The sequence below is a fragment of the Myotis myotis genome, unplaced genomic scaffold, assembly GCF_014108235.1.
Source record: "Myotis myotis isolate mMyoMyo1 unplaced genomic scaffold, mMyoMyo1.p scaffold_m19_p_9, whole genome shotgun sequence".
Lineage (NCBI taxonomy): Eukaryota > Metazoa > Chordata > Mammalia > Chiroptera > Vespertilionidae > Myotis > Myotis myotis.
Genome location: NW_023416401.1, coordinates 81,832,705 through 81,952,867, shown reverse-complemented (window position 1 = coordinate 81,952,867; position 120,163 = coordinate 81,832,705). Strand labels below are relative to the sequence as shown.

General features: G+C 48.3%; 2 protein-coding genes across 3 annotated transcripts; one reads left to right on the top strand and one right to left on the bottom strand.

Moving 5' to 3' along the window:
• Positions 1-7,186: 7,186 nt before the first annotated feature.
• Positions 7,187-99,400, top strand: KCNB1 (potassium voltage-gated channel subfamily B member 1). 2 transcript variants are annotated; one of them, XR_004970099.1, is made up of 4 exons: positions 7,187-7,632; positions 8,805-9,540; positions 93,025-95,441; positions 99,244-99,400. XR_004970099.1 is itself a non-coding variant. In XM_036323424.1 (3 exons), exons 2-3 carry the CDS (start codon positions 8,974-8,976, stop codon positions 95,023-95,025), a joined length of 2,568 nt encoding a protein of 855 aa, XP_036179317.1. In that variant the 5' UTR covers positions 7,187-7,632; positions 8,805-8,973; the 3' UTR covers positions 95,026-95,931. The 2 variants fall into 2 exon arrangements, 1 of the variants encoding a protein (XP_036179317.1); XM_036323424.1 differs by lacking the exon at positions 99,244-99,400 and having other exon boundaries at positions 93,025-95,931.
• Positions 99,401-111,797: 12,397 nt separating this feature from the next.
• LOC118662686 (prothymosin alpha) lies at positions 111,798-113,015 on the bottom strand. The gene has a single exon (XM_036321351.1). The coding sequence runs from the start codon at positions 112,814-112,816 to the stop codon at positions 112,484-112,486; it is 333 nt and encodes a 110-aa protein (XP_036177244.1). The 5' UTR covers positions 112,817-113,015; the 3' UTR covers positions 111,798-112,483.
• Positions 113,016-120,163: the final 7,148 nt, after the last annotated feature.

The window sequence follows — 120,163 nt, the reverse complement described above, 5'->3', positions numbered from 1 at the left end:
TGTAGGGGCTTAAAATGAAATTATTTTATAATTTCTCATGGTTTTGTGGGTTAGCAGGGATTTAGCTGGATGGTTCTTCTGGTCTTACTTGGGGTGGCTCTCAGGTAGCTACAGTCAGATGTCAGGGAGGCTGACCTCAAAGATGGTGCCTTGGTAGGGGTGACTAACAGGCTGTGCTTAGCTGGGACATTGAGATGGCTGAGTTGCTCTCTCTTTCTGTGTCATTTCAGGGCTTCTCACTCTCCATGTGGCTTCCCCACATGGTCTTTCTTGCAGTGTAGCAGGAGTCACACTTGTATCGTTAAAGGTTCATCCTGGTAGCCTGGGTGAGGTTGGATTAGAAGAAGGATAAAACTGGGGGAGGGAGGTCAGAGAGGAAATAGATGAGATCAGGAAGAGATGGACAAGGGTGATGGAGAGGAGGTAGGAGAGACATCAGTCCCCAAAGACTAAAGAGCTGGATTTTAATGAAATATCATCCTAGGAGAATCAGTTAATTAGCTCTTGATCTCTGTGGCTTTGATTTCCTTCTTTTGCTGACTCGCTCCTTTTCCATCGCATCTTGGAGTTCCTAGGCTCCTCTGTGAGGAAGACATATTAGTTTACCTCTAATTGCTCTGCTGGAAGCCTGTGCCTCGTTCCATCTTCACCTGCATTTCATCATTGTTTGGCCACTAACCCTGGAAGTTAATACATTTGGCAAAGTCCAGGCCACAAAAGGGCTCAACAAACTACATGCAGATTTATCTATTTCCCTCTGTGGGGACCCTCTGTTGGCACCCCATTTCCTCCCAGGAAGAGAGCCCAAGAGACCATTTCAGGGCTTAGCACAGAATATTACATGTAGTAAAAATTCTAAAATGTTAGGTGATTGATGGGTGGAGATGGTCAAGTAAGTGGGTAGATAAAAGGGTGGGTGGAAGAGTAGGTAGGTGGGTGCATAGATAGGTGGGTAGGTGAGTGAGTGGTGGATATATGCATGAATATTTGAGATGAATGAATGATGGGTAGGTGGATGAATGAGTAGATAGACAGATGCATTTGTGTGGGAGGATGGATGAGTCTGTAAGTGGGTAGGTGATTGGATATATAGGTGGGTGGGTGGGTGGGTGGATGGGGGATGAATGGGTAGATGGGTGGGTGGAAAGACAAATGATGTATGGATGGATAGATGGATGGAGAAATAGTAGGTGGGTGAATGAATGGGTAGAAAAATGGATAGTGGTTAGAATATGTTAATAAATAAAAAGAAAGAGAAGTGAGTGGGTGAGTACATGGATCAATGGATGAGTGGGTGGGTGTGTAGTTGGATAGTTTGGAGGCTGAGTATATGGATAGATGAATGGATGGTTGGGTTTATAGGTAGGTGCTGAGCAAAAGATGGAAAGAATGGATAAATATTTAGGTTGGCCAGAAAACCAGGCTCGCCTATTTACCAGAAACCTGGGCCAGGAAACCAAGGGTTTGATAAAGACAATCAGGCTAGCATAGAACAGGCATTAAATCAGACATCTGACCACTCAAGTATCATCCAACAGTTAACAGGTTGTCCTTATATTAGAATATTCATCCCAAGGGTAAGAACACTAGAAAGAATTTTAAGTGACATCAGAAACATGCAAAGCATTTAGTACAGTGCCTGATCTATACTCACTGCTCAATCAATGTGAGCTGCAATTACTGTTTGAAAATATTGCTACTACTGTTATATTAATGTGTGCTTACTGATGTTAGGCATGGTGCTAAGCACGTCACATGCATTATCTCATTCATCCCTCCTGCAACCCTAGGAGGTAGATGCAATCATTAACACCATTTCCCCCACGATTATGATGATTATTATTGGGTGTGACAAAAGAGAGATGGGCAAAAAGACTGGAGTCCAAACTGATGGAAAAACCCCTGGGGCTGCTGGGACTTTGGGCAAGGCCACAACAAAGAGTAGTCGTCCTGAATGACATCCACTCAGAGATGTCAATGATTTCCCTTGAGCCTTTGGGTACCCCCATAACCACCCTCATAAAGCAATTATTTCCCCCCAGGGGTTCATGGAGAAGGAAGTGGGGATTAATTAGTCTTGCTTGGTGCCAAGAAACCTGAGTAGGACACTCAGTGGGATTATAAATAAGTGATGGCTGGAGTTATGGAGTCCAAGAAAAAAATCTGATTTCAAATGGACACATCCCTTGCCAGCACAAATTAGAGGGGGATTCACTTGTATTTACATGGATGAATGGTGCCAAGTTGACCTCTCTCAGCCTCAGAGAAAAGTCTCAACACTTCTCAGCAGGAAGTCCAAGGGGCCTGAGCAGAAGAAGGTTTGTGACCTGGTGCTGGTAGTTGGCTGCCCACTCCCTGGTAGACCACTGGGATGCTGTTCCCCTTGATGAGCTTTTTAGTTTTCTCATCTGTAAAATGAAATGGTTGTACTTGAACTCTTATTGCAGGACCCCTTCTCTATAGAACCTTCTGAGTTTTATTACTTTCTTTCCTCTGTTTCCTGTAAGTTGTTGTTGCTGTGTGTTTGCCTTATTTCTTATAAGCACATTATAAGGAGATGGTATACTTCTGGTTAGTAGAGAGAAAATTATATCAGTTGTGCTCTTTGGGACATAAATGACAAAATTGTAGCCCAATATGGCTTAAGTAAAAGGGGTTTTTACCAGCTCACATGCCTGGAAAATCCAGAGGGGATCACCTTCAGGTATGTCTGGATCCAAAAGCTCTAGTGACATTGTTTCAATCTCTGGGCTTTGCTTTCCACCATATTGGCTGTATTCCTAGGTAGCCTCTCCAGTTATGATGACAGAAAATTTTAAAAAATGAATACTGGTTGCTATTAAATAACTTATAATCTTGTTGTTGTTAATCCAACCCAAGGATATTTTTCCAATGACTTTTAGAGAGAATGGAAGGCAGGGGGAGAGACACAAACATCAATGTGAGAGAGACACATTGATTGGTTGCCTCTCACACATACACCGTTGGGGCCGGGATCAAGTCTGCAACCGAGGTACATGCCCTGGACTGGAATCAAATCCAGGACCCTTCAGTCCGCAGGCCAACACTCAATCCACTGAGCCAAACTGGCTAGGGCTAACTTACAGTCTTCATTTAGAAAATAAAAACTCTAAATTAGACACTGTGCAGAGCTTGAGGAACCAGAGAGAGGAAAGAGACAATCTCTGGACTTCTTTGGTTTTTGTATGCAAGGAGCACAGACTTAAATGTATACCAAGACCAGCAAGTAACATAAATGAGAAAAGTGCCCTGAAGGAGAAACATTAGGAAGAGGTAGAGACTGCAGCAAACTGCAGTTCACATCCTGCCTATAGGGGGCAGCTGTGGCTCAAGGGCAGTCACCACTCTGTAGCAGTCAATTTCCATGTCACACAGGAATGCGGTCCCAGTGTTAGTTAGTTCCTCCAATTTTTTAAGAGAAGCCAGAAATCCAGATTTTTATGTAAACTCCTCTGATAGTTAAATCTTGGCTCAAAATTAAAAAATATATATATATCATGATGACCAAACAACAGAAGTCCGCAAATAATCAGCTCATGACCTCTGCTATCTGGCATACAGGATTGCCCAGAGGACTGGAACACTGCTTACACACTAGCCATTTCCCCCTTCCTTCCTTCCTTCTCCTTCTCCCTTCCCTTCCTTCCTTCCTTCCTTCCTTCCTTCCTTCCTTCCTTCCTTCCTTCCTTCCTCCCTCCCTCCCTCCCTCCCTCCCTCCCTCCCTCTCTCTCTCTCTTTCTTTCTTTCTTTCTTCCTTTCTCTCTTTTTCTTTTAAAGATATACACAAACATCAGTTTAGCTGACTTGAGGCTGTGAACCATCTCAGCGGTCTCCTCATTGAGGACTTGGAGGCAGGGTGAGGGAAATAAGAGAGTTTTTTGCCAATTTTATTTCTATATAATTTGTCACCACCCCCACCAATAGGATCAGATATTCCTGAGGTCAGAGGTATGTCTTATAAGTTTTTTATATGCTCTCATGTAAGAGGACTTACTTATTCATTCAACAAATATTTATTGAGCAGTTACTGCATACTGGGCATTATGTTGGGCACTATAAGAACAGCGAGACAGACACTGTTGGTTGCCAACTCAACTTCAATCTTCACTTCTTTCTGGTTAAACAAACTTCTGTTTTGTAAGGGCAGTAATGAATGTAGCAGGGTGAATCCTGTTCCTTTTGATCTAGGAGTGGCCATGTGACCCATGGTAGGAAATTTGGCAGTGAGTGGAGAGATTATAAAAAAAAAGAGAAGCATGACAGGAAAATTAGTTTTGGCCACCTTGGCCATCTTGTTCTTTTTGCCTTTGAATACAATTTTACAGAGATTAATGCAAGGAGTGGTGGCAGCCATTTCGTGACTGAGATAAAGAGCCGGGGATACAATTTATTGTAAAAGACAGAGCAAAAGGTGGAAGAAATTTGGGTCCTTAATAACAGAGCTGCTAAATCAACTCTCATACCACCCTTCTCTGAAATCTTAATGTGAAATAACTAAATATCTTTATTCTTTAAGCCCCAATTAGTTAAGTATTCTGTTACTTGAGATGAGCAAGACAGACCAGCTCCTGCCCTTGGGTAACCTACAGTTTATCAGTTAAGAGCTAGCAATGAGTAAATGCTTTCTAAAAATTCCTCATAATAACTCTATAAGGCAGGGACTCTCTTTATTCCCATCCACATTTTACAGAGAGAAAAATTGAGGCCCAGGAAGATTAGATTATTTGCCCAAGGTCATTCTGCATGTAAGTAATGACATCAGAATGCTTGCTTTCTGAGCCACTAAGTCCTGAGTAAGTTTGCTCTGAATCCTTGTTAAGTAAATGAATGGACAGGTTGTAGCAATAGAGCTGTTTGCTGGAAAGTGCAAGAGCTGTTCCCATTGTCTGCACTTCCAGGTGCATCCAGATGTTCTTTCTCTGAATCTGGAGCCAGACTTTGCAGGAATCAGGCCACCCAGTGGGAAGAATCTGAATGACATCGAATATCTAGCCCTAGCCTTTACTGAGGAATCGCCCCTGTCAGAGACGTGTGGCTGTGAAATTGCCCAGCCATCCTCACCACCATCATCCCAGTCCAAGCCCTATTACCTCTAGCCTGGGCAATTGCAGAAACCTCATGCTAGGTCTTCCTGCTACCAGCTTTTGTCCCCCAACATTCCTTAATGCCCGCAGCAGCTAGAAGAATCACTTCAAGACAGAGATCAGCAGATGGGACTTTTCTGCTTAAAACATTATTCTGGCTTCCCATTGTGCTTTCTAAGCTCAGACTCATTCCTTAACCTTTTTTACAAAATCCCAATGAAGCCCTACACGGTTTGGTCCTGTCCACCCTCTAACATCCCTTCCCAAGCTCTTGTCCACCTTAGAGCTTTTGCTCTTTCTGGCTCCCTTGTCTGTATCCCCTTCCTCGGAACTTCACACAGTTGTCTTCTCCCTGCCCTGAGGTTCTCAGCTGAGATGTATCACCTCCTCGAGGCAGCCTTCCCGCCCGATTACCCTATCTAAAGTTGCTGACACTTGTCTCAGGCATGCTCTATCACAGTGGTTCTCAACCTTCCTACCCTTTAATACAGTTCCTCATGTTGTGGTGACCCCCAATTTCATTGTTACAAATTGAACATAATTAAAGCATAGTGATTAATCACAAAAACAATCTGTAATTACATATTTGTTTGCCGATGGTCTTAGGCGACCCCTGTGAAAGGGTCTTTCGACCCCCAAAGGGGTCGCGACCCACAGGTTGAGAACCACTGCTCTATCACTTCCTCCTGTTTGCTTTCTTCATGGCATTTATCAGAATCTGAATGATTGGTTTATTTGTCCCATTATTTATTAACTGTATTCCCCACCAGGATGTAAGTCCATGTGTCATAGGAACTGCCGTTTATATTTTCACTGTATCTCCAGTGTCTAGAGTAGTGCTTGGCACATAGTAGGTGTTCACTATTGGCTGAAGGAATAGCATTTCCAGAGCAGGACATACCTTTGCCTTCTGTTAAATTAAACCAGGGTTTCTTAACCTTGGCACTATTGACATTCAGGACTGGAGAATTCTTTATTGTGGAGGTCTGTGCTATCCATGTATTGGAGGAAATCTAGCCACACCCCCAGCCTCTGCCCACAAGGATGATGGAACCTTGGACAAGGGTCATGATAATGGAGGTAATGAGACGTGAACAGATTAAAAAATATATAACAATGTTATGTTCAACTCTATGGAAACAAGTCCCTTTAAATTTAGAAATGACGGGATACAGAGGGGAAGGATCTTACCCTGGGAGCCGGGGGCTTATTCACAGCTTTTCTCCTCCAGAGCAAGGGGCTCTCTATTGTCTCTCAGGGCCTAGTTACTTATCATGCAGTAAATATGTATTTGAAAGAATAAATGGGTAAGTGGTGGGGGAGGAGGATAACTATGGCATCCTTAGGGACGCCTTGCTGACCTCTCCAGGTAAATCCTTGGTTCTATATTCACTTCTGGGGATTACTTGATCGATTCTGTCTCCCCCATTGGACTGGGCGCTCAAGGGGAAGGTGTTTTTTGTTTGTTTGTTTGTTTGTTTTTTTAGTGAGTCCGCCACAGGACCTGCCACACAGGGAGCCGTCCAATATAACATGAATGAATGAATGAATGAATGAATGAATGAATGAACTATATAAACTAGCTCACACCTCACTCTCTCTTCCCCTCACCTTGCTTTATTTTTCTTCTTAGCAGTTACCGCCAACTGCCACATTGCATATTCGTTGATGTATTCATCGTCCACATTTCCCCACTAGAATCCATTCTAGAATTAGATTTTAGAATCTAGACTAGAAACTCAAGAAAGCGAGGGCTATTTAAAATTGCAGCCCCCGCCTCTATCTCTCTCCTTTGCCTTATTATTCCCTCAAACGCTTACTGCCCTCTTAAATGTTCTTTGACTTTGTTTTGGGTCTGTCTCCAGCCAGCTCCGTGAGAGCCAAGCTTTGGTGCTGGGTTCACAGCTGTGTCTCAGACGCTTATCCTAGTGTCTAGCGCACAGCGGGCACTCAGGTCACGATGTTGACAGGACTAAGGAAGGCGGGATTGCCCGGAGGCAGTGGAGACAGCCCAGGTGGAAAGGTTAGGACTGACCAAACCCACAGCCGGCCCACAACCTCACCAGCAGGCTGACTCGGGCAAGCAGGAGTTAAACGGCGTTCACGCTCGCTACCCGCAGGTGGCGCCGTCCCGCCTCGGTGCGGAACTCTGGGCGCTCTGAAGTGCGGGACAGAATCGCAGCGAGCGCGGAGCCGAAGCTCAGCCCGGACTTGTTGATCTCGCCCAAGCAGCCGTCGCCGCCGCCACCGCCGCCGCGAGAGCAGCAGGAGGAGGAGGAGAAGGTGGCGGTACAGGAGGCGCCGCCCGAACGCTGTCCTGCCACCCGCGTCTGTGGCGCCCGCCTGCGCCCCCAGCCTCGGAGAGCGCGCTCGGCTTCGCAGCGCCCGCAGCCCCGGCGCGTCCCCAGCCCGGCCGGCGTAAGCTGGGCCCAGCCCGGCCCCGGGTCCGCCGTTGCCCGCGGGCCGGGGCGGCCGGGCGGCCGGGGCGATGCTTGGTCCCTGGCCCCTGGAGGCGGCCTCCCTGGAGGTGAGTGTTGGGGCGTGCGGCCAGCGGCGAGAGCGCAAGGGGCACTAGTCGAGGACTCGCCTGCCGCGCGGCTCGGCCTGTTGGTCTACCTAGGCTCCGGGGCGGGGAAGGGCTGGGGCCTGGAGAGACACGAGATCTCATTCCGGGGTGAGGGGAGAGGGAGTGAGCCTCACTGCTGGGGGCTCAGAGGAGCCCCCGAAATCACCAGTGCGCGATAGGAGGAGGCACGTTTTTAAAAGGCCAGAAAATTCAGCTCTTTTCCCCGCCTCCCACCTCCCCCACCCCTTCCCTTCTAAGCCCCGGGAAAAGCGCAGAACCCGGAGTTATAAAAAGCCATCGCAGGAGAGGAGCGAGGAGGAGGGGGAGGGGGGAGGAGGAAGGGGAGGAGGAGGAGAAGGGGGCAGGGAAGGAGCAAGGGGAAGACGGAGCAGGTGACCCCCCAGGACTCTGCGCGCCCCTCCTGCTGTGGGTTAGGGGGCACGGAGGGAGGGGTGGGAACCCGCGCAGAGCTTGGCTTTGCGCCTTCGGGTCTCTTCTCGTCGCCGGAGCGACCTCAAGAGATGCTTCCATGACTTGGGGAGAGGGGTCGCTCCAGGACAGCGACGCTGTTGTGACCATCCTGTCTGTTACGACCTCCGACAAGTGGGCACCTGAACCCCCACAGAATTCCCCAAAATTTTTTAGGGTTTCGAAAAAGCAAATCTAGTGCCATCCCCCTAGCCCTCAGATCTTAATTATCTCGGAACAGGGCAAGGAAAAGATGAGGTCTTTAAAAAAAAAAGTTTTTCGTGCAGCTCCCCTCCCCATTTTGGGGCCAGGTTCCCGACTCGATGGGGATACCCAAAGAAAAGAGAGTTTCAGCACTCGAGGGGGCGGACAGCTCCCGGGCGGCCGGGTTGGGCCTGAGCAGCAGAAACCCGGGTGTGGCCTCCCGGGTCCCTGGGGCTCCTCTTGGGGGCCCTCTCCCAGCTCCGAAGGGCGGCCCCTCCCTCCATCCGTGGGGTGGGGCGGGCTTCAGCACCAGCGGCAGGGACAGCGCCCAGCCTTTCTACCCTCCCTGAGCCGCTTATGCACCAAGAAGGTCAAGGCCCGCTGTGAACCCGCTGGAAAGGTGGGGAGGGGCCGCGCCCTGTACCCTGTTTGCTGACCTTCGTGCGCTTTCTGCCTCGCAGCCGTCGTCGGGATGGAGGTGAGAAGACGGCCGTGACGCGCGCCTGCGTGGTCTCCTGCACCCCCAACAGCCCATAGTGCTCCCTGCCCCCCTCCCCCGCAGCGGCCGGCCTTGCGGCCCAGTGACAGCGGCCTGGGGGGGCAGGGGGGGCGGGGGCGGCCGGACCAGCGATGCCGGCGGGCATGACGAAGCATGGCTCCCGCTCCACCAGTTCGCTGCCGCCCGAGCCCATGGAGATCGTGCGCAGCAAGGCGTGCTCGCGGCGAGTCCGCCTCAACGTCGGGGGCCTGGCGCACGAGGTGCTCTGGCGCACCCTGGACCGCCTGCCCCGCACGCGGCTGGGCAAGCTCCGCGACTGCAACACCCACGACTCGCTGCTCGAAGTGTGCGACGACTACAGCCTCGAGGACAACGAATACTTCTTCGACCGCCACCCGGGCGCCTTCACCTCCATCCTCAACTTTTACCGCACGGGGCGGCTGCACATGATGGAGGAGATGTGTGCGCTCAGCTTCAGCCAAGAGCTTGACTACTGGGGCATCGATGAAATCTACCTGGAGTCCTGCTGCCAGGCTCGCTACCACCAGAAGAAGGAGCAGATGAACGAGGAGCTCAAACGTGAGGCCGAGACCCTACGAGAGCGGGAGGGCGAGGAGTTCGATAACACGTGCTGTGCGGAGAAGAGGAAGAAGCTCTGGGACCTGCTGGAGAAGCCCAATTCCTCGGTGGCTGCCAAGGTAAGCGTGGGACCTGGGGGCTGCTGGGCTGGGGGGTTCTGCTTGTGTCCCCAGATTGATGACCACGGCTGGGGGACTCTGAAGGAGGAGGGGCTGTAGCCTAGACCTTGGAAGCGAGGCTAGCCTCTGCAGACTGTTCCTGGGTGGTACTGGTCCCCCATCTTTGTTGTTGTTGTTAATCCTCACTGGAGGATTTTTTCCATTGATTTTTAGAGAGAGTGGAAGAGAGAGAGGGAGGGAAGGAGGGAGAGAAAGAGAGGGGCCCTTCCGTTGGAGGGCCGCGGCTCTATCCTCCAAGCCACATGGGGCCAGGGCACCCCCTCCTTTTATTATTCAATACTTTATATCCTGACTTTGTTGGAGAAAAGGATTTACAAAGATTTCTAAAAGCCCACAGCAAGAGGATGGACACGGCAAAGGAGAAAGAGAGCCCAGAGAAGCAGTGAAGCTTTGCTGGGGAGGAGCAGACTTGAGTTTGGTCCATTCTACAGAATGCTCCCTTGGGAAGCCCCAGACTCAGGCCGGAGGAGGTGCCACCCTGCAATTTCAGTACTTATCCCTGTATTTATAACCCCACATTGCCCCCAAGGAGGGAATGAAAGCAGCTTATAGACTTGCTTGGAGGACACTGAGATTCCGTCAGGCCGTTTTAACATAAGTAAGAAAAATGAGGCAGAGGGACTCTGAGGGGTGGGTTGGTGTGTGCGTGCGTGACACATGCCGTTGGCTGAGGACGCTTGTGGGCAAAGGGTTGCCACTGGTTTGCTCTTTATTTATGTGGTGAGTTTATTCCACGAAGGGTTTGATGCAGCTTGTAAAGATGCTCTGGCTGTTGGAAGAGAATGTAAATTTCAAAATAGGAGAGAAAAATGAGGCAGTGTGAAAAATAATGCCGAAGAAGGAGGCAGGGATGAAACCGATGACACTGGTGGGCCAGGCAGTCCTGTGTGCTGCCAGGTGTGAGGGACTGAGAGAGGTTTTGGGTGGGGGCCAGGCCAGGACGGAGCAACTTCCCTGTGTCAGGCTGGGATTCAGAGCTGTCTTGGAGAGATAGGGCCTGTCTTCATGTGGCCAATGTGCTGGATGTCAGAACAAATGACAACACAGTATGTTCAGTGCTATAACGACGTTCATTTGGGGCCCAGGGGGAGCCCAGAAAAGAGAGGTGTTGATGCCAAAATCCAAGAAGACCAACTCGGAAAAGATGTGTTGAGCATAGCTCGCCATCTGAGACCTGAGAGCAGGGCCAAAAGTGGGGGGGAAAGAAGGGGATAGGTCAATGTATTCATGGCAAAAAGGGAGGAAGTCTACACACCAGCCTACTAGGGCTCCCTTCATCCAGCCTGGCCGCTCATTATGGAATCCCCCTGGCTCAGTCAGCTCAGTCAGCTCCCCACTAAGGCTCACCTGCAGGGCCAAGTCTGAAGGGAGCCCTGTGGGGTACTTTGCCCAGATCTGACTATCCAAGGAGAGACCTCTGAGAGGGGCTGCAGGGGGGTGTGGCTGGGAGGGAAGTGGAGGGAAGCGTGTAGGTTTTCCCTCTTCCCTGTCAACCCTAAAGAGGACAGAGATTCCTAGGCCTGCTTTCCTCTTCTGAGGATGTAGGCTGCCTCTGGTCATAAGCCTGCCCCAGGTTTCGTGTCCAAAAAGCCTCCTTCTTAAGACAGTCACTCACCCTTAACCGGCTTAGGATCAAGAGACTTATTTTGCTATTTCCAGGCCTGACACGGGTTTCTGCCCTCCACATCCTGTTTAGGCCCAGACACGACTCTCCCTCCTCCCTATGTCCCTAAGACATGAGAGTAAGAGGCAGGGGAGGGGAGGGTCATCCTCACAGAGAAGAAGCAGGCAAAAGGCAGTGTTTAGGTTGGCATCTGACAGCAAGACAGGGAAGCTCAGGCTTGCAGAAGACACTGTTTGGGAGTAAACAGCCTCGTCTCCCTGTTGGGTTAACCTGCTCACAGGGTTAGCTCTGTGACCTCGCTGTGATCCCAGGCTCAGCCGGCACACATGCCCGGCAGATGGATGGCCAGAACTGAAATGGGAAGGCAGGCAAGCTCATTGGCTGTCAGGATAGAAATCCTGCCTGCCATTGATCAAACACCTACCGTGTAAGAAGCGTAACAACACCATTAGTCCTTATGCCAATTCTCTATGATTACCCCACCTTTCTCAAACAGGGAGGCTCAGAGTGGTTAAGGAACTGGTCTAACATCACACAGAAGTAGTCAGAAATTCAAACTCAAGTGTGATTGTAAAGACCCGGTTCTTTCCATAATGAATAAGTGCCGTAGCCTCCTCCCCAGTCTGCCTGCTTCCACTTTTGCCCTTGCCATCCACTGCCCACATAGCAGCTAGAGCGAGCTTTTCAAAATGTAAATGGGCTCACATGATTCATCCGCTCAAAATCCTCCAGAGGTTTCCCCTCACGCTCAGAATTAAATCCAAACCTTCACCACAACATACCAGACCCTCCTGAATCCAGGCCCTTGACCTCTCCAAGCTCATTCCTTCTATTCTCCTTCAGTTCACTTGCTCCAGCCCTACTGGACTCCTTGCTGTTCCCTATCCCAGTCAGGCTTTATCCTACCTCAGGACCTTTGCACTTGCTGTTCCTGCTGCCTGGATTGCTCTTTCTTGGATTGTCTCATGGCCAGCCACTTCTCCTCCTGCCTCATTTAAGCAGGCCCTGCCCCAATGTCTCCTCAGAAAGGCCTTTCCTGAGCCCTGTTATAAACAGCCTCCTTCCCCACAGTCTCTGTCATATCACGCAGTGTCTCTCCTGCATAGGCTTCAAGCACCATCTGAAATGGTATCTGCTTCCTTTTGTTTCTCTGTGTCTCCCACACAAGAGAGTAAACGCCATGAGTTGTGTTTACTGCCCTGCTCCCAGCACCCATCATGGTGCCTGGCACAGAGGAACTCAAATAACTAAATGCAGAATAAATGAATGAATCAAGCAATCAGTCAGTCACTGTGTCTCAGGGTTTGGGGATCTGTCATTCCTCCCTCACTGCCCACCTGCAACCCAGTTCCCTGTGCTCCCTTCACTCCCATTCATCCCCCCAATTTGGATGCCATGCTTGTCCGGCAGCAAGGCCTGTGGGAACTTCTCAGAAGCCACAGAAGGAGAGGGTAAAATGGAGGAGCATCTCTGGGCGGTCCTCCTTTTTACCCTCTGAGATTCAGAAACGGCCCTACCCCAATGTTTAGGAGCAAGAACAGACGGGGGTCCAGGCCCACTCCAGCACCCTCCCCAGTTTCTGGCCTCTGGCAAGTTCCTCAGCTCTCCAAGCCCCAGCCTCCCACCTGTAAAATGGAGATAAATGGCCCACCTTACAGGGTCATCATGGAAGTCGTGTTTGCCACACTTTCTCACAGTACCTAGCACCTAGGAGGTGGGACCTTTCTCCATGGCTGAGTGGGCTGAGCTGCGGCAAACCCTTTCCTTCTGATAGCAGTACTGGGAGGCTGAGCTGGCGCTGTTAATAATTGATGGGATGTTCTGGCAACACGGAGACCAACCAAAGCACAGGCCTCAGCCTTCGCTGTCAGGGGAGTGAAAATCAAAATCCATTAGGCAAAAGGCAGTGTGATTGATTCTTGTTTAGAAGTGGGGTCAGCCCCAACGGAGTGACAGGGTTTCGGTGCGGGGCCACCACTGGGTTTCTGCTTTCTCGGAAAACTCCACAGGCTCCTCTCGGCAGGAGAGAGCGGGAACTAATCCGCAGTGTCTGTGTTCCCTGGAACAGTCTCGGGGATCGAGCCCTATGGTGATTCCTTCATTTCCAGAGTAGCTGCTGCTTATTGTGCCAGGCTCTGACTAGTGGAACTTTACATCCACTCGCTCGTTGAAATCCCTTCGACAACCCAGATAGTCTGACTGCTTGGGCTGCAAGTAACAGCATAGAAAACTCAAAGTGGCTTCTAGAAGGAGGAAGATGCATCCTGTCACGTAACAGCAAGTTTCAAAGGAGCTGGTTTTGGAGAAATGGCTCCATGGTGCCATCAGGATTCTAGGTTCTTTTCATCTTTCGGCTCCTTCGACTCCTGCAAGTGGCTTGGTCCTCAGGCTTGAGGCCTCATATCCCAAATTGGCTACCCAGTTCCAGCCTTCAAATGTTGGCACATCATATCCAACCAATAAAGTGGGGCGTTTCATCCTGTGTGCCCCGTTTTTCCTTGAGAGATCAGCCTTTCCCAAAAGCCTCCTTAAATCCCATTGGCCAGGATCAGGTCACGTGCTCAGGCTAGCCACAGGGAAGCCTGGGAAAGCAAGTGTCTGGCATTGTCAGCCGAGGAAGAGAATGGATTGATGAGTGGTGTTAAGACTCTTACAAAGAGGAAATAAATGGAGGCGCTGAGAGGTGAAGTCACTTGTGGGAGCTCACACAGCTAAATGCCCAGTAAATATTTGTGGAAGGAATGGAAATGGCACAGCCCGAGTTTGGACCCAGGGTGGTCTGGTTCCCAGGCCAGTGTTTCTTAATCCTGGAACCGTTCACGCTCTCTGAGCTTCAGTGAGCTCATCTGCTGAACGGTGGCCCATGTCTTCGGGCTCTTTTGATGATTCAGTGAGATTCCAGATGTAAATGTAATTTGCAAATGGAAAGTACTTTATTATTGTGAATTGTTGTTGTTATATTCAAAAGAGGAAGTGTTCTTTTTCAGGGACAGGGGTCAGTATTTCACCCACTGCAGACTTGACGAAGCATCAGCTCTGTGGAGTCCAATAGGTGTGGCTCATTTCTCAGCTCCATCCTGCCAGGAAATGTGACCTTGCGCAAATTCCTCTCCTTCTCCGAGCCTCAGTTTCCTCATCTGGGAAATGGCGCCCAGCATGTGGCGCCATTAGGAGATAATCTGCATGAAGATCTTAGCCCAGTGCCCAGCCCACGGTTAGCATTCAGTAAGTGACGGTGGAGAGTATTAGTGTCACACTGAAATGCTCTATCCTAGCTACATCCCTGGTCGGTAACATCTCCGGTGGCGGTGTTATTGATTGCGGGGTCACTGCCTGCCCTGTCAGGATCCCACGCCTCTAGTGTGATGCTGCTGCTTCCTTGACCTGAACCAGGGGGACCTGTGCAAACTCATCAGGAAAAAGGAGGGAAACCAGCTCAGATTCATGGGATTTCCCAGTGCCATCCGTCGTCCGGCTGGGGCTCTTGCTGGCCCCGGGTCAGTCATTCTCGATACTTGTACGTATTCCTGGGAGACGATGTGCTGTGGGGACACACAGACCTGGGTTTGAATCCCAGCCCTGCCATTTCCTAGCCCTGGACTTTGGGCAGGACACTTCCCTTCCCAGAGCTTCCATTTCCTAATCTATAAATGAAGACGATGTGAAAACCCACCTCACAGGGTTGCCCGGAGGACGAAGTATGATAGTGCATTAGAAGTGTGGAAGCCACGCTTCATAAATCCAGTATCCCGATTTGATAAAGGGAAACATGGAGGATGCTTCAAGGGCTTGCCTGGGTCACACACCAAGCTGGTAAAAGATCGGGGACCATTTCTAGACCTGTCTGACCCCACTGCTACCCTCATCGAGGCTCAGGGATCTTTCCATTCCTCCAGGATGCGAGACCTTGGCAGCTGGTCTTTGGGAGTTTTGAAAGTCTCTGATAGGCTAGAGAATGTGGAAACGCTTAGGAGAGAAAAAGTGGTGCCCAAAGGAGCAGCTTGGCCAACATTTAATTAACTGAAAGAGAACAAGCACGCAGTAAGCACCAACTCCATCCCCAGCACTTCGTGTACCTCTACGCCTGATAGCATTATGAACAGGAGCCCCGATTTTAGAGCTGGATCACCCAAATTCAAAGTTTGGCCTTTACTCATACCATGTGATTTGGGCAAACTACTGCTCCTACCTGAGCCCCGGTTCCTTTACTCATAAAATGGGCCCAACAGCAGCGCCTGCCTCATTGAATTGCTACCAGAATTGAATGAGTTAATAATGTATGCAGAACACTTCAAATAGAGTTTGACACATAGAAAGCCCTTAATAACTGTTAGGGGTTTTTTTTGTTGTTGATGGTGGTGGTGTTTTCAATTGTTATTGTCTCAATCCTCCTAACAATCCTGCTGGATACATAAGCTCCTTTTCAAAAATGTATTATTCTTATAAAATGATACAGGCTCATTGTAAGGTGAGGTTACGTAACTCGCTCAAAGTCACATGGGCAGTTGGGGCAAGACTGTGAGAGAAGAGATGTGTTCAGTGTCCCACCCGTGTCCTTTAGACCCTTACCATTTCAGTGCCACTGCCCAACTGCCAGCTTCCAGGCCCTACACTTCTTTTTTTTTTAAATATATTTTATTGATCCTTCTACAGAGAGTTAGAAACATCGATGAGAGAGAAACATCGATCAGCTGCCTCCCGCACATCTCCTCCTGGGGATGTGCCCGCAACCCAGGTACACGCCCTTGACCGGAATCGAACCTGGGACCTTTCAGTCCGCAGGCCGACGCTCTATCCACTGAGCCAAACCGGTTTCGGCGGCCCTACACTTCTTTGCTTAGAAGCGACCTCTGGCTAGTGGAGTCCAGTGAAGACAAGTAGTTAATGGCCCACGCAGACTAGCCCTCAGCTGCCGACTGATGGGAGAAGGTACATAGACACCCGCCCTCCCTCGCCCCGGACGGGGTGTACCTCCAGGTGCATAGTCTACACTGGCCCCCGGAGTTCCTCAGAATTAAGCCTCAGGTGTCCACAGTGGCTCCTGGCTTGATAATACACCTGGTTTGGCCTCTTTCCTTTCTGCGTCTCACATATTCTCTCCTCTCCCAGTGTTTTCTGGGATCACTTCCCACATAAGCCACCTGTACGTGGATCCCTGTCGTAGAATTTCGTTCTGGGGGAGCTAACCAAAGACCTGTGTGTCAGGGCCTCTGACCTTCACCACCTTAGGGCCCCTCTCCCTCTGAGAGTCAGAGGTGACCGGCCTTCCCTTCCTTCTCCCTCCCTGTCAGTCAGAGTCACCCAGGGCAGCAAATGGTGCTGGGAAACTTGATGTCCACGTGCAAAAGAATGAAGTTGGACCCTTACCTCACACCACATACAAAAAATTAACTCAAAATAGGTCAATGACCTAAATGTAAGGCCGAAAAAATATAAAACTCTTATTTGGATATGTTCATTCATTCAGTAAGATTTATGGAGCACCTACTGTGTGTCAAGCCCTGGGCTGGGTGCTGGGGACATGGCAGAGAATAAAACAAAGATCCCAACCCTAATGGCACTGATATTTCCGTAGGGGAGAGAGTGAGGCCACTCACAAGATAAACAAGTACAGATACTGACTGGAGCAAGGCAACTGTGAAAAAGAAATCATGAGGCAGGGAAGATGAATGCTAGCTGGATATTTGATGTGATTGAGGAATTAATGCTATTTTTAGATGTGATAATGCTCACGTGATTATGTTTAAAAATATTTATCTTTTAGAGATACACACTGAAGTATTTATGGATGAAATGACAATATCAAATAAAAGTGTCCTGTTTTGTTTGGTGATAGGTGCCATGGAGAAAGGTCAGCAGGTGAGGGGTTTAACCAGGGTGGTCAGGAAAGGCGCCCCCAAAATGTGACAATTAAGCTGAGACCTGCAGGAAGGGAGAGAGGGAGGCATGTGGACTATTGGGAGAAGAGTGTTCCTGGTAGAAAAAAAACCAGCATGTGCTAAGGCCCTGGGGCAGTCAAGGCACCACCAAGTGGCTAATATGCTGAGGGCAGAGTAAGCCAACGGAGGAGTTAGGGAGGTAAGATGAGAGGATGACCTTGTCTGTTCTGTTGGACTTTGGCCTTTCCATTGAGCACTGAGCCTCTGCCCTGGCCACCCTACCTTCAGCCATCCCCTTCCAGTCCATCCTCTGCAGGGAACCAGAGCCATCCTCCTCACGTGTAATCTGTTCATGTCAACACCCCCTTCTACCAATCCTCCCAGGATTCTCACTGCCCCCAGGATAAAGTCCAAACTCCTCAGCCTGACCTTCAAGGCCCCAGCCAATATCGCCACCATCACCTCCTCCCATCCTCTCTTCCCTGTACGGTCTGCTCCCACCATACCCACCTCTGGCATTCCCCAAATACTCCATCCTTCCCCAGTCCTGCTCCATACCTCGGCCCAAGCTGATTCCTCTACCTTGCACCTTCTTCTTCCCCTTGTCTGCCCGCAGCCTCTCTCTTCCCACCTTTCAAGGCCCGGCTTCTCCCTCCCTCTACCACCCACACCACCTTTTGGCAGCACCGACCGCTCCCTCCTCTGTGCCCTGGAAAACTGATGTTCCGACCTTCTTTGCACAAAACACTGTGAAGACTAGCTCATGGTTTGTTCCGTGGATGCCAGGACTGACCCTCAGAGAGACAAGAGAGCTTCAGAGAGCAGGCTCTAAAACCTGACTGCAGTGGTTCAAATGCCAGCTCAGTGCTTTTGAGCTGTGTGCCCTAACGTGAATGACTTAACTTCTCTGATCAATTTCCTGATCCATGATTTCGGGGACACTGTCAACAACCAATTTTATCTGAAGCACTCAGAGTAGTGCCTTCCACTCAGCAAATGTTCACTGCAAGTGAACAGTGTTGTTGTTGCTATTGTAGTTAAGTGGTAGTAAGCATTTGTTGAGTGAGTAAACGGGAAAATGTGCATGATCTTACGACGACTGATCAGAGGGGTCTCCCTTACAAGGCAAGAGTCTCCCCAAGGTGCCCCTCCTTTCCCTCCTACCTTCCTTGTCTCTACCTGCCCACTACTATCTCCACACTTCTTAGGCCAGGAAGAGGTGACCTCCTGCCTTCCATTCACAGCAAGGAAACAGGATTAAATTAGGCCCCTGAGGTGCCCCCTCCTACCCTTGAGGTGCTCCCTCCATTTTACTCTGCAGCAAGGCAAGGCTGTTCTCCACCATAATTGCCCACCATGGCCTGGCAGGCAGATACTGTCTTTGAGAGAATAATGTTACATTTGCCAATTCCACACCATCACTCACATCCGCCAGGTAATGGACCTGGAATCAAACGGATTCTAAAAATAAGCTACCACATTTCCCTAATTGCTACCTAGGGCCCTTCCCGGAGTCTCTCCAAGGCCTCTATGACCCTTGAGGCCCTGGACCTTGGCCAGCACTGCCTCTTAGTGGCCTTGCAGACCCAATTGTACCAAAGCGGCAGCCCATGATTGCCCTGTCGGGGCATATGAGAAGCAGAAAGAAAGGCAGAGATAAGAGGATAACGTTGAACGAGCCTTCCATTTGCTTATCATGCCTGGAGTTCCCACTGTCTCTTTGAATGGATCAATTTTCTTTTATCTCCTATGCCTTGGGTAAGTTTACACATCCTTTATTTGTTCCTTGAAATACGGACTGCAATTCGATTCAGTCACTCCCTCTCCTATTCCTGGGACAATCCTTTTGCTTTCAAAGTTAGCTTCCTTTCTAGGCTTCTCCGATCTGTATAACTTTATGTGGGTCTGTGTGCATGCCATCTGTTCTTTGTATGATAAACATTTATTGCTTTGCTAGAGGTCCAGTGCATGAAATTCATGCACGGGTATGGTCGCTAGGCCTGGTCGGCGATCAGGGCCAATCTGCAGAGTGACCAGCGGGGCAATCGGGGGTGGAGGAGCCCCTGGCACCGGCCTTGGCTGGCCTGGCACCACCTGCTCACCGACCCCACCACCACCACCACCACTGCCACCAGTGGGGGCCTGCGTTGAGTGTCTTCCCTCTGGTGGTCAGTGGACATCAGAGCAAACAGTCATTTGCCGGGTTGTTTTGTTGTTTGGTCGATTTGCATATTAGGGTTTTTATATAGGATGCCAAGATCTGTGCTGGGTGCTTGAGAATCGCTTGTGTACCTATTAGTTAGGATTCTTTTGGTTGCAGGTGACAAAAATGAAGCTCAAATGGACTTAAGCAAATACAATGGGTAAGTCCTTGCTTAGGTAAGGGTTTAGGTAGGGCTGAATCCAGGCGCTTAAATAGGTCATCAAGACTTGGTTTCCAATCTCTCTAAGCTCTCTTCTTCTCGGTGGTGGCTTCTCAGCAAGGCAACGTGGCTGGAAAGATAGTCTTCAGACTTCCATCCTGGGCAGAAAAAAAGCAAGTCTCTTTCCCAAAAGTTTTAACAAAATCCCTGGGCTCATTTTCATTGGCCCATCCCTGAGCCAATCACTTAGCCAAATAGGGATCACATGCCAATAGCTGGAGCTGGGATGAAACTGAGAATGGGAACGAGGTGCTTCCCCAGAGAAAAAGTGAAGTACTGTTTCCAAGGGAGGGGAGAATAAATGTAAGGTGGCAAAATATAATCCACAGCCGTTATGTAGCGAATAGCCTACTGGAGGGAGTTAGACCTTAAACAAGTACAAAATTAAATGAAAGAATAACCACACAGTGTAATGTGTATGCTTGAAGGAAGGAAGCAAGGTGTTTTGATGGCAAATAACAGGACATGGTCAAAGAGGGCCTCTCAGTGTAGGTGGCCCTTTCTAAGAACCTGAACTTGATTTTTCTCCTTCCTGAGCTGCAGAAATTATCTTTCTTCTACAAATTCTGTTTCCACCTCTCCTGCACCATTAAGCATGCTCCCTCTTGTATTTGACTTTCTTTCCAACTTTTTTTTTTTTATCTCCCCAACTAAAGCAGGATGTTCTCAAAATCTAGGACTGTATCTTATTTATTCCTGTGCTCTAAAGCAGGGTGGGTGGGCTGACTGGTTTATAGATCACGTTTTATTGTTACATCTGCCACATTCATTTACCTATTTGCTAAGGCTGTTTTTGGTAACAACAGCATTGACAGGAATAGTTTGCAGACCTGCATTCCAAAGTCGCTGGGGGCCTGATGCAGAGGAGGGGCTTTGTCAGAGGGATTAGAGGACTGAGGGAGGAAGGGAAGGCTAGCTGTGTGACCCTGTGCAAATCGCTTAACCTCTCTGGGCCTCTGGCTCCATATCTTGCCATGCCAGCTGCCCCTTCTCATCCCTCAAATCTCAGCTCATTTGTTATCTCTTTAGAAGGGCCTTCCCTGACATTGAATAATCAGTTTGGACCTGGTGGTGTTCACGCTCTTTCTGTGATACACTATCTCTGGTTTATTTCGAGATTAGGCCCCCTTGGGGCAGGCATCCTTCCCTTTCTCTTCGCCAGTGCTTTCCCTCCTCTCATATGCCATCGTCCTGGTATAAGTGGAAAGAACTCTGGTTTGGAACTCTGGAGACCAGGGTTTATAATCCCAACACTGCCACATAGGAGCTAGGAGACAGACCCCTCATCTCTCTGGGCCTCAGTTTCCTCAGCTGGAAAACGGGCGTGGTAACTTTGCCAAGCAAGAAAGACAAGGACACTCACCTGAGCCAGAGTGGCCAGCATTGTGTGGCCGAGCACAGACGTTTGCTAGTCTTCCTTCTCCCTTCCTTTTCTCAAGAGGGAGAGGAAAGAGCGTGTATCCCAAACCTCCCCTTAATCCAGCCTCTGATGACACCTTGCTCACTCATTCTTCATGCAATGTCTGTGTCAAGGAGTGACTGGAGGGTGGGGGCTTAGACACTCCCCAAGTTTCTGCCCAGTCTCCATCACACCCCCATAAAGCTCTGTACAAATGCAACCCAAGCCAAGTCCCCTAGTCCCTTCTGCCTCCCTCCAGGCTTCTGCGTCCACGCTCCCAGCCCTTGTATAAAAATGTACACCCTTACTGGCCTTATGACTGGAGAACAGGCCAATCCATAGAGGTGGTCTTTGGACAGATTGAGTAGTCCATGGTGTGTGTGTATTGTGTGTGTTGTGTATGTTGGGGGGGGAGCGGGGGATAATGTGTTGTGTGTGTATGGTATCTGTGTGGTGTGTGTTATTTGAGTGTATGTATATGGTGTATGTTATACTGGAGCCCCAGTGCATGAATTCATGCATGGGTGGGGTCCCTCTGGGTGGCCCGCAGTCCAACACTGCCTGCAGCTCCTACTGCCTGCAGCTCCTACCTGCCGCTCTCACTCTTCTCCGCCCCACTGCACCTGCGGCGGGCTCACGCTCAACGAGTCCCAATTGGGAGAGGCTTGCACCATACCGCAGCAGTGCTCACCAGCTGTGAGCCCTGGCGCCCTCCTGAGGGGAGTGGCCTGCAGGATCGGGCAGAAACCGGCTCTCCGGCATCCCCCAAGAAGTGTCGGATTAGATTGCGAGAGGGCGCAGGCCAGGTCGAGGGACCCCATCGGTGCATGATCTGGCTGGGGAGGGACTGCAGGAGGGTTCCAGGGTGTGTCCTGCCCATCTTGCTCAGTCCTGATGGGCCAGACCCCAGCAGCAAGCTAACCTACCTGGTGGTCAGAGCATCTACCCCCTGGTGGTCAGTGCATGTCTTAGCGACTGGTCAACCAGTCTACTGTCTGCGCCCTGGTGGTCAGTGCACGTCATAGTGAGCAGTTGAGCAGCCTTAGCATATCATTAGCATACAGGCAGTCCTCGGCTTCCGTCGGACTTGTTTTGTGGTTACGTCACCATCTCCCATTTGTTTATGTTTTATGTTGTTTATTATTTATTTACCACAAGTAAAGGTAGGGAATTGTTATCTTTTAAATTTTTTTACTGTTTCACTTCATTACGTACTGCTGCGTATGTGCTCCAGGTGAGTGACGTAGATGCTTATGTAGGTGGGTTCCGACTTAGAGCGAAATCGCGTTTGGACACGCCATAGGAACGGATCTCCGACGTAACCCAAGGACCTACTGTATTATGCTTTGACTGGTTAAACAGTCAGTCAACCAGTCACCGGACGACCAGACTCTTAGCATATTAGGCATTTATTATATAGGATGTGTGTTGTGTGTGTCATGTCATGTGTATGTGTGGTGTGTGTGGTATGTATGGTGTGTGTGGTATGTGTCATGTGTGTGGTGTGTGTCGTGTGTGTGGTGTGTGTCAGGGGGGTAAGTGGTATGTGTGGTATATGTGGTGTGTGTGTATGTGGGTGTGGTGTGTGTGGTATGTATGGTGTATGTGGTATGTGTCGTGTGTGTATATGTGTGGTGTGTGTGTGTGTGGTGTGTGTCAGGGGTAAGTGGTTTGTGTGGTATATGTGGTGTGTGTGTATGTGGGTGTGGTGTGTGTGGTATGTATGGTGTATGTGGTATGTGTCGTGTGTGTATATGTGTGGTGTGTGTCATGTGTGTGGTGTGTGTCAGGGGGTAAGTGGTTTGTGTGGTATATGTGGTGTGTGTGTATGTGGGTGTGGTGTGTGTGGTATGTATGGTGTATGTGGTATGTGTCGTGTGTGTATATGTGTGTGGTGTGTGTGTGTGTGTGGTGTGTGTCAGGGGGTAAGTGGTATGTGTGGTATATGTGGTGTGTGTGTATGTGGGTGTGGTGTGTGTGGTATGTATGGTGTATGTGGTATGTGTCGTGTGTGTGTATATGTGTGTCGTGTGTGTGGTGTGTGTCAGGGGGTAAGTGGTTTGTGTGGTATATGTGGTGTGTGTGTATGTGGGTGTGGTGTGTGTGGTATGTATGGTGTATGTGGTATGTGTCATGTGTGTGTATGTGTGTGTGGTGTGTGTGTGTGTGGTGTGTGTCAGGGGGTAAGTGGTTTGTGTGGTATATGTGGTGTGTGTGTGTGTGGGTGTGGTGGGTGTGGTATGTATGGTGTATGTGGTATGTGTCATGTGTGTGTATATGTGTGTGGTGTGTGTGGTGTGTGTCAGGGGGTAAGTGGTTTGTGTGGTATATGTGGTGTGTGTGTATGTGGGTGTGGTGTGTGTGCTTCGTGCCCCTAGTGCTGAGTGATCCACCGCAGGGCCGGCTATAGAAGTTGTGGGGTGCAGTGCAAAATGAAAATGCAGCCCCTTGTTTAAAAATTTGTGGAGACAGCCAAGTATTAAGTCAAGTGGGGCCCTTCTGAGCACAGGGCCCTGCAGTGACTATGCAGGTTGCACCCCATGAAGCCGGCCCTGCCCTCTGGGAAGAGCGACTCAGAAGGCCTAGGTGGGAGCAGAAGGCTCCTCGGTCCTGGAGAACCGGTGAAGGGAAAAGTGCCTCCTCAAGCTCCTGCCTAGGGACGCGGAGGCCAGAGCAGGGCCCTCACACTCAGATGGCCCCAGGCGCCAGGTAGTGGTGTGAACAAGTGGAGCAGTTGGACAGGAGAACTGTGGGAAGGCAAGTTCCATGGAGCCAGTTAACACTCAGCCTTAGTGTCAGGAGGCAGCAGAAAGCGGTGGGGACTGTGGTGAACAGGGCCATGTGCGCCCATTTAAAGAGGCAGCTGCTGTTCAGCTCTAGGCTGGGTTCTTTTCTGAGTCCAGCCAGAAATTTTAATTTTCAGATGAGATATCCAAACGTCAATGTTGGCAAATATTTTTTTAAAATGAAAGCGTTTGAGCCCTGGCCAGTGTGCTAAATGGTTAGAGCGTCAGCCCGAGCACCGAAGGGTCACAGGTTTGATTCCCAGTCAGGGGCACATACCTGGGTTACAGGGTTGATCCCAGTCCTGGTCGGGGCACATGCGGGAGGCAACTAATCGCTGCGTCTCTGTCACATCAATGTTCCTCTCTCTACTCTCTCTCCCCACCTCCTTCCCTCCCTTCCACTCTCTCTAAAAATCAATGGGGAAAAATATATCCTCAGGTGAGGATTAACAACAAAAACCAAAAAAATTAAAGCATTTGAGTGGGCCAAAAGAAACATATCTGGGGACCACATTCAGCCCATGGAGCTCCCCTTTTTGACCCCTGAAAGCACAGAAGCTTTGAATGGCTAGCAATGGGAGGAGGTTCATTTCTTGCCTCTGAGGCCCTCCTATCTGGAAGCGGGAGATGAAGAGAGTAGAGCTTGGCCCCACTCTCTCCTTACTCCTGGCGTCAAGCACAGCACAGGGTGACAAGTGTTTGTTGAGTGAATGACTGTCACACCCAGCTGGGACTTGGCTTCAAAACCCAAGGCAGCTCACTCCTGGTGGATGCCAACACAAGTCAGGGAAATTCATGGCAAATCCTTAACTTATCTGCTAATAGAGCCCATCGTGCCCCTGCCCAGACTCAACCCGAGCAGGAAGAAAAAGCCGCTGTCATGGTTAGAAAAAGCACTGGATATCGAGTCAGCAAAACGGACTGGCTCTGAGCCTCTGGTTCCTCATCGGCACGATGGGAATAATAAACCCCCGGGGCTTGTCCGGAGGAATGAATAACATAAAAGCATGCAAAGTGCTCAGCAAAGTGCCTGACGTGCAACAAACGTAAGCAGGTATTATTTTTATTGTTATTTTGATCCTCCTCCTCATGATTATCATCTGAGCATCTGGCTTATTTCTAGGGGCCGTGGGCCTGTGGTGGAGTTTATTGTGTAGAATTGAACTTTATGTCCCTGTGATGTCAGCTCCACAAATTCAGGCTGGAGAGCTGGGGCATCGAGAAAGTCTAGAGATTAGGGTGCCCAGGATTGGAATTCTGGTGTTCAGGTTTGGAATTCTGCCACTCAAGATCACTGCTCTGATATTCATTGTTGGAACACCACCATTCAAGGTCACAACTCAAGGTCTGGGGTTCAAGGTCAGAAGCCTGCCATCTACTGTCAGAATCCTCAAATCTGTAATTGGACCCCAGGAGTGTGTGTCCAGAGCTTTGCTGCTCGTGACCGAAACTCTAGCGGGCAAGGTCGGAATGCTGATGTTCCAGGTTGGAACTCATGTTCAGAGTCAGAATTCTGAGGTTCAAGGTCAGGACACTTCAGTGGTGCTCGAGCTCGGAATCCTGGCAGGCACATTTGGAACACTGATGTTTGGAGGCAGAACTCTGGTTCCCAAATGGTTATGTTGTGGGTCTTGTTCCTTATGTATCATTAACGCTTCATCATCCACAACTTCTGGCAGCAGTTTCTGAAGAAATGAACCAAGGAAGGTCCCCAGACCTCTGTTTAGCCAGCGGGGTTCTTTTACTGATACCTCTTTTCCTTATTGTTTCTGACACCCATCTACTCGGGAGGTGCCCGTAGAGGTGACATGATCCTCCGGAAGGCAGCTGAAAGATGGCTCCCTTCCGTACCCCTGCCAAAGACCCCTGAACCTGTTGTCAACTTTGTTTAAATCCATTTTCTTTTTTTATGGCTAGCCTGGAGCAGGCCCAGGGAAGCAGCCCTGCCAAGCCTTGGGGGGCACCTCGATAATCTCACCTCCCTCTTTTCCAGAAAAAGGCAAATGGTGTTAGGCAAGGGTCAGAACAGAGTGCCAAGGGCTTGTGGCTACGCAACCCGGGAGATGTGTGGCTGGCAGCGACGGGTGGGGAAGTGGAACAGTTCGCTGGTCATTGCGGTTGCAACAGAAGCATGGCTGGTGCCAACTGGGGAGCTTCATTGATCACAGGGTAGAGAAGTGCTAAAAATCATCTGTTAACTCTACTTACAGTGGTGCAAGTAATGGGTCCTTAGTGAAAGGGGGGTGGCAGGGACAATGTGCTGGGTCACATCCCCTAGTAAATGGCTATAGCACCTGCTTCCCCCAACCTTTGTTTGCCTTCCTTTATTTTCTTCCATAGCCCTTTTCTTTCTCTTTTATTTTTATTTTTATTGATGGATTGGTTTTAGAGAGAGAGGAAGGAAGAGAGAGAAACACTGATTTGCTGTTCTACTTATTTATGCATTCATTGGCTGACTCTTGTATGTGCTCTGACCAGGGATTGAACCCCCAACCTGGAAATCTTGGCTTATCAGGATGACGCTCTAACTGACTGAGCTACCCAGCCAGGGCTCTTAGTCCTTTTCGCCACCTTGTATATTATACGTTTATCTGGCTCTTGTCTGACTTATCCCAGTACATTACAAGTCCCATCAGGTTTTACTTCTATCTTCCCACTGCTAAAACGGTGCCTAGCATATAGTAGTTACCAAATAAAAATGTGTTGAATAAATGAAAGAATGAATGTTGCTCTTTAGATATGGTGAAATCACTCCATGCAGAGCCCACCTCCGATCTCATCCACAATATCTATACAGTTTTTGGATGGGGGTGAGGGGAAGCAGCAGTGGGGAGGGGCATTAATCCTCCCAGTGCTTCTAATTGCTGTCAGGATAACTTCCAAAATCCTTATCTGGCCGCTAAGGGCCTGTAAGAACTACCACCCATCTTCATAGTATATGCACATCGTATGGTTCCTATCTCCTTTCTCAGCTCCCCAGGATACCATTCTGGGCCTCGTCTCAGGGCCTTTGCACATGCTATGTTGACTAGCACAATCTTGCATCCCTTTCCTGGCCCCCTTTGCCTCTTAACTCATCTTTTAGGCCTCTGCTTAAATACCCTTCCCTTGAGTTCCCAAACTTAATGTCATTCCCCTTATGATGGGCGTTTCGTCACTGCTTTTGGATCCCAAAATTCATTACTTTGGGGATAATCTTCCCTGAACTGGAGGCTCATTATGAGGGAGGTGGTCAGAGCCCCTTCCTTTTCACTCAGAAAAAATGCAGAACCTGGCCCCCCACCCAGATACGAAACATTCTCACTCAAGGGAGGAAGAGTTTGGGTCCCCCAGGGAGATTTCTTAGCCACCCTCCAAAGCTTGTCCCATACTAGAGGGGTCCTCTATCCCCTCGAATTGTCCAGGCTGAGCCTGGGGCCTCCCTGAGGACTCTGAGAGCTTAGAGGGCACAACCCAGCCTATCTCTCTGATGACACCCACACAGCTAACACTCGTACATCACTCTACAGGGGTATTAACTCATTTAGCCCTCACATCGCCCTATGACAGTGGTTCTCAACCTTGGCTGCACATTAGAATCACCTGGGAACCTTTTTAAAATCCTTGCCAGACCGGTTTGGCTCAGTGGATAGAGCATCAGCCTGCGGACTGAAGGGTCCCAGGTTTGATTCCGGTCAAGGGCATGTACCTTGATTGCGGGCACATCCCCAGTGGGAGATGTGCAGGAGGCGGCTGGTCGATGTTTCTCTCTCATCGATGTTTCTGACTCTCTGTCCCTCTCCCTTCCTCTCTGTAAAAAATCAATAAAATATATTTAAAAAAAAAAATCCTCAGGTGATTCTAATGTGCAGCCAAGGTTGAGAACCACTGCCCGATGAGGAAGGTACTGTTATAATCCCCATTTTACAGGTGAGGAAACTGAGCCCCAGAGAGGTCGAGTAACACATGCAAGGACACAGCTAAGAGCTGGGAGGCGGTGTTTGAAACCAGGCTGTTACCTCCCGAGCTCAGGCCCGAACCAGCACACCTCTCTTCTCTCCTCTCTATACCATTCCCCTCACTTGCTTCTTCCTTTTATTCTTAGACTCTTGCCTTCCTCCTTTTGCTCTTCTCCCTCTTCCCCTTAACTAACCCAAACTCCTCAAGTTTTCAACAATCCCAATTGTGTGAATGTTTTGTGATAGCTCTCAGATTTCCCCAATTCTCTGTGAATGGATTGGAGGAAGAGGGTAAACCTCCTCCCAGTAGCCTGCAAGGCCAGGCCTCCCACCTCTCTGACTTCATCTCCTACCACAACCCTCTGGCTTTCTGAGTGCAGCCACACTCATCTCATACTTACTAAAGTGCTTCCTGCCTCAGGCATTTGCACATGCTGTTCCCTGGGCCTGGAATGCTTTTCCTCTCTTCTTCACCCAGTATTGTCTACTCATCCTGAAGCTCCCACAGGGAATGTCACCTCCCCTGGGAAGCTTTCTCTGATTTCTGAATGGATCAGATCCCCAGTTATGGTTTTCAAAGTTCTATGTGCCTATCTTGGATGGCCCTTGTTTCCATTATAAAGTCACATCCATCTAAGTGATTATCTGATTACTGCCTGCCTTTTCCCCACCCAAGTGGACTGTGAGCTCCCAGATGGCAGGCCTCGTCTGCTGTGTTCTGTGCCTACCTCTGTGAAAGCACTCCACAAAATCCTGTTGAATGAATGGATGGATGAATGAATTCAGAGGCTAGTCACAGTTGGCAGAAAGCTAACATCACACTTTTTTTCAGTGAGGAGTGGATTAGATAGTCTGGAATGTCTAGCTGAAACTCGAACCAGAAGGTTCTTAACATCCCAGTCTGAAAGGAACGAGGACACCACATTTTTTTACAGCCAAGTATCTTTCTTCTCCGGTGCTCACAGTGTGCTGGATGATGACTATCGTGCCTTCTATCAGATGTTTAAAGATACCTACTTGGTTTTTATTTTATAGGACGCTATTGAATTTTCCTTAAGCAAACACCATATGAAGACTCTAAACTAGGAAACAGAAATTCTGAGGGAGCTTCTAAAACGAAGGATCCCAGAGAATTTACCAGATTTACTTAGAAGTTGCACTACCTTTGGGCGCAGGTGGACATAGTTAAATCCCAGCTCCACCTCTAGGGTCTATGTTCTCAGACAGGCCACATCCCCTCTCTGAGCTGACATTGTCTCCAGACTCCATCCTGGCTGTTCCAGCCAGGCTCTCATTCCTGGCTTTCCCAGCAAAAGTCCCAGGATTGGCTCTGATTGGACACACTTGGGTGAAGTGCTCATCTCTGAACCAATCTCTGTTGGCAGAGGAGGACACAAGTGTGGGGACCAGCTTGGGTCATAGATCGCCACGGAACCCAAGGAAAATACCTAAAATAGGGATTTGGTTAATATTCTTTAAATTAATTCATTTATTTTGCTTAAATCAAGGTGTTTTAAGAGGAAATTTGGCCTCATGAGGGATTGGAATCATATTATGAAATTCTAGCCAGATGCTGGAGCCTGACACCTGCTCTCCGTCGGTTAAAAGAGGAGATGTATGTTTTTTTGGAGAAGTGTTAGAATCCCATTAGCTTCAGCCCGGGACTTTCTCCTTTAGGGATCCTGAAGGTTGGAAGGAAAATTGGAAAGGCTGGCACCTTCTCAGTCTGAATCCATGTGACTTGAGGTCTTGTCCCTGTACAGCGAAACCAATCTTGGCTACACAAGAGAATCATCTGAGAATCTTTAAAAGTTTTAATGCCAGGCCACCTCCCAGACCAATTAAATCAGAATCTCCAGGCGTGGGACCCAGGGGTTGGTATTTTTCAAAGCTCCCAGGGCGATTCCACTGTGCAGTGAGGGTGAGAAATTCAGATTTCAATGCATCTAGTACCAGTGGCGTGTGCCCCACATTGGCACACAAAGGGGTTCGGCAAGGCCACTGGCGGCAGGAAGGGGCTCACGGGGAGACTGGGGTGGGGGGGCCTGGGCTGGCCAGGGTATCTCCATTTCTTAAAAATTAACTGAGCAGGAGTCCGGGGAGGGTCATTTAACACTCTCCAATGGGAAGGAAACATGCATCCATCTCCCATCCAGGGGGATTCGATTCCAGGGATGAAATTCAACTCTCACCCTGATCCTCCTCCAACTCTCTGGGGTCCGACTGCTTGTTACTTGAACTGACTGTTACCTCTCCATCCACCTGTCAATGTCCCAGACCCAGCTCCGCTGCGTACCAGCTGTGTGGCCTCACACAAGTCCCTCAGCTTCATCCGTCAGCTCCTCTGGCCGTCAGGTTCCTTGTCTGCATAACGGGAGCACATTGCTGGGCTGTGTAATCTTTGAGGCCATTTCCCCCCTGGGGGACCTGTAGGTCCTCATCAAGGAGCAGCCACAGGCTCCTTAACTCCACACCCAAGCCCTGGGCCAGGGGCTCTCAAACCCCAGGAGGCCTGCCCTTCAGACGACAGAGTCAACGTCTCTAGAGGCAGCCCAGGACCAGCCCAGGGACCTCAGGTGATTCTGATGCAGGTGGGCCTCGAAGTACAATTCCAAAGCAGAGCACCTATGCCCTGGTGTCCATCACGAAAGCCTCTTATCCAGAGACCCAGCCTCCTTACAGGTGAGGAAACCGAGGCTCAGAAAGGCGAGTCCTTTGCCCAAAGGACATGCTGAGTAGTACGTGTTTTTGTTCACTGTAGAGTCCTGGGCCCAGGTGAGGGGCCTTTAGCTTCCCGTGGGTAGAAGTGAGGTGTGACCCTGCTCGGGGCTGGAAGGTCTGGTGCTTTTCAAAGCTGGGGTGGGAGCTGCAGACCAGGCCTTCCCCTTCCCCAGAACCTGCTCTGCCCCACCACACCTTCTCTGCCCCACCACCTTCCCCCGAGATCAGATCTCGCCATCCTCCATGGCCCGTCCGGGGCTTCCCCCGAGGCCTGGCCAGGCCGCTTTGTCTTTCTTCACCTTGTAACTTCATCGGCCCAGCGAGATCCTCCAGCCAGGCCCCCTCCTGTCTGTCCTCGGCGAGTCCTCCCCAGCGGGCATGACAGCTCAGCCCGGTGTCTCCCAGGCTCCAGAGGTCTGCAAGGGGGAGAGACTGAGCTTGCCCTCCGAGAGCCCAGATGTGGGACAGCGCCTTTTTATTTAATTTATTTTTGTTGCTGTTGTTATTGTTCGAACACCAGATTCAGTGGCCTTCAGTGGAGGGTGGTGGCAACTTAAACTCAGTTCAGTTAATTTTCTCCCTCATCTTTGTTCTAAGGCAGCGGTTCTCCGCCTCGGCTGCACAGTAGAATCACCCGGGAGTCTTTTTAAAATCCTGATTTCTGGGCCCCATCCTCTGGAAATTCTGTTTCTTTGTTGTGGGGTGGGGCCACAACATTAGTAACTAAGAAACAGAATTTCCGGAGGATGAGGCCCAGAAATCAGGATTTTAAAAAGACTCCCAGGTGATTCTAATGTGCAGCCAAGGTTGAGAACCACTGGTTTAGATAATGATGAGTTAATGCAATAAGGGTGCAGTCACTGTGGTGGGTGCCTCACCCCCATCTCCTTTACAGGGATTGCCACCTACTACAGCTCCCTCCTCACCCCAGGCAGCCTGTAGCCAATGACTCACTGAGTCGGGGTACAGCCTTCTTAAGATGAGATCAACTGTGCAGCTCCCAGCTCACGGGCCTGGGTTCCCGCTGGGTCAGGCCGAAGCTCACTTCCTGCTGAGACTTGAGACTTGCTTCCCTGCCTGACTGTCTCCTACAGGTACTTCCTCAATGAGTCTGTGCGTGAGAATCCTCATCCCAGGCTCTGCTTCTAGGGACACCCACCCCACGGAAGTGGTTATTGTTTGAAACTTACACCGTGTCCAAGTGCCAGGGACCCACAGCTAAGAGTGGCCCAGTCCAGGGCAGTCTGCCCCGCCCAGCAGCCCCCCCTCCTCTCATTCCCTCCATCTTCGGGGTGGACTATCCCTGACCACGCTCCACCGTCCCCCTGGGCTCAAGGGTTTTGCTTCTTCTGCTGACTTGGTGGGGACATGGCCCGGGTGGGCTGCAGTCCAAGGCTTTGTTTGAAAGGGCTTTTAAAGGCTGGCCCGGCCCTCCGTGCCAGGAACGCTCCCCAGCCCCTGTGCGAAAGCTCTGGCAAGCCGGGCCTTGTTTGCTTTCCCCCGGCATTTTCTGAGGTTTCTCTTGGCATTCTCCCGCGCCGACCTTGGACGGCATAATGAAGTTGGGAGAGGCTCCACGCCAGCTTCCCACTAACGTGGCCTTTGAGAGTGCCTTTGGGGCTCCAGACTCTTTCAGCCTGCTCAGGACAGGAAGTAGAGAGGGTGAGCCAGGCAGGGGGAAAGGATAGGTTCAATGGTGCTGAGCAGTGTGACCTTGGTCAAGTCACAGCCCCTCCCTAGGTCTCAGGTCCCCCAACTGTAAAGGGGGGCTTTGGGCTGAACGATCCCTTCCAACTCCCTGCTGTACCCATTCACTGGGAAAACACGCACTGAGTACTGAGTATGGGCCAGGCACTCTCCCAGGTGCTGGGGACAAAGCAGTGAACAACAGAATCTCTATTTCGTGGCATAGGATAGCCCTAGTGGGGAGAATAGAGAGAGGGTGGGATTTAGAGTTAAAGGACCTGGATTCTTGCCACTGATGGAGCCTCCGTCTCCTCATTTGCAAAAGGGATTGTTCTGAGGCATCACGGAAGCAGTGGATGCAAATGTCCTTGGGAGTCACCATATCTAACATTTATTAATCACCTGCTGTGTGCCAGGGCATGGACTTGACAATAAGACTCATAGTCTCTCCATGAGGAGGGATACTGTAATGGTGGCAAGTTAAGGCTCTGGAGCCGGAGTGAATTCAAATCCAGCTCCGCCGCTTCCTCTGCTGTGTGACCTTAGACAAGTGGCTGGACCTCTCTGTGCCTCAGGTGCCTTACCCATAAGAGAAGGGTCATAACTGTATCTAAGTTCTAAGGTTGCTGGGAGGATGGAGTGGGTGAGGACAGTGCCTGGCACGTAGTGTGTGGTCAGTCCAAGGGAAGGGCTGAAGAGATGTTGAAGGAGCCTCCCCCTGGTCTGGACCCAGTGCCAGGAGCGCCCTCACCTCCTTTAGCCACCTGGACTAGAGAGGCTAAGCTGAGCTACAGACCGAGGCCTAGGGATTTGCAGCTTGGAAAAACCCCTTTCTGAGTATATACATGGCTGTGTCCATGAGCTCCCAGCACACAAATCACGTATGTGTGGCTGCACATGCTTGCTTGCACGCGTCTGAGCATGCATAATAGTCGGTGAGAAGAACATACTGTATTATTCCACTTATATGATATTCAGGAGCAGGCAAAACTAAACTGTGGTGAGAGAAATCAGAACCTTTGGAGATAATCGAATGGAAGGGGGCCTGAGGGAAGTTTCTGGGTGAGGGAAATGTTCTAAACCTTAGTTAGGGTGGCGGTTACACAGGTGTATCCGTTTATCAAAAGGCATTGCCCTGAACACTTAAAACTTGTGCATTTTTGTTTGTTTGTTTTTGTTGTTAATCCTCACACCTCATGTGAGTATATTTTTCCATTGATTTCTAGAGAGAGTGGAAGGGAAGGGGAGTGACAGAGAGAGACATATCAATTGGTTACCTCTGCATGCGCCCCATGCAGGGCCGGGGATGGAGCTGGCAACCTAGGCACATGCCCTTGACCAGAATCGAACCCGGGACCCTCCAGTCTGTGAGCTGATGCTCTATCCACTAAGCCAAACCAGCTAGGGCTACAACGTGTGCACTTTATTATGTGTAAATTATACCTTGGTAGGTAAGAGAATATTGGGGCGGGGGGGAGTGTCCCAGGTACCTACAGGCATCTGTTGTTTAATCCTCATAGCAACCTACGTTGCATACATGTTTGTACATGCATGTAAACGGTTCTGCGTGTACCTGTCTTGGGGTCTTTCTGTGCAGGCGCTTAGTGGCTTATAGGGCATGCATGCACAGGTACACTGACTCATTTCCACACTTAGGGACCTACGCGGCATGCATGAGGGTGCACATGTGTCTACAGATGTGTCTACAAGAATAGATGCCTGCCGGCGCCTGTGTGCTAGGTACACAAGCATCAATGAACAGCACTCCACGCATTGTGCCGTAGCTAGATGCTAATTGCATGCTGGAGCCCTGGTCTGTGTAGCCAAATCAAGCACTATTATCAGACAATAATGGCAGGGGATCGACAGCCAGCCGTCTGTGCCAGGGAGGAGTGGGGACTCATTGGCACAGGGCAATTAGCATCTCTAAAGGGCGTCCAGGCTGAGTGGAGGCTAATTTGCAGACATGGCCCCATCAGCCAAGCACAGCGGGGCATGACGGGCCTCCCTGAGGATTTGTGAGCTGCTGTTGGCTGCAGGCTTTGTCCCAGGCGGAGCTCACAATTTAAGGGTATGAGCAGAGCCTGCCTGCCCATGCCACCCCTGCCTCTGTCTTCTCTGCTGCCTTGTGAGCTGGGGAGGATGTAGAGGCTCAGAGAGGGCAAGCAACTTATCCAGGGTCAAACAGCCAGTCGGCCATGGACCCAGAGACTGAGCTTGGGTTTTCAAACAGGGAGGCATTGTGTTTCTCCCAACGCCCTCTGGCACTCACCTGCAGCTTTCATGGTTTCTTGCTATTTCCTTTCGTTAAAGGTGCCATTATTTTCTTTGTATTTTCCCTTACATTAAGATCACTTTTAAAGTTTATTTTAAAAGGAACCTGCCATTAATAGAAGAGTAATATCTGATACACAGAAATTGAAGTAGGGTGACCGACCGTCCCTGTCCTTTTTTGCCTGGCACTGAGGCAGTTCCCCGGACATGGGACTTTTCCGTTTTAAAATGTGGATGGTCCCCACAAGCCAGTTTGAGTTGATCGCTCCAAATGGAAGACAAGTTTAAAAATGAATACCATGAAAAAAATAATAATAAAATAAATAAATAAAAATGAATACCATGAGCCCTCACCAGTTTGGCTCAGTGGATAGAGCGTCGGCCTACAGACTGAAGGGTCCCAGGTTCGATTCTGGCCAAGGGCATGTACCTTGGTTGCGGGCACATCCCCAGTAGGAGCTGTGCAGGAGGCAGCTGATGGATGTTTCTCTCTCATAGATGTTTCTAACTCTCTATCCCTCTCCCTTCCTCTCTGTGAAAAATCAATAAAATATATTTTAAAATGAATACCATGAGCCCTGGCTGGTATTGCTTAGTGCAGTGGTTCTCAACCTTGGCTGCACATTAGAATCACCTGGGAATCTTTTTAAAATCCTGATTTCTGGGCCTCATCCTCCGGAAATTCGGTTTCTTTGTTACTAATGTTGTGGCCCCACCCCATAACAAAGAAACAGAATTTCCAGAGAATGAGGCCCAGAAATCAGGATTTTAAAAAGATTCCCAGGTGATTCTAATGTGCAGCCAAAGTTGAGAACCACTGGCTTAGTGGTTCGAGTGTCAGCCCAAAGGGTCGTGTGTTCGATTCCCAGTCAGGGGCACATACCTGGGTTGCAGGTTCAATCCCCGGCCTGGTTGGGGCTCGAGTGGGAGGCAACTAATCAATATGTCTCTCTCATATCGATGTTTCCCTCTCTCTCTGTTTCCCCTTCACCTCCCCCTCCATTCCACTCTCTAGAAATCAATGGAAAAAATATCCTCTGGTGAGGATTAACCAAAAAAGAAAAAAGTCTTTGATAAAGGAAATATGTCTGCAAGGTGCATCGGAATGCAAGAACAGAAAGTCAAATCAAACCGGTATAGACAATGAAGGGCATTTACTGGATGGTATAACTGAAAAGTCCCAGTGAGGTGTGATCGGAAGTGGGGGCGGGGAGGAAGTGTCGCGATGGCTTGGTGATGTCTGGGATTCACTCTGCTATGCCCTTCGCTGTGAGTCAGTTTGACTCTTGGGCTGGCTTCCCTCATGGGAACCCCAAAAGCACCTCAAGGCTTCACATTTGCATACCATGTCATCCAGAAGAAAACAGAACTCCCACCGGTCCATCAAAAGTCTCAGAAGTCTATCTCATGGGTTAGTTTATGTCACATGGCCCACTCTGAGCAATCTCTGTGTCTAGTGGATGCAGTGTGTTTATCCTGGGGATGCAATGTGCTGATTGGGGCAGGGGTGGAGTCAGGTTCCTCAAGACCATAGCAATCCCCAGCAGACCAGGGAGAGAGTGGGAAGGGAAATGCATTCTGTGAAGGATGATGCAGTCAAATGGTCTCTGGTGATGACGATGACGAAAGGGCTCTCAGGGACAACCCCTCTTGTCTTCACTATGATTTTGCACAGGGGGAAACTGAGGCTCAGAGAGAAGAGGCTGGTTCCAGGTGGGTGTCACTTAGAAGATGTGGACTGAGATCTGCCTTTGGCTGGTTTGCCATAAGACCCCTCTAAAATAATAATAATGATGCTTTGAGAAGGAAAAGAAAGGAGGAAGGACTAAAATGCATTGCGTATCTGTTATGTGCGAGATTTTCTACACCGTCATGTCATTTAGTCCTTGCAGCCACCCTGGGAAGTTGGTGCTGTCATTGTTCCCATTTTACAGATGCGAAATGTGAGGCTGAGCGAGCTGGAGTGGCTGACCCAGGGTCATACACTAGGAGGGGTGCGAGCAGAAGGACACTTGCATGTAGTATGCGCCTTCTGTGTGCCAAGTGCTTCCCAACCACTCTCTCTTACTGGAGTGATCAGTGGGTCTGCCCCCACTTTGCAGACAGCCTTTGCCCATAGCAGGGGCGGGGGCATGCAGTCAGTGGCTATCAAAGATCCCTTCTTGACTTCCAGAAATGGTCTATTTTTCAAGCTGCCTTTGCTGGTGGGCCTTTGCGACGTCTCTCTTGTTCTTTCTTTCCGCATCTTGTTCCCCACTCCCCACCCCCACCCCCACCCCCACCCCCACCATTTTCTGGCCTGGCAGCTCCCCAATGGAAACTTCTCAGTCTTAGAGGTTCCTGGTGTCCAGCCCTGGGGCTGGGTGAGGAAGTTTTCTGCAGACACCCAGGTCTTTGTCTGCCTGGGCCCCAGGGCTCAGCCCTGCCCCCAGCTGCCCCGTCCACGGCCCCTCCTCAGCACTGGTTTTGTGCCAATGTTTGGGCTGCGATGGTCCTGGCTAGGCTCGAAAAAGGAATTATTTCTGTCTCCTTGCATAGTTCTCAGCCCAATTCCCAAAATGGGAAGTGGCCTAAGAGGGCCTCCCAACCCCCAGCTCCAGGGGAGGAGGGAGGTAGGGAGAACTTGGCAGAGCCTGGAGAAAGGAGGGGGCCCAACCTAAGACTCCACACACCACACCCCCAAACACACCGGCCCCTTCTCTAGCCCTGTGGCCTATAAAAACAGTAAGCCTTGGGGGTGTTCTCAGGCCTGTTCCACGTGCTGCAGAGGGAGAGGGGGTGGCTCCTGGGATGGGGCGGGGCACAGTGAGGATCAGGAGGTGGATCCCAACCTCATATCTAAAAGAGGACTGGGGTTAGGCCAAGGGGAGACCCAAGCAGGAGAATTGCCCCAAATCCTGGCTGGGGGATAGGCCGCTAGCCCACCTGGAATACTTTGTTCTTGCCTGTTGCGCCTGGTCCTCCTCCCTCGTCTTCTGGAAGCTTTCACTGACCCTTAGGAGGCTGGGCCGGGGTCTTGAGAGGAGTGTTCAGGCCACCTGTCCCATCTTCCAACATCCCCCACAGGGTCCAGTTATAACTCGACTCAGCCTGGATGTCATCGTAATGACCAGCTGAGTCACTGGCCAGGGGTCTGACTGACAGTGTCTGTCTGATTTGTCCTCCTGATGACAGGCGAGTGTCTGAGGGACTGGCTGCCTGCCTTCTTGATGGTCCATCTAATAAACTGATTACATGCCTACATCACTGTCTAACCAACTGGATGGTCGACTGGCGGGATGAATGACTGTGTGTTTCTGTCCACCTAGGTGTCAAACTGACCTGTCTGACTGAATGGGTGGTCAACTGTTTGTCTCTGTGTCTGGCTGAACACTGGACATCAGACTAGATAGACGCAAAACTGGCTCCCTGTCCGAATACATTGTCAGAGCTCTGACTGAGTAAATGGATGACTGACTGACTGCCTTTCTGCCTGTCCGGCTGGCTGTCGTAACTAACTCCAGCAGGTCCTTGAACACCATCATTTTGTTCAACGTTGTTTCGTTATAACATTGTTGAGGGGAAAAATAAGTTCCCAGCCAGGGCCACTGTCTGTAGAGTTTGCATGGTCTCCCCGTGTCTTTGTGGGTTTTCTCCAGGGATTCCATATTCCTCCCACATCCCAGAGGTGTGCACCTGAGATGAACTGGCGTGTCTATGTTGTCCCCGTCTGAGTGAGTGTGTGAGTGCCTGTGATGGAAGGGCTGCCTGTCCAAGGAAGGTCTTGCCTTACACCCTGAGCTGCCAGGATTGGCTCCACCTCCCCCCCGCCAACCCTGAACTGGAATAAGTGGGTTGGAAAGGAATTCTCTTACTAGTTTTTATTAACCTTTCTTTTTTTTTCTTTTTGTTATATTTCTTTGTTGATTTCAGAGAGGAAGGGAGGGGGAGAGAGAGATAGAAACATCAGTGATGAGAGAGAATCATTGATCAGCCGCCTCCTGCGTGCACCCTACTGGGGATCAAGCCTGCAACCCAGGCATGTGCCCTTGGCTGGAATCGAACCTGGGACCCTTCAGTCCACAGCCCGACCCTCTATTCGCTGAGCCAAACTGTTTGGGCTATTAACCTTTCTTAAATGTATGTATAGCTCACACTTACTTCAGTGTTTAACATTAGAAGTGTTTGGGGTCTTTATGTAGAAGTTTGGTGATGTTTCTGTGACCAGAAATGTGCCGTAGAAACTTACTCTTGTTTCTATCAATTAGCCTGTGGTCAAATGGGTTTCATTTTGCTTAAAGTTAAAGTTTCCAAGTACCTATTGACGATGTTAAGCAAGGACTTACTGTAATTAGATGCATAACAATTGCCCTTCTGTCCATTTCCTTGTTTAAATGCCTTTCAGAGTATCTGACTGACTGACCATATTTGTCAGTCTGTCAGCCTGTGGTCTGACCCAGTGCTGAGTGACTGATGGATGATCTGCCTGTCTCCATGTCTGTCTGCCTGGCTGACAGTCTGTTTGGCTATCCGTTTTCCAGGGTGTTTGGCTGGCTGTGATTAGATGAATGACTGAGACTGTCTCTCCATCTCCTGGTCTGCCTGGCTAGCTGTCTCCATGTCTGATTGACAAGATGGCTGACAGACAGCCTGTTGTCTACCTGTCTGTCCTTCTGGCTGCTTGTTGTATCTGACAATAGATGATGACGAAAGATCTATCTGCCCATCTCCTTGTCCGACGGACTGAATTACCATCCCTCTGTCTGCCTGGCTGGCTGACCATGTGCCTGATCAAGTGCATGAGTGACTGACTGACCATCTGCCTGTCTCTGTCTGACTGACAGGAGGACAGGCTGTTTTTCCCACTTCCATGTCCTACTGACTAGCTCACTGCATATTTGATTCTTTTTTTTTTCCCCCAATCTAAAATTCTTTACTCAGCCCTGGCCAGTGGGGCTCAGTTGATTTGAGCTTCGTCCTGTGCACCAAAGGTGGCAAGTTTGATTCCCTGTGATGGCACATACCCAGGTTGTGGGTTCCATTCCCATTGGGGTGAGTGTGGGAAGGGCAACTGATGGATATCTCATCTCTTCTCTTCTCTTCTCTTCTCTTCCCTTCCCTTCCCTTCCCTTCCCTTCCCTTCCCTTCCCTTCCCTTCCCTTCTCTTCTCTTCTCTTCTCTTTTCTCTCTCTCTCTCTCTCTCTCTCTCTCTCTCTCTCTCTCTCTCTCTCTCTCTCTCTGTCAGATATTTGACTCTTGACTCCCCACTGAGGACGTAGCTCACAGGCTGTCCCAGGTAGTGGTAGGGCTAAATGACACACTTCTGGAACCTGCCCCCCCCCCACCCCTGCCCACCAGCCTCAGCAGTGCTCCCCTCCTCCCCTTCATGCCCCTCCCCTGGGTCCTGTTCCTTCCAGAGGAGGGAGAGGAGCTGGGTGGAAACAGCTTCTGCTCAGTCTCCTTGATTTAAAATGTTTGCACTCGGGGGGGGGGGGGGGGAGGCATGATGGAAGTATGTTCCTCACCCCATCCCTTGCCCCCATTTGCAGGGAACCCCCAGGGGTCTTCAGGAGGCGACATTATTCCTCAAGGAGGTCACATGACATTCTCCAAACATGACAAGCCCTGCCAGGGCTCTGCCCCCCTTGGAGCACCTTGGGAACCCTTTTCAAAACTTTATAGCCTTGTTCAGGTCCTGGGGCTGCTTCCCAGGTCTGAGGGCACAGGGCCTGCCTGCCGCTGCTGGAAAGACAGGCTCCTTTTGTCAGCTGCCTCCACCTCAGGAACTCCTCGCACCCTGCCAGGGGAGAGTGAGGAATGTTTTGCAGGGAGGGAGAGGGCACAGTCCTTGCTTGCTGTGGCACTTCTTCCTGTTAATAGAATTCTGCCCAGCTCCTGGGTGGGCTGCTGTCTGAACTCCCTTTCTTAAAGACAGAATTCTGCTGATGAGTTTATTTCAGGATAAACATGTGCATGAACATGGGAGACGGAGTTGGGGGAGGAGAAATAGGAGGTGAGAGCCTTCTGTTGGGAAAGGGGCCTCCCAGGAAGTTAGCTCTGTCTAAATCGTGCCTTCCTGCTCTTTCTTAGGGCTCTCCAGGTCCCCCTGATAGGCCCTGGGAGATGGCAGACTAGACAGTGTTTGCACAGGTGCAGGGAATGACTGGCCCCTACCTCTCTGGGGGAGCTGGGAAGAGGACATTCTTAGTTCTTCAGACGCCTGGACAGTAGGCAACAGCATTTGGAAATGTATCTGAGGCCAATGTGAAGCTCAGTATGTAACCAGGTTTAAGGTCATGGCTCACCAAGGCTATGGTTAACCTGTGGCTGGGATCAGGGATCAGTGTTTAGTGAGGGTTAGGGCTTATTTGTGACAAGGATCAGGACTTGGTCTGAGACCAAGCTCACTTTGTACCTGGTCATGGCCCAGCCTAGGACCAGGTCTGTGACCAGAACCAGGGCTCAGACTGTGACCAAGATCAGAGTTTAGATGAAGACCAGGGTCATGATGGAATCTGTGGCCAGAGTCAGGATTCAGTGTGACCAAGATTAGGACTCGGTTTGTGACCCAGGTCAGGCCTCATTCAGGGGCTGGAGTTAGATTCACCTCGATCCTTGGGTTTCTAAGAGTCAACTCAGGTCCTTATACCTACAGGACAGACAGGCAGAGGGACCAGTATGCCACTGGGAGTTCCTGTCCATCCTTATTTCTCTTCTACCTGGGTTCTGAGGGCAAAGCCAAGGTGCCTTGTGAGTCCGTGGGACAGGTGAGGGTGCGGAGGGGTATTCTCCAGTTCTTGATGTTCTACTAGAGCAGTGGTTCTCAACCTTCTGGCCCTTTAAATACAGTTCCTTGTGTTGTGACCCAACCATAAAATTATTTTCGTTGCTACTTCATCACTGTAATGTTGCTACTGTTGTGAATCGTAATGTAAATATCTGATATGCAGGATGGTCTTGGGCGACCCCTGTGAAAGGGTCGTTCGACCGCCAAAGGGGTCGCGACCCACAGATTGAGAACCACTGGCCTAGAGGCAGGACCAGGCCATCCTCATGTCTGGGGGAGGGCATGGAGGTAGGGAGGAGGAGGAAAATAAGAAAGTCGTAAAAGGCAGTAGTTACAAGTGTTGGATTGAGGCAGACTACCTGGTTTCAATTCTGCTTCTGCCACTCAGAAGCAGTGTGACCCTGGGTGAGTTACCCATTCTCTCTGTGCCTTAGCTTATTTTTCTGTAGAATGGGGAATGTTTACACAAGAAACAAGAGTGCTTACTTGTTGTGAGAATTAAATAAGCTAAAATATGTAAAGTGCTTACAGAGTGCCTGGTTGCTTGAAAGTTCTCAATCAACTTTTAGCTGTTCTTTCTTATGAGCCCCAGAGAGACGCAAGGCTCACACCCTGTGAACAGCCCAGGGTGGAAGTCATGTCAGGGAGAGAGAGCTTGAGCCCAGGCTCCTGATCTCTAGCCAATTTCCCCAAATGTGTAGGCCTCCCCTCTCTTAGGTCCTGATGGCTCCGTAACCCCACGGACATCACCACTGCAACACTAATGATCCTTGTAGTTACTTCTCTAATCACTGTGTCCCCCCAACTAGAGTGTCCACTCCCGGAAGGCAAGATTTTTATCTTTCCTGCTCACCACTGTGTCCCCAGCAATCAGCACGGTACCTACACATGGTAGGTGCTCAAGAAACAGTTACTGAACACATGATCATAATAAAAGCAACCCTTTACAGCAGGCCAGGCACTGGCTTTGCCGTCCCTATAATTTTTTTATTCATTCTTTTAAAAACTGATCATTAAAATGAATCCATGCACACAGTAAAGACTAATGCAAACAATACGAAGGGTATACCATAGAAAGATTGAAGTTCACCCCCACCTCTCCAGGCTCAGAAGAAACCACTCTCTTAGAAGATCCTTATAAAATCTTTGTGTGTTTTGTACATTCATATTCCCATTCCACCAGATCCATGGAAATAGGGATTTTTGTCTGTTTTTTTCCACTGCTGTATTCCTACCACTTAGAACAGTGCCTGGCAAGTACTAGGTTTTTAATAAGGATGTGTTGAAAGTTCAAACAGATTATACCATACATACTGTTCTGTACCTTGCTTTTTAACTGTTAATAAATTAATACATCTTAGAGATCTTTTCACATCAGCAAAAATACATTTACCTCATTTGTTTTAATGGCTGCATAATCTTCCGTGCCATGGACGTACCAAGATTTATTTAAGTAGGCCCTGTATTGAGGCAGTTTCTGGTTTTTATTTTGTCTCACTTTTCACGACAATCTCTTACTTAAACTTCACACCTCAACTCTGCAAGTAGTTATCTCTGATTTTGGCCAAGAAAACTGCATCTCAGAGAGGTCAAGGAACTTGCCCAAGGTCACACAGCTGACCTCCAAACCCACTCCCCCACCCAAAGGTTTTCCCTCCTGCCCACCAGTGCCCCTCCTTGTCTTCTCATCACCAGCCTCAGAGAGGCTGCCTGCACCACTTCCATCAGCTGCACAGGGCATGGTCCTCTGGCAGGGTTTCCTTGGCCTTTGGCAATGCCTCCCAGGAGCCTCCACTGGCTCAAGAGGGTAGAATTCCCAGATGGACCCAGGATCCATTCCTCCAGAGCTGTGGTTACGGCAGTGGTTCTCAGCCAGGGGTGATATTGACCCCCAGGGGACACTTGGCAATGTTGGGGACATTTATGGTTGTCACACCCAGAGGGATGCTGCTGACATCTAGTAGGTAGAAGCCAGAGACACTGCTAAACATCCTATAAGGCAGTGGTTCTCAACCTTCTGGCCCTTTAAATACAGTTCCTCATGTTGTGACCCAACCGTAAAATTATTTTCGTTGCTACTTCATAACTGTAATGTTGCTACTGTTATGAATCGTAATGTAAATATCTGATATGCAGGATGGTCTTAGGCGACCCCTGTGAAAGGGTCGTTCGACCGCCAAAGGGGTCGTGACCCACAGGTTGAGAACCGCTGCTGTAAGGCAAAGGACAGTCCCCCACAACAAAGAATTATCCAGTCCAAAAAGTCAACGGTGCTGTGGTGAAGAAACCTCATGTTATGAGCATACTCTGACACCAGACTTCCTGGGGCCAAACTCGGCCTGCTGCTTACTGGCTGAGTGAACTTATCAAGTTGCTTAACCTCGCTGTGCCTCTGTCTTCTTATCTGTAACTAGAGGCCCAGTGCACAAATTCATGTACAGATGGGGTCCCTCGGCCTGGCCGGTGATTGGGGCCGTCTCGCCCAGTCCAGTGGGGAAGAGGGGAAGAGGGGGAAGGACCCGCAGGAGGTTGGTGGCCCACCATGGGAGGTTGGCTGTGGGAGCTCACTAACCACCAGGGGGCAGCTCCTGCATTGAGCGTCTGCCCCCTGGTGGTCAGTGTGCATCATAGCGACTGGTCAACTGGTTGTAACGGTCGGTTAGGCTTTTATATATATAGATAGTCTGGGGCTAAGAGTAGTCCCTTTCTTCCAGATTTGTATATATTATATTTGTAAAGCTTTGGCAAGTGCTTGATCTATGTAAGCTCTCAGTATATGAAACCATAATTGGAATCATTGCCCTGAGAACCGGGTGGCAGCAAGAGCTGGAAGATGATGTGCTCTGCCGGGAACACGGGACAGCCAGCCTGCTCCCTGCTCCCACAGCCCTGCCTCCCCCAGGGAGTGTGGCCTTAGTCTTCAGATGGAAATAGAACCTCTGGATGCTGCTGACCTCTGGTTGGTCAGGAATGGAGGAAAACTTGCTCAGAAGACAGTTACCATTTGGGGGCTGAAAAAAGCAGCTCCTTGGAGATCCTCAGACTCAGGGATTTTTCAGTTGAGTGTTAAAGGGTCTTAGAGGCCAACAACTCCAAGGTGTTCATGTTACAGATGGGGAAACTGAGGCCCAGAGAGGGGGCAGGACTCGCTCACACAGCAAGGCAGTGGCAGATCCGAGCTGGAAGCCAGCCTAGGACATACATGGGTCTTTGCACAGCTCCACCCAAAGGCCCTTCTCAGGCACAGGCCAGGTCAGAGTCCTCACCCTCCTGGCGGAGAACCTCTGGAATCCAGCCTGCCTGGGAAGCAGTGGATGTAAGTGTTTACAAGCACAGCTTTGACATCGGACAGATGCTGGTTCGAATCCCAGTTCCACCAGTTACCTGCCATGACCGTGGGGGTGGGGGGCAGCGAATCAGTGATGTGCTGTGCGGTGAGGGTCCATACAGCGGTCTGTGTGGCTGAGTCCCCTCCCGCGCCCTCCAGGCTAAGGTTCATCCAGGTGAGCCCCAGGATGCCGTTTGAAGCTGGAGCCTTCTGGGTCAGGCCAGACGGCCAGGCCTCCTCTAGGCTGATGCAGGCAGCCCGTGGCCAGCTGGGTGTGAAAAGCCCCGGTGGGCTCCAAGTCCTGACAGGCTGGGCTGAGCCGGGGCTGCTGACCCACAGCAGTAGCCCACGTTTTGGGCTAAGCTCTAGGAACCATGACATCACTGCGGTGCCCTTGTCAACAGCTCAGAACCCTGGCAGGGTCTCCCGTCCTTCTATCGCCCCTTAGCCTTTGCAGGGCTGTTTCCTCCTTTCTACGGGTGAAGAAAGGCTCAGAGAGGTGATTCCCCAGCCTCGCGACACCGGCTGAGCCCTGTGCTAACTCTGTGACCGAGACCAAGGCCCAGCCCAATGGCACTCACCTTCTGATGGGAGAGGCAGAGGGCACACAAGCAGACAAGCATGTAAGATAACTTCAGGGAGGGATAAGTGCAGGGAGGAAAAAGAGAGGACAGAGGAGCTGAGTGATAGGTAGAGGGGCTTTAATTGAGATGATAATAATAGGACTAGACACTTCCGTGTATTTACTGAGTGTCAGGGGCTTTTTGAAGCGCTTTCCATATATCACCAGCCAAGGTGGTCAGTGAAGGCCTCTGTGTCACAGGGAAGACAGATCATGTTCCCCTCACACACATGCTCCTTGGTCCTTGAATTTAAACCAGAAAAATAAGGAGCCATGTGAACAGCTGCCGAGGGCTCTCCAGGTGTGACAGCAGCAAGTGCAAAGGTCCTGGGGTGAGAATGAGCTTGGTAGATTCTAGAAACAGTAGGGAGGCCCGAGGGTTGGTGCGGAGTGAGTGAACGGAGGGTATAACTGTGTCAGCAATGTTGCAAGGGGTGGGGGGGAGGGGGAGTGCCCATCAGGGAGAGTGACCTTTCAGGTTGACATAGTGGTGGAGCCCAGATTGTAACAGGTCTCAGGACTCCCAGCCCAGTGCTCCCTCAGGGGCCACGCTCTCCTCATGTTCTCTGCCCCGCTCCCAAGAAAAGACATCTCCCGGGGGCCTGTGGGCATCCTGCTTAGAGGCTGGAAACAGGCAGTAAGCCCGCCCCTTTCCCCTCCCTGCCTGGTCCAACATCCGTCTCCATTGAAGCCTGAGGCTGCCACTTCCTGGTTGTGTGACCTGGACACACAACACTGCCTCTCTGTGCCTTGGTTTCCTCACGTGCCATCAAATGGGGATAATCCTTTGGGACGAGCCCCTTGGAATGGAACTGGATTAATGCCGCCACTTGGGAAGGTGGGTGTGAGCATTAAAGTAGGCTAAGATGTATCAAGTACTTAGAATAGCATGCTGCATGTGCTTGAAAAATTTGGGGTTTTATTGCCTTGACAATTATTTTTCTTTTATTTTGACTCCTGGCCTATGACGTTTGCGATTGGCAAGGTGGTGCTTACAGCCAGCATCACTTGGAAGCAGGGATCATTCCGTGTGCGGGAAAGTGGAGGAGGGAGAGGATCCAGGGCACAGACCCCAGGGAGACAGTCTCAGCCCACCCCTCAGGTGGCAAGTCGAGCCCAGATGTCCCCCGCCCGCCTGCCCGCTGGGAGGGACAGGTCTCATCTGACATTGTGGGCCCAGCACTGAGAGGAGTGAGCAAGTGAACCGTGAGTGAGTGAACTCGTTGGGTTCCTACTGTGTGCCAGGTACTGTGCTAGGCAACAGTGGAGCTGGGTAATGAGAGTCAGCATCATTGCAGTCCCCTCCCCTCCCCCAGCTCCTCCCACTGCCTCACCCACTGGCCCACCCACAGGCCTGGAGCTCTGTGCTGACTGGAAGGGGGTCTGTCATGGGCGCCCAAGCCGTGCAGTAGCTCGGGCTCCGTGCTCAGAAGGGCTCCACCCTTTGTTTAATCCTCTGCTGCCACTGTCTTGAAATTCAGAATAATGTCTAAACAAGGGGCCCCGCGGGTTCCTTTGGCACCAGGTTCTGCACATTTTGCATCCGGTCCTGGTTGACAGGGAGCTGGGAGGCCCCCCTCTTTTGCTCGAGCCAACCATAATGGATACTGTCTTTCTCTGGAATTTAGAGGCATTATTTGTTCTATCTAGTCTAATCAAGTGTCTTGTGAGTTTCCTCAGAGGGTCAAGGAAAGCATTTACCCTTAGAGGAACGGAATGCCCAGGAAGTAGGAACAGAGAGGGCCTGATGGTGCATTTAACATGGGGCGGGGGGAGCAGGCATTTACCAAGGACTCTGTCCCTGAGGTTTTCAGTTAAGTCACGCCTCTGACTCGCAAGATACCAGAACCTCCTAGAAAGGAAGGGGATTAATGCTGCTGAACACTTCTCTGTCATTTCACTTAATCGTTATTGTTATTGTTATTATTATTAGCCCATTATGCACGGGATGAAACTGAGACCCCAGCAGGCAATGCTGATTACCTAAGATCCCAAGGTTGGTGGGAGGAGGGGAGGATCCAGAGAAATGGGAGAAGGAGAGGGAAGGAGAAGGGAAGGAGGAGTGGGAGAAGAGGAGGCAGCAGAAAGCGGGGCGCGTTATGAATTTTGTGGGCTGCAGGCTCTTTTGCTTTTCTCCATAAAAAAAAAAAAAAAAAATCAAGCCTTATCATTTAAGCTGCATGAAATAAAGATGAGTGTATTCATGGTGCATATGAAAACATTTTCTGCAGTCTAAAAGTTCATTTTTTTTTTATCCTTCTAATTATAAAAGAAATGAGAACACTGGGGAGGGGACCCTGAATTCTTGTGAGCCCCAGGCTCTGTCTCCTGGCAGGAGGAGGGGCAGAGAGAGGAGCTGAAGAGAGGAGGGGAAGGGAGGTAGAAGAAAAGAAGGGGCTGGATTTATAGTGCAGGCATCAAGGCTGCAATGAGAAAGGGTGGGCCCTCCGCCCCTAGGTCCCCTCCCCCCACCCCCCACCCCCCCCCCCCCTCTGTTTGCACACTTAGGGCCGCCGTTCCCTGTAGGAGCAGATCTGTCCCAGGGCCCTGCATGGGGGACTGCAGACAATGAGAGGGCCGGCCACACCCTGCCCCCTCGCCCCGCCTGCCCTAGATGCTGCTGCCCCACTCCACAGATTGCACCTGTCTCTTCTGATTTATGCCGTCACCTGGCGGGCCACACCTGGCAGGCAGCCAGCCACAGTTACCTTTTGCTGCCATTAACACAGCTATTTACTCCCAGTAAAATGACCTTAATTTCCAAGGCATTATGACTAATACCAGATGATTATGGCCGTTAATATTTATGGATGACACTCCCAGGAGGGGGCCTGGGTGCTAATCGGCACTCACGCCTCTGTGTGCCTCTTTTCTCAATGAGGTTTTCGATTTCCGCTGCTGTTCTGGGTTTCAGCTTCTTCATTTCAAAGGCAAGTGGTGCGTGGGGCATTTCCTTATTTCTGGCTGAGTCTCTCATTTCATTCCCTTATTTCCTTCTGATCCTGTAAGGAGCCTAGAAACAGGCCGGATGCATTAGGGACTCCAAGGGATTGGCGAGTCCTGGGGTCGTGGCTGAGGGAAGATGGATGCTTTGAGCTTCAAGGAGAGTCTGTGCTTTTGCCCAGAGGAAGTGAAGGGGAGGGAGGCACCGGGGAATGTGAGCGTTTGCCCAGAAACAGAGCCTGTCTCAGACGCCCACGCCTTCCTCTGTCCCTAATCAAACATGTTCTGGTCTTTTTATATAAGATAGAACCTAAACCAGCCCCTCCCAACGCCCCATCTCTGGGTTGATTGAACAAATGGGGGTGTTTGGGAGCATCTGCATTTGGGGCCCAGATCACACCCCTCCCCCTTCTGGCTTTAGGCTTTAGGGGCACCGGGAGCTGAAGTTGTCTGAGCTGAGAGGAGAGATGTACTTGCCATCTCTTGCTTTCAGGTGGAGATGTGTCGCAAACGGCAGTGTGTTCCCATGGCCACCAAGAGAGGGGAATACTGTCCTGCCTCGGGGTCCAGTATGGCCTCGCCTACTCATGCGTGCCCATCAGCTGGGGCTGGGTGGCAGTTTCAGAATGCCTCTCGGGGCCAGGCCTGCCCGTCCGTGAGAGACGTGCCGGGAGGGCAGCGGGTGGAATGGAGCACATGTTTCCTAACTAAAGCGGCAGCCGCTGCCCAGCTCCAGGAAATGGCTGCCGTGCTGCCAATCCTTCTGATCACCTAAGAGAAGTGGGAACTATGGATCCTAGACACACTATCCCAATTACTTTTACGATTCGCGGAGAAGGCAAATAATACATTTTTAAAGGACCCTGTGGGGCAAACAAACCATGTTCATGGGCCGGCCATTCTGGTTGGCCAGTTGGTGGCCGTTATGCAAGCTGAGCAGGGCACATCCCTGACAAAATAGTGGCCCCACTCAGCATCCTTTTGGGGTCGTGAGGTGGACACATTTGTAGGGAGATGGGAGGTGGGAGGTACCCAAATTCCCAAAATAGACTTGGCTTTAGGAGCTAGAAACTGGGGTCAGCGGATCATGTGTCTGTGCGACCGTCCAGACCGACCTGTTGGTGTTGATGCTGGGTGAGGAAAGGGTCGCAATGGTTCTGGCATGCATCTGCCCCCCAAGTGAAGGCGTGACCTTGGGCTATGGTCTTGCCTTCTCTGTGCCTTGGTCTTCCGTCTGTACCATGATGTAATGGAACTGTTTTCTGGGATCTCGCTAGGCTGCCTGACTGCCCCTCCTGTGCTGTCCATAGCAGTCACTCTGTGTGACACCTAGGAATGTCCAGGGTTGGGTTTTCACCGTCAAGAGCAGGTCTCCTCCGCTTCGTTCATTTATTCTTTAACCACAGCATGTTGAGTAACCACTGTGACAGGCCCTGAACCGGGAATGAGGACGGAGCACTGAGCGGGACGTGAGGTCCCTGCCCACCTGGGCTTACATCCCCCGGGAAGAGGCAGGAACGGTGGAGGGGGTTGTCTGCATTTCTGCTTATTCACACGGGCAGATGCTAGGTTTGACTCATCACCTGGATTGGTTTGGCCAATGTCCATCTTTCTAGACTCAGCTGAGCTGTCGTAGCTTCTAGGAAACCTTCCCTCACCAATTCCCCATGCCCTTCTGCCTGGTGTCCCCGTGACTCAGGATTTGGTTCTGATTGGTCTAAGGCAGTTTCTCAACCTTGGCACTGTTGACATCTGGATAAATCTGTGTCGTGGTGGCTGCCCTGTACACTGTAGGATGTTTAGCAGCATCCCTGTCCTCTATTTGTAAATGCCAATAGTGAGCCTGCACGCGCAAGCACACACACACACACACACACACACACACACACACACACACACAATTATTACAACCAAAAATGTCTCCAATTGTTCCCTGGAGGGAAAAATTACCCTTGGGTAAGACCTGCTGGTTTGAGGCAATCATGGTGGCCCCATTTCTTTTGCTCGTATGGTTTAGGTGTAGATGTGGGATGCCTTCCATCAAGTCTGCTGGAGGGTTTCTGGGAAGGTTTTCCTCTATCTGAAAATGATAGGAAGACAGAAGGATTTTTCTCCGATTGTTGGCTGTGGTCATGTCTTCATGTGATGGCTGGAGCAATGGCAGCAATCTTGGGTCCATGAGGTGAGCCAGGCTAGAAATGGAGCTAATCCTCTGAGGGTAGGAGCAAATGGTAGAGAACTTGGTCCTTGATATTGTTGAGTCCCTCAGTGATGGGGTAACCTCATCTTAGGACTTTTTGTTATGTGGGTTAATAAATCCTGTTTGTTTGAGCCATTTTTACTCAGCATTTTCTACTTCTTGAACCAAGGACATTCCTCACTGATAGATTATATTTCAGACCTTATCTCACATATCAACTTCCCCAGAGAGCCCTCCCTGTTCCTCAGTAGAAATCAGGTCCCCCTCATTATTCTGAACTTTACTTTGGTGGCATTCGTCCCAATGTATGTTGATATTTTGTGTGTCTACTAAGGCCTGTCTTCCTCCACTAGACTGAGCTTCATGAGAACATGGAGCTTGTTTTATCTTTTCTTCCACTGTACTCAGTGACTAACACAGTCCCTGCCACATACATTTGTTGAATTAAGTAAATGGGGAAATGAATGGCTGGATGGGTGGAGGAAGGGAGGGATGAATAGATGAATGGGTGAATGAATGGAAAGATGGATAGGTGAGACATGAAAGGGTGTGTATTAGCAGCTCTTCCTCTGGACTTAGGTGGGAAATTTTTCTCAGAACTGCAGACTCCAAAGCTGAACCTAAAGTCTCAGAAGTAAAGTGAGGGCCCCTGAAAAGCATCTCATTAGCACTGAGGAAAGAAAGCCTATGAAATTGCCTCATGCAGATGCTTCACAAAACAGCAACTTTGTCTCCTTTCCTGAACCCCAACATCAGAGTTATTGGAAAAGTGGCTGCACAACCCACAATGCATGAGCAGCTATGCTGTGTTTTAGAAAGATGGCATCGAGAAAACACAGATCTAGCCTAGAATCCCTGGGCAGGTGGGGCCTGGAGAAAAGACATTGGCTTTGTTCAAGTGAAATACAGAGAATCGTCATATCAGAGGGTTGGGAGATCTCTGGCTCACTCCTCTCTCCAGGACAGTGAAGGGGAGTGAGCTGGGATTTTATGGTATAGACTAGAGGCCCGGTGCATGAAAATTCATGCACTGGAGAGGGATCCCTCAGCCCGACCTGCCCCCTCTCACAGTCCAGGAGCCCTCAAGGGTGGGAGGAGACCCGAGGATCAGGGAAAGGTGACGCCCCATCACACCTCTACTGCTGCCACTGCCAGCAGTGCAAGCCTCAGCTGGCCCTGGTTACCTGTGCCTCGGGTGGCCCTGGGCGGCTGGGCGGCTGCCATCCAAGGCTTACCAGCACCTCAGGCCGTCCCTGGGTGGCTGGGGGGCTGAGGGGACTGGGGAACTCCAGAGGCAGGTGCACGAAGCCATGCCACGCTTCTGCCATCCCGGCAGGGCTGAGGGGACTGGGCACCACCATCTTGTGGCTGTGGGCACTGCCATCTTTGAGGGCGTAGCAGTCAATTAGCATATTCCCTCTTTATTGGCTGTGTGTGCCACCATCTTTGTGAGGGTGTGACAGTCAATTAGCATGTTCCCTCTTTATTAGATAGGAAGGATAGGCTAGATTGGATAAACCAAGGCCTACAGAGACCAAAGAATTTGACTGGCAAGTGGCACAGGTCCCAGTCTGAGCAAGTCCCAGGTATTATGATGTAACTGAGAGTGCCCCACACTGGCTATGTGACCTTGGGCATATCATTTCCCCTCTCTGAGCCTCCATTTCTTTGCCTGGATAATGGGGGGGTGATACTACCAAGCAGAGCACATGTATCCCAAATAGTAACAGTCATCACACAGGGTTCTTTTTCTCATCTCTGGTTGGGATATCTGGGAGGGCTGCCTGGAGGAGGTGTCCTACAGATTCTCAGCTCTCTCAGAACCAGCCTTCAGTTAAATCCTTGGGGCTCAAGGTTGAAATCCCATCTTGAAATCCTTCCTGAGACATCAGGAAGACAGCATGGGGCTGCCCATGCTAGGGACATTTTCTCATTTGTGTATTCCCCCTTCTAAAAATCCGTTGTCATGGAAATGCTACTCTTGGTTTTTATAAAAATGATTTGGTTGGCAGATAATTTGCATGGCATAAAATTCTCCCATTTAAAATGTATAATTGAGTAGTTTTTAGTCTGTTCACAGAGCGGTGTGGCCATCCCCACAATCTAAATTTAGAATATTTTTATCACCCCAAAAAGAAACACGTACCTATTAGCAGTCACTTTCCGTTGCCACTTTCCCTCAGCCCTTGGCAACCACTAATCTACTTTCTGTCTCTATAGATTTGCCTTTTCTGGACATTTCATCGGAAATGGAATCGTACAGTACATGGCCTTTTGTGTCTGGCTCCTTTCACTTCGCATAATGTTTTCAAGGTCCGTCCATGTTGTAAAGCATGTGCCAATACTTCGTCCCTTTTTATGGATGAATAATATTCCATTGTCTGGATAGACAATGTTCTGTTTATCCTTCGTCAGTTGATGGACATTTGGGTTCTTTCTACTTTTTGACTGTTATGCAGACTGCTGCTATGAACAGTCATGTACACGTTTTTGTGTGGATACAGCTTTCAATTCTCTTGGGTAGACACCTAGGTGTGGAATTGGTGGGTCGTATGGCAACTGCTCCCTTGGTCTCCCTCTTCCCCCCAGACTATGTAGCATAATTCAGGTCAGAGTTGTCCTTGGGATCAAGGCTTTTACCTCGTACATATCTGGGCATTTCCAAGGTCTCTTCCTCAACCTGGAAACTGTAAGGGACGCCCAGCCCACAGTATGATGTTGTGGATTCAAATCCCGCCTCTGCCACTTGCAGGCTTTATGGTCTCAGGTAGACAACTAAACCGCTCTGAACCTCTGTTTACTCACCTGGAAAATGAGGACAAACCTCATTCCTGACTTGTAAGATAATCGTGACGGTCAAAATGAGGGAATATGTGTGAGAATTCTTTGTAGACGCTGAAAAAAGCTGTAGAAATGTTATTTATTCATCCAAAGTATATTTATCAAAAGCCTCTATTTGCCGGATACTGTTATGTGATAGGGACAGAGTTTGACCAAGGCAGACAGAATACGTGCCCTCTGAGATTTTACAATCCTCTATTTCAGTAACAGATGTGGCCAGCTGCTCTATAATCTAGAGTACACCGTGTTTCCTTTCCAGGCCTCAGTTTTACCACCTGTAAAATAGGTGGGCTGGGTCCACCCAGGTGCGGAAGAGTCCCTATTTCTCTTCCCAGCCCATCAGTAAAATGGGCATAAATGTACCATACAGTAAAGACTCCCCAATTCCAGGCAGCATCTTCAGGGGACAACAAAGGTGAGCTCTTCCTGGCCGCTCAGAATAATCAAAGATGGTCCGTCAGGGCAAGCATGTGGACTGGGTTGAGCTACCTTCTCCCCCCACCCTCCTCCCTGCCCCCGCCCTCCTCATCTCTGGGACTTACTGACACCAGCATCCCATGCAGCTCCCGGCCTAATTGGCATGATTCCATTACATCTGCTGGTTCTTTCCCATGATGGAACCCAGCCTGGTGGTCCACGCCCGCTGCTGGGCCACAGCTGAGAAAGGGGCCTCCTGGGAGTGTGTGTTCCTCGAGAAGAACAAAGAGGTAGGCAGCAGCCTAAAATAGACATGGAAAAACACCGCTTTTTGTTTTGTCTCTGGAAGGGTAGCTGAGTGATCCACAGCAGGGGGCCCAGAATGTCTGTACTGAAAACACTGTTATTATAAAACAGCCAGAGGAAGGAGCTGGGAGCCGAGGGTGTTGGTGGAAGACACCACCCCTGTCATCCCCGTATGCACTCGGGGCTTGATATCCAGAATGATTATCACCCTCCCTTCCCCACATCACTGCTCACTCTGATCATGTCCCTTTCCTTGCTCCAGAATCACCTGTGGCTCCCCATTACCTTCCGGAGAAGTTCAAGTGACTGAGCCAGGCATTCAAGGCCCTCCAGGTTCTGGCCCCAAATGACTTTGCTGGCCTCTTCCCACTCCAGACTCCTTATCAGCAGTCCTAGAACTTGCCCTCCATCTTCATGCCTCTGGGCCTTTGCTTACCCAGTGCTTTCACCTGGAGTGCCTGGATTAGTCTAGAAACGCAATTCTAACTGATGAAAGAAAAAAAAATGCTATGTTCCACTCCCTTCCTCCCAAACCAAAGACCCTTAGAGACTTCAGATTAGGGACCTGGACTGCAAGCCCAAGGACTCCAGCGGCTGTTTGTGGGCACATAAGTGAATGAGGAGGCCCCTGGCAGACTGGAATGCGTGTGGCCTGTCTAAAGGGCTGGCCGCTGCTCAGCCTTTGGCAAGTTGCTGTTACATATGCAGGAACGTATAGCTTGATCTTCCGGTGTTTTAAGAGAGGTTGAAAATTGGGATTTTAAAATGAAGTCTCCCAAATTTGATAAATGTTAGCAGCTAATACAGTTTTTTCGAAACACTATTTAGCCCAAACAAAACCTAACTGTGGGCCAGATTCAGTTTATAGGTGACAAATTTTCAGTTTCTCTCTCCTGGTTACAATCAGAAGAACGAATATATGTATTTGGCCTTATTGCTGAGGCTACATTAGGTGCCTTCTCCTAGGGTGGTCATGATAATATCTCTCTGAAGAGATGAGACTTGTGCAGAAGCCTAAAGGGAGTCAGGGAGTCAGGCCAAGGCTGTCTGGGGGCAAGAACTTTTCAAGCAGGTAGAGGAACCAGTACAAAGGCCCTGGAGCAGAAAAGCGCCTGGTATGTTGGAGAAACAACAGCAAGGCTAGTGGGCTAGGGTGGAGTAGGAGAGGGAGAGAGTGGAAGGCGATGAGGATAGAGAGATAACCAAGTCCAGATCTATATAGGGCCTGTGGGACCCTGAATTTAATTCAGAATGAACAGTTAAGAGGACAGGCATGAATGAGTGGATGGATGGATGGATGGATGGATGGATGGATGGATTCCAAACTGCTTTCACCGCAGTATTCCTATTTGGTGTGGGTGTGCGGGTGTGGCAGATTGGTCCTAGGCTCTGAAGTCCTGAGAATTATTCTGAAAGATAGGTCTGTGGTTAACATCCCATGTTGCCATCAGTCTTAGCTGTTGTAATGGTACTTGGTTAGATGCCTCAGATGGAGAGGGGTTCTTTGTGAGAGCAGGTCCTTATAAGAGAGACCAGCAAACCAGCTTACTCCCTTTTAGGTTTCTGTACCACAAAGAGATGGTGCTCACCAAAATACCCATCAACTCGAGTACCCTCTTCCCAGCAAGCCAGCGACGCCAGGCCTCCATGTGGGACTCTGAGCCCAGCAGTGCACCCCCAAGACGTCCTTATCACTGAGTCCTCATGACCCCCGCAGCAACCTCTGTGAACCCTTTGGGGTGGCGTGTGGCAGGCCTGCTCCTGTCCTCGGCTACACTTGGCCTATGAGAGTATTTTCTGCTTTGATTCAGGTGCTGGCATCCCAGCTGCTGGCAAGCAAGTTGGGTGGGGTTGCCATGGTGACCCCTCAGGCATGGATTCCCAGAGATACTCCTGCATCCTCCGGAGCCTGCCACGCTGATTGCTAGGGGGGGAGGGTGACTCACCGTTAAATATATCTCGGCCATCCAAAATTGGCTGCTCAGCCCCAGCAGCCGGATGTGGGGACAGGCAGCATGGCGGGATGGCGGGGGCGGGGGGGGGGGGGGGGGAGGGGGGGCGGAGTTGGGAGGCTGAGAGGCACTACCTGTGTATCTTTGGAGCCTTCAGCTCCCATCACTTCTAGCTATTACCTCCTCTCTCTTGCCTTTCCCAGACTGCCTGGGTTTTGATCCCAGCTCTGTCACTTGCTGGCTGTGTGACCTTAAACAGAAAGTTTCAATTCTCTGGGACTCAGTGTGCTCATCTGAAAAACGGGGCTGATGTCAGTGTCAGCTGTCAACCACTGTGGAGGGTCTGAGATTTTACTTTGCTTGGAAGCTAACAAGCCAGCGTGCCACTGTTTCGTGGACGCTGGCAGAAGACAGGAGACTTGTGGGTCAGAGACAAAGGACCTATTGCAGCACGCAGACAGCATGATCTTCGTGTTCACATCAGTTCTCTTTGCCCCCAGGTTCCATGGGAGCACTGCAAAATGGCCCAGATGGATGTGGCACCCCCTAAGTTAGTCACAGCTGAAGATCCCCACGCTTAGGAAACCCTCCAGTCTTACAAGAAGTACTGCTGGCACACCTGCCCAGCCTTTGCCCCACAGAGAGACTTGATTTTTATATATATTTTTTATTGATTTCAGAGAGAAAGGGAGAGAAAGAGAGAGAGAGAGAAAAACATCAGTGATGAGAGAGAATCATTGATTAGTTGCCTCTTGCACGCCCCACACGAGGTGGGGGAGAGGGGTATGGAACCGTGACCTCCTGGTTCATAGGTCGATGCGCAACCACGCGAGACCTTATCTTTATTAAACTGGTTGGGGAAACAACTCTGCCCTCTGCCCCGAAGGGAGAAACTCTTTACCTCCCCAGGCTGTTTGCTATACAGACATCCCTGAGAAGATAGTCGATTTCAAAGCTCTTAGTGTCTCTTGCTCAGAAGATATGCAGGCATTGAGAGACCCGTGGAGAATTGGGAGGAACAAATGAATTCATACATGGAAAGTTCTTCGTACAGTGCCTGGCATAGAATAAACGCTTAATAAGTGCTAACAGTTATCATTGTTATTTTCAGCTTTCATTCCTCTCATAATATTATCTCTTTTTGATTAGTAGGACATCAGAGGCATTATGAACTCCAAGTAGGTGTAAAAATCATAGCTTCTATCCCTTCTGACCAGTACATACTCTTTTATCTCCTTAACAACCCCCAGCCTCCACCCCATCTCCTCCCTCTGCCTTCCCTGGCTTCTTTTTTAAAAACAAAACAAAACAAAACAAAACAACAGCCCTAGCCAGTTTGGCTCAGAGGATAAAGCATTTGCCTTCCCACTGAAGGGCCTGTGTTCGATTCCAGTCAAGGGCATATACCTCGGTTGCAGGCTTGATCCCATCCAGGTATGTGTGGGAGGCAACCAATCGATGTGAGACACATTGATGTTTCTCTCTGTGTGTCTCTCCCCCTCCCTTCTACTCTCTCTAAAAATCAATGGAAAAATATTCTCCAGTGAGTGTTGACAAAAAATAAAAAATAAAACAGCTCTAGCAGGGAATGATTTACATACCCTAAAATTCATTCATCTAAGGTGTACAATTTAATAATTTATAGTAAATTTACAGAATTATGCAGCCATCTCTAGATCCAGTTTCAGGACATTTCGAGGAGAAACCTCATGCCAACTTGCTGTCACTCCCCATCCCACCCCTGGGCCCAGGCAACCACTAGTCTCCTTTCTGTCTATGGCTTTGCTTCTTCTGGACATTTCATGGAAATGGAATCGTGCAATAGGTGGCCCTCTGCATCTGGCTTCCCTCACTTAGCATGATGTTTGGGAGGTTCCTCCGATGTGTAGCATTTATCAGTAGTTCGTTCCTTTTTTGTTGCTGAGTAGTATTCCACTATTTGGCTAGACACAGCTTGTACCCAGTCACCTTCACTGGGTTCCTGAGAGTATTTTCCACGATGATGCTGATAACAGCTGCCCATTACAGAGCGGGCATTGAGTCTCCCTGCTCAGGTCTGCTGTTGGCACGCCTGAGCCTTGTCCTAGCATCATGGCCCTTTGGGGACTTGTAGCTAACTTAAAATAAAAGAGAGGGGCCGTTTGGCAGATGGAGTTTTAGTGACTTTTAAAATCACATGACAAACCCACTTCCATGAAAAGCAGGCAAACTACTTCCCTGGAGGCAGTCCAAGCCCCAGAAAGAGAGATGTTGACGAAGATTTTATAAGCTGAACTTCCCTGACCTCTTCCCAGTGCCATCCCCATGGCAGCACCACGCAGTCAATAAAAGAGACACAAGGAACGGTTTCTGTGCTTCCCTACACAATGGCCTTATTTCCTTCGGCATTCCAAAGAGGACTGTAGCTCTCAGATAACTCCATGTTCCATGAAAAATATATAAAATCCCGAATTAAAGAAAAAAACATCTCTTCTCTACCTCAGCCACCTTCACCCTTGACCACGGAGGACCTGGAGGTGTGTTTGGTTAACACAGGATTCTATCTCAAATAGCGAAGAGTCCAAGGCTATTCTTAGCTCTCTTTATTGATGAGACTGCAGAGAGACGGGGAGAAGCCGGCAGATGAAGTGTTCCGTGCTGGCTTATTAGCCCTCCTTCAAATAACTGGGCCTCTATTGTTATTAAAGTCCTCCATCTGGCCTTGGGGTTCCTGAAAGACCCAGGAACTTCCTTCCAAGTTGGGAATGTCACCTATCGCTGTGGAACAAGCCGCCCCTAAAATTTAGCAGCTTGAAACAAATCTTTATTTATTCATGAATTTGCAACATGTTCAGAGGTGGGTGGGACTGGTTCATTTCTGCTCCACACATGGCGTCCACTGGGGCAGCTCGACTGGGACTCACTCGCACGGCCAGAGGGTGGTTCCTGGTAGCTTGAGCTTCCTCACAGCATGGTGGCTGGGTTCCAAGAGTGGTCATACTAAGAAACAGGAAGTGAAAGATGCCAATTTCTCAAGGTTTGGGTCCTGAAACTGGCACCACATCACTTCAGCTGTGGTCCATGGAACAAGTAATTACAGAGCCAAAATTCAAGAGGAAAGGACGTACACCTCCCTTCTTGATGGAGGAGTGGTGAAGAATGTGGGGGTGATGTTTTAAGACTCACATGGCTGTCAAGTTCATGGCATGTCAGCAGGTCAGGAGGTTTTGGATGAAAATGCTTCACGGGACTATTAAAGGGCCCGACCCATGATGAGATACTCCTACCACTTTATGTTGGCCAGAGTTGCTTTGGCCCAAATTTCATTTTGCCTCGTGGGCCAAGTGTGAAGCAGGTCCCGACCCTGTTTTCTCTACGCCCCTCACGTCCCTGCCTCTCACCCCTGAGGGGCTGTGTACTTGGAAATCTGGCTCTTGCCGAAACCGGTTTGGCTCAGTGGATAGAGCGTCAGCCTGCGGACTGAAGGATCCCGGGTTCGATTCCGGTCGAGGGCATGTACGTTGGTTGGCACATCCCCAGTGGGGGATGTGCAGGAGGCAGCTGATCGATGTTTCTCTCTCATCGATGTTTCTATCTCTCTGTCTCTCTCCCTTCCTCTCTGTAAAAAATAAATAAAATATATATTTTTTAAAAAAGGAAATCTGGGTCTTTTTGCCCAGCCTTGGGTTGTGATGTCACCTCAGAATTGGGGAGACCCACGAGGGAGTCAGCAGGACAGTGAGCATGTGGCTGCTCTAGGCCCCTAGGCACCTGCTTTAATGGAATCCAGAGACGGCTTTCCAAGCACATCTTCCCTCGCCTTTCACCGCAGCTCTCAGGCGCACATGGCCAGGCTCCCCCAGTGTCTTCCAGGAATACACCAGCGGTGCCTTGTAACCCCAGCCTGGGCTCAGGGCGCTGCATGACTAACCACCTTTGTGTCTGGATGACCTGGAATCCTTACTCGTTTCCGGCCCTGGCCAGCAGGCCTGTGCTTGTCTGCATGGCTGTCTTAGCAGCAAATTGCCAGTACCAGTGTTCTTTGAGGCTCTTTTCTTGGATTCAGGGTGAGAAAGCCAGGGTTTGAATACCGACTTCTCCTCTTAGTGGCTGTGGGACATCAAGCAAGGCATTTTTTATTTCTCTGAGCCCCGCTGTCCTTTCCTGAGGCAGAGACACTGTTCAAGGATATTGTGAGGCGTAAGCAGGCAGTGTACCTAGTGTACTCCACACAGTACCGTGCCCCTAATAGCTGCTCAGTTAATGGTGACTATCATTATGAATAATTACTTTCTGCATACTAATGGTCTTCTGAAATGGGAGCCAACCTAAGGGAAGCCAACTTTGCATACAATCTCATTTGCTATTTACAAGGAAATCACCCTGGTTCCTCTCTGCTTCCTTGTAGCTGCATTGGGGGCAAGATGTCACTCTATAAATTTTAAATTAAGCTCTAAAAAGTTCTCACTGTGTTTGCTTGACGGCCTTGAGGAAATAGAGTGTACTTTGCCTCCAGTCACAAAGCATCCTGTCGGGTACTGTCACTGCAGTGACTTGGACACGCAGCCAGCAGAGAAACTGCCCAACCCCAGGAGGAAGTTGGGTTTGCATTCTTGGAGAGAAAGACCCGCGAGGCATTTCAGAGCCTGCTGGTCCAGGCGGAGTCTGGAGGAGTCTGTGTGAAGACCTGGAATTTACTTGTTTGTTCCTTTAACGTCTTCATTTAGTATCTGTTATACACCAGGCCCTTGCTAGGTGCTGAGGATACAGCCATCCAGGAAAAGGATCAAGACCCCCCCGCACTCATAGCTCATGAAGTTTGCATTCTAGAAGGAGAAAAGAACAATGAACAAACAATAAGACACAATTAAATATATACTAGCATTGCATAGGTATAATACGTCAGGAGTAAGGGGACAGGTATCGGTGGGAGGTTGGTACCGTTTGAAATAAAGGGGTCAGGGAAAACTTCCAGGCACGTGGCACCTGAGCAGAGACCTGAAAGATGTGAAGAAAGGAGATGGGCATGTATGTGGGTGGCAGAGGGAACAGCAAGTGCAAAGGCCCTGAGGTTGAGGAGTGCCTGGTATGCTCCAGGAGCAGCAAGAAGGTCAGTGTGGCTGGACTGGAGTCAGTGGGGCAAGAGAGGTTAGAGAGGTAAGGAGAGGCCAGGCCATGCAAGGCCTTGTGGGCCATTGTTAGGACTTTGGCCTTTGTTCTGAGTGTATTGGGAGACATGGGGGTGGAGGGTCAAGCAAAGAAGAATGAAATGATGTGGCTTAGGCTCTAACAGGACCCCCCTGGATGAATGTGGAAAATGAACTGTGATTTATGGTAGAAAACCAGGGCAGAAGCAGGAAGATAGTGAGGAGGTAATTGCAGTGATCTAGGCTGAAGGGGATGGTGGCCTGGACCAGGGGATCTCTTTGGGGCTGGTGAGAGGTAGGCCTGTTACAGACACACCCTGGAGACAGATCTGGCAAGTCTTGCTGATCCATTAGCTATTCTGAGATTCCCCGTCACTGGAGGCTCAACATGCCTCCCCCACCACCAGGCTCAGCAAGATGGTCTGGACTGAAGGCATCTGGCCAGCACTCGGCCAGTTTGGTGAGAAGGGGTCTCTCCCATCCAAGCCCTAGGGCAGTGATGGTGAACCTTTTGAGCTCGGCGTGTCAGCATTTTGAAAAATTCTAACTTAACTCTGGTGCCGTGTCACATATAGAAATTTTTTGAGATTTGCAACCATAGTAAAACAAAGACTTATATTTTTGATATTTATTTTATATATTTAAATGCCATTTAACAAAGAAAAATCAACCAAAAAAATGAGTTCGCGTGTCACCTCTGACACGCGTGTCATAGGTTCGCCATCACTGCCTTAGGGACTGAGGCATTGAGCTAGGCCCATCCTTTTCCCCCAGGTGGTGTCTCAGAGGGAGCTCTGAACTGGAGACCCTGACCACACGTAACACTCCCAGCTGTGACCTTAGACACGCCCCTGCCCCACTCTGAATCTCAGCTCCCCTGTCTGTAAAATAGGAATTAAGAAACCAACCCTGCTGCCTCCAGGGTGGTCGTGAGAATCAAGTGCGATGCAGGCTGGGCATACAGCTCTGAAGACAGCGAAGGGTGACGCTCACAGATGGATTAAATTCAAATACCTTATTAGTAGTGCCATTTGGTCATTTCTACCATCACACAGGCTGTTGGGAAACTTTTTTTTTTTTTTTTAATAAATTTTTTTTTAAATATATTTTATTGATTTTTCACAGACAGGAAGGGAGAGAGATAGAGTTAGAAACATCGATCAGCTGCCTCTTGCACATCCCCCACCGGGGATGTGCCCGCAACCCAGGTACATGCCTTTGACCGGAATCGAACCCGGGACCTCTCAGTCCGCAGGCCGACGCTCTATCCACTGAGCCAAACCGGTTTCGGCCTGTTGGGAAACTTTGACCTTGGTTTGAGTCAGGCCACAGCCGTGGCTAAATCAGCATCTCACTCTGATGCCGTGGCTAAAAAGCCTGGGCTCTGGAGTTGGACAGTGCGGGGTGGAGCATCCTAGCTGGGCACTGGGAGGGGCTGTTCCCAAAAGAGACAGAAAACGACAGTCCCCCCACCCCCACCCCCCCACCCCCCACCCCAGTTTGTAGCAAGACCAGCCTTACAGGCTGGGAATTCCCTCTTACCCACATTCACCAGGAGCCACGTTCCCCTGGGGCAGGCCTAACCCTGCCTCTGCACCCTGGTGAACTTGTCCCGGTCCCCCAGGAGAGGCTAAATGTGGGACCGTGAGTTTACTGCTCCTGTATTCTGAGCCTGCCTGCTCTCTCCCCAAGGAGAGCTGAGACAGGGTCCCCGCAGGCCAAGAGAAGCCTGAGAGACTTCTATTTTTTGAGACTCCTGGAATATCAATTTGTTTTCCAAAGAAACGAGGCATTCCTAAAGTTGCGGTACATTTAAAATACCGAGTTCAACAAATTCATGCTTTGGACCCACCTGCATGAAAATACAATGCAATGGAAGTGTGAGGCTCACAAGATAACCACAGAATTTGTTTTGTTTACTTATGTATTTATTTTTTAAATTTGTGGTATTTTTAAGGATGGGGTGCAAGGGTAGCGTGGTTTGAGAATGCAGTTTTTTCTCATCGCTACCACAGTGTCCCTGTTCGTACGTACGTAACCCATTTAGAGATAAGGCCAAAGTTCTAAAAATATTAGAATGTCAGTTTTTTGAATAGGTGATATGTTTTCTTAGTATGAAAGTCAAAATGTTCAAAAAGGCACACAGTGACATGTCCTTCTCCCACTCTTTTCCTCAGTCCTACTCCCCAGAGTCAGCCACTGTTACCAATGTCTTCCAGAAATCATTTATCCACACATAAGGAAATCCAGATTCGTATATGTGTATATTCTTTTTTCTTTGTTTTATTGAAATGGGAGCTGGCTTACACATGTTGTTCTCATCAGCATTCCTCAAGGATTATTCCCTGTCCATGCATATTGAATGCCCTCCATCTTTTTGACACCTGCATAGTATTCCACTGTGTGGCTGACCCACTGTTGATTTCTCCCCTGATGATGGACACTGAAGTTGTTTCCACATTTTTTTTGATCTAGTAAACAATGATATAGTGATTAACCAACCTTACACTTATATATTGAAAACTCTACTTAAGACCCTGAGGGATTGTGAGGTCTGGACGTAATGACCCCTCTTTTTCCCACCCCAACCACTTCCTGAAGCTGAGGCTTCATTAATAACAGCATCACAGAGTGAGAAGAACATTCCAGGCAGAGGGCACTGCAGTGCAAAGGCCCTGAAGCAGAACTTAGCTCCGTATATTGGGAGAGCGCCTGGAGTGGAACATGTGAGCGGGCGAGTAGTAGGAGATGAGGTTAAAGAGACCTTCAGAGGGGCAAGTGGGCTATGAGGAGGCAGGAAGGAGCGAATGAATGAAGCCACATCTATGACAACTGAAAAGACATGATATTCCAAGAGACAGGCATGGCCCTCTCCTGACCTCTGGTTGCTGGAAAGACTGGTGGCCCCTCCCCTCTTGGGTCCCCTAGACTTTTCCCCAGGTCACCCACAGAGAGGAAACCGCACAGCACCCTGTCACAGGCCTTCAGTGGACGTGGCCCTGGCCCTTCCCAATACTCAGGCTGGCCTGGGCCAAGCACATTTTAGGAAGGATGGAAACTTGTGGGGGCTGAGGTGGGGCCGGGCTCAGAATGTCCCACTGCTTCAGCCAACTCATCCTTCCTTCATCTTTGCATGGCCAGCCCCCTGTCTGTCTCAGCTCAAAGATTACCTTCTCGGGCCACCAAATATCCAGCTCTCTCTCCCTCCTTGCCCCCACCCACCTACCCACTCACCCCCGCTGTTTAGAGCCACCATGAAGCCTGGTGGTTTCAAAAGCCAGATTCACCCTAGCCAGTTTGGCTCAGTGGATAGAGCATCAGCCTGGGGACTGAAAGGTCCCAGTTTGATTCTGGTCATGGGCACATGCCCGGGTTGCAGGCTTGCTCCCCAGTAGGGGGTATGCAGGAGGCAGCTGATCAATGATTCTCTCTCGTCATTCTCTCTCGTCATTCTTTCTCTCCCTCTCCCTTCCTCTCTGAAATGAACTTTTTAAAAAATTTTAAAAATCAAAACAAAAGCCAGATTCCCCAAGTGGAACCAGCTCTGCCCTCCTAAGCTGCAGGCAGCCTGCTTGGCCACTCATAGGGGGGCAGGCAGTGAAGGCTCCCACCTTCAGGGCTGGAGCAAGATGAGACAGCTAAATGCACACAGCATTCTGAGCAGGGCCTGGCACACACGGGCTGCTCAGACAGGTTGGTTGCTTGCTGTCCCACCTGACGCCAATCCCTGCCTTAAATCCTCTCTCCTTTGATTGGCGTGTGTGTGTGTGTGTGTGTGTGTGTGTGTGTGTGTGTGTGTGTGTGTGTCGTCGTCGTCTCCTCCCCTGAACCATGCACTCAGGAAGGGAGTGTTGCCAGTCACGGGTCAGCCTGGTGCCTGCCCGCAAGTGATATTTAAAGAAACCTTGAAAGAGAAGCTGGAGTTAGCACAGACCAGATGATTGCCAAGAGAGCATAGCCCTCCTGTGGCCCATAGGAACAGCCTAGTGTGGAGAGGAGGAGAGGGAGCTGGGGCTGGGGGAGGTGAGGAGTGTGGGAAAGAGAGAGGAGGGGAGGGTGTGGCGGGAGACAGATCCTTGGGAGCCACAGTATGGAGTCTGGGTTTATTCTGAAGGCACTAGGGAGCCATAGAAGGCTCTAAAGCAGAGGGTGACAAGATCGGATCTTGTAGAAAGATCTTGGGTAGGGGAGGGTGGAGGAGGCCATTGTGGAACACAGCCTAATCAAAACATTATTGCTTTTCTCAGGTAAGACAGGCTCTCTCTCAGTCTCTTTTCTCCCCCTTGCCCTTTCTCTCCCTCCTCCTTTGCTATTGCTACCCTTTTCCTCCTCCCCGTCTCCGTCTCCCTCCCTCACTTACACACACACACACACACACACACACACACGCACGCACGCACGCACGCACGCGCGCTCTCTCCCTCTCTTTCTTTCTTTCCTCTTTTTTCCTTCCTTTCTCTTCTCTCTTACCATATTCTCTCACACTCGCTCACCTTCTCTCCTCCTCTCCCTCTAGCAAAACTGTAATTAATCTTCCCCCTTCTGGCTGGCCCTGGCGCCCTTCCTCTGGCGCAGATCATTATTTTAATTAAACTCTGGGATCTGTTTTACTAACCTGACATCTTGCTTAGGGAAACCAAACGAGTTGCCAGGGGATCGTGGAAAGGTTTCCATGGCCCCATCCCAGGAAGGGGCCCTGCTTACCCACGGAGCCCTTAAAGGGGCATGGAGCACACCAGTTACGGGTTTGATACGGGTTTGAGGTCTGGCTCGGCCTCTCTGCTCCATTATTCTCAGAAGCCCTTTCCTGACCTATAAAGTGGGGGTATTAATAGTTTCTCTCTTGTAGGACTTTGTGAGGTTTAAGTGCGTTAACACAGTGCTTTTCAAACTGAAGGTCATAAAATCAATGCCCGAGTGGGCATCATGATAAGGATATGAGTTGTGGGCATTTACTTCAGGGGAGTGTGCTCTCTGGGTTGTATCTCTCGCTCTGGCAACGCTTCCGAGAGGCTTGAGAGCTACAATAAAAGCGCTTAGAAGAGATCATACAGTAGGTGCTCAAACTGTGGTTGCCGGTATTTTCTAATGGAAGCAAGAAAGATTTCTTACTTCCCTGTCAATGGTTTCAACCCGTTTTACACAGAGGGAGACTGAGGCTCAGAGAAAGGTTGTTCCAAGGCCACTCCACCCAACTGAGGTGCATTGTCTTGATCTGGCCTGAGTACCACCCACCCTCCCATCTAGAATCTGCAGGAGGCAGGACTCAGGACAGAGCCTGGGCAAGGGCTCTGGGGATAGGCCACCCTTAGCTGTGACCTCAGAGGCAGCACAAACTCCCCATCTTGCCTTGCTAGCTGCACCCCCACCCCCTCCAGCAGTTACAAGGGAAACCTCAGAGGGCAGAAGGCTGTGGTTTTTCTGCTTCCTATTGGGTCTTGTAGAAGCCAACAAATCTGGAAGAGACCCCCAATGAGGCAGGGGAAGATGGGGTGTCTGGCACCAGTTGTGAGGAGGGCCAGCCAGTGTGTCAGGGTCTGCAAGCTGCCCAGACTATCAGGAGGATTCCGGGAGGCCATGACCAAGAAGAAGCCCTGGCTGAGAGGCCTGGGTTCCAGCCACGGTCCTGCAACTGCAGGCAGGGCTATGTACCTGAGGGGTGGTTCCTTCCCCTCTCTGGGCCTCAGATTTCACATCTGTACAATGGGCATGGTGGCGATTATCTTTTTTTATTTTTTTAAATATATTTTATTGATTTTTTACAGAGAGGAAGGGGGAGGGATGGAGAATTAGAAACATCAATGAGAGAGAAACATCAATCAGCTGCCTTCTGCACGCCCCCTACTGGGAATGTGCCCGCAACCAAGGTATATGCCCTTGACCGGAACCGAACCCGGGACCCTTCAGTCCGCAGGCCGACGCTCTATCCACTGAGCCAAACCAGTTAGGGCGGCGATGATGATCTTTAGGAGGCTCACCGTTCACATGTTTCAAAAATACTCCCATGAGTCTGTGATTCAGATTCTGAGAAGTCTCCTCATCTTCTCCACTGGGAAAGGCCTTGTGGATGCATTCATCCAACACACATTTATTGAGCACCTACTGTGTTCCAGGGAACTGGAGATACATAAGGGATCAAGACAGACACAATTCCTGTCCCCTCACAGAACCTGCATTCTAGAACCTACAGTGAATCTATCAAGAAAGAAAGGACCAGGTGCTTTGAGAGCCCTGAAAGCGTGTCCCTTCAATCCAAGGTGGTCAGGAAGGCTTAGGGAAGTGACCGCTTCCCTGTGGAGGTGACACCTGAGCTGACACCTGAACGGTGAGAAGAAAGAGACCCGCGATTGGGCCACTGCAGTCGTCCTACAGGATGTGTCAGTGGCCTGGACAAGGGTGTGGCAGTGGAGGCGGGGAAAGTGGTCAGACTTTGGACCTGTTTTGAGGGCAGAGCCCACAGGATCTGCTGATGGATAGACAGCAGCCGAGGAAGGCTCTCAGGTTTGTGGCTTGAGGATCTGGGAGGACGGAGGTGGCATTTGCCAAAACAGGAAGAACCCAGTTAGAAACAGGTGGTAGGGGATCAAGAGCTCCACTTGACCTTGTTAAGTTTGAGAGCCCATGAACAGCCAAGTGTCAAAACAAGCCTCCTCCCACCCAGGCAGGCCCCACCAGCCCAGATGGTGGGTGGAGGGGAGCCTGTCGTGTGGCAGAGATTAATGCCCATGACCCAGTTCTGTCTGCCTGTGGCTATCTGGGTCACCTGGGCCGCAGGTCCTCACCACTCAGATCCTATCCCACCCCCTGTCTTTTGTAGTTCTCTGGCCCCAGCTGCCCAAGAACACTGAGGGAGGGAACCAGAGCATTCCTCTGCCACTGGCCCCTCCATGAGCCTGAATTTCCCTGACTTTGCTATTCCTGTGCCCTCTGCCTAGAACTTCCCTCCCCTCTTCTACCCTCATATGTCCATATTTATTCCCTCTTTTTTTAAAAAAAAAAAATATTTTTATTGATTTCAAAGAGGAAAGGAGAGGGAGAGAGAGGTAGAAACATCAATGATGAGAGAGAATCATTGATCGGCTGCCTCCTGCACACCCCCTGCTGGGGATTGAGCCCACAGCCCGGGCATGTGCACTTGACGGGAATCAAACCTGAGACCCTTCAGTCATCAGACTAACATTCTATCCACTGAGCCAAACCAGCTAGGGCTGTTCCCTCCTTTTATATCAAGGCTGGAAGCCTCCAAGAAACCTTCCCTGGTTTCCACTAGAATAATAAGAACCATATTTTGAATGCCTACCATGTACCAAGCCTCGTAAAAGGTAATTTATCTTCCTTATTTCATCTAATCTTTGGGGGTAAAGGTTATCACCCTTGTTTTACTGATAGGAAGTAAAAGTTGAGGGAGGTGAGATCACTATCTCAAGGTCTTATGAGAGAAGTGGCAGAGGGGGTGTTCAAACTCTATACTCTGTCATGTTTTATAAGGCAACTTAGGTACTTACCCTGCCTGAGGGACTTGGGCTCTTCAAGGGCATAGATTGGATTTATTTAGCTTCTGCATCCCCAGAATCTGGCACAGTCTTTCCGTAAATGATTGCTGTCTGGATGGATGGATAGATGGATGGATGGATGGATGGACAGGTAGATGAGTGAGTGGACTGGTAGATGAGTGGGTGGATATGTTCATGGTTGGGTGGATATGTGGATGGATGGATAGATGAATAATAGATGAACAACTGAATAGATAAATGGGTAATGGATGGATGGATGGATGGATGGATGGATGGATGGATGGATGGAGAGATAGGTGGATTTGTGGATGGACAGATGGATGAGCAGGTAGTTATGTGGATAGCTAGATATGTGAATGATAGATGGACAAGTGGATGGATGGATGGATGATGGATGGATAGACAGAGAGATGGTAGCTAAGTAGATGGATGATGGATGGGTGGATGAAAGGATGGATGATGGACAGAATTGAAAAAGAGAGATGAGGGAGGTGTGAGAGAGAATTTCCATCTGAGAAAGCTGTTCTTGCACATTAAGTCATCAGCGAGTCTCCCCTCTGACTTTGGGAAGCATACAGTTAAGAGGCCAACTCTTTTTTGGTGAAGACGGGGAACAGATTCATCGTTTATTGAGCACCCATTATGCACCAGGCACCATCCTAAAAACTTTATATGTATTAACTCAACCAATCCTCATGAAAGCCCTATCAAGAAAGTACAGTTCTTATCCCATTTCTCAGATGAGAACACTAAGACTCAGAGAAATCAAGCCACAGGATGAGAACCCTATGGATAATCATAGCACAGCCTGTTGGTGGGATGTGCCCTGAAACTATGGGAACCCTAGGGTGGGGGTGGGGGGTCCTCCTACCCCAGGGCCTTTGCACTTTCTGGTCTCTGCCTGGGGGGTCTCTGCCTTACACTCCTCTCACAGTCAGATCTTAGCTCAAACATCTCCTCTCACAAAGGCCATTATTGATCACCCCACTTAGTATGCCCCCCATCATTCTCAGAATCATTTAGGATATAGATTTGGCTGTTGTGATAGAGACCCAAATAGCAGTGGCTTAAGCAATATGAAAAGTGTTTCTTCTTTCTCTCTCTCAATAAGAGTCACCCAGCAGGGTAAGTCGCAGAGCTGAGATTTGAACCCAGGATCTTCTGGTTCACTCCCTGCCTCTTCCCCCCTACTCCATACCCACGTGCCCCACTGCCTCAGGTGGCTCTGGGGAAAATGCCACATCTGTGTCTCTCCAAGGCCCAGATGAAAAACAGACTCTGAGCGGGGAAGGAATTTGTCCTAGGTCTGGGCTGAAATCAAACTCTGGAACCCAGGTCTGACTCCAGAGCCTGTTTGCTCAGCCCTGTGTTGTGCTGCCACCTGAGTCCCCACCATTCATGCCACTCCTCCATTCCACCCGAACATGCCACTGTCAGGAAGTCCTTCTGAGATCTAACTCAAAGCCTCAGCACATCTCCAAGGCAGGGAATTCAAAGAATCTTCTGTTTCTGTTTCCAGTGTAACTTTAGAGCTTGGTCCTAACCAGAAAGGCATAGAGAGCAGTGAGCAGAGAGGACACAGAACACTTGAACCCCAAGGGAAGTCAATTGTCAGAAATAAAGTGTCAAAGAACAAGCTGGGGGTCAGGGTATCTGAGTTCAAATTCCAGCTCCAGCACTTCCTTTGCTGTGTGATTCGGTCAAGCCAATGACACTCTCTGTGCTTCTGTTTGCCCCTGTGGAAAAGAGGGGTTTACAGGCAGGGAGTATGTCCAGGGTGCTTTGAGGTTTGAATCAGAGACAAGAGGCAAGGCCTGCACTTGAGGCCAGCAGGGAGCCCAGGCCTCACAGGAAGAAAGCATGAAGACAGAACAATCAGAGAATAATTCCAGACAACAGTGGAAATGCTGGTAATTAATTACCAAATACAAAGACATCAGGATCCTGTGGGACCTTCCCAGGAGCCGGTATTGCCCAGAAATAGGACTTCATTTTTCTGGTGGGCATCTCAGCCTTGGCACTATTGCATTTCAGGCAGGAGGATTCCTTGTTGTGGGTGTTCTCCTGTGCACTGTGGGATGTTTAGCAGCAATCCTGCCCTCTGCCCTCTAGACGCCAGTAGCAAACCCTACCCCAACCCTCACCCATTCCTGGTATGACAACCTAAACTTTCTCCAGACTTTGCCAAATGTCCCCTGGGGTAGGATTGCCCCTGGTTGATAACCAGTGTTTCTAGGTGTAACCTAAACTGTTGGCATCTAATTTACAAAGTCTTTAGCCCTCATGCAGGCCTCAGACATAAGTGATCAGCTCAAACATGTCCTGGCATCAGGCAGGTAATGAGCATCAGCAGGTGGCATTCAGTCTGAGAGTCGCCAGTTGGAGACCTCTGTCCTGGAAGGTCAGGCTGTCCTATAGGTCATTGATTGTACAGATGGAGAGACTGCGGCCCTAAGAAGAAGAAAGACGGCCAATGTGATGTGACACGATAAACATGGCAGAGCTGAATCTAGAATCAGCCTCAGTTTCCCCATCTATGTCTCAGGTGACCCCCAAAAAGTATACACACACTTTGAATAATTATAAAGGCAGTGTTTATTAAAATACGTTTTATTTTCAAAATTGAGCTATCAGCTATTAAAGGGTGTATACATTTTTGGGACACCCTTGTAGATAAGAGGTTAGACTGGATGGCCAGTGGCTGCCTGGCAAACTGGTCTCCCCCATGACTCAAGTGGTCCCTCCTGCCGGAAGTCTTCCCTTTCCCCTGCACCCTGGTTTCTCCAGGCATTGGGCTCACTCCTCACCTTTTGTCCACCTCACTCTGCTTTGCAATAATTTGCTTGTCTTTCTGCGACTAGCTTTTGCAGACCTGGCCCAGGCCTAGGACTGATAATTTTTAAACTTGCTATAAAGTTAGCCGAAACCGGTTTGGCTCAGTGGATAGAGTGTCAGCCTGCAGACTGAGAGGTCCCGGGTTCGATTCCGGTCAAGGGCATGTACCTGGGTTGCGGGCACAGGATGTGCAAGAGGCAGCTGATCGATGTTTCTCTCTCATCGATGTTTCTAACTCTCTCTATCTCTCTCCCTTCCTCTCTGTGAAAAATCAATAAAATATATTTAAAAAATAAATTTAAAAAATAAAGTTAAAATGTGTTAATTGTTATTTTCATACTAGAGGCCTGGTGCACAAAATTCGTGCACTGGGGGATGGGGAGGAGGTCCCTCAGCCTGGATCGTGAGAGGGCGCAAGCCAGGCCGAGGGACCCCACCAGAGCACGATTGGGGCCGGGGAGGGACCATAGGAGGGCTCCAGGGCATGTTTGGCCCATCTTGCTCAGTCCCAATCAGCCGGACCCTAGCAGCAAGCTAACCTACCGGTCAGAGCATCTGCCCCCTGGTGGTCAGTGCATGTCATGAGCAGTTGAGCTGCCTTAGCATATCATTAGCATATTACACTTTGATTGGTTGAACGGATGACCAGACGACTGGATACTTAGCATATTAGGCTTTTATTATATAGGATATATGAAATATACAGCCCTTCATTCATTCAACCAGTGACCACAATGCATTGGGTATCATGCGGGGTGCTGTAGGTAGAGCAGTGAATACAGCAGAGTGGTCCCTGCACTGGAACCCCCCACATTGGAGCAGAGACAGGCATTACAGCTAATTATACAAATATCTAAAATCATGTTGGCAGGGCCAGGAAGAGGGTGAGGCGAGTGAGGTGCCCAGGGCACAAAATTTAGGAAGGTGTTCACTCTCAGCCTTAGCCAGACCCTGCATTTTGGTTCTAATACGTTCTGCAAAGAAAAGGTGCAAATGCTCCGAAAACTTAAGCAGGAGATGTGGCCCAAACAGGGAGGGAGGGAGGAGAGGCTCAAGGAAGGCAGCCCTGAGTGGGTGAGATGTATAAACACACACACCATTCAGGGTCACCGTTCTCTACCCCCAAACCCTAAGCCCCTTTTCGAGATAACAAATACTTTGTTAATTGCTGTCACCACCTGCTTCCCTAAAATGAAATTCGTATCCGTAGGTAATATTCGAATATAACTTCCCCCAAAACCAATAGAATGTCCTAACTGTACTAGAAAGAATTACAAGGAAAGTAATCTATACTAACCTTGTAGGCATTTCAGTATGTAAATGCCTGGTCCTGACAATGACACGGGAAAACACCATGAAGGTGTCCGGTGCTCACACTATACATAGAAGCATCATGCGTGTGACCATGGCCAACACAGAGAGCTCCAGGTGTGTTGAGAGCTGATACCACAGGCACATTGCCATCAGCTGCCTGATTTCTCCCGGTGTGGTGAATAAGTCTTGGTAAAGCTCTGAACGGAACCTTATACAATGGTTACATTTCAGGAAAGTTCAGGGGATGTTAAAGCTTTGGCAGAAGATGTTTGGTGTGTTTATATGTCAAACGGAGTCAGAGTGGAGGTTTGGGGAATTATAAGCAGCACTGTCTCCTGCATTAGAGGTCGCCTGGCATGTTGCCTGGTATGCTGGCCTCTGCCCACTCAGTGCCTGAGGCGTCCTCTCCCATCCTTGCCACCTCCTCACAGATTTCCAGTACATGTCCTTGTGGGCAGCATCACCCTGCTGAGAACCACTGCACCCAACCTCCAGCCCACAGCCAGCCTCTGAGTACAGGACCATGCTTGATAGCTGTTGAGCTTTCCATTCTCGGCCTGATGGTTTGTTTTCTTACATGGCCATCATCAGGGTCCTGGCACACCTCAGAGTGGCTGGTCTTTTTTTCCAGTTGTGCACATCCTTGGTAGTTATCCTTGGAAGTAAAGAGGCAAGACCAGCACAAATGATCTCCTAGTTGGTCCGACGGTTGTGGGTTATTGTTAAGCTGACTAACAAATGATCTCCTGACCAATCTGAACCAGCCTTACTAAAGACTCCCAAGGAAGCCCGCAGCCCCTGGCTGGATCCACTCTCAATTCTCAGCCAGTCCAGACTCACTCTGGGGATATTAACCAGCTCCCATGTGCGATTAAGGCCGGAAGCAGGCAGCACGGGAGGTCTGGAACCCCTGCCGATGGTTTCTTAGAACCAGGACCAGAATGATCTTGTTGAGATGTCACAGACTTTTAGCAAGAACAGGGTTTCTTCAATGGACATAGATACCAGGGGGGTGAGGGCATAAGGTGGGGGGAGCAATGGGGGAATAAGGACACATATATAATACCTTAATCAATAAAGGAAAAAAATTATTAAAAAAAAAAGAACAGTGTTACTTTATCCAACGTCTAATTCATGAGAACTGAATTTTTCTTGCTTGAAGAGAAAGAGAAACATTCTCTACTTACTCCTTCACTCTTTCATCTTTCCCTACCACCCCCCTCAGTAGACATGTACTTCCCGGCCTCCTAGAGGGAGATCACATCTGAAATAAATCAGATTGCCTCTGGCCTGTTGAACTGCCAACTTTCAGGTGCTCACAATTGAAAGGTAGGGATTTTCAAAAGTAAACGATGAGTGTTCATCTCACGTGATTATTCTTGGAACCAAACCCCTAAGGAGTGTGTGCCTCCTGTGTTATTTCTAATCTTCCTTGCTGCCTACAAGGTAGGTCTTCTCATCTCCACGTTGCAGATGAGGAAACAGGCTCAGAGGGGGGTGCGACTGGCCCAAGGCCACACAGCCGGTCAGTGGTAAGGCCGGGGTTTATGCCAGATCCGAAGCCCCCAGAGCCCACCTTTGTTACAGCCGCCCTGCTCCAATGTCCTTTTCCTTCTCTCAGGGTAGAAATAACTGTTTACCCAATTTTTTATGAACAGGTTTCTAAAGAGGCCTCCAGAATGTGTGAGCAAGCCAGCATAAATACAGCACCTATAAGGGGACTTAGTATTAGCCACCACCCACCCTCCTGACTCTAATTAAAGGCCTGTCTTCTGCCTTACAAATCGCGGTTTTTCGGGGCCTATGATTTAACCAGTCACAATCAAGGCCTGACCCCCACTCCCCATCTTACTGAGGCTAGTGACAAGGAGTAAGGTACACTTAGTATGGTCTTGGGTTCCAACCCTGGCTCTGCCATAGAGCGCCAGGACTAAGGTGAGGCCAGTGAGGCACTCCGCTAGGGCACAAAGATCCAGGATCAGTATTAGTAATTTCTCCTTTTCCCTCAGACTCCACTATAGCGCCACATGGGAGATCCTGTCTTTATGGAAGATTTAGACATTTTGTTCATCATGGATTGTTTTGCACGATTTTCTAAAACATTGCATGATTACTGAGTTTTTTAGAATTCCCTTAAACTTTGCACCCTAACATTTTTTCATCCTAGTCTGGGCCCTGCTGCCGTGCCATATAACCTCCCACCCCCCTGCCCCAAGCTTCAGTTGTCTCATCTATAAAATGGGGGTACTAAGGCTTTTAAAGCTAAAATTCCTGGCATACAGCTGGCACTCAATAATGGCTTCCATTGTGGGGGAAGAGAGAAAACTGGGGGCACTATTGGCATTGGGGGCTAGATAAGACTTCATGATGCAGGACTGTTTGGGCATCTCAGGATGTCCCCCTCATCCCTGGTTCTTACCCACTGAACGCCAGTAGCACCCCCACCCCATCACTGTAACCATCAGCAGCACCTGTCCACCTTCACATTTCCAAATGCCTCCTACGGGGTAGTGCCACCACCATGGGGCTAGATCACAGTTTTGGAGTCACACAGACCGGGGCTCAAATCCAGGTTGTCTCTTAGCTGTGTGACCTTAGCCATGTTCCTTAACCTCTCTGAGGCTCTTGTTTTCCTCATCTGTAAAATGGCAATACCAGCCTCTCACAGGGGTGGTTCGCGTGTTTGGATGTCCGGTTCCTGCTAGCTGCTGCTGTTATTATGTCATTTGTATTCAAAGCAATACGCTCTTCTTGGAGAGGCTCTCAGTGGCAATTTGTGGGGGAGGAGGCAACCAGCTACCAGATGAGCTTGTGAGGGAGAAAGGGAGCAGATCTCGCCTGTTACTGTGTATTGATTGAACTGAACCGCATTTACATATTTTAATTAATTGCCAACATTAACAATTTGGGAGATGTCACACACACACAAAATAGACTTCTGTTTGTCTTGAGAAACTGGAAAATTAGGCCACCCTTGGGCCACCTCTATTTCCTCCAGGAGTTGGTGAGAGGTGGTCCAGCACCCCTCCTGGAAGTATACACGCGGCTGGCTTCAGTTGTTTGCCTACAAATCATGGTTTGTAAGGAGGCTGAGTGTTCAAGCCCCGGCTGGCTGTAACAGGGGGGACCAAGCACCGCTCAGGAAACCCGGAAAGAAGAGTTTTAAAAGGAAGAATGGGATTGGGGCTGGGTCGTCAGGGAAGACAAGTCTTGTAGTAACTCAGAGTGTCTCAAAAATCGGCTGAGAGAATCAAGGTTTTAGCTGTTTGTTCCATCTTGCAAGCTCTTTTGCAAATTGCTAAGAGCCAGGAAAATGTTAACCTTCGGGAGAAGGGGGCTGGGAAGAAGCATAGCAGGAGCAAAAACCTGGAGGCTGGAATAATCCTTCACTGCCCAAGGAGAACTGGCAGATGTGGGGAGACAGGCACGAGACAGAAAGCCAGGTCAGGAGACCCTAAATCCAGTCCTGGTTCTGACACAGACTGGCTTAGTGACTTTGGTTAGTTGCTCCCCTTTCCCAGCTTCCTCCCCCAGCATGGGTGAAAGGAAAGGGGTGAACCCAGACGGGACCTTAAGATTCAGAAATTGGAGATCATCTTTCCCGGAACATCCCCCATTACGCCAGTACACAGTAGATGCTCAAGGAGGACTGTACAGTTTTTGTACAGAGCTGTGCAGCAATTTGGCCCTGCCCAGGGCTGTGTTCTCTGAAGACGGGTTGAGAACAGCTGTACAAAGAGCCAGAAAAGGTGGTTGTATATATAGTTTCTGCCTGGCCCATGGGCTAGAACCCCAGGGAAGATTCCAAACATAGGCAAGAAATAAAATGCCTTAATGAGAGCTGAGGTGCCTTGGAGGGTTCAGGAAAAAGGCTATAGGGACAGGGAAAGGGGCCCGGGCCTGAGCAGCCCTGGTCTGGTTTGAATGTGTTTTTTCTGAGAAAGGGGTCAGGTGGTGAACCCTTTATCCATAGCAGCTGATACCAGGCCTGACATGCTGAAAGGATGAGTAAATAATTGATTAAAAGAAAGATGGAAACAAAGACAAATACAGGAAATGAAGGGAGAGAAAAGGATGGATGGATGGATGCATTGGACGGATGGATGGATGGATGGATGGATGGATGGATGGACAGACGGATGGATGGATGGATTATAGAAAACTAAAGGATGTTTGACGCTGGATAAGTGGATGGAAGATGGATGAATTAAAAGTGAAGAAAGAGTGGAAGGAGGAAAGAATGAAGGGAGAGAGGAGGGAAGAGAAGGAGAGAAGGAAAGTGGAAGAACGGACAGATTGAAAGTTGAGTAGATGGATAGATGGGAGGAAGAAAGGAGAGAGAGGGACGAAGATGGGTGATGCTTGCATTTTGGGGAATACAAGAATGGAAGATAGGTGAAAGAAAGAAATTGAATAAATGTTGGATAAATGGATGGATGGAAAGGTGGGTACATGGGTGGAAAGAAGGATGTGTAGTTCTGCCTCTGAAAAACAATGCATTAATAAGCATTTACTGAGTTCCTACTATCCGCCCAGACAGAAGTAAAATCAGGATTCCCTCCCCTCACCCTCCCCACACAAGGAATTCACTATCTGCTGGGGAGAAAAGTTCAGAGGCTGAGTCTGTTGCCCAAGGCAGCTCAGATAAGAGGGAAAATCCACAGTCCAATTCTGCCTGCCAACTGGGCTATAGTGTCAGACCCCTGGGGAGGAGGGAATGATCCTGGCCAGGCTTCCTCTGTGGCCTGTGAGAGAGGCTCCTTGGTATGTCCTGGAGCCCATGGGACTGGCAGCTCAGTGAGGGCAGGAACTAGGCCTGTGTTCACCCCTGCATCCCAGCATCTAGTGGAGCCTGTCCTCACACAGAGGGCAGTCAATGACATTTCTTTAATAAAGGGATGAGCCTGTGAGTGAGTGAATGAATGAATAAAAGTCTGAGTCGCATTGCCTATGGCTGTAGGCAGATTCTGTCACCTTTGTAAACTTAAGTTTCCCTACAATGGCACTCACAATACCCAGCATGGATTGTGAAGTTGTAAACTGGGGAGAGGTTTACAAATGGACAGTGGGACATTAATAGAGGTAACAGTAGTAGTACCGCCATCAATCCTAGGAGCAGTAATGGTCATTGTGTTCACAGCAGCGATGATGGTGTTATTACTGGCAGTGGTACTAGGACTATTGATGAAAGTTGTTATGGCATTGGTGATGGCAGTGGTGGTTATATTCATGGTAATAGAAAGAATAATACTGTTGGTAGCAGGAAAGAAGAGCGGGGAGGGCATTCCAGGAGGAAAAAAGTATTCTGGTTTCAGTTGCAAGTGACGGAAATCCAATTCAAATTGGCTTAAGCTAGAACAGAAAGGGAGGATGATTTATTGGCTCATGCAATTGGAAAGTCCAGAAGTAGCTCTGGCTTCTGGCCCAGATACACATGCCCTTGAACCATATCGTTAGGACTTGTCATTGCAACTCAGTCTCTCGCCAACTTTTGTCTCTGGCTCCCCCTGAGTGGGCTTCATTCTCAAGTAAGCTCTCTGGGCTTCTGGAGGGTCCCACTCAAAGGACAGTTCCTCCTCCCAAATAGTTACAGCCAGAGTCCCAGGATTCATTCTCATTGGCCCATTTTTGTGTCACATGCTCACCCCTTAGCCAATCACTTTCACAAGGAGGGTTGGAATGTGCTGATTGGAACAGCCTGAGTGACATGGCCACTCCCAGATCTCGAGGTGGACAGAGTGGTGTTTTCAGAAGATGAAAATAGAGGTGTGCATGGCAGGGGACCAGTGGGTGGCCTTCAGAGGTAAGGCCAGGTAAAGATGACAGAAGTCAAAGGTAAGTGCTCAACAATTAATTTTTCTCCTCCCTGGCTCTGAGGATAGGAACAGCCCATATACAGTGGGGCCTTGACTTACGAGTGTCCCGACTAACAAGTTTTTCGAGATATGAGCCGTCTCTCGGCTGATTTTTTGCTTTGAGTTGAGTTGCGAGCTAAAATTCGGGTTACAAGCCAGCTTCAGCAAACGTTGGCGCAGCAAACGTCACAGTGATTTAACACACGAGTAATTTGAGTTACGAGCTCCATCATGGAATGAATTAAACTCGTAAGTCAAGGCCCCACTGTAAATCGGAGGATAGAGCAGACCTGCATTTAAATCTCTTACTTGCTAGCTGTGTGGCCTTGGATGAAGTAATTAACTTCTCTGTGGCTCATCTATTAAATGGAATGACAAAATGGATTGTTTTGAGTATAAACAGCTTATTGCTTAGAACAGGGCCTGGCACAAAATAAGTGCTCAATTAATGGAAGTAATAGTGCCAACTGGGGATTTGTGAAGATTAGAATCTCATCCTTCTCCTAGATCAGTGGTTCCCAACATGGGGCACAGGCCCCACAGGAGGGCAATTTGATTGTTAAGGGGGGCAATTCAAGAATGAGTTATTATCAGTGAATTTTTTGCATTTCTTATGGTTCTAGGGGCCTCATATACAGTATATAAATATATAGTGACATATTTATTTTCAGTCCTCTATTGTGTTTTGAAACTTCATTTGCTATTTTTTCATATCACTTCTTTTTTAAAAAAACAATTTCTTAGTGATTTCTTCCTCAGTACTTCAACTGTCCTTTCGTTTTTTGTGTGTGTTTTTTTGCTTTTGTTTTTTAATATATTCCATTGATTTTTTACAGAGAGGAAGGGAGAGGGATAGAGAGCCAGAAACATCAATGAGAGAGAAACACCGATCAGCTGCCTCCTGCACACCACCTACTGGGGATGTGCCCACAACCAAGGTACATGCCCTTGACTGGAATCGAACCTGGGACCCTTTAGTCCACAGGCCGATGCTCCAGCCACTGAGCCAAACTGGTCAAGGCTCCTTTCGTTCTTTTATTTTTCTCTTTCATGGATGCCATATTCTTTGGGAGCTTGTTTAGACCAAGTTAATGGCCTTTTAGGCTTCCTCCACATGAATAGGAGTTCACTTTTTGAATAATAAGAATTATATGTTCTCTAACGGGTTTGGCTCAGTGGATAGAGCATCGGCCTGCGGACTGAAGCATCCTGAGTTTGATTCTGGACAGGGGCATGTGCCTTGGTTGTGGGCTCATCCCCAGTGGGGGCGTGCAGGAGACAGCTGATCAATGTTTCTCTCTCATTGATGTTTCTAACTCTCTATCCTTCTCCCTTCCTCCCTGTAAAATCAATAAAATATATTAAATTTTTAAAAAAGAATTATATGTCACGGGAGTGGGGGGAGCATCAGGATTTTAGAGATGTTTAGGTGGGGCATGGCCAAAAAAAGGTTGGGAACCACTGTCCTAGATGCCCCTCTCCTGATCGGCCTATTGCTGGATCCTTCTTCAGTTCTCAGCTCAGATGTCACCTCCTCAGAGAAACCCTACCCCTCTACACCCAGTCACTCTCTATCTCCTTAGCCCCTTTTCTTGCCTTTGTAGTACCTGAAGTGACCTCAACTTACTAGTATAGTCCCTCATTTTATAAATGCTTCCCCCACCCAAATGCCAGTTTCCTAAGGACAAGGTCTGTCTTGGTCACTGCTGTAATTCACAAATGTTTGCTAAATGAAAGATTAAATCCCTTCCATTCCCTGACAGTGCTTTTGTACAGCATGGCCCCCATCAGGAGGACTCTAGGGCAGAGGTGTGGGGATGGGGGCAGGGGGCAGAGATGCACTCCCCAAACTGGAAGAGGTAGAGGGTAGGGGAGGCCTGGGTGAGCCTGCCACCCTCTGCCCTCAGAGGAGAGCTCCCTTTGGCCTCTGTCCCTAACTATGGGGAGGATCTCGGCTCTAGGTGGCCTTGGGGCACTTGGGTCATCCCAGCCAAGGTCAAGATAAAGCCAGCAGGACAGGCCGCTCAGGCCTCGGATTACACATCCTTACACATCCGGCTGCTTAGCCGGGATTATTGTAGATACCAAGCCTGTCTTGTCCAGGCCCAACAAGATTTCTGCTTCTATTCCACTGCCCCTACAGGCTGTTACCAAATGCAGCTGGAGGATCTTAAAACCTACATTAGGTCATGTCACTAGCCAGCTGAGAAGCCCTCTTTGGCTAGTATGGTTCTCAGAACAAAAACGTCTATCAGGTCTTTAAAGCCTTCCTCACTTCTCTCTCTGAGTTCATCTCTAGTATCTCTTGCTTCCTTTCAGCCCCTGGTATACCTTTCTCCTTTCTCTTCCTCTTGCATGTTAATTTCTTCTCTGCCTCAGGGCCTTTGCACTTGCTATTACCTCTTCCTGGAACTCCCTGTCCCCAGATCTTCCTACAGTCAGCTCTTTTGCATCTCTCAAATCTCCATTCAAACACCTCCTCAGAGTGGCCTCAGCAGACTAAAGTAGTCAGTCCTCCTCACCCTGTTGTTTCTTATCCCATCGTTTTTGTTTAATTGGCTGAGTGGGGAGTAGAGAAAGAAAGGAGGCTTCAGAGAGGTCTGAAAGTGGGGCTGGGAGTCGGGGGAAGCAGATAGGGGTTTTAAGGAAGAAACTAAGTGGCTTTCCTGTAGACCAGGAAGAGCAGGCCACAACACAGATGGGTAAGGAGCTAGAGCAGACAGGATTCCATCCCACATCCCTCGTTCAGAGCACCCCGTGGACCCAGCTACAGGCCCAGCATTTCCTAAGGAACCCATGACTGTTTCCCTGGCAGGATTTAATCTTTTCCCTCATCACTGGCCACGCTTCTGATGATTTATTCCTAGGCTCGCAAACCCAGATTCCTGCAGAGGCCAAGCAGGCCTCGTAAACAATACACGTGCAAGACTTTCCCAGCACAGGCCTGGATGAGCTGGTGCTCAGCTCCAGCCCAGGACGCTGTCACAGAGGAACATAGGCCCACAGTAGCCAGAGCTTCGGATTCTTTTTGAGAAGCTGGAAATCTGGATCCGTAAGGGAGATACATGTTGGCAACTAATTCACTGCGTGGGAAAAAAAAAAAAAAAAAAAAATTCGTTCATGGGTCCTGGAACCCTCCAGTTGGCGGGGTGGCCTCCGTTTACACTTGTCACGGCCACTCACCCTTCACTGGCACCAAGTGGCAGTCCTTGGAGTACGCCTGTTCCACCCATAATTTCATTGCTGCCTCACAGATGCTAGTGTGGCAGGGACTTTTCTGACCTCCATTTTACAGATGAGGAAACTGAGGCTCAGGTAGAACTCAGTTGGGTAGCCACAGAGCTAAAGAGCTTACAGACTGTGCGATAAGAGCTTCTACCTTTGTCTGATTTCTTCTCCAGTCTTGCCCATTTCACACCAGGGCAAACCAAGGCTCAGAGAGGCTAAGGAATGGACCAGAGGTCACCCAGCTGGCAAGAGCCAAGATTGCAACCAGCTCTGTCCAACATCAGAGTTTGCAGGCTAAACGCTTTCCATCCAGCCTCAAAGTGTAGGAGCTTTGAAAAGTTCAAACGACTGCAGAATCCTAGGCAATGCTGAGATCATTGTTTGCACAAGCTCCTACTAAGCGTAAGTCTCTAAGGAATGCTGGGACTTGGGGCACCCTGGAAACCTTGATTTGCAGCCAGGACCCTCAGATGTTATATTTTGGAGGGAGTGGGATCCTCAAGAATTTTGTTCAGACACTGACATCCTGGCAGCTGATTCCATTTGTTTGCCAACTCCTAAGCTTTGGTTGTCACTCCTACCAGACCCCAGCACGATTTGGAGGGTTCCAGATGGAATCTGGAATCTGACCAGCAGCTCGGAGCTCAGAGGGGTTCCCATGGTATGACTCTTCCAGTTCTCCACTCTGCCTTTCCTTGGTCTGTGGAGGAAGGGGACTGGCATTTATTGAGGACCTATTAGATGCCAGGCATCTTCTGTGTTATAGCTCAGTGTGATTCGGCTGCTTTCTGGCTGTGTGATCCTGGGCAAGTCATTTTCCCTCTATGAGTTTTAGTCACCTGGCCTGTAAAATGAAGATGAAAATTTTGTTAGCCAGGTCACTTTTTATTTGCAAGGATCAGAAACCCAACCCAAATGGTCCTAACCAAAAAGGGCACTGATTTTAGTTGTTCCTTGTTGTTGGGGGAGAGGAAGAAAGAGTGTGGAGACCTCACACCCACTCTTAAATGCCTCAGCCCAAGGCTCCTCCACACCAGGCAGGCGTGCAAGCTGCGTTGCTGCAGGCGAAGATGAAGATGCCAGGGTTCCCTCGCCAACCCATGGAGTTGAGGCACCCCCACCTTCTTTGGGGCACTTCTGCTTCCCCTGAGAAGTCTGATAGAGAGGGTGAGCAGTCAGCAATGTTGATTCATGGATTCAATGCCACTAAAACTTGATTTCTTTTTCTTTTTTAATGTTAAAAAGTAGACATGCTAGTGATTTCTTGCTATTTTGTCTGCCTCACATGCTTTTTACTTTATTTTTAAATCTATCCCAGTTTTTTATGTTTATTTTTTACTTTATTGTGGGAAAAACTCTTAACATGAGATCTGCCCTCTCAACAAAATATTTAGTATACAGTGCAGTACTGTTGACTCTCCGTACAATGTTGTCCAGCAGACTCCAGAACTCATTTATCAAATGCCAGTAATTTCCCTCTGCACCCCAGCGCATCAGATGTGCACATACCCACGTTGGAGACCATCTCCTCAGCCAATCATGAAGCATTTTTGAGGTTTCAGAGCACTTATCACTTCCCCGTAAGGGAGCCAGGGTATAGATCATAAACCTCACTGTCAGAGGAGGGAGTAACAGATATCACTTCTGGGCACATGCACGTGTGAGTTCTCCATGCTGTCCCTTCCCCTGCCACGATAAGGGGGGTGGCCACATACTAAGATGATAGAGCCACTGGATCCCTCAGTCACCACTTGGAAGGGAACTGTGCTGGAAACCTAACAGACTCCGTGGCTATTGCATGAGAAAGCCCAGAGACGTGAAGATACTTCTCTAAGGATGTCCAGTCAGAATTAGAAAGTAGGTCTCTCAATCATCCACGTATCCGTTTCACCTCAATATGAATCTCTAGTGAGACAAAAATGCTGTGTGAGAAGCAACATTGTTAAGCCACTCGAATGTCTCTTTCTAAATGTATATTGGACATGAACCAGCAAGTCTGGCTGTTGTCAGGAATGACCATTGACAGAGCCATCATTCTGATGTTAGCCAGAGTGGTACCCAATTCCAGCATCCAGACTAACATATTTAGCTTCCTTTAGCAACCTCGGCCACCTTGGCCAAGCTTGCAGAGACTACACTCCTCACTCCCCATCCTGCCAGACTCAGCTGTTGGCTTAGCAGAACCCGGGGACACTGTCCTTGCCTAACATTTCCTATGCTCCTAATTTTTGATTCAATGCACTGCTCTCCACAGCAGGGATGGACTCATGCCATTCATCACTGTTCAGACACAGTCCCTTCCTCAGCTCCTCATGCCCTCAGCTAATATGAGAAATTGGTGATCACTCAGACAGGAAAGAACATTCCCCACCCCCATTTCTCCATATCACCTCCTCCCTCTGCAGGGACCAAAGTCAGGTCCCACACCATCACCAGAAGCATTATCCTCAGATGGGCAAGAGGTTGCAACATCACCAGCTCCCAGAATTCCTGCTTTAGCAAGGCTCGTGGGAACTTAATTGACCAGTTAGGACGAGGTTGCCCAACCCAGAGCTTGTTAGAAAGAGTCAGGTCACCTTGGGTGATGAGGTGTGAAGTGTGAGCCCTGGGTTCCTGGTTTATACAAATAGATGCAGATCTTGTCTAGAAAGTTCTTCATCTACTGTAGCAGGTCAATGAATGTTTGCTGTCTTCAGAGTTGCCCCAGTCCAGGGTTGCAAGCCCAGTGCCTGCAGAGACCTGACAGATAGAAGAGTAAAAAGGGCCTGTGGCAAACTAGGGAGCTGTGCCCAGGGCGGCTGGCTCTTAGGCTCCAGCCAATGGCTGCCACCTGGAGTGAGGTTGAGTGTACACACATCATCTGATTTTCCAAGGAAATCTGAAAATCTGCAATTTTTAATGTGAAAGCTCCCAATTGGGGCAAATAAGTAAAAATAACTTTCTCAGCCCCAGGGCCTCTGGTTTATAACGTCTGGGAAGCCCCCAGGAATGCCACCACACCTCCTTTCCCCCTTTGTGACTTGGTTGCCTTCTCATGATGAAGGCCACTATTGCCTGGCTCACCCCAAGGCCTCTTCCCGTCGTTCAGGCACACAGATCCCTGAATTCCTGTCCCTTTCTGCCCAGCAGTGCCCCCTGCAGGCTCCTGACTCCAATTTCTCATCTCAGGTGAGGGGAACACCATCAACCTGCTCCCAATCCCCTTAATCGGATCTATGCCAGTGACCCTTATAATTAAAACTCCCTGGCTGTAATTCCCCCTCCCCCCTTAAAGCTGGGGGAAGCGGAAGCACCATAAAAGGAGAAAAAAAGTGTTGGTAGCCAGAAGCCGCCTCCTCCTGTGTCCTTGAAACCATCTTGGGAGACCCACAGACCTGAGATGGAGTCCTGCTTACAAGTTGTGTGACCCTGGAAAATGACTTCATTCTCTGAGCCTCCATTTCGTTCACCTGCTTGTTCATTTGTTTATCAACTATTTGGGGGGCACCTATTCTGTGCCAGGCTTTGGAGAGCTGGAGATGCACCCGTGCATGACTGGGCCTCAGGGAGCTGACATTCTGTGCGGGACACGGGGGAGAAAAATTCAGCTCGACAAGATCAGTGCTGTGATGGCAGAAGCTTGGGGACTGTGGGTGTCCAGAGGATGGACGTACCCAACCTAGACCTGGGAGTGAGAGAGAGCTCACTGGAGCAAAGGGCCTCTGTGCTGAGGCCTGAACAGGGTGTACGAATCATCCAGGAGAAGCGGGGAGGAAGGGGACACTGTATCCTCTGCTAAGCAGAGGGAACAGCATGGACAAGGATCTGGAGGTGTGAGCAACCCTGGTTGTATGGCTTAGGAAATGTCAGTGGTTTTGCCAGGATTCAGTATGAAATATGCAGTGGGAAATGGCCTGGAGAAAGAGGGAGAGAGAGAGAGAGAGAGAGAGAGAGAGAGAGAGAGAGAGAGAGAGAGAGAGAGAGAAGAAAGGTGGTCTTAATGTAAAATCCAAATCTCTTTCTCCTGCCTCATCAGGCCCTCCTGTCTCTCCGACCTCATCTCCTTCCACTTTCCCCTTTGCTGGCTCAGCCCCCACCCACACTGAGCACCTTTCTGTTGCTTGATATGCCAGCCTTATTCCCACATCAGGGCCTTTGCCTGGACTGCTCAGATCTTTGAACAACACACTCCTCATCCTCAAGTCTCAGCAACCAGGGCACCTCCTGAGAGAGGCCTGCCCTGACCACCCAACCTCATGTGGACCCCCCAGCGCTCCTTTATTGACCCCCCCTGGTTTGTTTTACTCAATGACATGTAGCACTACATCATCTTGCTCCCTTATTGGTTTATGGGTTTTGGGTCTGCCTCTCCCTACCAGCTCTTTGAGTCCAGGGAAACTCTTTCTTATCCATGCTGCATCCCCAGCAACAAGCATAGCACGTAGTAAGTGCTATGAATCAGAGCTTTCTCCGAGAGCATGGGGGCCACTGCAGGGTTTAGAGCAGGGCTGTGGCTTGCTCAGATTTCTGCTTCTCTCCTGTGACCTATCACTGTGGTTGTGAGGTTTAAAAGGAAGGGGATACCCTTTATGGAAAGCAAGTTTCTATATAGCTTTAGTGAGGCTTATTATGCACATCATACAGTTCGCCCATTTCCAGTGTGCAAGTTAATTCTTTAGTAAATTTGCCAAGTTGTGCAACCATCCCCCTAAATCAGTTTTAGGATCTTTTTATCATGCCCATTAACTGTTAGTCCTATCCCCACCCTGGCAACCACTTTCTATCTCTAACATATTTGCTTTATCTGGACATTTTATCAAGTGGAATCATATAGCATGCGGCCTTTTATGTCTGGCTTCTTTCACTTAGCATAATGTTTCCAAGTATCAGTACTTCTTTCTTTTTTTATGGATGAATAATATGCTGTTGTATGATATGGATATAGCACAATTTGTTTTTCTAATCTTCAGTTGATAGACATCTGGGGCGATTTCACTGTGGGGGCTATTATGACTAATGCTGCCATGCACATGCATGTGCATGAAAACCAGTTTGCAATCCTTGAGCTCTAGATGCAGCTCTCAGCTCGCCAGAACATCTAGTGTCATTGTACAGACTGGACCCCAGTGGGCGGTGTGACCATGAACGAGTCCCTTCCCTTCTCTGCTTGAGTCCTCCCATCTTCCAGAGATGAGCCTGGGCCCTTTTCTGCATGGACATTCTGTGCCTCATCCACATTCCTGGACGGGCAGGGGAGTAAGCAGAGAAATGATAAACAGTCTGTGCTGACTGCTGGAGCCAAAGGTGGACATCCCTGTGATCAACCCCAGAGCTGACAGTTAGGATGCGGAGGGCCTGGCTTCTCCCAGATCTCTTTTCCCAGAACACCAAAGGCCACTCACCCATTCGGTGCAGACAAGTGGGCTCCGTGATCCAGAGCCTCCTCTCAGGGAGGGAATTCAGGGATGGCCTCCAAGTCCCTGGTCCTGGCTCCTGCCTCTGTTCCCCGGGTTCCTGGAGTCCTGCCCAAACCTGATTGGGCTCCGATCCCAGGAAAGCAAGGCTGGAAATGCAGAGCCCTGGTCAGGAGCCTGAGCTCAGGCTGAGAGGACTCAGGGTTCTGGCTGCTCCCCCACTGCCAAGACCCATCTCAGAGACCGGAGCCACACTGTGCATTTGGGTTTGAGGCTTTTTGTAGGATGTCTACTGCCTTAGCTGGGCCCTTGGGCCCACAGACCTAGTCCTGGACCTCCGAAAGCAACCTGTCTGGGGTTGGGTAGTGGGGGCAACAATGAATTACCTGAATAGTAATTTAATTGAATAACATAACATATAGTAAGTGACCGTTATGTGATAAGTGCTTGATCACTTGCATCTCCATTTTAGAGATAAGGGAATGGAGACTCAGAGAAGGGAGGTGTCTTGTCCAAGGCCACACAGCCCGAAATTATAGTGCCAGGACTCAAGCTCAGGTCCCAAAGCAGCGCATAAATAAGTGTAAGCCTGTGGACCAGGGGTCCTCAAACTACGGCCCGCGGGCCACATGCGGCCCGCCGAAAACATTTATCCGGCCTGTCGGGTGTTTTTGCCGCTGCCTGTTGCTTAGCAGCCAACTAGTTTTTTTTTAAACTATAGTCCAGCCCTCCAACAGTCCAAGGGACAGTGAACTGGCCCCTGTTTAAAAAGTTTGAGGACCCCTGCTGTGGACTAATAAAAGCTGATCTAAGAGCCTGATGAGCTCATTGAATTCTTATCGCAGCCCTGCACTGACATACACCCGCACCTTACAGATGAGGAAACTGTGGCACAGAGGGTTTAACTCACATCAGCAAGTTCCCCAGCCAGGAAGTGTGGCCCTGGCTCTGGTGGGTCTGGAAGAGAGAACAACCATAAGGGCAGGGTTGGGAGGGGTGGGTGAGGGGAGCCCTTCAGGCTGCATTGGTGTTTTTTTTTGTTTTTGTGGGGTTTTTTTAATATATTTTATTGATTTTTTACAGAGAGGAAAGGAGAGGGATAGAGAGTCAGAAACATCGATGAGAGAGAAACATCGATGAGCTGCTTTCTGCACACCTCCTACTGGGGATGTGCCCGCAACCCAGGTACATGCCCTTGACCTGAATCGAACCTGGGACCCTTCAGTCCGCAGGCCGACGCTCTATCCACTGAGCCAAACCGGTTTCGGCCAGGCTGCATTGTTGCACATTTTATTTGATACTTTCACACACACAGGAAAGGGGGCCTGGTGCGCTCAGACCCTCCCAACCCAACCCTGAGCAGCAGGCATCCACTTCCAGGAGCCAGCAGGGCCTCTGCCCGCCTTTTCTTCTTTCCTAGGCTGAAAGGAGAGGAGGGGAGGGGAGGGGAGGGGAGGGGAGGGCACATTCTCAGGTACAAAGCGGGTACCTGCCTTCGAATAGCAGGCCTAAGGACTACACAATAGCTGGGTGCATAATTTATGGGTCTGTTGGCAGACTTCAATTATGTGAGCCTTTCCTAGAGTTGTCTTGTGCTTAGAAACTGGGTTAGAATGGGACCTCCCAGCTCTTAAAGGAACAGACTCCCCAGGGATCTACTCCTTCTCCTGCTGGCTCCCTCCTGGCTGGAGTCAGAGGCTGCAGCAGCAACCTTGGGGCTCAGCCCAAGGCTCTGGCTGGCTGCCTCATAAGGTCAGACCCGCTATGTGCCTGGCTAGACCTGAGCTAGTTAGTAGCTTTACATGCACAGTCTCCTTTTCCCCACTTTACAACTCATGCGGGCCTGACTATCGTTACATCTCAGGGTTTCTCAACCTCGGTACTATTGACTTTGGGACTGGCTCATTCTTCATTGTGGGGCTGTCCCATGCATTAGAGGACATTTAACAGCATCCCTGGCCTCCGCCTTCTAGCTGTCCCTCCTCCAAGTTGTGACAATCAGAAATTTCTGCAGAATTTGCCAAATGTCCCCTGAAGGTCAAGATCATCCACTGGTATGTCTCCCATTTTACCAATAAGGAAACTGAGGGGAGGGAAGTCTTGGTGCCCGAGGCCACCTCGCCAACAAATGGCAAAGCTGGATTCCAGGTCCAGGGTGGCGCTCCTAACCCCAATGCAGTAGTTTCCAAGGTGTGCTGCCAAAATGGTTTTTTCCAATGATCACATATTTATTTTAATGAATATTTAATACATATATTTCTAACATGCAAAAGCAGAAGTTTATTTCTTAGGATGAGGGTAAAATAAAACAAAGAAGGTGAGTGGGTTTGTTTATTTTATTTGATTATTTATTTATTTATTTATTTTATTACTATTCAGGAAAAAGTAGTACAGGTAGCAAAAGAGCACATACAATATGATGTCAAAACTAAGCAAAATGAGCCCTCGCCGGTTTGGCTCAGTGGGTAGAGCGTCAGCCTGTGGACTGAAGGGTCCCGGGTTTGATTCCAGTCAGGGGCACATGCCTAGGTTATGGGCTTGATCCCCAGTAGGAGGCATGCGGGAGGCAGCCGATCGATGATTCCCTCCTATCATTGATGTTTCTATTTCACTCTCCCTCTCCATTCCTCTCTGAAATCAATAAAAATATATTTTTTTAAAAAAAAACCTAAGCAAAATGAAACCATCTTTTGACTGGGCGTGTATACATGTGTATTAAACTCTACCCAGAAAAGCAAGGGGTGAGAAAAAGTGCTGGTCATCTCTGGGGTGGAGACGGACACAGGAAGGGTCCGTGTTATTGTCACGTGCTCTGTTTCTGAACTTGGGTGGTGGCTTCATAGGTGCTCATTTGATTATGGCTCGTAAATATGTACAAATTAGATCTACTTTTGTGCATGTCGGATATTTTATTTTATAAAATGATTGCAGAATTTTTCTTGTTCAATGACTATAAATCAAGAAAATAAAACTCGAGCTTTCTTTGAAAACACCACTAGGGGGAAGAAAAAAAAAAGAAAAGAAAATCAAGATGTTGGTAGAGCAACTGAGTTTGAGGAAACACTGCATCACGAGACGCTCCCGTTCCTATTCTGAGCTGGCACCAGAGCTCTCTTGCTGCCTGTGGTATCCCAGTGCCTCACACATAGCACATGATCAATAAATAGTGGCCGCGTTGAAAATTGAATGCTGGTCCTGGCCCTTCTACTTGCAGCTCTGTGACCTTGAGCAGCAGATGACAAACACTTGGGAGTGCCTGCGGGTGTCATGCCCTGGGCTAGGTGCTGGGTGTGCAGAGTTAAGCCTCAGAACCAATCCCTGTCCCCCCAAAGCTCACAGATACTTGGCAGTGATGGATGCACACCTCCCCGGGAATGGGATATGTGTGATATGCACCCCACGGTAAGACAGAATAATAGGGGAGTCCAGAGGATGGCGTGGCCAGCCTGCCTAGGGAATGTAGGCATGACTTCTGAGGGGCGAGTACAGGACACATGGGCTGGGTTTTAAAAGGTGGATTACAGTTCACTGGACAGAGAGGAAGAAGCACAGACATGCAGAATAGACCAACAGGCACATGTGGCTAGGGAAGCGTGAAGACTGAGTACCTGTGGGAGGCGAGGCCAAAGAGAGGGGTCGGAGTCAAATGCAGAGGGACCTGACAGCCATGTCCTGACTGGGGATTCATTACAGGGGAGAGAAGCCTCTCACACTCATCCAAACAGCAACAGTGTTTCCCTACAGGATACAGCAGGCGGTTCCCGAACAGCAGAAAGCAGAGACTAGCTGGGCCACCTAAAGGGCTGATGGGGAGGGTGGGCTGAGATATTCCCCCAGGATGATAGCTGGCATGTATCAAACACTCACTGTGTTCTACACTCACTGTGTTCTGCTGGAAGCTGTCCTTAGTGTTCTGGGTGTGTTGACACATTTAATCTTCACAGCAGCTCTCTGAGGTAGATATTGTTATTATCATCCCATTTTGCAGATGAGGAAACTGAGGCTTCAAGAGGTTATATAACTGGCTCAAGGTAAGAAAGTAGCAGAGCTGGGACTTGAATCCAAAGTATTCTGACACCAGAGCCCAAGCTCTTAACTGCTGCCCTTTTCATCCTCTCTCCAACCTCCCGTGTCCTCACTGCTCCTTCTCTCTGCCCCTTCCCTTTATTCTCAGGCTTCCTGCAAAGGGTCAGCTTTCTTTGATTTTTTTTATATCTTCTCTGTCCCCTGACACTTGGGACACACTTGCTTGGAGCCTGGGCTTATCAAGAAGCTGGTTGAAGCCTAGATAGTACTTGACCATTTCACTCAGAGACTCACCATTCATCCCCTTGGTCCCCGAGCTCAGATTTTCAATGGTGGGCTGGCTGATCCCAGCCCGGACTTCCTATCCATGTCTGGGCCAGTCAGCAACAGGCAGGATCAAATTGTTTCCTTTGTTTTTTGCTTTTAATATTTTTATTTCAGAGAGGAAGGGAGAGATAGAAACATCAATGATGAGAATCATTGATCCGCTGCCTCCTGCACGCCCCCCACTGGGGATCAAGCCCACAACCTGTGCCCTTGACTGGAATCTAGCCCAGGACCCTTTAGTCCACTGGCCAATGCTCTATCCACTGAGCCAAACCAGCTAGGGCGGCAGGATCAAATTGTACAAGCATGGTGACCAGACCAGCCCTTCAGCAGGGGCAGCTGAAGGAGAGGGGCAGTCCCTGAGAACAGGACAGAGGGGAGGGGCTGATAGACAAGTTTAGGGGCTTTGGATTTTCTCCTGAAATGTCCTGGAAACTTAGTAAGCAGAGAAGTAATGAGATGATGGGATTGGATTTGTAGGGTTTTTTTTAAATATATTTTATTGATTTTTTACAGAGAGGAAGGGAGAGAGATAGAGAGTTAGAAACATCGATGAGAGAGAAACATCGATCAGCTGCCTCCTGCACATCTCCTACTGGGGATATGCCCGCAACCCAGGTACATGCCCTTGACCGGAATCAAACCTGGGACCTTTCAGTCCGCAGGCCGACGCTCTATCCACTGAGCCAAACCGGTTTCGGCTGGATTTGTAGTTTTGAAGAAGACCCTGAGAGCAATGTATTATATCTGCTTGCATTTCTGCATAAAGTACACACTGGCCTAGGTTCCATTAGTTTCAACGAATGTCCAATAAGCCCTTTCTCTGGGCCAAAACCTCTTCTTGATCCAGGGACTCAAAGGTAATTAAGCCGTGACCCTTATCCTCAAAAAGTTCATAGTCCCAATTGGGAGTTAATAACATTGGAGCCAAGATGTCCCTGCCTGCCTGGAAATCACCTGCAAAATCAGGCGATTGTGTGTAGCAAAAGGGTCTATAGCCGTGGTTCTCAACCTTCTGGCCCTTTAAATACAGTTCCTCATGTTGTGGTGACCCCCAATTTCATTGTTACAAATTGAACATAATTAAAGCATAGTAATTAATCACAAAAACAATATGTAATTATATATGTGTTTTCCAATAGTCTTAGGCGACCCCTGTGAAAGGGTCATTCAACCCCCAAAGGGGTAGCGACCCACAGGTTGAGAACCGCAGCCCCCACCCCATAGTAGTGGTGAACCACTGTTCTAGCTCACCAGTCAGCAAACTATGGCCCACAAGTCCAATTCAGTTCACTGCCTCTTTTTGTCAATAGTTTTATTGAAACACATCTACACATGTTCATTTATGTATTATCTAAGGCTGCCTCCGTGCTTCAACTGCAGAGTTGAGTAGTTGCAACAAAGAATTCATGGACTTCAAAGCCTAAAATATTTATTATCTGGCCCTTCATAGAAAAAAATTGCCAACCCCTGGGCTAGATAATTAGCTTTAAATCATTTCAATTCTCCAAGCCAGTTTCTACATCTGGACAATAAATGGATTTGAATAAATCATCTTTTTAGCTCAACCCTCCAGTTATTAAGTGACTAGTGAAATGTGAAATGCTCCTGGATGTTGAGGAGCCCTCTGCAGACTCAGGGCATTAGAGTGATCATCCCATTGGTGGTTGATAACTAAATCCCGCTCTCTTCTCCTCACAGATCCTTGCCATAATCTCCATAATGTTCATCGTCCTCTCCACCATTGCCCTGTCACTCAACACGCTGCCAGAGCTGCAGGGCGTTGATGAGTTTGGCCAGTCCACAGACAACCCCCAGCTGGCCCACGTGGAGGCTGTGTGCATTGCGTGGTTCACCATGGAGTACCTGCTGCGGTTCCTCTCCTCGCCCAAGAAGTGGAAATTCTTCAAGGGTCCACTCAATGCCATTGACTTGTTGGCCATCCTACCGTATTATGTTACCATCTTCCTCACTGAATCCAACAAGAGTGTGCTTCAGTTCCAGAATGTTCGCCGCGTGGTCCAGATCTTCCGCATCATGCGTATTCTCCGCATCCTTAAGCTCGCACGCCACTCCACTGGCCTCCAGTCCTTGGGCTTCACCCTGCGGCGGAGCTACAATGAGCTGGGCTTGCTCATTCTCTTCCTTGCCATGGGCATCATGATCTTCTCCAGCCTTGTCTTCTTTGCAGAGAAAGATGAGGAGGACACCAAGTTCAAAAGCATCCCAGCCTCTTTCTGGTGGGCTACTATTACCATGACTACTGTTGGATATGGAGACATCTACCCCAAGACTCTCCTGGGGAAAATTGTGGGGGGGCTCTGCTGCATCGCAGGGGTCCTGGTGATTGCTCTTCCCATCCCCATCATTGTCAACAACTTCTCTGAGTTCTACAAGGAGCAGAAGAGGCAGGAGAAAGCAATCAAGCGTAGAGAGGCTCTGGAGAGAGCCAAGAGGAATGGCAGCATTGTGTCCATGAACATGAAAGACGCTTTTGCCCGGAGCATCGAGATAATGGACATCGTGGTTGAGAAAAATGGAGAGAATAAAGACAAAGTACAAGATAACCACTTGTCACCCAACAAATGGAAATGGCCAAAGAGGACACTATCTGAAACTAGTTCAAGTAAGTCCTTTGAAACCAAGGAGCAAGGATCCCCTGAGAAGGCCAGATCATCTTCTAGTCCTCAACACCTGAATGTCCAGCAGTTGGAAGACATGTATAATAAGATGGCCAAGACCCAATCCCAGCCCATCCTCAATACCAAGCAGTCAGCAACACACAGCAAACCAAAGGAAGAACTTGAAATGGAGAGTATCCCCAGCCCCATAGCTCCTCTGCCCACTCGTACAGAAGGGGTGATAGACATGAGAAGCATGTCGAGCATTGATAGCTTCATTAGCTGTGCCACAGACTTCCCTGAAGCCACCAGATTCTCCCACAGCCCTTTGATGTCACTCCCCAGCAAGACTGGGGGCAGCATGGCCCCAGAGATAGGCTGGCAGGGAGCTCTGGGTGCCAGTGGTGGTAGGTTTGTGGAGGCCAACCCCACCCCTGCTGCCAGTCATCACTCTACTTTCCTCATTGAGAGCCCCAAGGCTACCATGAAGACCAACAACCCCTTGAAGCTCCGAGCACTTAAAGTTAACTTCGTGGAAGGCGAACCCAGCCCATTAGTCCCTGTTCTGGGGATGTACCATGACCCTCTCAGGAACCGGGGGGCTGCTGCAGCTGCTGTCGCTGGACTGGAGTGTGCCACACTCTTGGACAGGCCTTTGCTGAGTCCAGAGTCCTCCATCTACACCACAGCAAGTGCTAGGACACCCTCCCGGTCACCCGAGAAACACACAGCAATAGCATTCAACTTTGAAGCGGGTATCCACCAGTACATTGATGCAGACACAGATGATGAGGGACAGGTGCTGTACAGTGTGGACTCTAGCCCTCCCAAGAGCCTTCATGGGAGTACCAGTCCCAAGTTCAGTATTGGGACAAGATCAGAGAAGAACCACTTTGAAAGTTCCCCCTTACCCACCTCTCCTAAGTTCTTAAGGCAGAACTGTATTTACTCTACAGAAGCATTGACTGGAAAAGCCCCCAGTGGTCAGGAAAAGTACAAACTTGAGAACCATATCTCCCCCGATGTTCGGGTGTTGCCTGGGGGAGGAGCCCATGGAAGCACACGGGATCAGAGCATCTGAACTACCCCACATGAGGGAGAGACTTGTGGTGAGGTCCAAAGAGGAGTGCTGCTCAGCTTACCTGCCACATAGCTTTTCTGCATGAACTCTGAAGCAGAAAGGCTCTGCAAAGTCCCCAGAAAGACGAGAGACTCCAGAGAAAACTCCCTAACACCTTGAGAGTCACAGCAGGTCTATTGGAATGAAGTTGGCCAAGCCATAGAATATGGCACCTCCTTGTAACAACTCCACTGCCCTCTTTGGGAGATGACATGAGCAGAACTCACAGCCACCACTACCACATTCTAGACATAACCAAGGCCACCTACTCCCCATTCTTCTCTCATGGCTATCCATCAGCCTTTGAAAGCAACATCTTGATCCCTCCTGGCCTTGGCTGGAGAAGGATGCTGGAACACGTGGCTGATATTGAAAAAGTGAGTTGACTAATTTGGTATTGGGTGTTGCCTGGCCACCTCTAGGAACCCCTGTCCATCACCTCCTGGATGGATCCCACTGTTAGAGGCTACAGAGAATGCTTGTGTCATGGAGAAATCTCTGCACCATAAGCCACAATCCCAGCGCAAAACCCATACTCAAATGTCTTCATTGACTTCAGTATTTCGTAGTACTTGAGATTTTATTTTGAGCCATCATCAGGTTGAGTTGTACTACTTGTACTCCATTCTAATTGCCCCCTGGCAATCTGGGAAGGGCTCAGAGGCAGGCACTCAGCCAACAGTATGAACTCTGAGCATTGCTTTAGGGTTGTAGAGGGAAAGCATTTTCTGTACATCACTAGTATAGGCTCAAAAGATATGCAAGTGTCAAATATGCAAAAGAAATAGCTTATTCCAAGAGACTGTATGTTACTGGAGAACAGAATAAAATCTGATTTTTTTTTTAACCTGCAACAATGAAAGGGGGAAAAAAAAAAGTCCCCAATTGAAATGCCCTGTTCAGACTTTTGAATACTTCCTGCTGCGGCAGGGAAAGCATCTACTATAATAGAAATTCTTTTTTTGTTTCCTGTGGTATTCAAGTTTTTTAAAAAGTTTAAATAAAAAGCACTTTATGTTTTTCAAAAATAGATTCTACCAGGGACAGCATCACCATCTTGCACTTTAAAAGAAGCACTATTTCCCGTGGGCCACTTTTTGGGATTCTAGTTGGGTTGTTGCTATATGCCTGTGTCCCACCACAGTGGGTGATATTGTGCTGGTATTGCTGTCTGCCATGTCAAAGTCTGCAGGCGCCTTCCTGCCCCTCTGAAGCTTCCCCTTAGCCCTATTGCAAAGAAGGGTATCTGGCCCTTCTATACCTACGTGTATAGAAAACAGGAGCATCTCAGAAGAAGACGGTAGACGGTTGGGCATTGGGTGTTTTCTTGTCAACCAGCTGTCGGTGTGTTTTCAGTGTCACTGTCTGTATTAAAAGCTCAGCTCCTTTCCGCAGCCATCAATGCAGCCAGTACAGACAAAAGCAATAAGTTCTAGTGTGTTTCTTGGTGTTGGTGTTCCTGTCCTCGTTTGATGCTCTGACATTGGTCTACTTGATTTCAGTCTGACAGCATGTGTTCCTTGGTTCAGTAACACTGGGTTGAGCCACTGGTTAGCGTGATGCCATGCTGTGGGCCCATCCTTCAGTAAAGATAACATGTTATGGACCTGCCCGTTTTTAATGCAATGGACTGATGTTGTTCTCTTAATACAGTTCTGATGGATGATGTCCCAAATACAATCGTGTATATCTGTCAGTCATCAATTGTGACAGGCATACGTCTTCCTGATGGAATGAAACATGGTGTTGTTTAGCTGTCCTTCAAACGATGTTTATTGATCTGCCTGTTATTACAACGGCACGATCCACCTGTCAGTATACAGATATCACAGAGTCGTTCTGCCTGCTCTCCTCACAGTGGCATGAGGTTGGGCCACCTGTCACAGATATGATGACAGGGGGTCATCCTACTGCCCTTAAAAATGTGTATTCTTTGCCGAATATGCGCCTGGTTCACACTGCTTCTCAGCATCTCCAAGGACTGTGGATCTCTCCAAGAGGGGACAGTCCTGTTCTTTGCTGCGTTAACAAAGAAAATGCGGGCCGGAGTATCTTGACTCTTCCGAAGTATCTTCAGAGTACTCTGGCGGCAAATGCAAAGGGACAAAGAGAGAATGAGGTCATCCTGTTCCGGATGATATACCAGAGAGAGGAAGCAGCAGCGTTCCCGGGGGGCTTTGCCGAGATCTCAGTGTGGGCTGGAGGCCTGTTGAGGAATGGCCGTGGAGCAGTCCTCCCTGGACCATCTCACGTGTCTCTTCTTTGTTTTCATCACCATCTATGTCCGCCATCAGCACAAATGTGAAAATTCAGGGAAAACAAACAAATGCTTTTTGATAAAAGTAAATAGTTGTGATTTCTGATTCAGATATTTTTAGAGCTGATGCTATCTGTAAAAATTAATAATAATATAGTCTATTTTACATATCAGGAAAGTAAACATGTTTAAATATAGCCATATATAGTGGGAAGGAACTTACCACCCCTTCTTCAAACCAAGGCATTTCATTTGTTGGTTAAAGCAGACGAGAAGTGTACAGATTGGAAATTCTTTCTTCCTATTTAAAAAAAAAAAAAAAAAAAAAACACAAAAAACTAATAACCAATTGGTGCAACTCTCCTTGTAACCAAAGGCCCTTTCTGCCTTGTGTGGTCACACAGGACCTAGCCCTTCCTTCCTCGTGTGTTTTGTCTGACCTTAAAGTAGCATTTTATTGAGTCACTTTTGAAGGACGAATTCAGAAGTATCATGAAGAACCTACCTATTCAGGCTGAACAGCCAGAGTCCTATAGAGTTCTTATAGAAACAAATTAATTGAAACTCAGCATATACTATGCTTAGAAAGTATTGTGTTCTGTTTTGTTTTTTTCTTTTACTTGTGGATGTATCATGGGAATATATATATAGCTTTTACCCTGGGTCCGATTCACAATAAAGTGCTGTGAGTTTACCCAGGCCCCCACCTGCCAGAAAGGAACATACTGAGATTTTTAATATGTGTACATTCTACCTGTACCTGTGTACATGCACTAGGAAATCTTTCTAAGAATCTCCACTAAGAAGCTAACCTTGATCGACCGGTCTTGATGGAGGACAGGAAAGCAATAGTTTTGGAAGCAGGTACCACTTTACCTTGGTGGTCCAAGTCCTACCCATTCCTGAGCCAATGAAAGCGGGGAGAAAAAACAAATCAACCCAAAGAAATGAAACTAGGGGCTGGAGGCGGATGGAAGCCTGGTCCTTTTGGTGAACTCGGTGAAACTTCTCCAGAACCCAGTTGAACTTGACTTCCAACTTCCACCATGATCAGAAAGGGCTAGGGACCAGGTAGCTGTGCATCCCAATCAACAGGGGAGAGTCTGCGACCAGGGGAACGAGGTGGGCAACCTCTTTCTCTCTTAGGGTAAAGAAAAACAACAGGACTTTGGTGCAGTAGATTTCTCGGTGCCTTCTTTAGGAATTTTATCTTAAGCACACTTAATGGGGAAAGAAAAAAGAGGAGAGAACATTTGTTCCCAGGAAGCCCCTTTCTCTAAAGGCACTGGGGATCAAGAACGAAGAAAGAGATGGGGCGGGGAAGGGGGCGGGCAATATCCTGAGGAGGCCATTTCCTTTCAATCCACCTGGCTCATCCCTGAGAATTGCTGGCAATATAGACGTCTTCAAACTGATTCCCAACCTCTCTTCCACCGTGTCTTGGTAACCGTAGCCTCATTTCTGCCCTTTCTCCTAATAAGATCCACCTTTCTAAGGAGAAAAAACATGACAGTATTCTCTTAAGGAAAGCTGTAATGTATTGTTGATGTTTGTAACTATTGTATATTTCTGTCTTGCTCCATGTTACAGCTGGAGTGTCTAATCCGTGGTCGGCAAACAGCGGCTCGCGAGCCACATGCAGCTCTTTGGCCCCTTGAGTGTGGCTCTTCCTAAGCCTTAGGAGTACCCTAATTAAGTTAATAACAATGTACCTACCTATATAGTTTAAGTTTAAAAAATTTGGCTCTCAAAAGAAATTTCAATCGTTGTACTGTTGATATTTGGCTCTGTTGACTAATGAGTTTGCCGACCACTGCCGACCATTAGACTCTAATCCATGGGCAAGGGGAAATTCAAAATTCACCAGCGACCAGGGTCACGAAAGCCAGGTCTCTAGTTCTCTCCTTTCCTTATTTCTCTAGCAACTAGTCCCAGGCTTCAGCCTCCAATCAAGGAACTTTGAATCAAATGAGAACATGGTGAACCGCCTCCAAGATCCTTTGGGAAAGGACTTGTTCTGTGGCTGCGAAGCTGGCAGGAGGAAGAAGGGGCTCACCGGAGTCCCCAGCAGCACAGCGAAGAGCCTCCAGCCCTGACCTGAACGTCCCTCGCCTCTCTCGGCCTATGGGACAGCATCCAAATCGTTCACTCAGCCAGAGTGACCCAAAGCAGCCCTGGCTACACCCAGAAATAAGAGTTACCTCTGCATTTTCTGTTGCCATTTTTCTGGCTCTAGAAGTATCTGATGTGTAGGGCTACATCACAGGTTGTCCACGCATCTCAGAGTAGTCTATTTTTCTGTTCAGATAAATATATGTACTTTTAGCGAATTTATAATAGGGCCATGGAGTCTAATTTCATTTGTAATATAGAATAACATTTTAGCAGGTTTGTGGTTGGTCATTATCGTAGCTGATATTTTCTGGCCTTTTTCATTTACTCCCATTGTCCCTTGGACTGCTTTTTCTTTTCTTTCAATTCTGATTTTTCTGGGGGTGGGGAAAGACTTTAGGGTCTGACTTCCTCATACAGGCATTTCCTGGCACTAAGCCTAGAGTCTGTTGACACTGTCTTCATTCTGTCTGTGTGTTTCTCCTATTCATTGTTCTTAAGAATCCAGGGCACAGATGCACAATTGAGAGCAGATGACCCTCAAAATCAGGATGGGATGTGGGCTGGTTTAGTTGATTCCTACACACCTTTGGGGATCTGAGGGGACTGGGTTTTCTCATCTGCAAAGATTTCAGAACCAAAAAAATCTCATGTAAGCAAACTTCCCACTGGCATTTCTGAGACCCAGAACACACACAAGCCCCTCCTGGCTGGTCTGTTGCCATGTCCAGTGCCCTGCTCCCTGTAACATCAATTGGATCCAAAGGACAGAGCATTTTCTGGTTCTTGAGAACCTCGGAGAACATGCTAGGCTTTAGATCTCATCAACTTTTTATCAGTTCTTCTTCTCAATCCATTGCCAGCAGCCTCAACAAAAAACAGTGGCCAGACAGGCTTGCAGCCAAACCCCGAGAAGACATGTCCCCAGAATCTGCCATCTCATCTCCCCTTCCCTTTCCAGCTGCTGGCTTCATAGAGCCAGAGATTGATGGCAAAGGCAGCTTCCACTCAACTAGGCCTCAGGGAGTTTCTGGACTGTCCTGATAATTAATTCCACCAGGTGGCTTCCAGCATTGGGTTGGCAGAAGACAGCTCACGAAGCAGGATCTTCAGCAAAAAGTGATTTTTTTCCATCTATCAACTCATGCAGGAAGATGAAGAAAGCTCAGATAATCTCCAATTTGTAATCATTTAGATTTTCATATCCCCACTCCACCCCCCACCCTCCCCCCCTCCACCACCACCACCACCACCACCACCTCATGTCAGCTTCAGGGCTCTCACCTCTGCCCAAATAGAAATCTGAGCCAAATCAGGACCCCCAGATGGCAGCGAATGATCCCCTTTGGAACAACCCCAAGAGGAAACTAATCCAAGTGTGAATATATTCTTTTGGACCAAGACCCTAATCACAGTTTTCCCACCCCCTCAAATTCCTGGTAACCTGGTTTGAACCAAAGCCAAACAAAACAGAGATTTGTTAAAACTTCTGCACAAGAACAAAAAGGAAGTTGTTTTTCCCATTAATGTGCTAGGTTTGATGCCCAGATAAGCAAACACCCTTGCTTGTGGCCATTTTCATGTAGAAAAAGGTTGTATAGTTTGGGTATCCATTCACTATCCCGGATTTTGTCTTAACCTGGAATTTCTTGGGAATACCCCAAAATTCCAACTTGAAGAAATGGATTTGGAAGGGGCTCTGTTAATGGAGCAGCCCCTCGTCTTCACCTCTAACTCTAACTCTTCATGCCTCCCTGCAAAGATTCTGAAAAGATCTGAAGGCTGGCCAGGATGGGGTGGAGTGGGGCAGTCCACCTGGACAAGAAATTACCTGCCTGCAGGATGGCTGCATGCGGATCTCTGAAATGTTCTCTTGCATGAGAAGGACAGGGTGGTCGATTTCAGCTCAAAGTAAGAAAGCACTTCTAATGGGTGGGGCTGCTAACCATGGAACTCGAATGCCATGTTGGGTAATGACCATCGTGACACCACAGTGTTTAAAGAGAGGCTAGAGGATGTACAAAATGGATATTGCAGGGGGACCCTAGCATTGCATAGCAACTGGACTAAACAACCAGGGAAATTCTCTCTCTCTCTCTCTCTCTCTCTCTCTCTCTCTCTCTCTCTCTCTCTCTCTCTCTCTCTCCGTGTGTGTGTGTGTGTGTGTGTGTGTGTGTGTGTGTGTGTGTGTGTGTGTGTAGGTGTTTGGTGGTTTGAACATCGGGGCACAGACTCAAGCCACCAAGGCAAAGGCAAGGAGCACTGTTAGCAGGAACTCAAATGTTAGAATTTGGAGCTCTCAGAGAGAGTTCTAGTTGGCACAGGATAGATACCCTGCTCCCCATGCTCCATATCTTGGACAATTTCAATGACCCTGTTGACCAGCCATCCAACCCATCCCCAGTGCCCTAGCAGGAACCGCACAGGGTGGGATAATACTCATGATATCATCCCCCATCTCTGGCTGGCTGTCTCGCGGTGCTTCAGTCCTTCTGCCCAGACTCTATGCCCTCAGAGACCTGAGGATTTAGGTACAAAAGACACAATTATCTTTTACCCACTAGCCACCTGCCTAATGAACAAACAGCCCAGGCAATAGCAAATGGCATTATTCCAAAATGGCTTTATTCCCCTGGCAAATAAAACAGGAAATCCCATTCAAATCCTTTGGGGTTTTTTATTCCATTGAATTTATTGGGGTGATACACTTAATACAATTATATAGGTTTCAGGTGTATAATTCTATAATACGTCATCTGCATATTTTATCGTGTGTTCACCAGCCCCAGTCAAGTCTATTCAAATCTTCTGAAAGTCCCCACCCAATGAAGTTAAATCCAGAAGAGCCAAAACAGAGAGGCGCCTGTACCCGGTTTTACAGCAAGACAAGGCTGCTGCTGCTGCCTCCAGGCAGAATGCCATCTCCCACATCTGTAGCCCCTTCCCAAGTTCTGGATGCTGCATTTCTCAAGGAGAGCAATTGACAAAGAGGTTTGAAAGTCCCCCTTAATTTCTATTTGGTGAGTTTGGAGGAGGTAGAGCTTCATCCTCAGGGTGACCCCCAGTGAGGCAGTCTCAGGTTGTTTTATCATGAGATCAGGCAGGATATGTTTGAACGGATAGACCGAGCAGCTGCCAATTTCTAAGATCCCCCTCTGAGGCTCTGTCCTGAGGAATAACTCAGGTTAGTGTCTGCCATGACATTATAGTCTTGAAAAAGGAAGGAAGCTCCCAATTCTGTCCCATTAGGATGCTCTCAAGAGTTATGCATGCATCTCCCCACCCGACTTGCCTCCCTGAGCTAATCCAGGTTTGGAAAACCAGGCAGGAAGCACGGGAGAAGATGCTCAAGACACTTGGACCTTTCCATGGCTTGGCTCATGGCCCCTGGTCTTTACTAGGGCTTTGGGCTCTCTCTTAAATGACCTTGACCTCTGACCTTGGTGTGCCTGCTAGGTGGGGAAAAGGAACATCAGCAGCTGCTGAGCTGGCAGCTGGCCTTTTGCTCCCCAGACCTATCCTGGCTTTAACCCAAGGTCAAGAGCTGGGGACACCATTTTCTGCACCAGGAACTCAGGGTTACCCCCCGATGTATGCCCTTGGCACACAGTGGTCTCTCAACTTCTGTGTTTGAGTAAATGTGTAAATGATTAACTTCTGAGTGAATGAATGATGAGTGAATGTGTGAGTGAATAGAGGAGTTTATTAGTCCTTACCTGGCTTGACGTAGTACTAACTGGGAAGGAAGGAGAAATGGGAGGCCTCTCCCATTAAAACCTGTAGCAGCCCCACCAACAGCATCTGTTCTTTGACTCAATTGGGGACCAAGATGATGTCCAAATTTGACACTTGTCTGCCCTAAGGACCTTGGCCTTTTCAGAGCTACACTTCCAGGGGATCATTTGGGGCAGCCCCAGCCTCCTTTCCTACTCTCCTACTCTGTATTTTCAACCTCATGCTCTAGTTTAGTTCACACATAGCCCATAGGAAGACCACAGAGTGGTTTTCCAATGGGCAAAGCCAAGGGTCTGAGACTAGCTAGGGGCAGGAATATGGGAGCCGACATCTGGAAACTGGATTGCATTCCCTGAGCCAGGGGAGTCCAGCTGGAAGAGAAGGCCAGCCTTTCCTCCAGCTTTTAGAGCCAAGGGATTTCCTTTGTTCTGAGCCCCAATGCCCCCATGGTAGCATGTGCCCAGTCCCATTAGCTAAGACCCTCTGTCTCTCCCAGGAACCCTGTGAGGTTGAGGCGTTTATGCCAGCAAAGCCATTCTGATCGCCCCACCCATGATGGGGGACAAGCCAATCACATTAGCCATAAATGACCAATGTCCTTAGCTCTTTTCTGGGGTCGTGTTCTTCGGTCCTGTTCATCTCTGGTCAGTTGACGTCTCTAGTCCTTCCTGTAAAGGTGAAATGAGCATTACACACACACACACACACACACACACACACACACACACACACGCGCTCATGAGGAAAACAAACAACAAACAACAATCAATTTCTTTTTATGCATGTGATGAGATGAAATTGTGACCTCCAGCTGCTGTCCTGTCTTGTAAAATATGTCCAAATGTTTAAGAATTTCTAAGCAAATGGTCCCTTAATGAAGTCTGCAGAGTTCAATAAAGAGGTATGGAGAAAACAAGCTTGGTGGTGTTTGTTTTATTTTTCTTAGGGGGCACGGGAAGGGAGAGGCGTGCAGGTATACAGGGGAGGCTGAATCGGGGGACTTGGAGGGGCAACCCTGGATGTTTCTCTTCACCTGAAAGATAGAGTATGAAAATGTCACTGCCTTGTAATCCCAATGTGCAAAGAGTGGTAACCCACCCCCATGCTGTGCTCATGGACCGAAGTCCAAATTCTGGTTATTTGGCTCTCATGTCAGTGATACCTGGGTATTCTTGGCTTTAGTATCGCTCTCACGTAAAGATGTCTCACAATGCCTATAGGAGCCACACACACAACTCTTACAGTCCATCCCCTTCTCTGCTTCATTGTTCTCCGTGACACTTACCACCTCTGAAACAATATATTTTATCTATTTATTTTATTTATTATTCACCTCCCTCTAATAGAACATAAATTCAGAAACTAAAAAGCAAAGACTCGGGAGGGTGGAGGGGAACAGAACAGAATATCCAAGGACTATGAATGTGCATGTGTGTTTGTTTTTCTTTATTTTACCCCACACAAATAGTAACGTACCATATATATGCTCTGCACTTTGCTTTTCTCATTTCATACTGTGTATCTTGAAAATCATCCTGTATCAGTACACAAAGAGCTTCCTTGTTCTTTTGTACACAGTAATCGCTAATCTCCTAAAGCTGAACGTTCAGGTTGCTTCCAAACTTTGGTATAACAAACAGGGCTGAAATGAATGGCCTGTCAGTGGTTCCTATGGGTTCTGCCTTCAAAATAAATCTGGAATCTGCATTTCTTGCCCCTCCGCTGCCACAGCTCTGGGCCATGCCATCACTCTCTATTGCCTAATGATCGCAGCAGCCTCCAGATCAGGCTCACTGTTTCCACCCATGATCCCTTTCAGGCTCTTCTCAACACAGTGGCCAGAGGGATTCTATCAACCTGTCACTCTGATTATATCACTTCACCATTAAAGCCTTCCAAAGGCTTCCCATCACATTTTGAATAAAATCCAAAGTCCTTGGCATGGTCTGCAAGGCCATTTATCCCTAGGCTCCTGCCTGCCCCTTTGCTTTCACCTCCCCCTGCTCCCCCCGAGGGTGTTCTGCTCCATCGTCACTGTCCTCCTCACTGTTCCTCAAACATGCCCATGTGGGCTCACCCAATGCAACCCTTTCCAGCCCCCCATCCCAGACTCTTCTACCCTCTCTGACCTCCTGTCCTACTACTCTTTACTTCCCTGACTCCCCTTCAGACATATTGGCCACCAGTCCACTTTCCAATGCACCGAGCATACTGCCACCACAGGGCCTTTCCTCCGGCCGTCCCCTCTGCCTGGAGCATCTTTTCCAGACTAGCCACATGGCTCATTCCATCACCTCCTTCAGGTGTAATCTCAGCAACCCCTTTAGCTGACAATCCTGTTTATAATAACAACCTCCCCACACGCACACACATACACAACATACACATATACACAAAAGTCTCACAATCTTTCCCCTCCTCTGCTTTATTATTCTCCATAATACTCACCACCTTCTGACACACTATATTGTATTTATTTATTTTGTTTATTATTGATCTCCCTCCAATAGAATGTAAATTTCTCCCTCCGATAGAACATGCATTCAAAAACTGAAAAGCAAAGAGAACAAAGACTGAAAAAAAAAACACACACCAGAATATTCAAGGACTGTGGAACAACTAGAAAACATAAGCATAATGGGAACACAAGAAACAGAAGAGAGAAAAGAACAACAGAAATATTTGATACCATAATAACTGAGAATTTCAGCAAAGTAATGCCAGGCACCAAGCCACAGATCCAGGAAGCTCAGATAAATACCAAAAAACTGTACTGAGGCATATTACAAGTCAAACTACAGAAAAATCAAAGATAAGAAAAAAATCCTGACCTGGAAGAAACCAGAGGAAAAAACAGGTCAATGACAGAGAAACAAAGATAAGAATTATTTGCCTTCTCAAAAATTATGCAAGCAAGAAGACAATGAAGTAAGATACATAAAGTGTTGAGAGGAAGGAAAAAACCACCAACCTAGAATTCTGTACCCTGAAAAATTATCCTTCAAAAGTGAAAGAGAAATAAAAACTTTTTCAGATAAACAAAAATTGAAGGAATTTGTTGCCAGTACACCTGCCTTGCAAAGAATGTTAAAAGAAGTTCTTTAGAGAGAAAGACAATGATACAGGTCAGAAACTTGGATCTACATTTTAAAAAGAGAAGATCATAAAGAAGAAATAAATGATGGTAAAATAAAAACTTTTCTTTTTCTTATTCTTAATTGCTCAAACAAATAACAATTTGTCCATAATAATACCAACAATGCATTTGATTTTGTATGCTTACGTGTATATCTTATGTATGTAATGTATATATGTTTATGTATGCTATATATAAGTGAAGTGGGTGACAGAAATGATACAAAGGACAAGAAGGAGAAATTAGGATTCTTTTGTTTTTATTAGGTACTAATACTACCCATGAAATGGTATGGTGTTATTTGAAGGTGGACTTATATTAGTTGTAAATGTATATTGCAAACACTAAAGCAACCATTAAAATGGTGTTTAGAAAAGTATAATTAATTTGCTAAGAAAGGAGGGAAAAATTGAATCATAAAATGCTCAATAAAACCACAAGAAGCAGAAAAAGAATAGAAGGCAAAAAATAGGAACAAAAAACAAAGGCAACTAATAAAAAGCAGTAACAAATATAGCAGATATTAATCCAATATGCAATAATTACTTTGAATGTCAATGTTCTAAACATACCAATTAAAAGACAAGATTGTCAGAGTGGATCAAAAAATAAGACGCAATGCTATATGCACCACACACACACACACACACACACACACATACATACATGCACACACACACATCATGGGAGGTAAGTGCAAGTCTTTGCAGATGACTAGGGAGCTCACACAAAAAGCTGGCCTCACTGTACAGGATTGAAAAAGCACAGACTTGAGCAGTCAGCATTGCCCAAAGGAAAGCAAATGGGCGGTTGTCAGCACTCTACCTGACTTTGCATAATTGAGAGAAGGCAAATAATCTTAAGAACCACCCGGCCAGTGTGGCTCAGTGGTTGAGCATTGACCTATGAACCAGGAGGTCATGGTTTGATTCCCAGTTGGAGCACATGCCTGGGGTTGCAGGCTCAATTCCCAGTAGGGGGTGTGCAGGAGGCAGCGATCGATGATTCTCTCTCATCATTGATGTTTCTATCTCTCTCACCCTCTCCCTTCCTCTCTCTGAAATCAATTTTAAAAAAAATTTTTTAAAGAATCTTAAGAACCTTAATCTTAAGAACCTCCCCTTCCTCCCAAAGGTAACAAGAAATGTGGGCTGTTGCTTCCATAGAAAAGGTCTAGGAAAGCCTCTGAATCCTTAGTGGGGCTGGTAGGTAAAGGTATTTTTTTCCCCAAAGGCGACTGCTTCTTCAAATCTGGACAGCAATGCAAGACCTTAAGGAACAAAACAAAAAAATCAAGAAACATAATAATTTTCATGTAACTGACCCAAAAGATATGGAGATCTATAATTTCCTGATAAATAATTCAAAATTACTGTTTTAAGGAAGCTCAGTGAGTTATAAGAAAACACAGAAAGACAAATCAACAAAATCTAGAAAACAATACAAGGAGATAGAAATCATAAAAAAAGAACTAAACAGAATTCTGGAGCTAACGAACACAATCAATGAAATGGAAAATGCAATGGAGAGCATAAACAGGAGACTTAAATAATCCAGAGAAAGAATTTCTGAACTCAAAGACAGGTCATTTGAAAATATCCAGTCAGAGGAGAGCAACAAAAAACTAATGAAAAAGAGTGAAGAAAGCCTATGTAAATTATGGAATATCATAAATGAAACAATTTATGCATTATGGGAGTCCCAGAAGGAAAAGAGAAGGAGAAAGTGCAGAAAGCTTATTTAAAGAAATGTGGCTAAGAACTCCCAAATCTGGGGAGAGATATAGACATCTAAGTTAATGAAGTTTATAGGCTTCCAAATAGATTTGACCCAAAGAGATCTTCTCCAATACACATGATAACAAAACAGTTTAAAATTAAAGACAAAGAGAATTCTGAAAGCAGCAAGAGGGGAGGGGGAGAACTCGTTAAGATTAATATACAAAAGTCAACCTCTTTCCTACATATCAATCATAAACAAGTGAAATTTGAAATTTAAAAAAACACAATACTATTTATATTAGCACACCAAAAAATTAAATAGGTGTAAATCCAACAAGTATATATAAACTCTATATGAGGAAAACTACAAAAGTATGATGAATAAAATTAAAGAACTAAATAAATGGAGAGATTTTCCATGTTTATAAATATGAATACTTGATATTGTCAAAATGTCAGTTGTTCCCAACTTGACCTATGGATTCCATGCAATGCCAGTCAAAATCCCAGCAAGTTATTTTGTGGATATCAACCAACTGATTCTAAAATTTATATGGAGAGCTTTGCACAGTGGCAGTATCATAGCCAATGAGGTTTATCCGAGGCACAATTATTGCTAAAAAAAAAAGAAAATCTATATGGAGAAGTAAAAGATCCTGACTAGACGACACAATATTGAAAAAGAACCAAGTTGGAGAACTGACATTATCCGACTTCAAGACTTAACTATAAAGCTGCAATAATCATTCACTCAACGCATACTGGCACCTATATGTCAGCAGTGGGTAAGTATTGCAATTCTGAGATAAAACATTTTCCCTCCTTTATTTCCCCTTCCTTCCTTCCTTCTTTCCTTTCTTCTCTTTCTTCATTTCCCCTCCTTCATGCCTTCCTTCTTTCCACAACATTTATTGAGAATTTCATGTGCTGTGGATCCCAGGGGCAGTCGAATGAATCCCACAGACCCCATTCTCAGAATAATCATTTTAATTGCATAAAACAAAATACATAGGTTTACAAAGGAACCATATACTATTGAAATTCAATTATCAAAATGTTTTTAAATATGTGATATAACGATATGTTATTATCAAAATAACAAGATCTAACAGTGGATATAATAACAAGATCTAGTAGTAGGTATAGTAACCATCATTTCAAGCTAGTGAAGAGCACAAATGCTACTTTGAGATATCTACAACAGCTATAATCTATGATTTTTATTAGTGACAATGTCACAAGTACTGCTCATACTACCATGATTTGTTGCCTATATTCATAACTGAAGGAAAGACTACATTTCAGTTAGAATTCAGACCCACCCAAGTTCACAGACCCAGATCCCTGCATTAAGAAACTTTGAAATCTATTTCATGGGTCATAGCACTCTTTTAATCAATGAATAATTTAGACAAACTAGACCAGAATGAATAGATCAGGATGCATTGCTCACAATAAAGGTGAGTATAGACTTATGAAACTTTCATTTCAAGTGTGTGTGTGTGTGTGTGTGTGTGTGTGTGTGTGTGTGTGTGTGTTTTACAGGTCATGATGCTAAAATACTTTTCTGCAACTCGTGGTTAGAAATATCTGGGAAGGCAGGCCCAGCACAGCCACTGCCACACTGCAGGTGCAAACATCCTTGTCCTTCCCTCTGGGCCCCTGTCTGCCCTTCTGCCAACACACAGGATCCAAGTTCAAAAAAGGCTGTGTTGTCAGTGGCTACACAATTATTTCCGCCCTCCTTGGGGAGAGGAGCAGGTGTAGCGATGCTCATGTCCTGAGCTCATCGCCTGTCTGGGAACATGCCCCTCCCGATGACCACATGTCCCACAGCAAATATTAGGAGAGCTGTGTGTGCGGAGCCAGCTGGCGGCATGTCTGGAGGTGCCAGGCTGCAAAGGTTTGGGGCTAATTAAACCGCCTCTGATGAGGCGCTGTGGGGAATTTAGGCCAGGCAGATATTTTTGAGTTTTTCTGTATGTGTGTTCTTCTTATTCCCAATCCTGGATATCCAAGGAGAGAGTCTGGGAAAGGATATTGGAACCAAAAAACAAAAGGTCTAAGGCAGTGGTCGGCAAACTCATTAGTCAACAGAGTCAAATATCAACAGTACAACAATTGAGAGCCAAATTTTTTAAACTTAAACTATATAGGTAGGTACATTGTTATTAACTTAATTAGGGTACTCCTAAAGCTTAGGAAGAGCCACCCTCAAGGGGCCAAAGAGCTGCATGTGGCTCGCGAGCTGCAGTTTGCCGACCACGGGTCTAAGGGAATCTACTTTCTGGTCTCCAAAGGGGAAGGAGGCCTGACACACTGTAGATGGGAGGTTGAGGGAACAAATTCTTTGTCTGTCAGATTGTTGGCACTGAGTCCTGTGTAATCAAGAGGAAATTACTAAAGGGGAAGGTGGGCTTTGGGGGTGGTTTCAAACTGCAGCTCAATCCAGTGGTTCAGAAAAAAAACATTGGTGTCTGAAGTATCTGAGGCCAAATTCTGGCTACAGTACTTCCTTGCTGTGTGACCTAGGGCAAGCCATTTTCCCTCTCTGATCCTTGGTTGTCTAGTCTGTAAAATGGGAAAATAGTATCATCTACTTCAAAGGACTGCTGGAGGGTTTCAGTGAAAAGATATAAAATATTTAGCCCAAGCCTTGGTATTCAGTGAGAGCTCAATTGTGGAAGCTCTCAATGTTACCATCATTATTATTCCCACGCGGCCTGGTGCCTACATCTGTTCCTTAATGGAGAATTATCGTCCAGGCTGCCCTTCTCACAACGCCAGAAATCATGGAACATAAAATCATACTAGTTAGCATTTTGTGTGCCAGGTACAGTTCCGGGCACCTCGCATGTATCTGCTAATTAATTCTTAACAGCAACCCTATGTAATAAAACCTATGGAATTATCATTACGGGTACCATCATGAATTTATCATTAACAGCAACTATGAAATTGTCATCATTCTTATCTTAAATATCTATTGCCGCATAACAAACTACCCCAACACTTAGTGGCTTAAGACAACAAGCATTTATTACCTAACAGTTTCTGCGGCTCAGGAATTCAGGGGTGACTTAGCTGCATGGTTCTCTGAGGAGAGACCGTCAGGATGTTGGCCAGGGCTACTGCCATCTGAGACTTGACTGGGGCTTGGGGATCTGCTTCCAAGGTGGCTCCCTCACATGGCCGGAGGTTGATGTGAAGCTGTCGGCTTGTGGCCTCAGTTCTTCCCAGGAAACCTTCGCGGTGTTTCTTGAGTGTTCTCCCAATATGGCTGAGGGCTTCCCCCAGAGTGAGTGATCCCAGAGAAAGACAGAAGCTGCAATGTCTTTATCCCCCAATTCTTTTTATTATGGAAAAACACACATAACCCAAACATTACCATCTCTAGTCATGTTAAGTGTACCGTTCAGATATTAAATAGACTCATATTGTTGTGCAGCCATTACCACCAGTCATCTCCAGGAATTTCAACTTGCAAAACTGAAATTCTGTACCCATTGAACAATAACTCCTCACTCCCCTCTCCCCGTGTCCTCTGGCAGCCACCATTCTATCCTCTGTCTCTATAAATTTGACTATTTGAGCTACCTCATGTAAGTGGAGTCCTACAGTCTTCTTGTGACTAACTTATTTCACTCAGCATAATGTCCTCTAAGTTCACCATGTGGTAGTCTGTGTCAGATCCTCTTCCTTTTCAAGGTGGAATCGTATTCTATTGTCACTCTGTCTTTTTTTTTTTTTTTTTTTTTTTTGTTAGAACAACTCAGCAAAATAAAATTCCTGTTTATTGTGGACAACATTGTTTCACACATACATCGAACAGGCCAAAAAAAATAAACAGCAATTTCATAGACAAAAAAAGGGAAAAAAAGAAACCTTTTTATCTTTGGCCTTTTTAACCATCTCATACAAACCAACTACTTATAGTACAGCTAAGTACATACACAAAAAGTTACTGGAATGCTCGGAATAAGATTGTTTTTTTGTTGTTGTTTTTGCTTTTTTTACAAGGTTTTTTTTCTCCTTTGAGATTATAATGAACATGGTCACACCACAAGTAAAGTCAGAAGTAGGACAGAGAATGCTCCGAAGGCTGGTTTGGTCATCCCAAGATCATTAAAAATGGCTGACCCCTAACAATATGTACAAAAATATAAAATGTAAATAAAAAATACAAACAAATTTTCCTTTTTAAAGTACTTTTAAGAAAAAAAGCAGAGCAGGGCCTTGGAAGTTTTGGTTCTTTTTTCCTCCCCTGTTGCAAATTCACGTTGTGGTTTTGGTTGGGTGGTGGAGAGTGCGTGTCATCTGCAGGTGGCGCTGCCTGAGGTGGGTGGGTAGGCAGGTGGGCGGGAGTCTCTACTCGAAGGTGACCACGTTTAGATTCTGAGACGGGAAGTGGAGGGTGAATAGGTCACGGAGGCCTTTAACTTTTCCTTTTTTTGCTGTCTAGTCATCCTCATCGGTCTTCTGCTTCTTGGTGTCAACATCATCATCCTCATCATCTTCAGCTGCCCGTTTGCCTGTAGCTGCCTCAGCCTCCTCATCTTCATCTCCATCCTCTTCCTCACCATCACCTTCCTCTTCCTCCTCCTCCTCCTCCCCTCCTTCTTCCTCTTCTTCATCTACCTCATTGTCAGCCTCCTGCTCCCCATTTTCCTCATTAGCGTTCCCATTCGCAGGTGCATCTCTTCCATTCTCTGCCTCCTCCACAACTTCCTTCTTCTCCTTTAAGTCCTTGGTGGTGATCTCGGAGCTGGTGTCCACGGCCGTGTCTGACATGGTGGGGCACGCCGGTGATCCTATGCAGCGTATTTTTTTTTAAAAAGCGAGAGTTGGAGGACTCTGGCGAAGAAGCTGCCGGAGTCCGCGGCGGTGGAGGAGGCGCGCGGCGGAGGTGGTTGCAGCGAGCGGAGAGGGAGCCACAGGAACAATGCAAAGATGGCTTTTCAGAGCAGCCAGTGGGGGCGTCACTCTGTCTTTTTATGATCCAACCTTGGAAGTCACACACTCACTATCGCTTCTGCAACATTTTACTGGTCACACAGGTCAGCCCTATTCACTGCAGAAGGGACGATACAAGGGAGTGAATTCTAGGAGACGAAAATCATTGGGATTCATCTTTGAGCCCTGCTACCACAGAATTGAGTTCCCAGAGGTTTAATGATTTACCTAAGGTCACACAACAGGCAAGTGACAGACCGGGATTTGAACCCAGATCACATGACATGAGTGCAATGGTGTCACTGCCCCTCTATCCACACCTCAACATGGCTTCCCCTGATGAAGGAAGAGGCACCTGGTGAGTGGAGGCTCCCTCAGCAGAAGGTCAGGAGGCCTGGGCTGGAGTTTCAGATCTGGCAGTAATTCGCCATGTGACCTCGGGCAAGTCACTGCCTCTGTCTGAGCCTCAGTGTCCTTTTTGTCAGGCAGGGGCAACAATAACTACTTCGCATGATGTTGAGGTGAATAAAGAGAATGAATACATTCTATAAAGCTTAGTCCACAGATAGATATGCAGAAAGAATACATTTCCTTCTTTTAAGCTTTTTTTCAATGTTTATTTACTAGATAATAATTCCATATGGTACCAACTGGAAAGGTATGAAAAGATCTGCAAGGAAAATATCCCTCTCACTCAGTCTACCAGCCACCCAGTTTCCTTCTCCAGAGGCAGCTGTTGTTACTAGTTCCTTGTTGAAATATCACAGTTCTTTATTTTCTTAAAGCAACCTAATTTCCAAGAACCTGCTGAGCTGGGGAGCCTGGGTCCCACCTGGCACCAAGGCATGGAGGGTGAAAGGGGACAGGGCCTTCTAGTTATCACTTATCTAACCACCTTTGTGACTTTGGGGATGCTCCTTGTCCCAGGCATGTAGAACCCTGGGAGCCAAGGGGAGGAGCTGGGATTTGAACTCAGGTCCGGAGCCCGAGTTCTGAAGCATTTCATTACTCCACTAAGTTTACGGACTGGTTCCTGGCAGCATTAGGGAGAACATCAAAATTGCAAGCATGCTATTGCCCAACAATGATGAATAGCACTGCCTCTTGCTGGAATGATATGCATGACTTAAAGTTTTAACCGTGGATAATGTGAAGATATTAAAAATTCTTCAGCTGTAATGCAAAGTTAGAAATAAATAATTCTAGACACAGCTGAGGCACTGCAGAGGTTTTGCCGACCCCTTCCCCCCATCAAAAGCAAGATCAGGTGTTTCTTCTGGGCCCCCACAGCCTCGGAGCCTCTTCTATCACCAGGCTCTGATTCCCCGTGACTTAGGGATCTAGTCAACCCAGCAGATAAGAGAACCAGACAGCCTGGGTTCAAATCCTGGCTCCTCTACTTTCTAGCTCCGTGACCTTGGGCAAGTTATTTCACGTCCCTGTGCCTCATGCACTGGAACTGGTAACAATAGCTCCGAGAACTACAGTGAGGATTAAACGTGTCGTCTCTTGTAAAGTCCTTGTCACAGTCCCTAAATGTTAATAAGCATTTAATAAATGCTTATTTATTAAAAATAAATGTTAGTTAGAGGCTTGTCCCTCTCTGTACCAGACCGTGAGCTCCATGCAGGCAACAACCTTGTCTTCTCTGTGTTTCCAAACACCCAGCCAGGTCTTAGGGAGACAAAGGTGAATGAGACCTGGTTTATGCTCTCATGGGGTTTATATTCTCACAGGGGACACAGCCAAGAAATATATAGGCAGCTAAGTAAGCAGGAAGACATAGGCTTTTGCTGGGGAACTATGGAGAAAATGGAATGGGTGGTGATATAAGAGGGTCGGGGAGTGTTACTCTAGTGGGCAGTCAGGGAAGGCCTCCCAGAGGTGGTGATTGTGAGACAAGGTCTGATTGACAGGGAGAAGCTAACCACAGGAAGAGTTGGGAGAGCAGACTTTCAGGCAGAAGGCACCGCAAGTGCATAGGCCCTGAGACAGGAACATTCTCGGGACACCTGGTTAGTTGGAGAGGGATGAGTGAGGAGGGGAGTGGTGAGTAGGAGGTGGGAGAGATCAGCAGAAGCCCATCACACGGCACCTTGTCAAGCAGGGTGAACAATGTGGAGTTTTCTCAGAGAGCAGCGCTCAGCCATTGGCGAGTTTAAGCCAGGGAGCAACATAGTCCTTACATCCCAGAGCCTCCCATAAAATGAGAATGGTCCCAGCCTAAATCTGGAGGCACCTGCTCATTTAAGGCAGGGTCCGAACTCAGCCTGGAGCAGCTCAGCCTGGATCACTACCATCCATCCATCCATGTCTCCGCCTCCTTGCAAGCCAGCCAGACTCAAAACCCCATTAATATAAATGAAGCCCTTTGCTGACTTGATTTCCAAATTAGTCCAGCCGTTCAAGATCTCTATTCCGGGAAATGTGAAATTTATGTAATGAAAATTAAAAGAGAAACTGGAGAAGCGGCTCCTTAAGTGCCTTCTTCCTGGGTAAGTGAGCCAGGTCTGTGCATCTGGCAGGAGATGGATGGAGGCGCCACCCAAGGCTGCTGCAGCCTATGACCCACAGGGAGGCAGGGAGCACGCCGGCTGCAGGCTGAGGGTAAGGCCCTCAGACCCCCTTTCTTCCCTCAAAAACAAGAGCCTTGATAAATAACAGTTCGTGTTCACTGTTAAATGCACAGCCCTGTTCTAAGCACTTGACTTACATTGGTTATCGCATTTAACCCTCACGACAACCTGAGGGGGTAGGCAATACTCTTTTCCCCATTTTCAAGATGGGGAAAACTGAGGCTTATATTGGAGTAATTCCTTGATCAAAATCACACAGCAAAATAGTGGCCAAAATGGGACTCAGGTATTTTGTCTTTTACCACCAGACCTTCTTGTCCAGAACTCAGAGAATGTGGAATAGAAGAAAGGCTCTGGAGTCAAAGAAACCTGGGTTCAAGTCCAAGCACCAGCTACTGACCTGCTGTGTGACCTTGGGCAAGCCACTTACCTCCCTGAGGAGCCATTCCTTTATAATCATAGCCCCTCCTCCATGAGGTTTATATCTGAATTACAGGAGAAAACATGTAAAGATCCCAAGCACAGCATTTCAGATGCTCTCTCAAACTGTTGTGTGTTTTTTTAAAGGGAGGGAAAATGTAACCTCTTAGAACTTAGAAGTCTTAGGGTAATGGTTCAGGTATGGTTAGATCCAGGGGCTCCAAAGATGTCATAAGGGCTCAGTTGTTCGTGTGTTTTTTTCCTCTCTCTCCACATAGTAGACCCTCACTAGGAGCTCCAGGGAAATGGCATTATTACAGCTAGAAATCTTGGTTCAAAGAGAGCTTCTTTTTTTTTCCAACTGGGCAGCAAAAGTCCCAGGATTCACTCTGATTGGACCCACTTGGATCATAGGTTCATCCCATAACCAATCTCTACAGCCCAAGGGATGGACTGTGTTGATTGGGCCACCTGGGTCACATGCCCACTGCTGGAGCTAGGGGGAAGGCTGCAGAAAGCCCAAGTTGAACCACTTATGAACGCAAACACTGCAAGTGGAGAGAGTGAACATTGACAAGGGATGTTGCTTAAGACAGCAGGAGGAAGTGACCTCATAACCAGCCGCTGCAGGTCCAGCTTCCAGCTCCTGGAGGGGCAGCTCTCAGACTTGGGCCTGACCTTTTGCACCAGGTGAGAGTAAAAAACTAGCAATAATAATATATGTTCTAGCCCTAGCCAGTTTGGCTCAGTGGATAGAGTGTCAGCCTGCAGACCAAAGGGTCCTGGGTTTGATTCCGCTCAAGGACACGTACCTTGGTTGCAGGCTCCTCCCTGGCCCGGATTCGTGCAGGAGGCAACCAATCGATGTGTTTCTCTCACTGGAAGTTTCTCTCTGTCTTTCCCTCTCTCTTCTCTTCCTAAAAATCAATGAAAAAATATCTTCGAGTGAGGACTAACAAAAAATAATTTTTAATATTAATAATCTATTCCCGCCCTGAACAGTTTGGCTCAGTGGCTAGAGGATCGGCCTATGGACTGAGGAGTCCCAGGTTCGATTCCGGTCAAGGGCATGTACCTTGGTTGCGGGCACATCCCCAGTAGGGGGTGTGCAGGAGGCAGCTGGTCGATGTTTCTCTCTCATGGATGTTTCTAGCTCTCTGTCCCTCTCCCTTCCTCTCTGTAAAAAATCAATAAAATATGTTTTAAAAATAATAATAATAATAATAATAATAATATATTCCCTAAATCCTTCACATATATTAACCAGCCTAATCTTTACATGTGAAAGAGAGGTTACTATTACCATCATCATTTCCATCTCACAGGTGAAAAACTAAGGCAAAGAGCTACTTGCTCAAGGTCAAATGACTATTGACTGGCAAAGCTGAAAACATATATGGCAAAGCCATGACCCCAACCGCCATGCCAGTGCCCTGTAAATGAGCAAGGGGACTCGGTTCAAAGCCTCTTAGGCGTGCTGGGCTGAAGCTCGTGCCTTATGTAGGGGGCACCGCAACCCAGCTCCGGCCCCTCGGTGGCAGCGCCTGGAAACGTGGACCCACTGTGGCAAGATGTTCCAATGTTCCCAAATACGCCAGAGTTTTATACGAACTCTCCTGACTTTAAAACGTGGACTCAGTTGTTTAATTTAAACATCAGGCAATCCAATAAATCAGCATCATTCTAGATGTCTAGGCGGGATCAACTACAGAATGAAAACGTGGAGCCCCTTGTTCAAAAATTATTAAGAATTTAAAGACAGTGGCTGCGAAGCATTATACCAAACAACTGCCCGGGCTGCACACCCATGGAGCCAGTCCTGCCTCTCGGTAATCCTAAATACTTGTTGAGACAAAACGGACATGACACCTACAAGGTGTCAGGCATCGCTTTATGTGAAAATAGGAAACAATTATCAAGCACTCACTATGTGCTGCCATTGTGTGTACTAAATACATTTAAACCTCGCAGCAGCATTATCCTATTATTCCCATTTTCCAGATGAGGACATTGGGGCTTAGGGAAGTGAAAGCATTTGGTACTTGATAGAATTATCTGAGGTGGCAGGGATGAGGGACAATAAATGGGAATGGGGGTAAAATAAGAGAGTGAGAGAAAGACGAGAGGGAGAGAAAGACAATAGGAAAAGCAGGCATCCAGGCCTGTCTCCCAAACTGGGTTGCATTCAGGTCTCTGCCACGACCGACCCGACCGTGTGGAACTTGGGGAGGCCTCCACCGCCCCGAGAAGGGCCTATGGTATTTCTGAATCGCGGTGCCATCCACCCCGGCTTGGCTCCTCTCCAGCGATCCAATTACTAAATGCAGCCGCATTCTTTAAAAATGTCTTTCCTCTTATGTAATGCAATAGTGACAAACGCCAAGCAGATGGTGCTGTGACAAGCTTTTTAAAAGTTGATTAGGAGCTCGTCTTTCAAAATTAATGTATGGGCATTTAAATGAGCTTCAGCTGGCCACAGAACTCCATCAAGATAAGTCGCTGGATGAATTCATTGGCTGTGCTCACCTCCTCCCAGCCAGGGTTTGACATGAGTGACAGGTGGTCAAGTTGACTTGTGAGCAACAGTAAGAAGATACCTGGTTTGGATGGAATGGAGAAATGCCTTGGGCCTCATAAAAGCCCAAAAAGCTGGAGCCTCTACAGTCTATTACCAACACTATTTTTTCCCCAAACTTTCACACGGTCTTTGAGAGAATGGACCATCTCACTCTTCTCACTCTCCTACAGGGAAATGGGTTAGTCACAAACTATGTCAGATGTTGCCAGGGAGCTGTTTCCTCACCCTACCCCACCCCCTTTCTCAGTGTTCAGGGATGAGATCATTTCATTTGGAGCCAATTATAGATGGAGATGTACAGAGAAACCTCCTCAGAGCCCTCTTCTCCCATCATCACAGGCTGTATCCTGCCAGGATGGGCAAGAACAGGAGGCTGGATGTCCGGTCCCAAGTTCAAACTCGGGGTTTGCGAAGGCCATGCATTCCTAAGCCATAGCGTGGGTCTGTTAAGCTAGAATGCTGGGCCCTGACTGTTCCCACCACAGCCTCTGCTTTCCTGCTCAGCCAAGAGCACGTGCTTTGGAGTCCAGTTCAAATCCCAGCTTCCATGTTTTCTAATCACGACAGCTCATGCAGGTCACAGGACTTTCCTGAGCCTCCGTTTCCTTATCTGTAAATGGGGGAGAGACCACCTACCTTATAGGGCCATTGAGGGACTAAGACAGGCATCACTGTTTAGGGGTGAAAAAATGGTAGCTATGAAGGACTCTAAAAAGTATATGCTACAGAGCCTGGGTAGTTCAGGCTCTTACAATCTGCTTGGGAAGACAGCACAAACACAGATAAAATGATTTCCACATAAAACGGCCTCCTATAGCCAAAACAAGTGAAGGTACAGAGACAGGGAGAGCTGGCTCCCAGAGAACCTGGCCTGGATGTGAGTTGGGCAGCCACTCGCTGGCCTCCTGGCTGTCTGCACCTCTCTCCTCTTCACGCCCCAGCATCTCGCCCCAAACCAGCATACACAGATGCTGCTGAAAAGCTTACCCAGTGACTCATTCACTCTCAGAGAGAGGGAACAGACAGTGATTCCCAGAAGCACCCAGAGTCCTGGTTCAGGAAGGAGGATGGAAAAGCAACAACATTTGGGCCAGTTCCTGCCCAGCCTCCAGGACAGCTGAAAGATACACCCTTCCCCCCAACTCCATTCTCTGTGTTCCTGGGTCCAAAGGCCTGTCTCCCAAACTGAGAGGGAAAACTGAGCCAGCACACTCCTAGCCAGGTACGGGAGTCACGACTCCCCGAAAGCTCTGTGTCCATTACAGTGGTGCTTCCCCAAGTGGCAAGTGGAAAACTTGATCTGAGATGGTTTTACACCAACCCAAGGTGGGACATTAAATAGTAGACTACAAGATGGTTTACAACAGCATTGAATATACTAACAAGGGACTGAATGGTACCCTTTAAATGAGTAAATGGTATGGTATATAAATTGTATCTCAATAAAGCTGTTAAAATCTATATTAATAGACAGGAGTGGGCTGGAGGGGGTCATGGGGGAAAAGGGTGGGCATATGTAATGCTTTCAACAATAAAGAATCTACAATAATAAAAGGATAATATGCTAATTAGACCAGACAGCCAAACGACCTTCCAGACATCCTTCCGGAT

Bases quoted from the DNA above. Each gene is read 5' to 3' on its own strand.
- KCNB1 (XM_036323424.1), top strand. From the start codon at position 8,974: ATGCCGGCGGGCATGACGAAGCATGGCTCCCGCTCCACCAGTTCGCTG. The intron at 9,541-93,024 runs GTAAGCGTGGGA...TTCTCCTCACAG, and splicing joins ATTCCTCGGTGGCTGCCAAG to ATCCTTGCCATAATCTCCAT.
- LOC118662686 (XM_036321351.1), bottom strand. From the start codon at position 112,816: ATGTCAGACACGGCCGTGGACACCAGCTCCGAGATCACCACCAAGGAC.